Source organism: Pongo abelii, chromosome 4 (genome assembly GCF_028885655.2).
Source record: "Pongo abelii isolate AG06213 chromosome 4, NHGRI_mPonAbe1-v2.0_pri, whole genome shotgun sequence".
Lineage (NCBI taxonomy): Eukaryota > Metazoa > Chordata > Mammalia > Primates > Hominidae > Pongo > Pongo abelii.
The window spans coordinates 66,286,259-66,430,437 of NC_071989.2; the positions used below are offsets into that span (position 1 = coordinate 66,286,259).

The following is a 144,179-nucleotide window of genomic DNA, read 5'->3' on the forward strand; positions in this document are numbered from 1 at the left end:
TTATCTAAGTCAGTACAATATACCTGCTTTTCTGCACTTGTAGTTTTTCAGTGATTCCACATATGTGTACAGACGTATGACCATCCCATTATGCATTCTAGTGAAACCGTGACTAAACATTTACACATTAAACTGTGTGTTTTATCAATTACTTCCAGTTTATTTACTATAGTAAAGTAATGAACACAAAATGTTTATTATTGAAGGAAGAGGGAGGTGTTAGATCTGTAGAGTTGGCCAGGCCCAGTGGTTCACACCTGTAATCCTAGCACTTTTGGAAGCTGAGACAGGCAGATCACTTGAGGTCAAGAGTTCGAGATCAGCCTGGCCAACATGGTGAAACCTCGTCTCTATTAAAATACAAAAATTAGCCATCATGGTGGTGCATACTTGTAATCTCAGCTACTTGGGAGGCTGAGGCAAGAGAATAGCTTGAACCCAGGAGGCGAAGGTTGCAGTGAGCTCAGATCGAGCCATGGCACTCCAGCCTGGGTGACAGAGCAAGACTCCATCTCAAAAAAAAGATCTGTAGAGTTGAGACCCACTGGCCTAGAGTAACAGCTTTTCACTTTCGGACCAATAGACCCCTTTCAGGATAGAATGATAATTAGTAACAATCCCATCTACACGTAAGCAGAAACCTTTGCATAAACAGTCTGTGCTTTATTATACGCAAGTGAGCTCACTCTTGGGGATAGTTGGAAGATGGAGTAATGAAGGAAGGCATGTAAATAGTTTGATAACAGAAAACTATTTCACTCTTTCTCAGTTTGTACATTTAAATCCTTTCTCTACAATGGTTCTTGTCTGTCCCAGGACAAAATCTTAGGCATGTTTTGTAGTTTTTAACTGTCACTTTTAGACAAGAAAAAGGCCAGTCCAGTTGAATAATCCACATTCCAAACTGTCACCAATTCAAGTTCTCCTTCCGTCAAGCTCAAATATATTTCATGTTTTATTGTTTGGAAGGGAGGAAGCAGAAATAAAGAACAGAAAGGTCTTACACAGTTATAATCTGGTATTGGTGTCCTCTAGATTGAATGGATGTTAAGTGCTGTTTTTTTCCCATAGAGAGCTTCTCTAGATACTCTCCCACTTTGAGAATTTCTTTGTAGAGATGAAGTCTCACTATGTTACCCAGGCTGGAGTGTAGTGGCTATTCATAGATGGGATCCTGGTGCTCTACAGCCTTGAATTCCTGGGCTAAAGGGATACTCCTGCCCCAACCTCCCAAGTAGCTGGAATCCTCCTGCCTCAACCTCCCAAGTAGCTGTGGTGTCCCCGGTATAGGACACCACACCCAACCACTTTGAGAATTTCTAATGTTAAAAACCTTTTTTTAGGCCAGCGCAGTGGCTCACCTGTAATCCCAGCACTTTGGGAGGCTGAGGTGGGCGGATCACGAGGTCAAGAGATTGAGACTATCCTGGCCAACATGGTGAAGCCCCATGTCTACCAAAAATACAACAAATAGCTGGGCATGCTAGCACATGCCTGTAGTTCCACCTACTCAGGAGGCTGAGGCAGGAGAATAGCTTGAATGTGGGAGACAGGGGTTGCGGTGAGCTGAGATCACACCATTGCACTCCAGCCTGGGCAACAAGAGCAAAATTCCGTCTCAAAAACAAACAAAAAAACAAAAAAACTCTTTTTTCTGTAAAGCAATGATTCCTCCAGCTGGCCATGTGTGGTCTTCCCTTGGCCCCTGGTTTCCAAGAGTTTCCAGTGACCCACCTCTCTGCTGGAGTCACCACATCCTTACAAGTGGTTTTCTTGGTGCAAATCCAGCTCCCTTACCCAAGTCCATATTTGGCTTTGGCTTATGAATAACTCATGCATCCTCTGCCCCACCAACCACTGGGTGCAGACCGTTCCCAACACAGTCCCATCCCTTAGCTCTTTTGTCAGAAAAGCAGGTCAACACAGCTTTGCTGAATCAGGTGCTGTGTGGCTTCCAAGCTTCAGGGGAAAATGTGAACCTAGCTCACTTGTTCTTCTAAAGCCCTTTAAACAGGAGGCTTGGCAGGGCGCGGTGGCTCACTCCTGTAATCCCAGCACTTTGGGAGGCCGAGGAGGGCGGATCACGAGGTCAGGAAATCGAGACCATCCTGGCTAACACGGTGAAACCCCGTCTCTACGAAAAATACAGAAAATTAGCCGGGCAGGGTGGCGGGCGCCTGTAGTCCCAGCTACTCGGGAGGCTGAGGCAGGAGAATGGCGTGAACCCAGGAGACGGAGCTTGCAGTGAGCCGAGATCGCACCGCTGCACTCCAGCCTGGGCGACACAGCGAGACTCCGTCTCAAAAAAAAAAAACCACCAATAATAATAATAATAATAATAATAAACAGGAGGCTTAGCTTGAGAAGGGGCTAAGCTCTAGCCTCCCCTTGCCCTTTGCCCAGGGCATTTGGCTAGTGGGGAGAGCATCACCACACTAATACAGTGTGTGTTTGAGATTCATTTATTTCCTACTTAGAACCAAATTTTGACTTTTATAAACAGAGATGAGGCCATGGGTATCTTGCTCCTTGTTGCATCCTCAGCATTTAGCCCAGTCCCTAAGTCAGAGTAGGTTGTATATGACTGTTTAATGGAGGAATTACTATGCCATTAGTAACTAAGTTTTCTGCATGTAAGTTAAAGCAAAAAACAACACAGAAAATTTTAAGTAATTTTTCTGTTTTCATTTTCTTTTTCTCATCCTCCAATTTTACTTTTTCATTCCAATTCTACTTTTCTCTTAACCTTTGATTCACCAACTTTTTTTCCTCAAATTGATTGTCTTTTTTCACCCATTCATTTTACACTTCTAGAAGTTTGGCTGGATTCACCTTTTGCAGTAGAAAAGAATGCTAACTGCAAGGAGACTTCCCGGAGTCTTTCTCAGATTGCCTTTCATTATGCTGACGTGAAAAGAGCTTCTGCTTTGGGTGATAGAGGAAAATTGGATATGATAAATTGCTTCCTTTTCAATTATATTCCACAAAAAGGATCCTGCTTTTAAGGGAAACTTATTTATAGACAGAGCCAGTGATTCTGATTCTTCTTTGGGCTAGCCATGCTGTTGACACAAAAAGAAAAACACCAGAATTGTTACACTTACCTTATAGGTTGTTTCAGATGGCCAGTTTCTTTACCAAAAGCTGAAGGTCTTCCTCAATAGACTTTGGAGATCATGGATGAAAGAAAACACTGTATTGTATCAGTCACCTTACAGGACAAAGGCCCTGAATTCACAGGTGCTCCTTAGAATGAAAATGACAGAAACCCAATACAAACTAATAAAGAAGTAAAGAAAATGTATTTGCTTCCATTACTGTGAAGTCCAGAGACGATCACTGCTTCAGGAAGGAAGGACTACATTCAAAGACTAAAAAAAATGTCAATGCTCTGATTATATTTGTTTCTGAGAGCTACATGGCAGACAATAGAAATCCCAGATTTTGTCCACTGGCGATCCCAGATTTATAACCTCTCAGTTTTAGTAACTCCAGTAGAAAGGGAATGTCTTTATGAGAGCATCTGTGGCAAAGTCCCAGACAAGGTTATAATTGGTCAAGCTTGAGTCACATCCTCAAATTGACACTGTGGCCATGAAGATGGAATTTTTTCTTTTTCTTTTTTTTTTTTGAGATGGAGTTTTACTCTGTGGCCCAGGCTGGAGTGCAGTGGTGCAATCTCAGCTCACTGCAACATCCGCCTCCCCGGTTCAAGCAATTCTCCTGCCTCAGCCTCCCGAGGAGCTGGGATTACAGGAGTGTGCCACCATTTCTGGCTAATTTTTTGTATTTTTAGTAGAGATGGGATTTCACCATGCTGGCCAGGCTGGTCTCGAACTCTTGACCTCGTGATCCACCCTCCTCAGCCTCCCAAAGTGCTGTGATAACAGGAGTGAGCCACCATGCCCGGTCGAAGATGGTATATTTTCCTTTTTTTTTTTTTTTTTGAGATGGAGTCTTGCTCTGTTGCCCAGGCTGGACTGCAGTGGCACAATCTTGGCTCACTGCAAGCTCCACCTCCTGGGTTCATGCCATTCTCCTGCCTCAGCCTCCAGAGTAGCTGGGACTACAGGCGCCTGCTACCACGCCTGGCTAATTTTTTATATTTTTTAGTAGAGATGGGGTTTCACCGTGTTAGCCAGGATGGTCTCAATCTCCTGACCTTGTGATCCTCCTGCCTTGGCCTCCTGAAGTGCTAGGATTACAGGAGTGAGCCACCACGCCCGGCCAAAGATGGTATATTTTCATTAGGCAGATCAAATACACATCTCAACACCTTGAATTAGAGTGGGGGTGGGAGAAACTGGTAGTCAGGTGGGGTCAGTCCCACCAATACACAGAATGGGTTCCCTCAAGAAATCAGCATTCTGTATTCAGGAGAAGCAAAGATGTACTGGTCAGCACCCCCAAATTTTTTTTTTAAAAGTCTCCACTTTAAACTTCTTCCAGATTTGAGGATTTAAAAGACAGCAATTCCTCAGACTACTCTGGTACCCTTTTAATTTTTTAATTTTTTAATTTTTGAGATGGAGTTTTGCTCTTGTTGTCCAGGCTGGTGTACAATGGTGTGATCTCGGGTCACTGCAACCTCCACCTTCTGGATTCAAGCGATTCTCCTGTTTCAGCCTCCCAAGTAGCTGAGATTACAGGCGTGCACCACCAGGCCCAGCTAATTATATATATAATTTTAGTAGAGACAGGGTTTCTCCATGTTGGTCAGGCTGGTGTCGAACTCCTGACCTCAAGTGATCCACCTGCCTCGGCCTCCCTAAGTGCTAGGATTACAGGCATGAGCTGCTGCACCTGGCCTCATTTTAATATTTAATAAATTCCACTCTCTGTGGAGGTCTAGACCTTTGAGATGGCAAAAAAAAAAAAAAAAAAAAAAAAAAGCAGGCGGGGCGCAGTGGCTCACGCCTGTAATCTCAGCACTTCGGGAAGCCGAGGCAGGCAAAGCACGAGTTCGAGACCAGCCTGGCCAACGTGGTGAAACCCTGTCTGTACTAAAAATATAAACAATTAGCTGGGTGTAGTGGCGGGTGCCTATAATCCCAGCTACTCAGGAGGCTGAGGCAGGTGAATCACTTGAACTCAGGAGATGGAGGTTGCAGTGAGCCAAGATCGCACCACTGCGCTCCAGCCCAGGCGACAAGAATGAGACTCCGTCTCAAAAAAAAAAAAAAAAAGCCAGGCATGGTGGCTCACACCTGTAATCCCAGCAGTTTGGGAGGCCGAGGCAGGTGGATCTCCTGAGGTCAGAAGTTCAAGACCAGCCTGGTCAACATGGTGAAACCCCGTCTCTACTAAATATACAAAAATTAGCCGGGCGTGGTGGCTGTCACCTGTAATCCCAGCTACTTGGTAGGCTGAGGCGGGAGAATTGCTTGAACCCGGGAGGCTGAGGTTGCAGTGAGCCGAGATAGCGCTATTGCGCTCCAGCCTGAGCAACAAAAGCGAAACTTCATCTCAAAAAATAAATAAACAAAAGGAAGAAAAATTTAATAAATTCCTTTCTATCAGAAATCATCTCTGGGCCAGACACGATGGCTCACATCTGTAATCCCAGCACTTTGAGAGGAAGAATCACTTGATTCTTCCTTTTTGAGATGGAATCTCACTCTGTCATCCAGACTGGAGTACAGTGGCATGACAGTGGCTCACTGCAACCTCCACCTCCCAGGCTCAAGCAATCCTCCCACCTCAGTCTCCCAAGTAGCTGGGGCCACAGGTAAGCACCACCACACCTGGCTAAGTTTCGTATTTTTTGGGGGGTAGAGACAGGGTTTCACCATGTTGCCCAGACTGGTTTTGAACTCCTGAGCTCAAGTGATCTGCCCGCCTTGCCTCCCAAAGTGCTGGGATTACAGGTGTGAGACACAGTGCCCCACCTAATTCTTCAATTTTTAAGGTGGAAGAATCACTTGAGCCAGGAGTTTGAGACCAGCCTGGGCAACTTAGAAAGAACTCACCTCTACTAAAAATTGTTTTAAAAAAATTAGCTGGGCACGATGGTGTGCACCTGTAGTCCCAGATACTCAAGGGGCTGAGGCAGGAGGTTGCTTGAGCCTAGGAGTTCCAGGCTGCAGTGAGCTGTGATCAAAATACTGTGCTCTTGAGACTCTGAATCAAAAAAGAAAGAGAGAGAGAGAAAGAAAGAAAGAAAGAGAAAGAAAGAATTTTTTTAAAAAAATTTTGAGATGGAGTTTCACTCTTGTTGCCCAGGCTGGAGCACAATGGCATGATCTCGGCTCACTGCAACCTCCACCTCTCGGATTCAAGCAATTCTTCTGTCTCAGCTTCCTGAGTAGCTGGGATCACAGGCACTTGCCACAATGCCCAGCTAATTTTTTGTATTTTTATTTAGTAGAGACGGGGTTTCACTATGTTGGCCAGGCTGGTCTCGAACTCATGACCTCTGGTGATCCACCTGCCTCGGCCTCCCAAAGTGTTGGGATTACAGGCGTGAGCCACCACACCCAGCCTAAAATCATCTCTTTATTTCTAGTAAAAATTACTAATACTCTGATTTACAAGAACTTTTTAATTTTTTAATTTTAATTTTATTTTATTTTTTGAGACAGGATCTTGCTCTGTTGCCCAGGTTGGAGTGCAGTGGCAAGATCTCAGCTCACTGCAGCCTCTACCTCCCAGATTCAAATGATTCTCATGTCTCAGCCTCCTGAGTAGCTGCGACTACAGGCATGTGCCACCACACCCGACTAACTTTTATATTTTTATTTTTTATTTTATTTATTTATTTTTTTGAGACAGTCTCGCTTTGTAGCCCAGGCTGGAGTGCAGTGGTGTGATCTTGGCTCACTGCAACCTCTGCCTCCCAAGTTCAAGTGATTCTTCTGCCTCAGCCTCCTGAGTAGCTGGGATTATTGGAGCATGCCACCACGCCCGGCAAATTGTTGAATTTTTACTAGAGACGGGGTTTTGTCATATTGACCAGGCTGGTCTCAAATTCCTGGTCCCAAGTGATCCTCCCACCTTGGCCTCCCAAAGTGTTGGGATTACAGGTGTGAGCCACTATGCCTGGCCAGATTTACAATCATTAACCTGAAAAGATGGTAAGTGTATTGCTAAGTAAAAAAAAAAAAAAAAAAAAAAAAAAAATTATTAAAAATTATTAGACCATAATCCCAATTTTATATTACCCATCTAGAGGAGGGTTTCTTAATCTTACACTACAGAACGTGTAAGAAGGATGAACAATGCTTTGTTGTGCTGAACATTGTAGGATGTTTAGCAGTATCACTGGTCTCTATTCACCAGCATCCACCCAGTTGGCCAACCGAAAATGCCTCCAGACATCACCAAATACCCTTTGGGGGTCAAAATTGCCTAGGTTGACATCACTCATGTAGATGGATATATTTGTTAAGAAAGGAATCCCTGACTGGACTCTTTTTTATTTATTTATTTTTTTGAGACAGTCTTGCTCTGTCACCCAGGTTGGAGTGCAGTGGGATCTCAGCTCACTACGACCTCTGCCTCCCAGGTTCAAGAGATTCTCTTGCCTCAGCCTCCCGAGCAGCTGGGATTACAGGTGCATACCACCATGCCTGGCTAATTTTTGTATTTTTAGTAAAGACTGGGTTTCACCATGTTGGCCAATCTGGTCTCTAACTGCTGGTCTCAAGTGATCTGCCCACCTCAGCCTCCCAAAATGCTGGGATTACAGGCATGAGCCACCACGCCCAGCCAACTAGACTCTTTGATAACCTCATAAGCAGTCTCCCAGATTCCAGCCTCAATTTTTTTCAATTCATCCTCCAATTTATTTCCAGAGTATTTTTATTAAATGTAAATCTGATCATGTCACTTTTCCATCTAAATTAACCAAAGGCTGCCAGGCATGGTGGCTCACGCCTATAATCCCACCACTTTGAGAGGCCGAGGCGGGCAGATTACCTGAGGTTGGGAGTTCAAGACCATCCTGGCCAACATAGTGAAACGCTGTCTCTACTAAAAGTACAAAAATTAGCTGGGTGCAGTGGTGGGCACCTGTAATCCCAGCTACTCAGGAGGCTGAGACAGGAGAATTGCTTGAACCCGGCAGGCAGAGGTTGCAGTGAGCTGAGATCATGCCATTGCACTCCAGCCTGGGCAACAAGAGCAAAACTCCTTCTCAAAAAAAATTTTTTTTTAATTTAATTAAAAAAATTAATTAATTAACCAAAGGCAGGCCGGGCTTGGTGGCTCCTGCCTATAATCCCACCACTTTGGGAGTCCAAGGCAGGTGGATCACCTGAATTCAGGAGTTCAAGACCACTGGACGACATGGTGAAACCCCGTCTCTACTAAAAATACAAAAATTAGCTGGGCATGGTGAAACACACCTGTAATCCCAGCTACTTGGGAGGCTGAGGCAGGAGAGTCGCTTGAACCCGGAGGTGGAGGTTGCAGTGACCTGAGATCAGGCCACTGAACTCCAGCCTCGGCTGGAGTGAGACTCCGCCTCAAAAAAAAAAAAACTAATTAATTAATTAACCAAAGGCTCCTTCTCTTGTATAGAAAAAAGTCAAAATTACTTCTAATAGCATAAAGACCCGTTAAGACCAGGAGTCTCACCCACTCTGTTTTACCTTCCTATCTTTTATCACCATACATGTTGTAAGCTATTACTGATTGTATATCTCCTCTGTTCTTTCTCTCTGGACTCAACCTCTTATTGCTGTACTTTCTTCCAAATTTTTCCATTGTGTGTTATTAGAATCTTAATTTCCTGGGCCATTACAAAGGGAAGACTCAAGAGTGGAACTTTTTTGAGCCAATGATCAGCATTAATTCAGCATAAAAGCCAGGTGCAGTGGCTCACGCCTATAATCTCGGCACTTTAGGAGGTGGAGGTGGGCAGATCACCTGAGGTTGGGAGTTCAAGACCAGCCTGACTAACATGGAGAAACCCCATCTCTACTAACTATACAAAATTAGCCAGGTGTGGTGGTGCATACCTGTAATCCTAGCTACTCAGGAGGCTGAGGCAGAAGAATCGCTTGAACCCAGGAGGTGGAGGTTGCAGTGAGCCGAGATTGCGCCATTGCACTCCAGCCTGGGCAACAAGAGTGAAATTCCATCTCAAATAAATAAATAAATAAATAAATAAATATTCGGCATAAAGGTCTCTCAGCAGAAAAAAAAAAATCTCTCAGCAGATTCCAACGTTGACTCCCAGGTGACGTGAAACCCTATCCTTCCCTGAATTATTAGCATACATAAGTTACCTATCTCCACATAAGACAACTGGAGGCAAAGGGGAAACCTCCTAAATTGACTGAGGTTAACACTGGAGTATAGGACTTATTGTGAAAATTTCACTGAGTTTCATTTCTTGCCAACTTGAGTTTGCAGTTTGAGATTCATAGTATGCGTCTCCATAGATACAGGAAAAAAAAAGGTGTTTTTTCTGTTTTCTCATTCAACGTGTCTAAAGACTTTGTGACCTCTGGTCATCAAGAAGTGTGTGGGGATTTCTCCCCACCAACAACCAATCAGTTCTGTGGTGGAATCTTCAGAGGACACCAGTGTCCTTCAATTCAATTCTGATGCTATCTACTTGGTTGTTTTATCTCTATTTCTGACTTCCTGGCTGGCTATAAATCTGAGTTCCCATGGCCATCTCCTTGAGTTTGATTAATTTGCCAGATTGGTTCACAGAACTCAGGGAAACACTTACTTACGTTTACTGTTTATTATGAAGGATATTACATAGGAATCAGTAAGGGGGAAGAAACTTCAGGGTTCTCTTTGTACATACCACCCTCCAGGAGCCTCTACATGTTAAGCTGTCCAGAAGCTTTTCAAAACTTGTCTTTTTGGATAAAACAAATAAAAATAAACAACAAAAAAAAGTAACCTTGTCCTTTTGGGTTTTTATGGAGGCCTCACTACATAGGCATGATTAAATCATTGGCTTCTCGGGCCAGGTGCAGTGGCTCACGCCTGTAATCCCAGCACTTTGGAAGACCGAGGCGGGCAGATCACCTGAGGTCGGGAGTTCAAGACCAGCCTGACCAATGCAAAAACTAAAGTAGAGGTTCCTCTTCAAAGACTTTCCTCCCCATCTAATTAGGAATAAATAGTAACTTCTCTTAGAAGCAAAATTTATTCAAAGACCTGTGCTAACATTCTTAAATATCTGCTAGCCATAATAAAGAAATCAATGTACTTTATGTTCTTAGTTCCCACAATTTAGCCTAAATATTTGCCCTGGCATGCTTATACTGGTCAAAGCAAGCATTAGGTCATAGCCTGTTCCTCTTCCTTATTTGAAGGTGTTTTTACCTTTCTCAGCATTCCACAAGTTACTTCCTCCTTCCTTTGTTCTCCTCTGTCTTTGCCTCTTTTAAAAAGTTCTAAGTTGCTAGCCAATCAGGACAAATACAGAATGTAAGATCCCGTTCCAGCCAATGGAAACTGTACACAGCAGTAGGGTGGACACATCAGGTTATAAATGACCCTGTTTCCTTTGTTCGATGTACTGTCATGGCAAAACTGCTGGTGAGTGTACCCTTTCTGCAGAAAGCAAAAAATGGCCTTGCTGAGGAACTTATATTTATGTTCAAGTGATTTTTCTCTAAGGCACCGGGGAATAAGCATTTCTAACACCAACATGGAGAAACCCCGTCTCTACTAAAAATACGAAATTAGCCAGGCATGGTGGTGCATGCCTGTAATCCCAGTTACTCGTGAGGCTGAGGCAGGAGAATTGCTTGAATTCGGGAGGTGGAGGTTGTGGTGAGCCAAGATCGGGCCATTGCACTCCAGCCTGGGCATCAAGAGCGAAACTCCGTCTCAAAAAAAAAAAAAAAGTCATTGGCTTTTGGTGCTTTGGTGATCAACTTAACCTCTAGCCTCCCTGGAGGTTGGTGGGTGAGCTGGAAAATCTCAACCTTCTAATCACAAGGTTGGTTCTCCAGGCAACCAACCCTATCCTAAGGCTATCCAGGAATCACCAGCCATCAGTCAATCTACTAGCATACAGAAAGACATTTATCAGTTTAGAGATTTCAAGGATTTTAAGAGTTGCATGCCAGGAAGCTGGGACAAGACCAAATATGTATTTCTTTTTTTTTTTTTGAGATGGAATCTTGCTCTGTTGCCCAGGCTGGAGTGCAGTGGCACTATCTTGGCTCACTGCAAGCTCTGCCTCCCAGGTTCACGCCATTCTCCTGCCTCAGCCTCCCGAGAAGCTGGGACTACAGGCGCCTGCCACCACGCCCAGCTAATTTTTTCTGTATTTTTCGTAGAGACGGGGTTTCACCGTGTTAGCCAGGATGGTCTCGATCTCCTGACCTCGTGATCCGCCCGCCTCAGCCTCCCAAAGTGCTGGGATTACAGGCGTGAGCCACCGTGCCCGGCCCAAATATGTATTTCATAATATCGCAATGTCCCAAACTGAACTCATGATTTCCATCTTCCATCTAACTTGTTCTTGGGCCTCAGTTAACTCAGGGAATGCCATTAACAGCCACCCAAGTGCCTAAATTAGAAACTGGGTGTCATCGCTGACTTTTTTTTCTGCCTTGTCTTCACAAACATTGAAACATCACATTTTCTGAGTTCTATATCCTATTCTTGAATCTGTTTATGTTGCTCCACCACTCTCTGCTCATTCATTTATTCACTCATTCAATTCCCCATGAAACCTAGAGTGCAGTGGGTGAGGCAGATATTAGATAATCTTATTTTTTATTTTATTTTATTTTTTGAGGCAGAGCTTCCTCTTGTTGCCCAGGCTGGAGTGCAATGGCTTGATCTGCCTCCCAAGTTCAAGCAATTCTCCTGCCTCAGTCTCCAGAGTAGCTGGGATTACAGGCACCCAGAACCATACCCAGCTAAATTTTGTATTTTTAGTAGAGACAGAGTTTCATCATGTTGTTCAGGTTGGTCTTGAACTCCTGACCTCTGGTGATCTGCCTTTCTCAGCCTCTCAAAGTGCTGGGATTACAGGTGTGAGCCACTGTGCTCGGCGAAAATTTTTTTTTTGGAGACAGGGCGTTGCTATGTTGGCCAAGATGGTCTCTACTCCTGGCCTCAAGCAATCCTCCTGCCTTGACCTCCCAAAGTGCTGGGTTACATGCGTGAGCCACCATGCCCAGCTAAATAAACTTATAAATTATTAATAACTTTAATTTATAAGTATGATCAGTGCAATAAGGGAGAGTAGGGGAACTAGGTAGGTAGTCAGTACAGCTGTCTATAAGTGACATTTAGGCTGTGACTTAAAAGCTTGTAAGAGATGGAGACAGAAAGTGGGAGAGTACATGTGTTCCAGGCAGAAGAAACAGTTTGCATAATGATTTTCATCAGGGAGAATCATGGTGTGTGGGAGAAACCGAAACGAGGCCAGGGGAGTCCCAGCCACCATCATCTTTCACCTGCATTACTGCAATAGGTTCGTAGCTTCTTTCTCTTCCTGTAGCCTCATTTTCCTTCTCTCTTTTTCAGGGGATCACAAGAAGGCTCTTTTGAAAGCATGAATCCAATCATATCTTTCTCCTGCTTAAAAGACTTTCCAAAGCCTCCAGGATAAACATCTAATCTTCCTAGCACAGTGTTGAGGCCCTTGTGATGCGATCTCAACCCTCTCTGGGTTCCCAGCAGCCTGGGTGGTAACAGTCATTTCTCTTTGCATCTTTGGAAATGCCTTCCTGTGGCTTTTATATTTTTTTATTTTTTGATGGAGTCTCACTCTGTTGCCCAGGCTGGAGTGCAGTGGCATAATCTTGGCTCACTGTAACCTCCACCTCCTGGGTTCAAGTGATTCTCGTGACTCAGCCTCCAGAGTAGCTGGAATTACAGGAGTGCGTCACCATGCCCAGCTAATTTTTGTATTTTTAGTGGAGATGGGGTTTTGCCACGTTGCCCAGGTTTGTCTCCAACTCCCGATGTCAGGTGATCTGCCTGCCTCGGCCTCCCAAAGTGCTGGCATTTCAGGTGTGAGCCACCGCACCCGGCCCCTTTGTGGCTTATTTTTATCCTTGTGCTTCTAGTTGTACAACAGCATCTACCTGGAAGGCCCCCACCCCCTGGAATTCTGTTCAATTTACCAGACTCAGCTTTTAAAGCTTTTTCTTGAAAAGCCATCCCACAGCACCCTGTACATGCCTCTAACATAGCACCTAGCAAAACGTCTTGAAATGTATTCACTTGACAAATATTTATTGAATGGCTACTATTGCTAGGTACTGTAGGGTACAGCAGTGAGTGTAGATATTTTGTCAGTTTTATCCCTCAGGTGGTAGGAATTTGGAGGCAGGAACTATATCCTAATCATTTCTGTATCTGCAACAGATAGCACAGCAACAGCACCTAATATGAAATAAATCCTAAATGAACTGAGCTAGGATTCAAGCCTAGGTCTGTCTAACTCCAAAGCCCACACTCTTTCCACTGCTATGTGGAAACCAGATTAATCTGAGTCTATTAAAGTGAAAATAGTAGCATTTTAAGACAAACGGTAGGGTAGCATGGATCATATCTAATTCATTGAGCAGTGGGTCGCTTGAGCCCAGGAGTTCGAGATCAGTCTGGGTAACATGGTGAAACCCAGCCTTTATAAAAAATAAAAAAGTCACTCACAGCCTGGGAAACAGAGTGAGACCCTGTCTCAAAATAATAACAATAATAAAAAAGCTTAATTTTGAAGTAGAGTAGGACCTTACTTCTAACATATACTTTTGCTTGATTTCAAAACCACAATGAGAATATCATCTCACACCAGTTGGAATGGCGATCATTACAAAGTCAGGAAACAACAGGTGCTGGAGAGGATGTGGAGAAATAGGAACACTTTTACACTACTGGTGGGACTGTAAACTAGTTCAACCATTGTGGAAGACAGATTCATCAAGGATCTAGAACTAGAAATACCATTTGACCCAGCCATCCCATTACTGGGTATATACCCAAAGGATTATAAATCATGCTGCCATAAAGACACATGCACACGTATGTTTATTGAGGAACTATTCACAATAGCAAAGACTTGGAACCAAGCCAAATGTCCAACAATGATAGACTGGATTAAGAAAATGTGGCACATATACACAATGGAATACTATGCAGCCATAAAAAAGGATGAGTTCATGTCCTTTGTAGGGACACGGATGAAGCTGGAAACCATCATTCTCAGCAAACTATTGCAAAGATTTTTTTTGAGACAGGGTCTCACTTTGTCACCCAGGCCGGAGTGCAGAGGTGCGATTTCCACTCACTGCCACTCACTGCAGCTTCCTTGACCTCCCAAGTTCAAGCAATCCTGCCTCTGTCCCTCAAGTAGCTGGGACTACAGGCACAGGTCGCCATGCCCTGTTAATTTTTGTATTTTGTGTAAAGACAGGGTTTCGCCATGTTGCCCAGGCTGGTCTCGAACTCCTGAGCTGAAGCCATCCGCCAGCCTCAGCCTCCCAAAGTGCTGGTATTACAGGCATGAGCCACCACTCCTGGACTGAATTTTTTAAAGAGCTGATTAGTGTGAAAACATGTCCTAGTGTCACTAAAGTTGAAGTGATCTATGACTACTCTAGTTCTGAAACTTAAAAACTCAATACTAGACACCAAAATGAGAAATCTTCTTAAAAAAGTGTTTCTTAGAATAGAGACGGGTTCTTATTATGTTGCCCAGGCTGGTCTCAAACTCCTAGGCTCAAGGGATTCTCCTGCCTCGGCCTCCCAAAGTGCTGGGATTGTAGGTGTGAGCCACCCAACCCCGCCCAAATGAGAAATCTTTAGTTTTACTTCTATCTCCATTTCCTTTGATTGGCTTTTGACCGTGTCATTTAGCTTGTCTGTATCCCTATATGCTCATTAGACAATTAGACTCAATGTTATGAGAAATATTAATTCATTTAAGTAGAGTGGTTGGGAGGGTTGCCACTTAGTTACACTGGGAAGCTATGGATTCAATCAAGTTTCTGAAAAATATGGTGGATTTCCTTCCTAAAATGGGTAACCAGAGTTAAAAGTGGAAGATGCTATGCAAAAATGAACTTGGAAACAAACCTAAGAGGAGAAATAAGAGGGAAATTCCACCACCTGTGTTTGCCCTTCTCTTCAACCATTCATAGGCCATACTTCATTCCTTTCACTCCAGAGCGTATTAGACAGAAACAGGAAGTTGGGGTTGCAGTGTATGTTGTCATGTCTAGAGGACATAACAAACAGAATACTCCTAACCATGGTCCCACATGTTCATTTTACATAGGATCAGGAAGGAGCAAAGTAGCCTGGCGCTGGACTGGGTTTCTCCTTGTGTCACTCAGTCTTTAACAAGGTGCAGGGAATCAACCTCCAGGGTTCCCTATATTATTTTCCGTTTCTAGAGACAAAGGATACAACCTATTGAAACAGACCACTCTTTTGAAACACTACAAAATATATTCTTCACCTTACCTACAAGAATGTACATGTTTACATTCTTGCTGTAGGTTTAAAACAATAAATGCCATTTATAGAGGCAGCGTTTCGAAAGTCACATATTAGAAAAAATTTTTTTTAAATTTTGCTGGTAATTGTGATCATGCTGTGTGTAGTTGCATATACCTTCTAGTACAGAGGGAGAAGCACAGAGGTGGAAGTGCCAATTAGGGAAACTGGGCCACCCAAAACTGGAGCAGGGCGGAATACTTCTTGTCAACCCATGCATCTCTTTGGATTAAGAAGTATGTAGTAAGTCTGGGTGTGGTGGGTCATGCCTTTAATCCTAGCACTTTGGGAGGCTAAGGCAGGAGGATTACTTGACCTCAGGAGTTTGAGACCAGCCTGGGCAACAAGACTGTGTCTCTACAAAAAAAAAAAATAAATAAAAGAAAAAATAAATTAAATTAAATAAAAAGAAGCATGTAGTAAATTCTCCAGCAGTTAATATAAAAACTCCTGAAGTGCTGGGTGCAGTGGCTCACACCTATTATCCAAGCCCTTTCGGAGGCCAAGGCAGGAGGACAGCATGAGGCCAGGAATTTCAGACCAGCCTAGGTAACAGAGACCTACATCTCTAAAAGAAAGTAAGAATTTGGCCGGGCATGGTGGCTCATGCCTGTAATTCCAGCACTTTGGGAGGCTGATGGGGGGAGGATTGCTTGAGCTAAGGAGTTTGAGACCAGCCTGGGAAATATGGAAAAACCTGTCTCTACCAAAAATACAAAAAAAATTCGCTGAGTGTGGTGGCATGTGCCTGTAGGCCCAGATATTTAGGAGACTTAGATAGGAGGATCCCTTGAGCCTGGGAGGTGATGATTGCAGTGAGCTGAAATCACATCACTGCACTCCAGCCTGGGCAACAGAGTAAGACCCTGTCTCAAAATAATAAATAAATAAAAATAAAAAATAAAATAAAAATTTCAAAACTAAGCTGAACATGGTGACACCAACCCACCACCCCCAACCTGTTTTTTTTGGTTTGTTTGTATTTTGTGTTTTTTTTAAGACGAAGTCTCCCTCTGTTACCCAGGCTGGAGTGCAGTGGCATGATCTTGGTTCACTGCAACCTCCACCTCTCGGGTTCAAGTGATTCTCCTGCCTCAGCCTCCTGAGTAGCTGGGATTACAGGCATGTGCCACCACACCCGGCTAATTTTTGTATTTTTAGTAGAGACGGGGTCTCACCATGTTGGTCAGGCTGGTCTCGAACTCCTGACCTTGTGATCCCCCCGCCTCTGCCTCCCAAAGTGCTGGGATTACAGGCGTGAGCCAATGCGGCCAGCTGTAGCTTTTTTTCTTAAAATTTTTCTTAAATTTTTTTGTAGTCCCCTCAGGGTGGGCACAGATGTAGCTTTTTTTCTTTCTATAATTAGAAAAGTAGGCCAGGAATGGTGGCTCACGCCTGTAATCCCAGCACTTTGATAGGACGTGGTGGGTGGATCACCTGAGGTCAGGAGTTCGAGACCAGCCTGGCCAACATGGTAAAACCCAGTCTTTACCAAAAATACAAAAATTAGCCAGGCGTGGTGGTGGATGCCTGTAATTCCAGCTACTCGGGAGGCTGAGGCAGGAGAATCACTTGAATCCAGGAGGCAGAGGTTGCAGTGAACCCAGATCACGTCCCTGCACTCCAGCCTGGGTGACAGCAAGACTCCATCTCAAACAAAAGTAATATATGCTCTTAGCAAGTATGAAGAATAAAGATCTTCTATTAGTCTGCCACCTAGGAATAAGCATTGTTAACATTTTGTTTCTAGTCTGTCAAAACTTTTCCTTTGATTATACTTTTTTATTTGACAAAAATGGGATATTATATATACAGTTTTGTAATCTATCTCTCATTTTTCTTTTTTTCTTTCTTTCTTTTTTTTTTTTTTTTGAGACTGAGTCTCACTCTGTTGCCCAGGCTGGAGTGCAGTGGCTCAATCTTGGCTCACTGCAACCTCTGCCTCCCGGGTTTAAGCATTCTCCTGTCACAGCCTCCTGAGCAGCTGGTATTACAGGTGCGCACCACTACACCTAGCTAATTTTTGTATTTTTAGTAGAGACGGGGTTTCACCATGTTGGTTAGGCTGGTCTCGAACTCCTGACCTTGTGATCTGCCTGCCTTTGCCTCCCAAAGTGCTGGGATTACAGGCGTGAGCCACCGCGCCCAGCCCATTTTTCTTAATAGTATGCTGTGAGCATCTTTTCATGTGACCATCTTTTAATAAATACCATTATTAATGGCTTCATATTCCACTCTATGGATGTAATATAATTTACTTTGTCAATTTATTATAGACTTTTAGGTTGTTTCTCTTTTTTTTGTGGTTTTCTTCTTTCATTTTCTTTTTTTTAAGGCTAGTCAAGTGAAGCAGTGGGAGTGGAGAAGGAACAAAGAAATCTGTAACCAGTTGTCATCAATTAGTTGAAAACATCACTGCACTCGGACCAGCCTATTTTTTTGTGTGGGGTTTTAAAGAAGTTATCAATGAACAGCTCAATAAATTGTTGGACACCTTTCCTATTACTATGATTATTATTTAAACACCACTGCACTTGGACCAGCCTATTTTTTGTGCAGAGTTTTAAACAAGTTGTCAATGAACAGCTTCATAAATTGTTGGACACCTTTCCTATTATTATTATCATTTATTTTTCTTTGAGATGGAGGCTTGCTCTGTCGCCCAGGCTGGAGTGCAATGGTGTGATCTCGGCTCACTGCAACCTCTGCTGCCTGGGTTCAAGCAATTCTCCTGCCTCAGCCTCCCAAGTAGCTGGGATGACAGGCGCCCACCACCATGCCCGGTTAACTTTTGTAGTTTTATTTATTTTTATTTTTTTTGAGGCGGAGTCTCACTCTTGTTGCCCAGGCTGGAGTGCAATGGCTTGATCTCGGCTCACTGCAACCTCCACCTCCAGGGTTCAAGCGATTCTCCTGCCTCAGCCTCCCAAGTAGCTGGGATGACAGGCGCCCACCACCACGCCCGGCTAATTTTTTGTATTTTTAGTAGAGATGGGGTTTCACCATGTTGGTCAGGCTTGTCTTGAACTCCCGACCTAACCTGATCCACCTGGCTCGGCCTCCCAAAATGCTGGTATTACAGGCATGAGCCACCACGCCCAGCCTAATTTTTGCAGTTTTAGTACAGAGGGGGTTTCACCATCTTGGTCAGGCTGGTCTCCAACTCCTTGAGAAGTGACAGCGTGCTGGCAGTCCTCACAGCCCTCGCTTGCTCTCGGCGCCTCCTCTGCCTGGGCTCCCACTTTGGTGGCACTTGAGGAGCCCTTCAGCCCACCGCTGCACTGTGGGAGTCCCTTTCTGGGCTGGCCAAGGCCGGAGCCGGCCCCCTCAGCTTGCAGGGAGGTGTGGAGGGAGAGGCGCGAGCGGGAACTGGGGCTGCACCCGGCGCTTGCGGGCCAGCTGGAGTTCCGGGTGGGCGTGGGCTTGGCAGGCCCCGCACTAAGAGCAGCCAGCTGGCCCTGCCGGCCCCAGGCAATGAGGGGCTTAGCACCTGGGCCAGTGGCTGCGGAGGGTGTACTGGGTCCCCCAGCAGTGCCAGCCCACCGGTGATTTCTCACTGCGCCTTAGCTGCCTTCCCGCGGGGCAGGGCTCGGGACCTGCAACCCGCCATGCCTGAGCCTCCCACCCTCTGTGGGCTCCTGTGTGGCCTGAGCCTCCCCAGTGAGCGCCGCCCCCTGCTCCATGGCACCCAGTCCCATCGACCACCCAAGGGCTGAGGAGTGTGGGCACATGGCGTGGGACTGGCAGGCAGCTCCACCTGCAGCCCTGGTGCGGGATCCACTGGGTGAAGCCAGCTGGGCTCCTGAGTCTGGTGGGGACATGGAGAACCTTTATGTCTAGCTCAGCGATTGTAAATACACCAATCAACACTCTGTATCTAGCTCACGGTTTTAAACACACCAGTCAGCACCCTGTGTCTAGCTCAGGGTTTGCGAATGCACCAATCAACACTCTGTATCTAGCTACTCTGGTGGGGCCTTGGAGAACCTTTGTGTCCATACTCTGTATCTAGCTAATCTAGTGGGGACGTGGAGAACCTTTGTGTCTAGCTCAGGGATTGTAAATGCACCAATCAGCACCCCGTCAAAACAGACCACTTGGCTCTACCAATCAGCAGGATGTGGGTGGCGCCAGATAAGAGAATAAAAGCAGGCTGCCCGAGCCAGCAGTGGCAACCCCTCTCGGGTCCCCTTCCACAGCGTGGAAGCTTTGTTCATTCACTCTTTGCAATAAATCTTGCTACTGCTTACTCTTTGGGTCCACACTGCTTTTATGAGCTGTAACACTCACTGCAAGGCCTGCAGCTTCAGTCCTGAAGCCAGCGAGACGACGAGCCCAGTGGGAGGAATGAACAACTCCAGACGCACTGCCTTAAGAGCTATAACACTCACTGTGAAGGTCTGCAGCTTCACTCCTGAGCCAGCGAGACTACAAACCCACCAGAAGGAAGAAACTCCGGACACCCCACCTTTAAGAACTGAAACACCGCGAGGGTCCGCGGCTTCATTCTTCAAGTCAGTGAGACCAAGAACCCACCAATTCCGGACACATCCTGACCTTGTGATCCACCCGCCTTGGCCTCCCAAAGTGCTGGGATTACAGACGTGAGCCACCGCGCCTGGCCTCCTATTATTTTATTAATATAAATTCCAAGGAGGAAGATAACTGCCCAAAGGGTGTCTTAAAGGCTTTGACATTTTTATGAAAGCCAAACTGTCTTCCAGAAAGGCTTGCACATATCAAGAGTTTCATTCTTGATATGGTTAATGCAAATAAATGCCTATTCCTTATATTTATTTATTTATTTTTTCTGAGGCAGCGTTTTGCTCCTGCTGCCCAGGCTGGAGTGCAGTGGCCCAATCTCGGCTTACTGCAACCTCCATCTCCCGGGTTCAAGCGATTCTCCTGCCTCAACCTCCGGAGTAGCTGGGATTACAGGCACCCGCCACCATGCCCGGCTAATTTTGTGTTTTCAGTAGAGACGGAATTTCACCATGCTGGTCAGGATGGTCTCGAACTCCTGACCTCAAATGATCCACCCACCTTGGCCTCCCCAAAGTGTTGGGATTACAGGCGTGAGCCCCTGCGCCTGGCCAATTCCTTATATCCTTATCCAGGTTTTTGGTCTTTTAAAATCTTTGTCAGTCTGCTATGTGAAAGTGGTATATTACTGTTAATTTTATTTTCAGTTTTTCTGATTTCTAGTGAGGTGCGATAATTTTTCGTATAACTATTAAATTCCCTCATATGTTATGTATGTATACACACACACACACACCCCCAGCTAGCTTATTCATGCCCTTTTTAAAATTTTTTTGAGACGGAGGTTTGCTCTGCTGCCCAGGCTGCAGTGCAGCTCCACTTGGTTCACTGCAACCTTCGCTTCCCAGGTTCAAGCAATTCTCCTGCCTCAGCCTCCCAAGTGGCTGGGATTACAGGCGCCCACCTCCATACCCAGCTAATTTTTTGTATTTTTTTTTTTTCTGTCGCCCAGGCTAGAGTGCAATGCCAGGTTGGAGTGCAATGGCGTGATCTCAGCTCACGGCAACCTCCACCTTCCGGGTTCAAGTGATTCTCTGTCAGCCTCCCAAGTAGCTGGGATTACAGGCGCTCGCCACCAAGCCCAGCTGATTTTGTATTTTTAGTAGAGACTGGGTTTCGCCAACGTTGTGCAGGCTGGTCTCGAACTCCTGACCTCAGGTGATCCACTCGCCTAGGCCTGCCAAAGTGCTGGGATTACAGGCATGAGCTACCGCATCCGGCCTAATTTTTTGTATTTTTAGTAGAAACAGGGTTTCACCAGGCTGGTCTCACACTCCTAACCTCAAGTGATCCACCCGCCTGGGTCTCCCAAAGTGCTGGGATTACAGGCGTGCACCACCACGCCTGGCTAATTTTTGTATTTTTAGTAGCGATAGGGTTTCACCATGTTGGTCAAGCTAGTCTTGAACTCCTCACCTCAGGTGAGCCGCCAGCCTCAGCCTCCCAAAGTGCTGGGATTAGAGGCGTGAGCCAGAGCCACCACTCCTAGACCAATTTTGTGTATATATATTTTTTGTTTTGTTTTTGGAGATGGAGTCTCACTCTGTTGCCCAGGCTGGAGTGCAGTGGCGAGATCTCGGCTCACTGCAAGCTCCGCCTCCCGGGTTCACGCCATTCTCCTGCCTCAACCTCCCGAGTAGCTCGGACTACAGACGCCTGCCACCACGCCCGGCTAATTTTTTTTGTATTTTTAGTAGAGACGGGGTTTCACCACGTTAGCCAGGATGGTCTCGATCTCCTGACCTCGTGATCCGCCCACCTTGGCCTCCCAAAGTGCTGAGATTACAGGCGTGAGCCACGGCGCCCGCCCTAATTTTGTTATTTTTAGTAGAGACGGGGTTTCTCCCAGTTGTTCAGGCTGGTCTAGAACTCGCGACCTCAAGTCATCCGCCCGCCCCGGCCTTCCAAAGTGCTGGGATTACAGGCGTGAGCCTCCGCGCCCGAGCTAAACCTTTTTTTTTTTTTTTTTTGAGACAGGGTCTCACTGTGTCGCCCAGGCTTGAGTGCAGTGGTGCAATCTTGGCTCACTGCAACGTATCCCTCCTGGGTTCAAGCGGTTCTCATACCTCACCCTCCCTAGTAGCTGGGACTATGGGTGCCCGCCACCACGCCCAGCTAATATGTGTATTTTTAGTAGAGAGGGGGTTTCCGCTGTGTTGGTCACCCGACCTCAGGTGATCCTCCAGCCTCAGCCTCCTGAAGTGTTGGGATTACAGGCGTGAGTCACGGCGCCCGGTCCGCCCTTAACTTTTTAAAAGAGTGGGTGTTATCTTTTTCTTAATAATTTGTAAGAGCTCTTTATATTTTATTATGCAAATAAAACATACGCTAAGGATGGTAACCGAATATAAATATTAACTTGCTTGTGATTTATTACAATTGTTCGACTTTATAGTGTCTTCTGTCACATGAAAGGCACAAATTGTGTGTCCAAGTTATCAGTTTTATCCTTGGGTTTTTTTTCTTTTGTGTCCTTTATTTTTTCTTGGTTTGATATCATGCTTACAAATAAAAGCACGAGCAGGTCCTCTACCAACACATAAGTTGCTTATACGGAAACAATGTGGTGTAGAGAAAAGAAAGTGGATCAAGCCCCTAACAGACTTGAGTTTAAATGTGGTACAGCCAAGTTGTGGCGCCCAACTTCCATATTCTGTAACGTTAAACACGTCAATGTCATCCCGTTTCCTTATCTGCAAAATAGTACCCACCCCATAGGGTGATACAAGCATTAAAATGCCTGGCACGGGCAAGGCATCCAGCAAGTGTTAATTCCCTTTCCTTTGCCCCGCAGAGGGGCATTATTAATTGCTTAAAGTGGCCAACTCCCGATAAAGATTAAAACAAAAGGTTGGGGACGGTAAATTTTGGTGAGTTTACGTTCCACCCATTTTTCAGGTATCTTTTAGAAACATTCCATTAAACTACAAACCCCATAATGCATGTACAACTACCGTAAAATTTCTACGCTACAAAGTCCTTGTGGCTTAGGGGAGGGCGAACAGGCAAATATCTTTATTTTCCACTTTCCCTCTTTGAGACAACCTCCCCCCACCTTCCCTCTAAACAAATGTGATTTTTCTTTCTCCTAGAATGCCAACTTCCCAGGTGTTAAAGTGAGGCTACGGTTATAAGGCGAAAAGGTGTCACAATTAGAGAAACAACTGTGAACACCATAATACTGATTTTTTAAAATCTCGAATGGGCTCTGTGGTTCTGATACTCTGGCTGTTGAAATAATTCACCTACTGCAGATTTAGTAGAAAGAAAAATAATTAGCACGATTATACCTAGTAGCCATTTCTACCCTCTGAGAGTCTGGGCTAGGCTCCCCGCACGTCTGCTTTCCTCCGCCGCAGGGCTCCCGTGTGCACCTCTCATGCCTGACACAGTCCGCGTTCGCACGCCACGGTGGAGCATCCCCTCAGCGTGCCCTACCGCTCCAGCGCCCGCTCGGCAGACGTTCCGCCTGCGCAGAGCTGGGCATAGGCGCCGTGGGAGCGCCGATTCACCTAGGCCCGAGCGCGGTACCCGGCTAAGGGCGTGCGCCGCAGCCTCTTCCGCAGATTGAAACTCGGAGGAGCTGCGGCGCGGCTTCGGGAGCTTAGAGCTGGGGAAGACGCTGCCGCGCGCGCCACTCGAGCCTGCGAGGCCGCTTCCCGGCGCAGCACCCCCCTCTTGCCCTCTGCGCGGCCCCACCAGTCCGGACTCCGAGGCAGCTCCGGGCGGGGGTAGGTGAGGGAGAAGGGGCTCCTCAGGGAGCGGCGGGGAATTCCCCCTTCCACCGAACGTTCCCGATTGTTCACCGTCCTCACGTCAGCAGCAGGGGGTAATCCCCGACTCCAGCTGCTCCTGACGTCACCGCGTGGAGCCACCGCCCCCCGCGCGCCCCTGCTCCGGGGCCTCCTCGAAGCCCCGCCCCCAGCCTTAGCCACGCCTTCTCCCCCTCCCCCCAGGCGCCCGACGTAGAGGGCGGAGCTTCTTTGACCGCGGCGTGAACGGTTGCTTGGGCCAGAAGGTTCTCCGGTGGAGGCCCTCTTCCTGGTGTCCCGCCCAGTAGGTTCGTTCGCACCGCTTCTTCCACACCCTTTATCCCTCCTTCTCCTCGCCCCGCCTTCCCCCCCTTCTCAACCCCTCTAGTTCCTTCCCCGCCTCGCCACTGTCCACGATCTCGCGAGACTTGGCCCAGAACATTGCGGATCGGGTCGGCGCCATTTTGGGACTGAGACTGGTTGTGGGGGAGGGAAAAGCGGCAAAAGGGGATTATTCAAAGTACCGAAAACCTTCTCCCGGGATCAGGCGCGGCGGCACCCCCAGGCCAGGGGCACCTCTGGTGGGGCAGAAGGTAACACCGTCCTCTAGGCTCCACGCCCGAGCCCGGGGGAGGAGGGGAGTGCCCGTGTCCGTGTTGGGGTTTGAGGGGTCGGGAGCCGCGTTGGTGGCGCGAGGTGTGAGGCTGCCCGCCGACGGAGGGGCGGCGAGAAGCAAGGAGTGAGAGGGGAGGGAGGCGCAGATAGGTCCCTCTAGCTATTGACTCGGCCCGGGTGGAGCGGAGGTGGTGGTTGTGAGGAGGGGGTGGGTGGTTTACCCCCGGCGGCTTGGTTGGGGGGTGTTTGGCGTTTGGCGGAGGCTGGGAGCGAGTCCGACGCCCTCCGTGCTCGGCCTGCCTTCCCCCGGCCTCTCGCACACGCCCGCCTGCTTTTGCACCACTACCCCTCTCAGGGCTGAGGGAGTCGAGGCCGAGTTGTGGCCTTCGGCGGTTTCTTCAGCAGCGCCTCAGCTTTCCCCGCCTCTCCCAGGTCCGTGGCACTTGCCGTGGACTGGGGCGAAGGCTACTTTGTTCCTCCAAGTCCTGTGGGGTCTGAGGGGACATGTGCTTTTTTGGGAGAGAACCATTCTTTGGTTTACGAAAAGGGCCCTGTACCTTCCACCCCCTCAGTTTTGGGAGAAACCTGTTTTCTTAATTCAAGGAAGTAGAAACCTACACCTTCAAGCCCTTTGCTCCCTCAGAAGTGGGGAAGTCTCCTCGGGAGAATTTAAGAAGTGGGTTTGCCCTACTTCTAGTTCACCTTTCTGGCCTTACTGGGGGGAATATGCCTCCTCTAGTAGACGTTCTGATTTGGAGGGAGCCTCTTTCTCTTTACACTTACCTCTGAGTTACATTTGCTAATGCTCCGTGGCAGCACACCTGTCTTCGCTTTCCTTGGTCCATCGAAGAGGGTTGGAGATCTTTTGTAAGATATGTGCCAATTTCATAGTTTTAACATTTATTCAAGAAGTATAAGAAGGTTTGCTTATATAATTCCCCAGTATGGGATGTGCACCCCTTCCCAGGTGAAATCTGTCCTTGCCCTCCATAATACCGTCACCTACCGTTTTTCCCTCCCTCTACTCCGATGTCTTGTTCATTCAGTAGACTTTTATCGGGTGCTTGCTTGGGTAAGCCCTTTTCCAGGCTCCTGTAGGGTTATATAGAAGTGATTTTCTCTCCAGAGGTTGACTTTTTAAGTTGGGGATTGATTTTTTTAGCTCGAAATCAAAACTCAGTATATAATTTTTTTTATAACTTTTACAGGTGATTGAATTACTCAGATACGAAGATCATCTTCTAGGTTTTGTGTAAAAGGCCCCGGATATTTTAAGTGGCCATTTTGGATTTACAGTGTTTTTGGATAATTTTGCCCCAGAAGTTTATTAAAATCGGCAAGAATCGTCTGTGAAGTGAATTGATAGTAGTGAACAATTCAGCAAGCTACTTAAAAAAGACCCAGGCAGCATTTCTTCAGTATTTTGGTTCAAACGGATTATATAACTGGTTACAGTATTTCAGCTGGTGGTAATTTTTGCCTCCCCTTCCCCCACCCCGTTGTTGGGGTTCTTCAGCCGAAACTGAGAGACGTTGATTTGTGTACTGAGTAGTTTCAGCAGTTTCAAATGACTGAGTATTGCTGAAGTTTCATGGCAGTTTATTTTTACCTTTATTGAAAGTTTTAGGAATTTTTGACTTCAGCTCTTTCGTGTCACATTGGGACACTTTTTCTGAATGAAGACATTGAAAGAATACAGAGTTTTTTTCCTTTTATCTTTTATTTACGTGGAAATTTAAGATGTTGCAGTTTTCCGGCAGCATGGTAGTATTGAGATAGCTATGTGTGTCTCTGTATATGCTAATGTTTAGGAATGCTCTTCAGATGTGAAATTTTCTTTTTGTTTTTGCTTTTTGGCTCGTAAATTGGATATTTCATCTGGAGTGGACAAGTACAACAGTGGCAAGTACATGGAATAATAAAGAAGACTTTGATCTTAAATCTAAAGAACTTGGCTAATTCGGGAGATAGCCATATGAAAACTTTAAAACAGAAGTATGGGTAGCTGACTTGAAGTAACTCTATGTCAAATAGTCATAGGTTAAGTATCTTCAAAGAACTTCGATATTATTTCAGAGGATACAAAATAAAAATACAAACTGGAAAACAAAGATTACAGAGAAAAAACCAACACCTTCCTGTGCAGTCCTGTTGGAATTTGTAAGTACTATTATGGTGAGCAAATCAAATGTTCATTTGTAAACTGTAGTGAGAGTCGAGTTTATCCTATGTTATTCTTGGAAGCCTTTCAGTTTCTTGCAGTAATACTGCTTGGTTTCAGTTTCCTTGACAGTCTGAAAACAACTGTTAACCATTGTCTGAGTAAACTGAAATTCAGAAAAAACGTTTAAGGCTTAGGAATTTTTCAGATTCAAACCGTCCTAAGCTACAAGTTTTTGTGCTTTTTAAGTAAAAAGCTAAATTCATATGGCCAGTATATATTGCCTTAGGCTTTGAAGATTCATTCATAGTGGTAGAAAGGTAGGAAAAAATGCAACAAATAATTCACCACGTGTCTTCCTAGCCAGTTTACATTCTAAATGCGTGTGCCTTGATAGCCAGTTGACTTTCCAAATGTGAGTTTAGACTGCATTCCAAATGCAGTTTAGTGTTGCATTTGGAGTTACATAGTTTGGTTATATTACAGGTAGTAGTACTTAATGTATTTCATGACCTAGCTTGTTTTAAGGCATAGCTGTTCCTAACATATTAATGCGTTATAGAAATTAAGTTTTTGAAATAGTTTTGTTGAAATGGTTTTGTATTTCAAATTATTTCTTTACTTTCAAAAAGAGGGTATTACCAGGACCAGAAGCTCAGAGGAACTGAGCAAGCTGAAATAAGAACCTTTAAAATAACTTAAGAAAATATGAGTATACATTTTTTTTTTCACTCAAGAGGTTATGCTGGCCTAAGTTTATAGGCAAAGCTTTTTTTTTAAAAGTTGTGAATTATTAATTGCTATAATAGAAATAGTTTTGACAGTTGGGAGAGTTATCTTTTAATGTTTGTATTTTTCAGGATTAAACGGTGTTTTTAGTTACCATTAGTTAATACATTTAATTTTTGAGTGAATCATAGGCATTTAGTGTTTTTTAAAGAGATACACTAAAATTTAATTTTTTTCCTCTTTGACTAATGACAAAATTTAATTTTTAGGCAATTAATATTGGTGAACGCATGAGTATAACTAAAATTAGAGGCTATTTCAATTAATTGTCTTTCTGAGACGAAAAACTAATTTTTTTTTTGAGACCGAGTTTCGCTCTTGTTGCTTAGGATGGAGTGCAATGGCATGATTTTGGCTCACTGCAGCCTCTGCCTCCCGGGTTCAAGCGATTCTCCTGCTTCAGCCTCCCAAGTAGCTGGGATTACAGGTGCCTGCCACCACGCTCCGCTAATTTTTTTTTTTTTTTTTTTTTTTAGTAGAGACCCGGGTTTTCACCTTGTTGGTCAGGCTGGCCTCGAACTGTTGACCTCAGGTGATCCTCGCACCTTGGCTTCCCAAAGTGCTGGGATTATAGGCCTGAGTCCACGCGCCCGGGTGAGATGGCAATTTTTGGACCCTTTACCAAGATGGCCTAACATAATAACTTGTCAGTTGCTTATTTTGAACCAATTTTTTTTTTTTTTTGCCTTAAACTGTTGAATCCTGCTAGCTTCCATAGAGTGAAAGTGGTAGTAAATGTAAAATAGAGAGTTTTTCTTCTCTGAAATTGATATTAGAGAGTTCAGTAATTCCCTTTGTCATAATAGACTAGGTTATATGTGTTTTCTCTGTCAGACCTGTGTGTAGTAATTCTAATTGAGTGTCTACCTTGATTTATAAAATTGGTGAGAACATTCCACACCCTTTCACTTGGGAGAGCCTGTATTTTGTTCATTCCTCAATTCAATGACTTTTCAAGTTACTTAAGAATATGCATCTTAAATATGATTAAGTCGAACTGGAGTCAAACGATCATTCTTCCTAGAAAACTACATAATATTTATTATTCGTGATTTTTTTTTTTTTTTTGAGACGGACTCTTGTTCTGTCGAGTGCCCAGGCTAGAGTGCAGTGGCGCAATCTCGGCTCACTACAACCTCTGCCTCCTGGGTTCAAGAGATTCTGCCTTAGCCTCCCAAGTAGCTTGGATTACAGGTGCCCACCATCACGCCCGGCTAATTTTTTGTATTTTTAGTAGGGACGGGGTTTCACCATGTTGGTCAGGCTGGCCTTGAACTCCTGACCTCAGGTGATTTGCCCGCCTCCACTTCCCAAAGTGCTGGGATTACAGGCGTGAGCCACTGCGTCCAGCCTTGTTTTCTTCTAAATTGCCATTACTGATATTGTTACTCTAAGCAGTAGTGTCAGGATAAAGATTATTCCAGAGATCAGAGTTTTTAACAATTAACTTTAATCTGTGAATAGTCTGTAACATTTATCAACTTTGCTTACAGCAGTTCTTCAAGGACAGATTTACTTGAACGTTTTGATAGATATTTTCAGTATTTTATTTTCTGGAGATGGAAATAAATAGTTCCACCTGTTGGTAATTGGAACTATTGCTGGACTGTTGCTTTTCCCCAGAAGTTACACCACTTTTCCTTTTTTCTTTTCTTTATATTTTCCTTTTTTCTCTCTTTCTAAACTGTAGGTCTAAAAATAATAATCATAGTGGCTAACATTTATAGAGGATGATGGTGTCATATGTTTTGCTGTGTAATTTATGTGGCATATTTTAACTAATAATCCCGTGAGGAAAGTACTATTATAGTCACTGTGGTACTGATGAGGAAATTAGGATTTAGGGAGGCTGAGATTGGGAGAAAGTTACTTTGTTAGAATTGTAATCTTGACCAAATAAATGTTCAAGCAGTCTGACTCCAGAGCACATACTCAGCACTATGCCATACTTACACTGCCTTCTTGGGGATTTTACTTCACTAATTCATTTATTTGAACATTATCTTTGATATTTTTTTCTTTTCATGTACTGCTTCTCTTTGGTTGATGTTGATTACAGACTGCTAATGGAGTTTGGAAATAAACTAAGAGATACTACTGTTTTGCTGTTTGCAGTAACTATTTGGGTGATATCTTTGGTTAGCTAAAATTAAGTGTCTGTGTGTGTCTGTGTGTTTGAGACAGGGTCTTGCTCTCTCACCCAGATTGGAGTGTAATGGCACGATTGTAGCTCAGGCAACCTCGAACTCCTGGGGTCAAGGGTTCCTCCTGCCTTGGCCTCCCAAAGTGCTGGGATTATAGGCCTGAGCCACAGTGCCTGGCCTTGTATTTTTCTTTCACCCATAGCCTGTTTCTGCAGGCATGGAGCTAAATGCATAGCTTTGTTTTACCTTGTCTCTTGTTTTTTGTTTTTTTTTGGGTTTTTTTGAAACAGAGTTTCGCACTTGTTGCCGAGGCTGGAGTGCAATGGCGTGATCTTGGCTCACTGCAACCTCTGCCTCGCTGGTTCAAGCGATTCTCCTGCTTCCTCAGTCTCCTGAGTAGCTGGGATTACCGGCATGTGCCACCAGGCCTGGCTAATACTGTATTTTTAGAAGACGGGATTTCACCATGTTGGTCAGGCTGTTCTCAAAACTCCTGACTTCAGATGTCTGCCCACCTCTGCCTCCCAATATGCTGGGTTTATGGGTGTGAGCCAGTGGGCCCGGCCCCTTGTCTCTGTTTTTGAATTGAAATAGTTACTTGGGTTTTTGTGCTTGAAGCTGCTGATATGTTAAAATTGAGGAAGGGAGGAGTAATGGAGAAAGAACAGGAAGAGTGAGCAGGAAAAAAAAAACTGGGGAGAGTTACAAGAAAGGGATAATTGAGGAGGACTTCTAATCTGAAAGTAAAATAAGCAAGTGAGGATAGATTTTAAAACCAGGCCAGATTATTTAACTTTTTTTTCTGAGACGAAGTTTTGCTGTCACCCAGGCTGGAATGCAGTGGCACAATCTCCGCTCACTGTGACATCCGCATCCCGGGTTCAAGTGATTCTTATGCCTCAGCCTCCCAAGTAGCTGAGATTACAGGTCCCCGCTGCCACACCCAGCTAATTTTTTGTATTTTTTGTAGAGATGGGGTTTTGTCATGTTGGCCAGGCTGGTCGCGAACTCTTGACCTCAGGTCAGGTGATCACCTGCCTCAGCCTCCCAAAGTGCTGGGATTATAGGCGTGAGCCACTGCACCTGGTCAGATTATTTAACTTTGTTTAACCAAACCATCTTTTCTGTTTCTCTTTTGATAAAAATGTTTATCAAACGTTTAGGTAACAATGTTTAGATCAATGTTTACATCAATGTTTAGAACAATGTTTAGGTAACAGTTTAGATCCAGGTAAGGTAGTGATGTAGAAAAAGGGTCATGGCTGAGGGTTTGGAAGGGAAGTTGGTTTAGGATATGGAATATCTAGAAAAATTGTGAAGTGTAATACAGATGTAAAGATTTTTTGGGGGATTTTGTTTTGAGACAGAGTCTGGCTCTGTCACTCATGCTGGAGTGCAATGGCACAATTTCAGCTCATTGCAACTTCCGCCTCCCGGGTCCAAGCGATTTTCCTGCCTCAGCCTCTCAAAGTAGCTGGGATTACAGGTGCCCACCACCACACCCAGCTAATTTTTGGATTTTTAGTAGAGATGGGGTTTCCCCATGTTGGCCAGGCTGGTCTCCAACTCCTGATCTCAGGTGATCCACCCACCTCAACAAATTTAAATATGGCTTTAAAATATAATTTGAAAACTGAAGTAAGAATTAAAGGAGGCCAGGCACAGTGGCTCATGCCTGTAATCCCAACAGTTTGGGAGGCCAAGGCAGGAGGAACACTTGAGATTAGGAGTTTGAGACTAGCCTGGGAAACATAACAAGACTCTATCTCTACAAAACATAAAAAAAATTAGCTGAGCATGGTGACATGTGCCTGTAGTCCTAGCTACTTGGAAGGCTGAGGCAGGAGGACTGCTTGAGCCTAGGAAGTCAAGATGGCAGTGAGCGGTGATTGCACCACTGTGCTCCAGTCTGGGTTAGAGAGTGACACCCTGCCTCAAAAACGAATAAGAATTAAAGAGAAAAGGCCGGACGCCTTGGAATTTTTGGCGCTGTGATCGTGACACTGCACTCTAGCTTGGGGTGACAAAACAAGACTGTCTCAGAAAAAAAAAGAACCTCTGACATACAAAATACTATTTAAAAAAGGGGTGAGGGGGCAGGGCATGGTGGCTTATGCCCATTATCCTGACACTTTGGGAGCCTGAGGCACAAGGCTCACTGGAGCCCAGGAGTTTGAAACCAGCCTAGGGAACATTAAAAAAAAAAAGGGGGGGGGTGCGGGGGCAGGGAATACATCTCTTTTCAAACTCCTGACCTCAGGTGTTCCACCCGCCTCGGCCTCCCAAAGTGCTGGAATTACAGGTGTGAGCCACCATGCCCGGCCGAGCAGTGGTTTCTGAGAATTCTTTGAAATTGATAATTTTATGGGCATTTCAATGCATTTTTCTGGAAAGTAGGTCCATTACCTTCAACAGAAATGTTGAAAAACAAAATGTTAATAGTTACTGGTAAACTGTTTTGTAGTTGTGACTCTGTTTTTCAGTTTTTACCTGCTTGCTTTTCCCATTTTGTCAGCTGTCCCACCCATCAGAATAGTTAACAGATTTGCTGTATAACCCTGCAAATAATTGCTAGTTTCTGCATCTTTTTATGTACAAGATAATGTCACTTGGTTTCTTGTTCTTTAGTTATTATTTTGTTCACAGCTTGGTGGGTGCAGTGCTTTTGGTCTTTCCATTTTCTTCCCTTTAATTATTTTATTAATTTTTTGAGACGGAGTCTCCCTCTTGCCCAGGCTGGAGTGCGGTGGCATGATGTTGGCTCACTGCAACCTCCGCCTCCCGGGCTGAAGCGCTTCTTCTGCCTCAGCCTCCCTAGTAGCTGAGATTACAGGCACCTGCCATCAGGCCCGGCTAAGTTTTCTATTTTTATTAGAGATGGAGTTTCACCATGTTGGCCAGGCTGGTCTTGAACTCCTGATCTGAAGTGATCTGCCCACCTCAGCCTCCCAAAGTGCTGGGATTATGGCCATGAGCCTCTGTGCCTGGCCTTTTTTTTTTTTTTTTTTTGAGATGGAGTCTCACTCTGTCGCCCAGGCTAGGGTGCAGTGGCGCGATATCGGTTCACTGCAACCTCCAACTCCCGGGTTCAAGTGATTCTCCTGCCTCAGCCTCATGAGTAGCTGGGATTATAGGCGCCTGGCACCATACTTAGCTAATTTTTGTATTTTTAGTAGAGATGAGGTTTCACCATGTTGGCCAGGCTAGTCTTGAACTCCTGATCCACCTGCCTTGTGATCCACCCCCCTCGGCCTCCCAAAGTGCTGGGATTACAGGCGTGAGCCACCGCACCCGGCTTCTTCTCTTTAATTCTTATTTGAGACAAGGTGTTACTCTGCCACCCAGGCTGGAGTGCAGTGGTGCAATCACGGCTCACTGCCATCTCGACCTCCTAGGCTCAAGCAGTCCTCCTGCCTCAGCCTCCCAAGTAGCTAGGACTACAGGCGCATGTCATCATGCTCGGCTAATTTTTTTATGTTTTTTAGAGATAGAGTCTTGTTATGTTTCCCAGGCTAGTCTCAAACTCCTAATCTCAAGTGTTCCTCCTGTCTTGGCCTCCCAAACTGTTGGGATTACAGGCATGAGCCACTGCGCTTGGCCCCTTTTAATTCTTAATTCAGTTTTCAAAATATATTTTAAAGCCATATTTAAATTTTTTTCCTACACTTTTTATGCAGAAATAAGTTTTTAAAACTCTTAGTTGCCAGGCATGGTGGCTCATGCCTGTAATCCCAGCACTTTGGGAGGCTGAAGTGGGTGGATCACCTGAGGTCAGGAGTTCAAGACCAGCCTGTCCAACATGGCGAAACCCCGTCTCTAATAAAAATACAAAAAATTAGCTGGGCATGGTGGCACATGCCTGTAATCCCAGCTACTTGAGAGGCTGAGGCAGGAGAATCGCTTGAACCCAGGAGGCAGAGGTTGCAGTGAGCCGAGATCATGCCATTTCATTCCAGCCTGGGTGACAAGAGTAAAAACTCTGTCTCTAAATAAATAAAAACATACATATATACATACATATGTACAACTTTTTAAGTTATTCTTTCTCCGAAACTGAGAATCTGGGCTTGGCTTGTGGCTCATACCTGTAATCCAGCACAGAAAATTTAGAAATTAGCCCAGGTCAGTAGTGCGCCTTGTAGTGCCAGCTACTTGGGAGGCTGAGGTGGGAGGGTCACTTGAGTCCTGGAATTTAAGATGGCAGTGAGCTATGATTGTACCACTGCACTCTAGCCTGTGCACCAAACGAGAACCCCCCCATCTCAAAAAAAAATTACGATGAAAGTGTAGTATAAGGGAAATACTGTTCTATGCTTTTGTATTAAAATTAACATTTCAAGAGTTGATAGCTAATATTTTTTAATATGGGGGGGATATGAATTCTTTTTTTTTTTTTTTTTTTGGGAGACAGGGTCTCACTCTGTCACCCAGGCTGGAGGGCAGTAGTGCCATCACAGTTCACTGCAGCCTGGACCTCCTAGACACAGGTGATCCTTTCTTTCACATCAGCCTTCTAAGTAGCTGGGACCACAGGTGAGTGCTGCCATGTTCAGCGAATTTTTTGTTTTTTGTAGAGATGGGGTTCTGCCATGTCTCAGAATTTTGGAAGGCTGAGGCTGGTGGATCGCTTGAATCCAGGAATTTGAGACCAGCCTGGCCAACATGGTGAAACCCTGTCTTTACTAAAAATACAAAAATTAGCCGGGCATGGTGGTGTGTACCTGTAATCTCAATTACTGGGAAGCTGAGGCAGGAGAATCACTTGAACCTGGGAGATGGAGGTTGCAGTGAGCCGAGATTGTGCCACTGCAGTCCAGCTTGGGTGACAGATTGAGACACTGTCTCAAGGGGAAAAAAAATTAAGTTTATTGGGGTTTAATGTACATAACTTTGTTAGTCTGTTTTTGTGTTGCTTTGAAGAAATACCTGAGACTGGATAATTTATAGAGAAAAATGGTTTTATTGGCTCTTGGTTCAGCAGGCTGTGTAGGAAGCTTGGTAGTGGCAGCTGCTTGGCTTCTGGTGAGGCCTCAGGGAGCTTACAATAATGGCATAGCTGGAGCAGGCATGTCACATGGCAAGAGAGAGCAGGAGTGAGGGGGGAGGTGCCACACACTCTTTAAACAGCTCTCTGGTGAACTATCAGCAAGAACTCATCACCAAGGGGTTGGTGCTAAGCCATTCAGGAGGGATCTGCTTGCACAGTTCAACACCTGGCACTAGGTGCCTCCTTCAACATTGGGTATCACGTTGGATGTCTCATGGGACAGACATCCAAACTGCATCAATAACAAGAAAATTCTTTAAAGTGTATACAGTTGTGTAACTGCACAATCAGAATATAGAATATTTTCATCACCCCAAAAAGTTACCTTGTGTCCTCACCCATCATCCTCAGTCCCTGTAAAGTCCCAGTCTGTTTAGTATCGAAGTCCTTTCGTATTGGATATTTTCTGGAATGTCAAAGTAATTATACAGTGGATTAGCTTTTCATGCATGTTGTTTCATGTATTGTAGTTGATCTTTTTATTTCATTTTACTTATTAACTCCCTGTGGGGACATCTTAGTTGATTTTTATTATTGCTAAATAGTATTTTCTTGTGTGGTTATACCACAATTTGTTTATCCGTTCTCTCGTTCAGAGACATTTTGTTTGTTTCCAATTTTTGGCTGTTGCAAATAAAGTGAATAGGAACACTTGTGCATAGGACTTGGTGTGGACTTAAGTTTTCATTTCTCATATGAAAATCCCTAGCAGAACTGCCCGGGTCATGTGAATTGTGTGCCTTCCTACCAGCAATGCGTGTTAGTTGTTATCACCGGCCCTCTTTAAAATTTGTTTTTGGCAACCATCTTTGGTTAGTTTTTTTTTTTTTTTTTAAAGACAGAGTTTCGCTTTTGTTGCCCAGGCGGGAGTGCAATGGCACGATCTCGGCTCACTGCAACCTCCGCCTACCGGGTTTAAGTGATTCTCCTGTCTCAGCGTCTGAGTAGCTGGGATTACAGGCACATGCCACCATGCCCGGCTAATTTTTGTATTTTTAGTAGAAACGGTTTCATCATATTGGTCAGGCTGGTCTGGAACTCCTGACCTCAGATGATCCGCCCGCCTCAGCCTCTTACAGTGCTGGGATTACAGGCTTGAGCCACTGTGCCTCGCTGGTTATGTCTTTTAAATTTTAACCATTGTGTATAGTTGGAATTAGCATTATGTCTTTAATTTGCATTTCCCTAATAATGATGCATCTTTCCGTGTGTTTTGGTTAAGTGTCTGTTCAAATATTTTGCCTGTTTAAAAAAAAACTGGGGCCCGAGCATGGTGCCTCATGCCTGTAATGCCAGCACTTTGGGAGGCCGAGGTGGGCAGATCGCTTGAGCCCAGGAGTTTGAGACCAGCCTGGGCAACATGGTGAAACCCTGTCTTTACAAAAAGTATAAAAGTAAGCCTGGCACAGTGGTGTGCCCCCCTGCAGTCCCAGCTACTCCGGAGGCTTGAGCCCAGGAGGTAGAGGTTGCAGTGAGTGGAGATGACACCATTACACTCCAGCCTGGATGATGAGAGTGAACCTTGTCTTTAAAAAAAAAAAAAAAAAATTGGGTTGTCGTAACGAATTGTGAGAATTCTTCATGTATTTTGGATACATGTTTTGCAAATAATTTCTCTCAGACTGTGGTTTATTTTCATTTTCTTGATATAGTGTCTTTTGAAGAGCAAAAATTTTAAATACTGAAATAAAATGCCTGGTGGCTCATGCCTTTAATCTCAGTACTTTAGGAGGCTGAGGCTGGAGAATCCTTTTATGCCGAAAGTTCAAGACCAGCCTGGGCAACACACTAAGACGCTTATTCTCCAAAAAAGTTAAATTAAGTGGGCATGGTGGCATACCTCAGCTACTTGAGAGACCGAGGTGGCAGGTTTGCTTGAGCCCAGGAGTTCAAGGCTGTAGTGAGCTATGATTGCGGCACTGCACTCTGGTCTGGGTGACAGAGCGGGACCTTGCCTCTGTTAAAAAAAAATTTTTTTTTTTCTTTCATGGTTTGTGCTTTTGTGTCCTAAGAAATCATTGCCTAACCCAAGGTCATAGGGTTTTCTCCTGTCTTGTAGAAGTTTTGTAATTTCCTTCTTACCTTTTAGGTCTTTGATTCATTTTGAAATTTTTGCATGTGGTGTGATAAAAAGATGTTCAATTTTTGGGGGGTGGGGTACACAGGGTCTTGCTCTGTCACCGAGGCTGGAGTGCAGTGGTGTAATTACAGCTCCCTGCAGCTTTGACTTCCTGGGCTGGAATGATCTTCCTACCTCAACCTCTTGAGTAGTTGAGACTACAGGTGTGTGCCACCACACCTGGCTAATTTTTAAATTTTTTTTGTGGAAACGGAGTCTGACTGTGTTGCCCAGACTAGTCTCAAATTACTGGACTCATGGGATCGTCCTGCATTGGCCTCCCAAAGTATTGGGATTACAGGCGAGAGCCACTGTGACCACCCCCCATTTTTTTCCGTGTAAATGTCCAGTTGTGCAAGTTTCGTTTGTTGAAAAGATTTTGTTTCCCATTGAATCACCTTGAAATTTCTGTGATGAAAATCAAATTGCGTGTGTCTATTTCTGGACTCATTGAGAGAGAGAAGTGTGTGTGTGTGTGTGTGTGTGTGTGTGTGTATGTATGTATGTGTATGTATTATGCTAATTCCATGGAATGCTAGTCCATAAATAAAATAGTATTTGATTTTTTTTTTCTGTTTTAACATTGAATGTCTTACATTTTCTAAAATATTTTATAGGAAATTTGGAGCAACAGGGAAATTGTTTTTGTGGGTGTGTGAAGTAAGACCTGTTGCAAAATAATGTCATCTTAAATTCGTATATCAATCTTCTTTTAAGTGGCTTGGAATGTTAGATATCTAATTCATACTTGAGCATACTTAGAAAATGACAACATTTCTATACTGGAAATGAGAAAGTAGGATGTAAAAGTATCAACTTATTTACTATGATATATTATCTCAACAGTGGATTTGGGACTCTTCTCTCTCGAGTGCTAATTATGTGCTAGAGATTTCCTTTGCCTCAGGAAATGTTTGAGTGCCTATGGTATCGTTGGTGCTGGGGAATTTCTAGTGAACAAGGCAAAAATGTAAGATTCCTCTGTCCATATAGTTTGTTGTGAAGTTCTGTGAATACAGAATAAAAAGAGTCCTTGAATTTGAATTAATGGTTTCATGCCATCTGTTACATTATATAATAGCTATGTGATATTGGCCAACATAGTCTTTATGACTTAATTCTTGCTCTATAAAATAGTGCCTTACAGAGTTGTTGTTATTAAAGTCAAGTGAAATAATGAATGCTAAATGCTTTAAAATTGTAAAATAATACAGACAATGGTGTTGTGGCTGGTCACAGGTGGTAGTGGTTGAAGACCGTATCATATGATCAACCAGGAGGGAGAGATTATGAATTGGAGGACATAGGTAAGTATAAATTGAAGGGACAGAAGCAGCAGAAACTAGATATATATATATGTATAATGTATTTGTGTATATGTTATATATATGTGTATATATATGTATATATGACAGATTTAAAATTATCGAGCCTGGGCTTGGTGGCTCATGCCTGTAATCTCAGCACTTTGGGAGGCTGAGGCGGGTGGATCACTTGAGGTCAGGAGTTTGAGACCAGCCTGGTCAACACAGCGAAACCCGATCTCTACCAAAAAATACAAAAATTAGCCAGGCATGATTGTGCACGCCTGTAGTCCCAGCTACACAGGAGGCTAAGGCGAGAGAATCGCTTCATCTCAGGAAGTGGAAGTTGCAGAGAGCTGAGATCACACCACTGCACTCCAGCCTGGGCGAAAGAATGAGACTCTGTCTCAAAAAAAAAAAAAAAAAAAAAAAAAAATTGTTGAAGCACATGCATTCCACTCTTGGGATAATACTTGTGTAATTTGTGATATGATACCATAGCTTTAAAAGGTATATTTATGCAAATGATCTCGTTTAAATTTCCAGTTCAGATCTTCTCCCCACATTCCAGGCTTATAACTTAACTGCCGTCTTGACTTCTCTACGTGTAAAATTTAACGTTCAGTGCTACGCTCAGGCTGGACGTGGAGGCTCACGCCTATAATCCCAGCACTTTGGAAAGCTGAGGCGGGTGGATTGCTCGGGAGTTTGCGACCAGCCTGGGCAGCATGGTGAAATCCTGTCTCTACTTAAAAAAAAATACAGAAATTAGCTGGGCATGGTGGTGGGTGCCTGTAATCCCAGCTACTCGGGAGGCTGAGGCACGAGAATTGCTTAAACACGGCAGGCGGAGGTTGTAGTGAGCCGAGATTGTGGCACTGCACTCCAGCCTGGGCGACAGAGCGAGACATCGTCTCAAAAAAAAATAAAAGGCAAACTACAGTCTTACTTCCTAGCCCCATACTCTCTCTCCTTTCTCATCTCATTATGGCTCCAACAGCTACCTATTTATTCAAGCTAAAACACGTGGGAATCATCTTTGGATTTCTTCTTTCTCCCCATCTAATCCATTAGCAAATTATGTGTTCTACCTTCAAAATCTCTTGAATGTATTCATTTATATCCCACTGCTACTAGACTTGTACAAGCCTCTTTCTGTCTTGCCTCCCTCCCTCCCTCCCTCCTTCCTTCCCTCCTTCCTTCCTTTTGTTTCCCTCTTGTTGCCCAGGCTGGAGTACAATGGTGTGATCTTGGCTCACTGCAACCTCTGCCTCCCAAGTAGCTGGGATTACAGGCATGCACCACCATACCCGGCTAATTTTTTTTTTTTTTTCTTTTGGAAGACAGTCTTGCTCTGTCCCCCAGGCTGGAATGTAGTGCCACTATCTCGGCTCACTGTAACTTCCACTTCCCAGTTCAGGTGATTCTCATGCCTCAGTCTACTGAGTAGCTGGGATTACAGGTGCCTGCCACCGTCCCCAGCTAATTTTTGTATTTTTAGTAGAGATGGGGCTTTGTCATGTTGGCCAGGCTGGTCTTGACCTCCTGACCTCAGGTGATCTGCCCACCTAGGCCTCCCAAAGTGTTGGGATTATAGGCGTGAGCCACCATGCCCAGCCCAGCTAATTTTGTATTTTTAGTAGAGACAGGGTTTTACTATGTTGGACAGGCAGGTCTCGAACTCCTGGCCTGAGGTGATCCACCCACCTTGGCCTCCCAAAGTGCTGGGATTACAGGCCTGAGCCACTGTGCTTGGCCCGCTTTCTTTTTTCAGTTGAACTACTGTAGTAGCCTTTTAACTTTATTCCTGTACCATTGTGTACTCTAGTTCACTGTTCACAGAGCAGAGTGATCCTTTAAAAATGATATTCAAGATTGTGTCATTATTGTGCTTAAAACCCTTTAATGTTTTTCCATTGGATCTAAAAATAACATGCATACTCTATAGCCTGCAAGGATCTGCATTGTTTATTTGTTCCCTCTGCTTCTCTGGAACCTTGCTTACTTACTGGCCCATTGGCCTTCTTTCTCTTACCTGAACACAGGAGACATTTTTCTTTATATTTGTTCCCTCCTCTCTGTTCTTCCCTTGTCCGCTCAATTTTAGCTCAAACCTAACCTCCTCTGAGATTTTCTAACCATTCTGTGTAAAGTGGGCCACTCTATTCAATACTCTGATTTCTCTTATTATTCTATATTATTTCACTTAAAGCACAGCCTATAATTATCTTGTTTACTCTGTGCCCATCTTTATCACAGAAGCTCTTTGAGAGCAGGGACCTTGTCTCATTTGTTTACTGTTGTAGTCTCAGTGCACTTATTTGCACAGTAAAAGAACTATTAACATCTATAAATAATTTAGCCTTACTTTTTTTGGGGGGGGGGATTGGTTGTATATGGTTGTTTTTATTATAGAGCTATTTTTAACTGCTTGGGGACTAGGTGGAATTTGTTATTGGATTATAGGAGGGTTGATTTGTTGTCATGTTATTTAGAAGCTGTTTTATCAGCTGGGCAGGGTGGCTCATACCTGTAATCCCAGCACTTTGGGAGGCTGAGGCAGGTGGATCACCTGAGGTCAGGAATTCGAGACCAGCCTGGCCAACATGGTGAAAGTACAAAAATTAGCCCAGTGTAGTGGCATGCACCTGTAATCTCGATTACTGGGAGGCTGAGGCGGGAGAACCACTTGAACCCAGGAGGTGGAGGTTGCAGTGAGCTGAGATCATGCCACTGCACTCCAGCCTGGGTGACAGAGCAAGACTCCGTCTCATTTAAAAAGAAAAACCTATTTTATGTGCCTAGAATTAAATAATTTGTTATATGAGCTTTTTGTCTGCTAGATTCAAGGCTAGCTTTGGATTTGCTGTCAGCATTTTTGTTTTCTTCCTGAGACAAGGTCTTGCTCTGTCATCCAGGCTAGTGTGGTCCATGATCACAGCTCACTGCAGCCTTGACCTCCTAGGCTCAAGCAATCTTCCCGCCTCAGCCTTCCGAGTAGCTGGGACTACAGGTATGTACCAGCACGTCTGGCTAATTTTTGTATTTTTTGGTAGAGATGGGGTTTTGCCATGTTGCCTAGACTGGTCTTGAACTCTGGGGTTCAAGTGATCTGCCCGCCTTGGCTTCCGCAAGTGCTGGGGTTACAGGTGTGAGCCATTGTGCCTGGCTGCTCTTAGCTGTTTTTTCTTTTCTTTTCTTTTCTTTTTTTAAGGCTTTCTCCATCACCCAGGCTAGAGTGAGTGGCACAACCTTGGCTTACTGCAACCTCTGCCTCCTTGGTTCAAGTGATTTTTGTGCCTCAGCTTCCCAAGTAGCTGGAATTACAGGCGCTTGCCATCATGACCAGCTAATTCAGCTAGTTTTTGTATTTTTAGTAGAGGCGGGTTTCGCCATGTTGGCCAGGCTTGTCTTGAACTCCGGACCTCAAGTGATCCATGTGCTTCTGCTGTCCAAAGTGCTTGAATTACAGGTGTGAGCTGCCGTGCCTGGCCTTGCTCTTAGCTTTTTGAAGGGACTGCCTCATCTCATAAAGATTTGTTTACTGTGACCGTTGCCTTTAAAAATTTCCCCAGTTTTGAACTCTTGAGTCAGAAGTCTTGAAACCTAGGTAATTTTTGCTCTCAGGTTCAAAGAAACAAAATACATCTATCTTTAGGTTTTTTTGTTTGTTTGTTTGAGACCAAGTGTCACTCTGTCACCAGGCTGGAGTGCAGTGGTGCGATCTCAGCTCACTGCAACCCCCGCCTCCTGGGTTCAAGCGATTCTTCTGCCTCAGCCTCCCAAGTAGCTGGGACTACAGGCATACACCACCACACCCAGCTAATTTTTGTAGTTTTAGTAGAGACGAGGTTTCACCGTGTTGGCCAGGATGGTCTCGATCTCTCGACCTCATAATCCGCCCGCCTCTGCCTCCCAAAGTGCTGGGATTACAGGCGTGAGCCACCATGCCGGCCTATCTAGGTTTTAAGGAGTGACTTTGAAATATATGAGCAGTATTTAAGACTTCTCATTTTCAGAGATCAGACCATGATAGTTCATTTGTAGTGTGTCTTTGAGGAGGAAACTAATGCAGATAAATGTCCACAGAGCTTTAATTATTTTTGGTGTTACAAAGTTTACCTGTGTGATCTTGTTTTCGTTCTATGTAAGAAAAACATGTTATAGATCCCTTGCAAGGACCTTATTTACTGAAGCTCTTAGAAGGATGCTAAACTTGAGGCTGTTACAGGTGAGTATCCTCAGGAGAGTGTTGAAATTGTTTCTGGAACACTGGCTAGATTGAAAACTACTTGAAAAATGCACTTACCTGAGCTGGGTGCGTTAATTTTTTTCTTTTAACTTGACTGGTAGTTTCACATTTCTATTAAGTACTTCCTGTTAAGTACTTCTGAGTACTTAATTTGCTGAGAGGACAGTAGTCTGTTTGGGGATAGCACTAGATTGCAGTGGTAGCTCAAACTGCTCATCTTTTACCTGTCTAGGTGATTGAGACCTGTATTTTGTACTTTTTGACACAGCAGTAGTGTAAGACAGTGCCTGAGTAAAACTTAAAATTTAGGAATTGGCTGGGCACGGTGGCTCACGCCTGTAATCCCAGCACTTTGGGAGGCCGAGGTAGGTGGATCACCTGAGGTCAGGAGTTCGAGACCAGCCTGACCAACATGGAGAAACGCCGTCTCTACTAAAAATACAAAATTAGCCTGGCGTGATGGTGAATGCCTGTAATCCCAGCTACTCAGGAGGCTGAGGCAGGAGAATCGCTTAAACCCGGGAGGCGGAGGTTGCGGTGAGCTGCGATCACGCCATGGCACTCCAGTCTCGGCAACAAGAGCGAAACTCCGTCTCAAAAAAAAAAAAAATATTAGGAGTTACTTATGTGTCTATTACGAAGGCTAATGTTTTGTGTTAGGTAAGATCTCTGCCTGATTATCCTGTGTTACTTATAGTATATATACGTATCCAGAGTAGTTAGAGTTTCAGCTGCTATATGATCTTGGGAACTTTAAAATGGACTTCACATTTATATAAACACTTATTTTTCTTGTTTTGAAAAGAAGGTAACATCAACCTCCTGGGGATGGGATGAGGACTAAATGAGATGAATGTTAAAGAAACTGCTGGCCGCGCACGGTAACTCATGTCTGTAATCCCAGCACTTTGGGACGCCAAGGCGAGTGGATCACCTAAGGTCAAGAGTTCAAGACCAGCCTGGCCAACATGGTGAAACCCTGTCTCAACTAAAAGTACAAAAATTAGTTGGGCATGGTGGCGGGCACCTGTAATCCCAGATACTCAGGAGGCTGAGGCAGGAGAATTGCTTGAACTGGGAGGCCGAGGTTGCAGTGAGCCGAGATCGAGCCATTGTGCTCTAGCCTGGGTGACAAGAGCGAAACTCCATCTCAAAAAGAAACTGCCTAGGCCAAGTGCCGTGGCTTACTCCTGTAATCCAGCACTTTGGGAGGTCGAGGTAGGAGATCACTTGAGTTCAGGAATTTGAGACCAGCTTGGGCAACATGATGAAACCCCATCTCCACAAAAAAATACAAAAACTACCTGGGCATGGTGACTTGTGCCTGTAGTCCCACCTGCTTGGGGGGCTGAGGTGGGAAGATCGCTTGAGCCCAGGAGGTGGAGGTTGCAGTGAGCCAAGGTCATGCCACTGCACTCAAGCCTGGGCAATAGAGTGAGACCGTGTCTCAAAAAAAAAAAAAATATGAGAAGTATTCTGTCTTTGTTAGTGCTATCTGGTTCGTAGGGTTAGGCACATTTAAAAAATTAATTTGTTGGAACTTGTTTCCTGTGCTTGGTGGGATGATTGGTCTTCAGCCTCAGTTTCAGAAAAAAAATGGATTAAGAGTTTAAGGATTTGAAAAAAAAAAAGTTTATTCAGGAAACAGTAAAATTGAGTCAGACTAAAAAAGATTTAAAATTCTTTTGAATTTATGCACAGAAATTACAAAAGGTGTACCACAAGAGGTTTAGGGGAAAGTCACCCCTTTAATCCTGTTTCTCAGCAGTTCCCCTCTGCGGAAACCACTGTTAGTTTCTTATGTATTTTAGAGATGTATATAAAACCACATTCTTTTGCTTTCTAATACAAGTAGTAGCATCATGTCTAACCTGCTCTACAGTCTTTTTTTGCTTAATGAACTTAGAACATTATTCCATATTAATATGTGTAAAGTTACCTCATTCTTTTTATTGGCTGCATGGTAGTATAACTAGATCTCTATTGAGGTACATTAGCCTGTTTCTTGTTTTTGTTTCTTTCTTGCTATTATGAGTAGTGCTAGTGAATAGTTCTCGTAAATATAAGGCAAGTTCCTGTAAGTGAATTTCTGAGTGTAATTTGGGATAATGCCCAGTTGTTCTCCATAGAGGTGTACCAATGTAAATTTCTAGTGCTAATGAGGTGTATCAGACCTTTTTGTTTGGCATTTTTGCCTTGTGTAAAAATATATATATATATGTTTCTACTTATGGATGCATAATAGTTACACATATTTAAGGAGCACATATTTTGATACAAGCATACAGTGTGTAATGATCAAATCAGGGTAGTGGGAATATCACTTCAGGCATTCATAATTTTTTATATTAGAAACATTCCAACTGCATTTTAGTTATTTTGAAATATATAATTATTGTTAACTGTAATTGCCCTGTTGTGCTACCAGATACTAGATCTTATTCCTTCTATCTATTTTTGTACCAACTAACCACCCGCTCTTTATCTCCCCAACCTTCCCACTCCTCAGCCTCTAGTAACCATTATTCTCCTCTATCTGTGAGTTCATTTTAACCTCCCACGTAAGAGAATGTGGCAGTATTTGTTTTTCTGTGCCTGGGTTATTTCATTTAACATACTGTCCTCTGGTTCCATCCTTGTTGCAAATGACGGGATTTTGTTCTTTTTTTTATGGCCGAATAATATTCCATAGCCATATACATACCATGTTTTCTATATCCATTCATTCGTTGATTGACAGTAAGGTTGATTCTGTGTCTTGGCTGTTGTGAATATTACTGCAGTAAACATAGGAATACAGATATCTTTTCCATATACTGATTTCCTTTGTTTTGGGTATATACCCAGCAGTGGGCTTGCTGGATCATATGGCAGTTCTGATTTTAGGTTTTTGAGGATGGGTTTTTTTTTTGGAATGAGAATAAAAATTTTCCATGTATAAGATCAGTTTCTTTGAACTTTGTTTATATCCTTTGCCCATTTTTCTATTGAGTTCTTTTTTCTTTTTGAGACAGGGTTTATTGCCCAGGCTAGAGTGCAGTGGCACGATCACAGCTCACTGCAGCTTTGACCTCCTGGCCCAAGTGATCCTCCCACGTTAGCCTCTTAAGTAGCTGGGACTAGAGGCACATGCCATCATGCCTGGCTAATTGTATATTTTGTGGAGATGGAGTCTTCCTGTGTTGCCCAGGCTGGTCTCCAACTCCTGGGCATAAATGGTCTTTCTGCCTTGACTTCCCAAAGTGTACCACGTCTGGCCTAGAAATTTGATTCTTAACATTTTGTTTAATTAATTACTTTCTAATTCTAGGAAGTTGATCAGCCTGGGACATACAAATTATAAAGCCTATTTTGTTGTAGTTGGCGAAGTTGTAGTTTTAAAACTGAATTCTGTACCATAATGTAGAAGAAAAAAGAGTGGAGTAAGATGTATTTGCTTGTATTTGAAGCTCATTAGGAGCTAGCTGTGATGACTTAGGCACAACCTGTTTAAGCCCAAGGTTTTTTATTTGTGAAATGAATATTAAAATACGTTTTTCGGCTGGGCGCAGTGGCTTGTGAGTGCCTGTAATCCCAACACTTTGGGAGGCCGAGGCGGGTGGATCGGGTCAGGAGTTCGTGACCCTCCTGGCCAATGTGGTGAAACCCCGTCTCTACTAAAAATACAAAAATTAGCCGGGTGTGGTGGCATGCGCCTGTAGTCCCAGCTACTCTGGAGGCCGAGGCAGAAGAATCACTTGAACTAGAGAGGCGGAGGTTGTAGTGAGCTGAGATCGCCCCACTGCACTCCAGCCTGGGTGACAGAGCGAAACTCCATCTCAAAAAAAAAAAAAATTTTTTTTTTTTTTTTTTCCCAAGAGTTGAGATATGTAAAAGTCGATATGATATCTGCACATAGGCTCTCAGTATTTCCTTTTCCATATGATGGTTACTTTTTGTCAGCATTTACTATCTCTGCCTACTTACTTTCAGTTTTTAAAGTTGAGATTTTTTTCTTTTCTTTTTTTTTTTGAGATGGAGTCTTGGTCTTTCACCCAGGCTGGAGTGCAGTGGTGCTATCTCAGCTCACTGCAGGCTCCGCCCCCCGGGGTTCGCGCCATTCTCCTGCCTCAGCCTCCCGCGTAGCTGGGACTACAGACGTCCGCCACCTCGCCCGGCTAATTTTTTGTATTTTTACTAGAGATGGGGTTTCACTGTTAGCCAGGATGGTCTTGATCTCCTGACCTCGTGATCCGCCCTCCTCGGCCTCCCAAGGTGCTGGGATTACAGGCGTGAGCCACCGCGCCCAGCCTATTTTTTTATTTTCTTAATATTTTGTAGAGCCAAGGACTCTCTTTTTGGCCAGGCTGGTCTCAAAGTCCTGGCCTCAAGTGATCCTCCCGTCTTAACTTCCCCAGAAGTGCTGAGATTACAGGTGTAAGCCAGCATGCTGGGCCTCAGAGTCAAGACTTCTTTGACTGTTCTTTACTGATGTGGAGTTTCAACACCAAGTAACCAGTTATGGAATTAATTTGTTATCAAATTCATAGTAGAGAAATTTAATCTGGTGGATTTCACATTTGGTAATTTCAGGATAAGCATTACCTTAGTGCACCTTTGTTTTCCACCTGTTTTGTGTTGTGTAGCATCACATGCTATAAATGGCAAATAACCACTTGAACAAATTTGCTTTCCTGGTGCTAAAAGGACTAGGATTTAAATAAAATTGTCATAATTTATTTATTTATTTATTTATTTATTTTTGGAGACAAGGTCTCGCTCTGTCTTCCAGGCTGGAGTGATACAGTGGAACAATCAGGGCTCACTGCAACCTTGACTTGCTGGGCTCAAGCCATTGTCCTGCCTCAGCCCCCCAAGTAGCTGGAACCACAGGCGTGTGCCACCATGCCTGGCTAATTGTTTTGAATTTTATTTTATTATTATTATTATTTTTGAGATGGAGTCTTGCTGTGTTGCTCAGGCTGGAGTTCAGTGGCACTATCTTGGCTCACTGCAACCTCCGCCTCCTGGGTTCATGTGATTCTCCTGCCTCAGCTTTCCAAGTAGCTGGGATTACAGGAGTGCACCACCATACCTGGCTAATTTTTTTATTTTTAGTAGAGATGGGATTTCACCATGTTGGCCAGGCTGGTCTCGAACTCCTGGCCTCAAGTGATTCGCCTGCCTCAGCCTCCCACAGTGCTGGGATATAGGCGTGAGCCACCACGCCCGGCCTGTTTTGAATTTTAGTAGAGACAGGGTTTCACTATGTTGCCCAGGCTGATCTTAAATTCCTGACCTCAAGCGATCCTCCTGCCTGGCCATCACGCCTAGCCCATTTTTTTAAAAAAAGTAATTTATATAGTAGTTTACAGTTTACAAGGCTTTCCTACACATTGTCCTCCTCCATTTGAGGAGAAGAATCATCATAGAATCTTTATTTCCATGCTCAGAGCAGGAACTCTCCTGAAGCAGTCCCTAGGCTTCCCAAAATTGTAAAAGAATATCATTTTGCCTTTTTTTTTTTTTTTTGACAGAGTCTCGCTCTGTTGCTCATGCTGGGGTGCAGTGGCGCGATCTCAGCTCACTGCATCCTCCGCCTCCTGGTTCAAGCAGTTCTCCTGCCTCAGCCTCCCAAGTAGCTGGGATTACAAGCCCCTGCCACCATGCCCAGCTAAGTTTTTGTATTTTTAGTAGAGATGGGGTTTTGCCATGTTGGCCAGGCTGGCCTAGAACTCCTGACCTCAGGTGGTCCACCCACGTCAGCCTCTCAAAGTGCTGGGATTACAGGCGGGAGCCATCGCGCCCGGCCTGCTTCAGTTTTTTTTGCTTGATGTCTCATTTTTTTCTTCATTTGCAGGCAGGTGGTGTTTTCTTTCTAGAAGTTGTTCTTTGTCCTTGGTTCTGAAAAATTCATTTATCTTGCTAGTTATTTCTTAAGTTCTTTGTTTCCTTTTTGTTCATAGTTTTTTTTTTTAATGATCTCTTGCATTTGCTACTTTGCTTAAAATGTTTGATGATGATTCTTTCATATTTAAGAATGAGGCAATAAAAAGTTGTTTGAGAGTTATGTGTATGTGAGCAGTGCTTATTGAACGGCTGTCAATGTTCTAGGACCCTGAAAAGCCAAATATCTTTTGGTGCTGGAACCCATATTAGCTCCTTATTTGTGTTTGAGAGAATCTACCTTTCTTTTTTGTTTCGGTGTCGTTGTTATGTTTATATGTTTGCTTATATTCATGTAGGCAATTGTGCATTCAAATTTTTCAGCTACTTCTTTTCAATCCCATTTCCCACTCTGCCCTCCTTTGTATCTGCAGTTTTGCAGTCCTAAATCATTTCAGCATTCTAGGGAGCAGATCTTCCCACTGTATTCTACCTTCCACATGTATTCTAGGCCTTGGCTTTCATTGTCTAGTTTCATCAGTTATTATGCTTTCATTTATGTCATTCCAAAAATTTCATGAAGTGGCTCATCTCCTTTTCATTATCACAGTTTTATTCCTTTATTATTATTTAACTCCTTTGTATTACCTTTTTAATAGGATCTTTGAAGTCAGGATGCCATCATGAACTTGAAATACTGTTGTATTTGTAATGGGTACTAATGAACAGAATAAACAAGTTCAGTATCTTGTGTAAATTGAGTATTTTTATATTTCTATTATAGTAGTGGTTATCATAGTTTTCTTAGTTTTCTGTAGTTCTTTATAAATATTTATTAGGCCGGGCGCGGTCACACCTGTAATCTCAGCACTTTGGGAGGCTGAGACGGCGGATTGCTTGAGGTCAGAAGTTCAAGACCAGCCTGGCCAACATGGTGCAACCTTGTCTCTATTAAAAATACAAACATTAGCTGAGCATCGTGGCGCGTGCCTGTAATCCAGCTACTCGGGAGGCTGAGGCAGGAGAATTGCTTGAACCTCGGAGGCAGAGGTTGCAGCCTGGGTGACAGAGTGAGACTGTCTCAAATAAATATTTATTAGTAATTATTTAATTCTTTTTGGTACTTTAGTGTCATTTGCTTCACATTTTGTTTTTTTCCAGTTATGAATATATTGTTTGGCTTTGCAGTTGCAATAATTTTATGCTTAAAAGTATTTTGTTTCTTTAGGTAATAGGCATCTGTTAAACAGGAAAAATCTTACTATATCTCATGATGATAAAGTAGGATTTAATATGAGTCAATCATGATTTGGACTCCAATAAATATTTCTCAAAATCAAAGAGTACATTTACAATGGCAGGGTACACTTAGTACAGTTCTTTTCTGTGTTCTTTCAGAATGCTACTATATCAATTCCACAATATTTATGTTCTTTTAACATACAAAATAGTTGTATGTAATGATACTCCTGTGAAGTAAAACTAGTGATATTCCTGTTTTGTAGATATAACAAAAGTCAGCTGTGTCATAGTATTTATTTAGTTTCTGACTATTTTTTATAGTTTTTGACTTACAGTTTTATATTATTAGTGTTAGAACTAGGACTGGACATTGGGATATATGAACATTAGGGATGGGTGGAACCTGATGAGACTGAGGAGGAGCAGCCGTAGGGATACAGGAGAAACCAGTAATGTGGTGTGTTGGGTTAGCCCTGGAAAGGAAAGTGGCTGAAGGAGATAAGAATTGAAAGGTGACACTTCGCCTTCCTTTAACACATTGCTACCAGATTTATTTTCTTTTCTTTTTTTTAATATATATATATTTATTATACTTTTAAGTTCTTGGGTACATGTGCACAACGTGCAGGTTTGTTGCATATGTATATATGTGCCACGTTGGTGTGCTGCACCCATTAACTCGTCATTTACATTAGGTATATCTCCTAATGCTATCCCTCCCTGCAAGATTTATTTTCTGAAAGTATACTTTCAGATATGTAATTATCACTTTAAAACTTCTAAATACTTCCCTTGCCTGCTGGATTAAGTTCTGATTTCTCATACTGCTGTGTGCTGTTCAAGACCCCCTACTGTCCCCATACTACTTGAATTTAGGTATACCTGGAATATATTAAGTGGTGTTTGGTTGACTAGACCTAGTGGTTTCAGATGTATTTTTAACAATGGGGTTTTTTTTTTTCTTTTGGAACTCTTGACTTCAAGTGATCTACCCGCCGCAAAGTGCTGGGATTACAGGCGTGAGCCACTGCGCCTGGCCCTTACTTGAAATTCTTTTTTTTTTTTTTTTGAGACGAAGTCTTGCTCTGTCTGTGGCCCATTCTTAAAGTGACTTTGTTGCCTCACCTCACCTCACCTCGCCCCGCCCCGCCCCGCCTCGCCCCACCTCGCCCCGCCTCGCCCCGCCTCGCCCCTCCCCGCCCCTCCCCGCAGCCTCTCTCCTCCCCCCCCCCCACTTCCTTCCCTTTCCTTCCTCCTTCCTTTTCTTTCGTTTTAGAAGTATGCTGCTGGCCAAGGCATGGATGCAGGCAGGGAGAAACGGTGATAAATTCCATGTTCTTTCTGTGTTAGTGCTTGAGAAGGTAATTTCATTTTCTGCTTAATTAAAACAAAACATAAAGCATTGTAGTTTTTGTATCTTGAGTAAATAAGTTTGAATTTTTTTTTTTTTTTTTTTTTTTTTGAGATGGAGTGTCATACTGTCTCCCAGACTGGAGTGCAGTGGCACGATCTCGGCTCACTGCCACCTCTGCCTTCTGGGTTCAAGTGATTCTCCTGCCTCAGCCTCCCGAGTAGCTGGGATTACAGGCTTGCGCCACCATGGCTGGCTAATTTTTTGTATCTTTAGTAGAGACAGGGTTTCACCAAGTTGGCCACGCTGGCCTCGAACTCCTGACCTTGTGATTCTCCCGCCTCGGCCTCCCAAAGTGCTGAGATTACAGGTGTCAGCCACTGCGCCTGGCCTGAAAATTTTAAATAACAACAAAACTTACTTTTGTATCTTAAGGGATACACTCTGTTGCCCAGGCTGGAGTGCAGTGGCATGATCTCGGCTCACTGCAAGCTTCGCCTCCTGGGTTCACGCCATTCTCCTGCCTCAGCCTAACAAGTAGCTGGGACTACAGGCGCCAGCCACCACGCCCAGCTGTTTTGTATTTTTAGTGGAGATGGGGTTTCACCGTGTTAGCCAGGACGGTCTTGATCTCCTGACCTCGTGATTCGCCCACTCGGCCTCCCAAAGTGCTGGGATTACACAGGCGTGAGCCACCATGCCTGGCTAATTTTTGTATTTTTCGTAGAGACAGGGTTTCACCATCTTGGCCAGGCTGGTCTTGAACTCCTGATCTTGGGTAATCTGCCCTCCTCGGCCTCCCAGAGTGTTGGAATTACAGGCATGAGCCACTGCGCTCGGCCATGAGCCTTGTTTTTTAAAAAGTTAAATTCTGTATCATATGAGGTAATTGTCAGGTATTTCTTTTTTTGAGTCAGGGCCTTCCTCTGTTGCCCAGGCTCGTGATCCTTCTGCCTCACCCTCCTGAGAAACTGGGACTACAAGTGTGTGCTACCATATGCAGCTAATTTCTTTTTTCCCAGTAAAGAAAGACTTCAATTGATGCATTGCTGCCCATGCCACACAGGGGATGGAGTTATTACTCAAATTGGTCTCCTAATTTTTAAAAATTTTTAGTAGGGATGATATTTCACTGTGTCACCCAGGCTGGGTTCAAACTCCTAAGTGCTGGAATTATAGGCGTGAGCCACTGCATCTGGCCAGATAGTTCTTTTTGATAATACCATAGTCATGTAGCCTTATTTTTGTCCATGCTGAACTAAGCCATCTCTAGGGTTTTACATAGTTCAGCAGTGTTTTTTTATACAAATTGCTTAAGAAACACCTAGGGTAGCCGACACCTAAGGAGGCCTCTTGCTGTAAGATTATTTTACTTGGTAGTAAGTAAACATTCTTTTTTATATTAAAACACATGGATATTGCAGTGCAATGCAGAAATTTCATTAACTTGTTAAAACAAACAGGTCTTGAAGACGGGTTATTTGGTTACTTTCTGAAAAATGTCTTTGGAGGGGTCAGGAGAATTGGTTTGTTAACATTCAGTAATTGCTGTGGGAGAGTTTGAGAGAGATACTGTAGTGAAAAAGTGGGCTTTTGAGGCAGGGGGACCTGGGTTCACATTGCCTAGTTTCTGTCATTTACTGGCTCTTATAGCTTAGGGGCAAATTACTTTAATCTTTCATAATTCTGCCTTTTTAAAATTTAAGTTAGTCTGGCTTTTTTTTTTTTTTTTTTGAGATGGGGTCTCACTTGGTTGCCTAGGCTGGAGTGTAATGGAGCGATCGTTGCTCACTGTAGCCTTGACTTCCCAGGCTCAGGTGATCCTCCCACCTCAGCCTTCCTAGCAGCTGGGACTACGGATGCATGCCACTACGCTCGGCTAGTTTTTGTAGAGGCGAGGTTTCACCATGTTGACCAGGCTGGTCTCAAACTCCTGGGCCCAAGCAGTCGGCCTGCCTTGGCCTCCCAAAGTGCTAGGATTGTAGGCGTGAACCACTGGGCCTGGCTCCAGCGTTGTTTTTGTTTTTGTTTTTTGAGATGGAGTGTCACCCTTGTCACCAGGCTGGAGTGCAAATGGCCTCATCTTGGCTCACTGCAACCTTCACCTCCCAGGTTGAAGTGATTCACCTGCCTCAGCGTCCTGAGTAGCTGGGATTATAGGCGCATGCCACCACGCTTGGCTAATTTATGTATTTTTAGTAGACTTGGGGTTTCTCCATGTTGGCCAGGCTGGTCTCGAACTCCTGACCTGCAGTGATCAGCCTCTTTCAGCCTCCCAAAGTGCTGCAGGCATGAGCCACCGTGCCCAGCAGCATGTTTTTTTTTTTAAAGCTTATCTATCATTTGAACCCTCAAAGTGATGACATTTTTTGGTAAATATTTCAGAGAAAAAATTGCTTGTGTTTACACTTCTAAGAGGATTTGAGGCAGCAACATTGTATTACGGTTATTTGTTAATGCTATTAGATTGTAAGCTGTTAGAGGCAGAAATGCCCTCTCATGCCTTGTATCTTCCAGTGCTTAGGCCATATTGCTCATATTATTAATAGCTGTTCAATAAATGAGTTGATTTAAATTAAATTTTATCCCAGTGAGTTCATACTGTTTGCAATTTATTTCTAAATTAAAACTTGCTAATCTTTAAAACAAAAAAGGATTCCATAGGCTGTTAGAATAAATTTCAGGGATGACTCAGTCGGCTTCAGTTTGTAAGGAAAGAGAAGCTCAATAAGTAGAAATTTGTTTACCTTATGGAGAGTAAGGCTTATTTTCTTGTGGTAGTGAAGTTTATATGAAAGTTAAGTAAGTTTTGAAGTTCAGTTATATTTTATGTGTTCCATCTTCAATATGTCTCAAAAATTGAGAATTAAAAGCATCTTGTTTCCAGAATATAATGCTTTTTTTCACCTTATTTTTCTTAGGAGGCTGAACGTACCATATTTATGTATATGTATGTATGTATGTACGTACGTACATTTATAGCAGTTTTCATATGGAATAATTTAACATAGAATAATTTTTGTAACTTCCTGTTGTGATTTTTTTGATAAAAATGTAAGTAAAGCATAGAAAGGGTATGGCGCTGTGGCTCACACCTGTACTCCTCTTACTTTGGGAGGCCGAGGCGGGCAGATCACTTGAGGGCAGGAGTTCGAGACCAGCCTGGGCAACATGGCAAAACCCTGTCTCTACTAAAAATACAAAAATATTTAGCCAGGCCCACGTGGTGCTACACACCTGTAGTCCCAGCTACTTGGGAGGCTGAGACACGAGAACTGCTTGAACCCAGGAGCGGGATGTTGCAGTGACCCAAGATTGTACCACTGTACTCCAGCCTGGGTGACAGAGCAAGATTCTGTCTCAACAAAAAAAAAAAGAAAAAGAGCATAGAAGGGTGCTGACAGCTTAAGAGGTAAACTGAAGAGGATGGAGTCTTAACAAATTTCACATAAGAGGAACATTAAAATGGAAGTTTTCAAATGTTGGGACTTTCTAATAGCCTAGATTTCTTAAAAATTAATGAATGCAGTTTCATGTTTCACATCATGTGATCTGTAAACAGATAGCTTGGTAACTAACAGATGAGACATCGAATACTTCTTTCTGGACCAAACATCTAAAAAATAGGGAAGCAGTAGAATTTTTGCTACCTTTAGAGGCCATGTTCCTTAGACAGGTGTTTTCTTCTTTGAATAGTAGGACATTTACCATCCTTATCTGATGACCTGTAACTCTTAGTATTTATTTAAAAACAGATTTCTATGCAATGCTTAAGTACCATTGAATCAGAATCAACAAGGGAAGTCTGTAGATCACTTAGCATGCAGTAGATGTCTACTAAAAAGTTTCGTTAATTATGTTAAAACTGAAGCAAACAATTCAGTGGAATAAAAAGTCATAGTTTTTAAAAGTTAAAAATGTGAGTCAAAAGTAGAATAAACATGTTTTACAGCTTGTTTTTTTTTGTTTGTTTGTTTTGTTTTGTTTTGGTCAGTCTGGCTCTGTTGCCCAGGCTGGAGTACAGTGGCTCAATCTTGGCTTACTACAACCTCCACCTCTCAGGCCCAAACCATCCTCCTGCCTCAGCCTCCTGAGTAGCTGGGACAGCAGGCCTGCACCACCACACCTGGCTAATTTTTGTATTTTGTTTGGTAGAGATCGGGTTTTGCCACGTTGATCAGGCTGGTCTTAAACTCCTGGGTTTGGGCGATCCCCCCACCTGGGCCTCCCAAAGTGCTGGGATTATAGGCATGAGCCACTTTGCCTGGTTTGATTGATTTTTAAAAATTATGTTTTTAATTTAAACCTGACACTTTTGAAAATTTTGGGTCAGTTATATTAGTGTCTCTCAGGTTTGGCTTTTCTCATGTTTAGATTCAGGTTATTTACCTTTGGTCTAGAATATTACAGAAGTAAGTGGTGCTTGTTTTGTTCAGGCACACAATATCAGTTTGTTCTGTTACTGATGTTGTTCACTTTGATTTGTTGATTAAGGGCGCATTTGTCAGGCTATTTCACTGCAAAGCTGCAATTAATTTTTTGGGGGGACGAGGTACTTAGAAATTATAGAGTAACCTGTTTCCTAAATTTACATACATTTATTTATATTTATCTGGAATTATGTTTTTTAATTTATTCAAGAGATCATAATATAGTACTCTACTACTTTTATTAAAGTAAAAATAACATCACATAAAGTTAATCATTTAAAGCATACAATTCATTGGCATTTAGTACATTCATAGTGTTTTCGAGCCTCCACCTCTATCAAGTTCCGGAATGTTTTCATCACCCCAAAAGAAAACTGTCTCTAAGCAGTCACCCACATTCTACCCTCCCAACAGTCTCTAGTAACACCAATCTGCTTTTTGTCTCTATGAATTTACTTGTTATGGATACTTATAACTTGAGGCATACAACATGATCTTTTGTGTCTGGCTTCTCTTTGTTTTTGACGTTTATACTCAGCATGTGTTAGTAATTCATTCCTTTTTATCGTTACGATTTCATTGTGTATGCCGCATTTTGTTCTTTTGTCTATTGATGGACATTTGGGGTGTTTCTACCTTTTGGCTACTGTGAATAGTGCTGTTTTGAACACTGGTGTACAACAATTTGAGCATCCTTTTTCAATTCTTCTGTGTATATACCTAGAAATGGTATTTCTGAGTCGTGGTAATTGTGTGTTTGACTTTTTAAGGAATTGCCAAACTTCTACAGTTGTTGAACCCTTTTACCTTCACACCAGCAATATACAAGGGTTCTGGTTTTTCCACATCTTTGCTAACATTTATTTTCTGTTTTTTTTTCCCTTGTTTTGATTATAGCCATTCTAGTGGGAGCAAAGTAGTATTTCATTGTGGTTTTGATTTGCATTTCCCTAATGATATTGAGTATATTTTATGTGGTTATTGGCCAATTGTTTATCTTCTTGGGAAAATATTCAAGTGCTTTGCCCATTTTTATTTTATTATTTATTTTATTTATATATTTTTTGAGACAGGATCTTGTTCTGTTACTCAGGCTATAGTGCACTGGCACTATCAAGGCTCACTGCAGTACCCACCTCCTGGTCACAGGCGATCCTCCCACCTCAGCCTCCTGAGTGGCTGGGAATACAGGTGTGCCCCACCACACCTGGCTAAGTTTTTAAAAAGTTTTTGTAGAGCTAAGGACTCACTCTGTTGCCCAGGTTAGTCTCAAACTCCTGGGTCGAGTGATCCTGCTGCCTTGGCCTCCCAAAGTGCTGGGATTACAGGCACAAGCCACTGCATTTGGCCCTTTGTACATTTTAAAATTGAGTTGTCTGTTTGTTGTTGAGTTGTAAGAGTTCTTTATATATTCTGGATACTAGATCTTATTAGATATGAGGTGCATATATTTTCTTCTGTCAGTTGTCTTTTTACTTTATAGATAATATTCTTTGCACATGTTTTAAATTTTCATGAAGTTCAGTTCTTTTGTTTTTTGTTTTTAATTGTTACTCTTGGTTTTGGTGTCATATTTAAGAATTCATTGCCAAATCCAAGGTCAGGAAGCTTTATCTCCCTGTTTTCTTCCAAGAGTTTTATAGTTTTTGCTTTTATATTTAGGTCTGTGATTTATTTTGAGTTTATTTTATTTATTTATTTTTGAGACAGAATCTTGCTCTGTTGCCCAGGCTGGAGTGTAGTGGCGCGATCGCGGCTCACTGCCACCTCAGCCTCCTGGGTTCAAGCTATTGTCCTGCTTCAGCCTCCCAAGTAACTGGGATTACAGGCACCTACAACGATGCCATGTTGGGTTTTGCCATGTTGGCCAGGCTGGTCTCGAACTCCTGACCTCAAGCGATCCACCTGCCTTGGCCTCCCAAGGTGCTGGGATTACAGGCGTGAGCTGCTGCACCCAGCTGAGTTTATTTTTGTATATGATTTAGGTAGGGGGGTCCAATGGCTATTTAGTTGTCCCGGTCTGTTTTTTGAAAAGACAATTCCATATTGAATGATCTTAGCACTCTTGTTGAAAATAACTTGGATATAGATGTGTGGGCTTATTTCTGGTTTATGTGTCTGTTCTTAGGCCATAGTACAGTTTTGATCACTATGGCCAAGGTGCGAGGATTGCTTGATTCCGGGAGTTTGAGACCAACCTGGGCAACATAGACCCCATCTCTACGAAAAATATTTTTAAAATTAGCTGGGTGTGGTGGGGCATGCCTATATTCCCAGCCACTTGGGAGGATGAGGTGGTAGGGTCGTTTGCACCCAGGCGGTGGAGGCTGCATTGAGTCATGGTATTGCCACTGTACTCCAGCCTGGGTGGTAGAGTGAGACTTTGTCTAGAAAAATAATCAAAATGGGCAAAGGACTTGAATATTTTTCCTAAGAAGATCTACAAATGGCCAGCTCACTATTACTTTGCAGTAAGTTTTGAAATAGGGAAGTGTGAGTTCTGTAACTTTATTCTTTTTCTGCATTGTTTTTGGATGTTTAGGGCCCCTTGCACTTCCAAAGGAAACTGAGAATGGCCTTTTTTATTTCTGCACAAAAGAGAGTGTTGGATTTTTTTTCTTTTTTGAAATAGTGAAACTTAGTGAAAAGTTCTCTTATCCTCCCTTGCAGGGCGTGTGATGGGGTTGTGGCTTGCTTCTTTGGCGCCCCGCTGCTCAAATCTCTAGGGAGAGCATGCAGACAGGGCAGGCTGTGGGACTCCGACCCCACGGTAGCACCTAGGGGTGAGTGTTTACAGCTCCTGAAGCCCCAGTGGGCATGTGTTACAGGGTGCCCTTTTAGTCTAGCCATCTGTAGGCGGCTTGTGTTATTAGCTCAGTTAGACGCCCTGCCTTATCGCGAGGACAGAGGGCTTTCTTGCCTTGGTGTATGGGAAGAATCAGATCACATGTGGGCTTGGAGAAGGAGTGCAAGGTTTTATTGAGTGGAAGTTTCCAGCAGATGGATGGGAAGCCAGGAGGGAGATGGAGTGGGAGGGTATTTTCCCCTGGAGTCCTGCTGCTCAGTGACCTGGGCTCTCCTCTGACCGCACCAGCCAAACCCAGCCAAACTTTGCGCCCTTCTTTGGTCGATGGCCTGCCAGCCTGCTCTCTGTCAGTGTGGTCTTCCACCGGCATGCTCCCCTGGACATCCAGCTGTTTGTGTGTTCTTCCGCCGATATGTCCCTCTCGATGACGTCCAACCATTTGTGTCTCTGCCTACTAGAGTCTCTGAGGGTTTTATAGGAACATGATAGGGGTGTGACTGGCAGAGTGGTATTGGGAAATGCAGCATTTGGGCAGGAAAACAGAAGTGCCTGTCCTCACCTAGATCCGTGGGCACAGAACTGGGGATGGAGCCCTAGCGAGGGACCATGCCCTTCCCTTCCCAGCGCTTGCCTGCCCACTTCCATATTAGTAGGGTCTCATTTTGTCGCTCAGGCTGGAGTGCAGTGGTGTGATCTTGGTTGGCTCACTGCAACCTCCACTTCCCGGGCTCAAGCGATCCTTCTGCTTCAGTGTCCCAAGTAGCTGGGACCACAGGTACGAGCCACCACGCCTGGCTAATTTTTTTATTTTTAGTAGAGACGGGGTTCACCATGTTGCCCAGGCTGGTCCTGAGCCACTGAGCTCAAGCGATCTGCTCACCTCATCCTCCCAAAGTGCTGGGATTATAGGCGTGAACCACTGTAGCCTGGCCGAGTTTTGGAATTTTAATAGCGATTACGTTGAATCTGTAGATCATGTTTGGGTAGTGTCGCTGTCTTAACAATGTTGTTTCCCAGTTCTCAAACACAGGGATGTCTGTCTGTCTTTTGTTTTTCTTTTTTTTTTTTTTGAGATAGAGTCTCACCCCGTCGTCCAGACTGGAGTGCAATGGCATGATCTCGGCTCACTGCAACCTCTGCCTCCTGGGTTCAAGCGATTCTCCTACCTCAGCCTTCAAATAGCTGGGATTACAGGTGCCTGCCTCCATGCCCAGCTAATATTTTATTTTAGTAGAGACGGGGTTTCACCATGTTGGCCAGCACCTCACGTGATCTACGTGCCTGGGCCTCCCAAAGTGCTGGGATTACAGGCTTGAGCCACTGTGCCCGGCCAGGGATGTCTTTCTGTTTAAGTCTTTTAACATTTCTTTCAGCATTGTCTTTAATAGTTTTTGGTGTGCAAGTCTTAACGTTTTCTTGGTTATATTTATTCGTTATAGGTATTTTATGCTTTTGGATTTTACTGCGAATTGAGTTTTCTTAATTTCTTTTTTGGATTGTTAATAGTGTATACATAAATAGCTGTTTTTGTGTGTTGATCTTGTATCTTGCAGCGTTCCTGAATTTAATTAGCTCTAATACATATTTTTTCTGGACTCTTTAGAATTTATATAAGATCATGTAATCTGTGAATAGGAATAATTTTACCTCTTCCTTCCCAATTTGGATGCCTTTTAAAAAAATACGACACTGTCTCACTATGTTCCCCAGGCTGGAGTGTAGTACTTTTCACAGGTGCCATTATAGCACTTTACAGCCTCAAACTGCGGGGCTGTAGCACTTCTCCCGTCCCAGGCTCCCAAGTATCTGGGACTACAGGTGCTTTGCACTGTGGTGGCTCAGGATGCCTTTCATTTCTTTTCTTGCCTAGTTGCTATGGTTAGGACGTCTACTACAGTGTTGAATAGAGCTTGTGAAAGGGCATTCTTGTCTTGTTCCTGATCTTAAGGGGAAAGCTTTCAGTCTTTCGCCATTGAGGATGATGTGCTGTGGTTTTTTTTTTTATAGATGCTGTTTATCAGGTTGAGCAAGTTTCCTTCTTGTTTCTAGTTTGTTGAGTATTTTTATAATTAAAGGGTGCTAGATTTTGTCAAGTGCTTTTTCTGCATCAATTAAGATGATCATTTGGTATTTTTCTTTCATGTTATTAGTGTGGTGTATTATTGATTGATTTTTGTATGTTGAGTCACTCTTGCATTCCTGGGAAAATACTACTTTGTATGGTGTTTAATCCTTTTAATATGCTGCTAAATTTGGTTTACTGGTATTTCATTGAGGATTTTTACTCTGTACTTTGGTTGTAGTTAGAATTCCTTAGCTATTGGTTGATTTTGGGTGTTTTTGATGGTCTTTGTGATTTTAAAGCTTATTTTAAAGTTTTCTGAAATCGTTATAAAGACAGTGAGTTTGTTCTGACAAAATCAATTTGAGTAAGTTTTTCTTTGAAAACGTGGCACAAATTTGGTAGGGTCAGAAATAAAACATAACAAGAAAGAGGAAAAAGTCTCATCTATTTGTGTATTTTTTGCCAAAGTATTCTTTTTTAGTCTGAAGAATAATCTCTTTTTAAAAATTAAAAGTCAGGCATGTGCACTTAAAGATGTACACTTAGGTTTTATTTTTTTCAGAACCAGCTTTCTCCTGGGGAAATTTTTATTCTTCATGGATGTCATGAATAAATTGTAAATTGGGTGACAAAGAAAAAAATTAGGGTTTTCATACTAGCAGTATTTGTGTATCTTAAACTCTTTATGTCCACATGGGACCTTCAGATATAACAGAATCCAGCAGATTTCTTAAAAAAAAATTTTTTTTAAGCCAGTCAAATTTAGTAGTGGGGGGCCAGTAGAAGATTTCTAATAAGCTGTGGAATCCTGACTCCTGAGTTGTTAGTAGGACTGTTGATTTGCCTTTTTTTTGGGGGTGGGGGGGGGGAAGGTAGTTGTCTCCTGTATGTACCTGGTTATTGTGTATGTGTAAAGGAAATATTTAATACATAAACATTTTAGTTGGTCTATTTCTAAAGTTGTTTGTAGTTTACTAGGGCTGCCATAACCAAATACCACAGACTGGGTGGCTTAAACAACAGACATTTATTTTCTCAGTTTTGGAGGTTCTAAATTCAGGATAGAGGCATCAACAGAGGGTTGGTTGCCTCTGAGACCTCTCTCTTTGGCTTGCAAATGACTGCCTGCTTGCTGCCTCTTCACATGGTCCTTTTATCTGCATGTGTCCAAATTTCTTGTAAGGGCACAGTCTGATGGGAATAGAACCCACTCTAATCGCCTCATTTGCGGTTAATCACTTCTTTAAATACCTTATCTTCAAATATTGCTACATTTGAGGTATTGGGGGCTATGACTTCAACATACAAATCTTGTTGGTTGGGGTGACACAGTTCAACCCATAACATACACAGGGAAAGGAAGGTGAGACAAAATCAGATGGCACAATGCAGTTAAGACGAGTGGTGTGGAACTTGTGAAACTTTAATTAGCCTTTATATACTTGTGTAACTGCCATAACAATACTGCTTTTTTTTTTCTTTTTTTAAAATCTTTTTTCAGAACATGAATTAACTTCTTTTTTTGAGATACGATCTTCTCTGTCACCTGGGCTGGAGTACAGTGGCATGATCATAGCTCACTGCAGCCTCAAACTTCTGGTCTCAAGCAATCTTCTTCTGTCAGTCTCCCTAGCAGCTGGGACTACAGGCATGGACCACCACACTCAGCTATTCTTTAAAATTTTTCGTAGAGACGGGAGTCTTACCATGTTGCCTAGGCTGGCCTCAAACTCCTGGGCTCAAGGGAGCCTCCCACTTCACCTCCCAGAGTGCTGGGATTACAGGTGTGAGCCTCCACACCAGGCCCATACTTTAAGAACTAGATTTAAATTAAAGTTAATATAAAGACATTGCAGAAATGAATAGGTGATTTTAGTGGTTTGCCTCCAGGGATTTTTTTTCTTTTTTTTGTTGGAGACGGAATTTCCTCCTTGCCCAGGCTGGAGAATGGCGCGATCTCTGCTCACTGCAACCTCCGCCTCCCGGGTTCAAGCAATTCTCCTGCCTCGGCCTCCTGAGTAGCTGGGATTACAGGCATGCACCACCACACCCGGCTAATTTTGTATTTTTAGTAGAGATGAGGCTTCTCCGTGTTGGTCAGGCTGGTCTCAAACTCCCAACCTCAGGTGATCTGCCCACCTCGGCCTCCCAAAGTGCTGGGATTACAAGCGTGAGCCGTCGTGCTCGGCCATTACGTAACTTTTTACCATTTTGTATGATATGCCTTTTTGAAAATTTATCAATTTTAATTTAAATTTTTTTTTTTTTTTTGAGACAGAGTCTTGCTCTGTCATCCAGGCTAGAGGGCAGTGGCGCGATCTCGGCTCACTGCAACCTCCGCCTCCCAGGTTCAAGCAATTTTCCTGCCTCAGCTTCCCGAGAAGCTGGGATTACAGGTGCCCACCACTGTGCCCTGCTAATTTTTGTATTTTTATGGGGTTTCACCATTTTGGCCAGGCCGATCTCGAACTCCTGAGCTTGTGATCCACCCACCTCAGCCTCCCAAAGTGTTGGGATTATATGTGAGCCCAGCCCATTTTTGGTTAAGTTCTCTGAAGTTTCTGGCCGGGAAGTTGTTGGAAAAGTGTGTATCACAAAGCACCATTTAGTATTTAACTTCATGTTAAAAAATAAAAATCTTTTATAAATTTTCGGACACCTTAGTTTTCATTGTTATTCCACAAGACTTTGACATTTAATGCCAATAGAAATACATAGGACTCTGAATACCTGAATTTTTGTGATGTGCAGTATATTTTGGTTAGACATAGTCTTAAAACCTGTATTTTGTTTCATGAGTGTTTTATTGGAATTCCTCTTAAGGTTTTCAAGTTGTATCAGAGTTTTTCTCCCTCAGCCCCATATGAGCATTTAAACATTTTCATTTACATTGTCAGTTTTAACTAAACTAGTTGTATTTGTTTCTTATATCTGGTTACTCTTAACCTTTCTTTTCTTTTTTTTTTTGAGACGGAGTTTTGCTCTTGTTGCTGCACAGGCTGGAGTGCAGTGGCTCTGTTTCGGCTCTCTGCAATCTCCATCTCCCAGGTTCAAGCAATTCTCTTTCCTCAGCCTCCTGAGTAGCTGGGATTACAGGCGCACACCACCACACCTAGCTAATTTTTTTGTATTTTTGGTAGAGACAGGGTTTCACTATGCTGGCCAGGCTGGTCTTGAACTCCTGACCTCAAGTGATCCATCTGTCTGCCTCAGCCCCCCCAGAGTGATGGGATTATACGTGTGAGCCACTGCACCTGGCCCATTCCCTGGTTTATTTTAAAAGTCTAGATGTATCATCAATTTAGTTGTAAAGATTTGAGTATATGTCTTTTTTTAATTATTTTTTTGAGAGGGAGCCTTGCTCTGTTGCCCAGGCTGGAGTGCAGTGGCGTGATCTTGGCTTACTGCAACCTCCACCTCCCAGGTTCAAGTGATTTTCCCGCCTCAGCCTCTCAAGTAGCTAGGATTATAGGCACCCACCACCATGCCCAGCTAATTTTTTATTTTAGTAGAGATGGGGTTTCACCATGTTGGCTAGGCTGGTCTCGAACTCCTGACTTCAGGTGATCTGCCCGCCTTGGCCTCCCAAAGTGCTGGGATGACAGGCATGAGCCACTGTGCCTGGTCTATGTCTTCCTTCTAAAACATCATAACCACCATACCATTATCACATCTAAAGTGATTATTCCTTAGTGCCATTTAATAATATCCAGCTTATGTTCAAAGTTCTGATTGTTTCATAATTTTCTTTTCTTTTTTTTAGGTTGATTTGTTCACATAAAGGATTCTTAGTTCATCTGCCCATTAAAAGCCACTATTTGTTGCAGAAACCAGCTCATTTAACTTTTAGATTATCGCTTCCCCCAGATGTCCTTTAACTTGTTCTCCATCTTGAATGTCCTGCTAATTGGTAGTTAAATCAAATTTCAAATTTTATTTTAGGTGGGCACAGGACTACATCATAGATGGTACTCTGTATTTCATTTTGGGTTATATCAGGAAACATTTGATGTCTAGTTGTCTATTTGATTTTTTAATAAAAGCTATACTGAGGTATACTTTATGAAAAAACCAGTTTAAGTTTATAATTTGAGGTTTGACAAATGTGTACAGTTGTAATAACCACCACAATCAAGATAATACTCAGTTACCCAGAAAATTCCCTCTTCTTTCTTGCAGTCATCCCCCCTCCAAGTTGATCTATTTTTCTATCACTGTAGTTTTGTCTTTTCTAGATTTTCATTATAAATAGAATCCTATAGTAGTAAGTAGTAAGATCATTGTAATATAAAGGCGATAATTTTTGGCCAGGAGCTGCAGGTCTAATTCCTTCCATTTTTATATGACAGGGACTTGCCATGAGGTGTTGAAGCCTTGTTTCACTGAGTTGGAGAGACTGGACCTAAATGGCGCAGCATGACTTTGCTCCAGCCTGGCTTAATTTCCCTACTCCACCATCATCAACAAAGGTACTCTTTCTACATCTTTCTTTCTGTCTGCTTCTCTTGCATTCATTTTTTACACAAATGTAATTAAGTCATGGAGGAGTAATAATATCTTTGCAGAGAAGTACATTTGTGGCCGGGCGCGGTGGCTCACCCCTGTAATCTCAGCACTTTGGGAGGCCGAGGTGGGTGGATCACCTGAGGTCAGGAGTTCAAGACCAGCCTGACCAACATGGAGAAACCGTGTCTCTACTAAAGATACAAAATTAGCCAGGCGTGGTGATGCATGCCTGTGATCCCAGCTATTCTCAAGAGGCTGAGGTGGGAGAATCACTTGAATCCGGGAGGCAGAGGTTGTGGTGACCTGAAGTCGTGCCATTGCACTCCAGCCTGGGCAACAAGAGCAAAACTGTCTCAAAACAAAAACAAAAACCCAAAACATTTATATTACCATCTAAGTTATTTCATTTGTTGGCTCTATTAAATTTTTTTTTTTTTTTTTTGAGACGAAGCTTCGCTCTGTTTCCTAGGCTGGATTGCTGTGGCATGATCTTGGCTTACTGTAGCCTACATCTCCTGGGTTCAAGCGATTCTTCTGCTTCATCCTCCTGAGTATTTGGGATTACAGGTGTGGGTTACCATGCCTGACTAATTTTTGTATTTTTATTAATAGTAGAGGTGAGGTTTTGGCATGTTGGCTAGGCTGGTCTCTAACGCCTGACGTTAAGTGATCTGCCTGCCTCAGTCTCCTAAAGTGCTGGGATTACAGGCATGCGTCATCGTGCCCAGCCTGTTCTATTAGTTAACAAGTCAGTTTTTATTATACCATCAGTGTACACTAAGCCATTTATTTCAAAGTTGTCTTTTGTAGTAATCAGAGTTTCACAAATTTTAATTCTTACCAGTCATATGCTTTGAACAGAGCATCTTACCTTTTTCTATACTGTTTTTTTTACTCTTATATGGATTGACTTGTTAATGATATCCACCATACATGATGTACTTCACTTCGCAAAGTGCTTTGCTGAACATTATCTAATTTGTTCATAATTCCATGAATGTGGTGATTTAGAATTATTCTTAGTCCCTGCTGTACTCATTTTAAATATTGATCTCCTTTATGAGGGAAAGTAAAATGATTGAGGTGCAGAGTAAAGGGTTTGTGCACAGTCACTTTGGGATGAGGGTGATTTATCTGAGTTTTCTGTGTCTTTCCCCATCTTTCTGTAAAGCTGTTTGCCTCATTTGATATCAAACCCATCTGTTAGGCTCCATTAATTCCCAGCTGATGGCTCTATTGTTTTCATTAATGCCTGAGGGGCCTAAATTTGATCCATGCTCTAATCCAATTTAGTTATGGCAGGTGTAGATTTGAGGCCCACTCTCTTGAGGTTGGTTCTGACCCTAGTAGGGCTCTTCTTACATATCTTTTTCTCAGTTTCATTCAGAACTAGCTGGCCTGTGATTCAGCTTATTGCTCTTCCTGGAGAGGAGCTACTTATTTTCTTACTACCAGTATCTCCGTTGTTTCTGAGAGGGCTGTTAGTGTGTGAATAAAGTTAGTTCCTTTGAGAGACTGCTTCTTACTCTTGGCAAAATCTTTGGGTCATTACTCCATGGGCTAGGTGGAGCAATAGCCTGAATCTTCTAAGTTTTTCCAGTGTGAAACTACTTATTGCTTGTTCAGCTTATTGCTCTTCATGGAGAGGAGCCTCTTATTTTCTTACTACCAATATCTCCATTGTTTCTGAGAGGGCTGTTAGTGTTTGAATAAAGTTAGTTCCTTTAAGAGACTGCTTCTTACCCTTGGCAAAATCTTTGAGTCATTACTCCATGCCCTAGGTGGAGCAATAGCCTGAATCTAAGTTTTTCCAGTGTGAAACTACTGCCCTAAGATAGCTGGAGCAAGAGCAATTAGGGCCTCAGTGTTTTTGGGCTGATGAACCTGGGGTAGAGCCTTCATTCTGTGAGTGGGGGTTGGGTGGAATAAAGGGGCTCCAGAGTTCTTGACTGTAGTTATCAGAAATTTAACTTCTTCAATTGGAATTGGAGAGCGTGAGAAATGTTGGCAGTCTGCCTCTCCCAGTAAGGTGTACCCCTTGTTTAGGAGATGAGATGGGGGAAGAAACCTATCTTCTTGATTACAGGTGCCCAGATTGGATGTGGGGAGGGTAGTTGGTTGTAGCTCAAGTGCTGCAGACTCTTGGAATTGAGTTTTAGTCTGAACAAGTACAACTGGGGAAAACGATTAAAAAACAAAACACCGGGCCGGGCGTGGTGGCTCACACCTGTAATCCCAGCACTTTGGGAGGCACAGGTGGGCAGATCACTTGAGGTCAAGAATTCGAGACCAGCCTAGCCAACATGGCCCAAACCCCGTCTCTACTAAAAATACAAAAATTAGCCAGGTGCGGTGGCATGAGAATCACTTGAACCCGGGAGGTAGAGGTTGCAGGGAGTTGAGATTGCGCCACTGCAGTCCAGCCTGGGTGACAGAGCGAGTCTCTGTCTCAAAAAAAAACCCAACAAAAAAAACCACACACGCAAAAAACAAATAATTAATATTAAAAAAAAAGGTACTTGAAATTGTTGGGGAATGGAGACCTCTATTGATTAAGCCACTGAAACCAATTCTTGTTACTGACTGCCACCTTCTCATTCGTGTGTGGGTCCCTGGAATTCCCCCCAACCGAGCTGCTCTTGTCTTTTAAGTCGGCATTTTCCCCAGTCCTGCCTGGATGCATATGGGTTTCATGCTTTCCTCTTTGTTTACTTTTCCTCTTTTGTCATTTTCTCTGAAATAAATGTAAAACTTCGTGTAATTTTTAAGAGATCTCATTGCTAACATAAAGTACAGCAATAAAAATTAGCATCTGGACCGGGTGCGGTGGCTCATGCCTGTAATCCCAGCACTTTGGGAGGCCGAAGCAGGGGGATCACCTGAGGTTGGGAGTTCGAGACCAGCTGGACCAACGTGGAAAAACACTGTCTCTACTAAAAATACAAAATTAGCTGGGCTTGGTGGCGCGTGCCTGTAATCCTAGCTTCTCAGGAGGCTGAGGCAGGAGAATCACTTGAACCTGCTCTGTCAATCACTTGACAGAGCGAGACTCCATCTCAAAAAAAAAAAAAAAAGTTGTCAACTATTTTCTAAAGCTAATTTTTAATTAGAAGAATTCAGAATTTAGAACTGGCGTTCCAAATTCTAAGAGTAAAATCATCATTATTATGAGGGCCTATACAAATTAATCAAGAGTCAGGTCCAAAAAGCATTAAGAATTTCAACGCACGTTGACAATTATCAGCCAGGCTCAATGGTTCACATCTGTAATCACACTTTGTGAGGCCAAGGCAGAAACATCTCCTGAGCTCAGTAGTTCAAGACCAGCCTGGGCAAGATAGTGAGACCGTGTCTCTATTTTTTTTAAATTTTTTAAATTACCAATCTTAACTTCAAGTTAACATTTAAATGAAGACAAGAAGTGTTTACAAGCTTTTTAAAAACGTTTTGTGTATCTTTCCAGGGTTTTTTTTTTTTTTTTTTTTTTTTTGAGATGGGGGTCTCACTCTTGTTGCCCAGGCTGAAGTGCAATGGCACGATCTCAGCTCACTACAACCTTTGCCTCCCAGGTTCAAACGATTCTCCTGCCTCAGCCTCCTGAGTAGTTGGGATTACAGGTTCCTGCCATCATACCCAGCTGATTTTTGTATTTTTAGTAGAGATGGGGTTTCATCATACTGTCCAGGCTGCTTTCAAACTCCTGACCTCAGGTGATCAACCTGACTCGGCCTCCCAAAGTGCTGGGATTACAGGCACGAGCCACCGCACCCCACCCAATTTAAACTCTTAACTAGCAGTATTTGAGATTTGTTTCTTTGCCCAAAGTGGTTTTGACAGACATTGTACTTTCTAGTACAGTGCTTTTATTATACTTTTATATACAAAAGTCTTTTATTATACAAAAGTCTAGTACTTTTATTATACCTTTTCTGTCTTATTCTTTCTCAGAATCATCATTTATGAGTTCTATTTGTAACTTACCTCTTGTTTTCTGCCATAGACTTGTTTACCCACATCATTTCTCTTTTTAATATTGTTCTGAGTAATTGGAACAGACATTAATTAGTATTGCATTCTCTATTTAAATTAAATGGCAGTATTTATTTTTTGTTTGAAAAGATGACATGAAGTTTGAATTAAGGGTAAAGATGTTTTCAGAACTGTATGGCATTAGTTTTGAGATGTGTAGAACTTTAGCCCCACCATGTGGTAAAAATTTAAACTGCATGTGGCTGAGTATAAATCTCTTATTTAGGGCAGTGACTTTTAAACTCTTGATTGTGACCTGTAGTGAGAAGGATATTTTACACAGTCTTTTCATTTTCATGTATATATAACAAATTTCATATACCTATGGTGCACTAATGTTTTCTTTTGTGATTTTCTGTTTTTTTTAATTCCATTAAAAAATGCCAGTTGTGACTGATCTTATCATTTGTTAATAGCTGCTGACCAGCAGTTTGAAAGTATTACTGAAAGAATATTGAACAGATATTGAAAAATGTAGATAACTAGCAAATTCCGTTTGTTATGCTAGGAAGGATGACAAAATAATCCCAGTAAACAGGATGCTGTATCTTCATAATTGTTTGATGAAAGATTTCGGGGGTGTGGTATTAAAAGGGTAGATGAATAGTATGAAATAGAAACAGAAAGTTGGAGATTTTTTTTCTTTTTAAACAAAATAAAAAATGTGTTGTGGAACATTACTATGATGAATACATTTTCATATTTGTATTCAATAATCTGTAGTTTTCTCTATAGTGTATAATAGTAGCATTTTTTTGATTCTTTTATGGCAGTGTTAAAAAGATTAGTATTACTGTACCAGAACTTTCCTTTGACAATGTAAGCAATGTCAGCTTGCGATGAAAATGTTGGCTATTTATACTTTTAGGCTAAAAGGATCAGAAAATTCAGTCAGACTGCTAGTCGAGTTCATTGAAACTTTTAGTTTGATTTTTGCTGTTCTGAAGGTACATAGCCAGATTTCATTGAAACTTCTATGGAGAAGGTTTACTATGTAGATTTTTTGGTTTATTGTTTATTTAGGTATTCTGGGCTTTAGAGAAAATTTTAAATGAAACTTTTTTTTTTTCCAATTTTAGTTTTGTTTTTTTTTTTTGTTTTGATTTTTGGTTGTTTGTTTGTAGAGACAGTCTCTCACTATGTTGCCCAGGCTGGTCTTGAAATCAGTGCTGGGATTATAGGCTTGAGGCACTGTACCTGGCCTTAAAACTATTTTTAAAAACAGTCCAGAAAGGCAGTGTAAGAGGGAATGGATGGAGATGGTCTCTGCCTTACTTGTTGTAATAAAACACTTTATATAAAGGTAAGAAAAATCTTAAAATGGTAGACACTCTTATCTCCCCCTGCCCCACCATTTACAGATGAGGGAACTCAGGTTGAGAGATTAATTTGCTGAGACATACTAGAGCTGGAATAGGAAGCCATATGTATCAGACTTTAAAATTCATCAGTTTAATAACTTTCTTTTCTTGATAATTATTAGGATAGTAGACTAGGTTTCAGAGGTGAAATGCTAAGATACTTTTATGCATACACCAGAATATATTTTTATCGCAGTTTGGAGAAACAGATGAAATAACTGTTTTTTTTTTTCCTTTTTTTCAAGGATACCATCTCTAGTATCTTTCTATAGTCAGTCATAGGAAATTCATCTCTTTTTAGTGGCTGTATAAACTTTTGTTGAGTGGATCTACGTGGATTATGTAATTAATTACCTATTAATGGACTAGACTGTAGAAATACCTGGGCATTTCTTGAATATAATGATAAGGTAAATTTCTAGCAGTAGAATTGCTGAATCAGAAGGTTTGTACCTTTTGGTAGATCATGCCTAACTGCTCTCCAAAATGTTCGCATCTACTTATAATCCCATTACAGTTTTATGGGGAGGGGGGGCAGCTTTTCAGTCTCGGCGACACTGTATGTTTTCATTTTTACGTTTTTGTGAAATTAGATGAAAAGATGGTATTTCATTTTGATTTGCCTCACTTAATGACGATGGAGCATATTTTTGTGTTAGAAATATTTTCTCAGAATTGCTTATGTAGTCTATTTCTTAGTGATTTATAGCTTCTTTCATATTGGGTTATGTTTGACTATATTTTTTATTTAAAATTTTTTTTCATATGGCGCCCCAGAACTGAGCAGATGCCATTTAGATTGCAAATGTTTTTCTACAGCTTGTTTGATATTTAAAAAATTTCCTTAAGTTTTTTTCCTCCTTAGAGACAGGGTCTCACTGCGTTACCCAGGCTGGTCTTGAACTCCTGGCCTCAGCTTCCCGAGTTGCTGGGACTACACGTGTGTGCCACCACGCCCAGCTAATTTTTTGTATTTTTAGTAGAGACAGGTTTCACTGTTAGCCAGGGTGGTCTTGATCTCCTGACCCCGTGATCCTCCCACCTCAGCCTCCCAACGTGCTAGGATTACAGGTATGAGCCACCATGCCCGGCCTCTATAACTATTTTCTTTATACTCTTGCCAGAAGTTTGTCAGATTAGCTCCAGTTCTTGGTGCTATCAGTGGTACCTTACCATGGTTGAAACTTTTTCAAGAACACCTTGCAGGATCAGTATTCAATATAATCAATGGACATTCCATGCTCTCTACCATCCACAGACATCTGGTATTGTGAAGTACTAGAAGAGCCTCCTCAAAATTAGCTCCAAACAAGTTAAAACTCTACCTTCCTTACCTCCTCGCACCTCCGTAAGGCTGTTTGGTCAATGAATGCAGCATAACTAAAGAAATCTCTTCATGGTCACTTCTGGGTATAATTGGTATAAAAGAAATGAGAAATTTTGAGAATGTAGATATTTTAATTATGTATATATATTTTAAAATTGTATATATATATATATTTTATTATTATTATTTTGAGACGGAGTCTCGCTCTTTCACCCAGGTCAGAGTGCAGTGGTGCTATCTCGGCTCACTGCAAGCTCTGCCTCCCGGGTTCATGCCATTCTCCTGCCTCAGCCCCTCAGTAGCTGGGACTACAGGCGCCTACCACCGCGCCCAGCTAATTCTTTGTATTTTTAGTAGAGACGGGGTTTCACCATGTTAGCCAGGATGGTCTCGATCTCCTGACCTCATGATCCGCCCGCCTCGGCCTACCAAAGTGCTGGGATTACAGGCATGAGCCACTGCGCCTGGCCTTAAATTATATTTTTAATTAAAATTTTTTCTAGAGACAGGGTCTCAGACTATGGCCCAGGCTGGAGTACAGTGGCGTGATCATAGCTTGGTGCAACCTGGAACTCCTGGGCACAAGTGTTCCTCCTTTTTTTTGAGACGAAGTCTCTCTGTGTCGCCTAGGCTGGAGTGCAGTGGCACAATCTCAGCTCACTGCAACCTTTGCCTCCCAGGTTCAAGCATTTCTCCTTTTCCATCCTTCTGAGTAGCTGGGACTACAGGCAGATGCCACCATGCCCGGCTAATTTTTGTATTTTTAGTAGAGACGGGGTTTCACCATATTGGTCAGGCTGGTCTCGAATTCCTGACCTCAGGCAGTCCACCTGCCTCAGCCTCCCAATGTGCTGGGATTACAGACGTGAGCCACCGTGCCTGTCCTCAAATGACCCTCTCTAGTCAGCCTTCCAAGTAGCTGGGACTACAGGTGCACACCACCATGCCCAGCTAATTTTTTTTGTAGAGATGGGGTCTTGCTGTGTTGCCAAGGCTGGTCTTGAACTCCTGGCCTCCCAAAGCACTGGGATTATAGGCGTGAGCCACTGTACCCAGTTCATAGTTTTAAAATTCGAGATTATGACCTGACCATCCCTGGACATGATGTTGCTTTCCCCTAAGAGTAATTAAAGTTCAGGCCATACCCCAGGGTGATAGCTTGGCCAAAATGGAATCTAAGTAATTCTAATTTATTAGATTATCTTGGATTGACATCCTAGATCATGAAGACAATGACCATTTGCTTGAGTGAACTGCTCACCTACTCTCCCCCTACAGTATCCATTGAGAACCAAGGTAGGGGACACAACAGATCACTGCAAATTACATAAAAATGCCCCCATCTCATTCACATCTTACCCCCCCAGATGAAAAGCCTGGGTTCAAGTAGGAGATTTTCTTTTTTTCTTAAGTGAAGTCACAGCTCTTGTACTTTAAAGACGGACATATAGCCAGCACAGTAAAATATGAGTAAGAAATACAATAGGACTAAAAATAAAAAGGAAGATAGAAAACTGGTATTATTTGGCCGGGCACGGTAGCTCACGCCTGTAACCCCAGCGCTTTGGGAGGCCAAGGCAGGCGGATGATGAGGGCAGGAGATCGAGACCATCCTGGCTAGCATGGTGAAACCCCGTCTCTACTAAAAATACAAAATATTAGCCAGGCATGGTGGCGGGCGCCTGTAGTCCCAGCTACTGAGGAGGCTGAGGCAGGAGAATGGCGTGAACCCGGGAGGCGGAGCTTGCAGTGAGCCAAGATCGTGCCACTGCATTCCACCCTGGGAGTCAGCAAGATTCCTTCTCAAAAAAAAAAAAAAAAACTGGTATTATTTGTGAACAATTAACTGTCCATATTAAAAAAAACTCCGACAGATTCTACAAAGTAAGAATTAAGATTGCTAGACACAAGACTAACCAATTTCATGGCTGTGGAGGGAGAGCAGACAACCCCAACACTTGAGAAACACATACCCAGGAGGTGCAGAAAGGTGAACAATTAATGCCCTCTTTGTACTGTTGAACCAGCATCACTGCCTGAGTCAAACAGCAGCTGGAGGAGATGACACTGACATACTGCTAGATTTGTCACCTCTGTCCGCATGCTTTGAACTTGGAAAAATTGATGTGGACATGAGGAGTCAGCTATCCTGCTACTCCTGATGCCATCAATGGCAGCTCCTAAATCTGCATTTGAACACTTGTTTCATTATGATTAATCCATACAACCTTGTTTCATTATGATTAATAACAATTCATATGCTTATCCAGATACCTGAAAGTTATGACATGTGTAGCAACTGAGGCTCCAGTTACTTTGAGACACTGTTCATGTTTCTGAACTAAGCTATTAACAGTAATCCAAATCAAGTTTAACAACATATCTTGGAGTGACCTGTGTCCCTTGGGGTGGTTGATTTTTATGTGAGAGAATGAGATACAGGAGATCTCTCTATTGACAATGAGGGGTAACTTTTGGCCCATTTGTTGCCCCTGTAATTGTTAATGAATGATACCAACAGTCAGGTCGGTTTAAATTCCTGTTAATGAACTGTAATGGATAATCATGGCCTTAGACCATATCCTGGCAAAATTACTTATTGGTGGTCCCCAACCTCCACCAGCGTTCCTCCTTCCAGGGTTTATTCAGTTGGCTGGGTCCTGACCTCACTTGATATGTTGATAATAGACTTAATTAAATGCTGTATAAGACCAATTAAATGAATTTGGTTCTAGTCTCTGTCAGGAAGATTAGTATGAGTTACTAACAGTGGAATAATAATGGGAAAATTCAAATTCAGCCAAGAATGTTTAGGGCTGATGGGTAGATCATTGAGAGAGGCAATTCATCCTGGGCTCTGAGCATTTTTGCCTTTTTTTTTTTTTTTTTTTTGAGATTGAGTCTTGCTCTGTCACTCAGGCCGGAGTGCAGTGGCGCTATCTCAACTCACTGCAGACTCCGCCTCCCAGGTTCAGGCAGTTCTCATACTTCAGCCGCCCAAGTCACTGGGATTACAGGTGTGCGCCACCACGCCTGGCTAATTTTTGTATTTTTTTTTTTTTTTTTGAGACCGAGTTTCGCTCTGTTGCCCAGGCTAGAGTGCAGTGGTGCGATCTCTGCTCACTGCAAGCTCTGCCTCCTGGGTTCATGCCATTCTCCTGCCTCAGTCTCCCAAGTAGCTGGGACTGCAGGTGCCCGCCACCACGCCTGGCTAATTTTTTGTATTTTTAGTAGAGACGGGGTTTCAACGTGTTAGCCAGGGTGATCTCGATCTCCTGACCTCGTGATCCTCCCGCCTCAGCCTCCCAAAGTGCTAGGATTACAGGCATGAGCCACTGTGCCCAGCCTGTATTCTTTTGAAGTTATTTTTTAACTTTTGGAGATGGAGTCTTGCTCTGTTGCTCAGGCTGGAGTGCAGTGGTGCAATCTTGGCTCACCGCAACCTCCACCTCCCAGGGTCAAGCAGTTCTCCTACCTCAGCCTCCCAAATAGCTGGGATTACAGGCACTCACCACCATACCTGGCTAATTTTTGTACTTTTAGTGAATTTAGTGTATTTAGTGAGCCGTTTCACCATTTTGGCCAGGCTGGTCTCGAACTCCTGACCTCAGGTGATCTGCCCACCTCACCCTCCCAGAGTACTGGGATTACAGGCATGAGCCACCACGCCTGGCCTAATTTTTGTATTTTTTGTAGAGATGGAGTTTTACTATATTGACCAGGCTGGTCTCAAACTCCTGACCTCAAGTGATCCACCTGCCTCAGCCTCCCAAATTGCTGGAATTATGGCCATGAGCCACTGCACCCAGCCCCCTGCACGTTCTTGCTTGTATGCCAAGAATGCAAAATCTTGACTACGCTTTGCATGGGCCATTTCTTGGTTGTTTTCAGTAAGCAAATTGAGGGACAAAGACCAAGCTCTTTATAAATGTGGTTGATTTGCCAAACTCAGTGCAAGGACAGCATCCACCTGGGCTCCTCCCTGTCAAGCCCCAAAGGTCTTAGGGGGCTGTACAGAACCAGTGCCAACATCACGCTTATGCTGCTTGCTGTGCCATGAGTAATAAAGTCTTTGTCTCATGTCTTTTGCCAGCATCCATGAAACAGTATCCAGGCTAGCTTGTTAGCTTACACAGATGATAAAATCCCAGACTCTTGAAAGACTGACATATAGCCAGCATAGTAAAATATGAGTAAGAAATAACAGGTAACAGGACTAAAGGGCAAGATAGAAAACTGGTATCATTTATTAACAGTAACTGTCCATATAAAAAAATCCCAACAGACATGCTACAAAGTAAGAATTAAGGTTACTAGAAATAAAGTTGCTAGATAAAAGACTAATACAAGATAGAATTGTAAATGCAACAAAGACTTAAGGCTTTAAAAATATTTAAAATAGTAACAAGCACTTACCCTGTTTAATTACTTCTTTATATGTTTAAATACTTCATTAAAACCACCTATATAGTCTTTTTAGAATATCAAAGCTAGCTGGGCATGGTGGCTTACGCCTGTAATCTCAGCACTTTGAGAGCCCAAGGCAGGCAGATCACAAGGTCAGGAGTTTGAGACCAGCCTGGCCAATATGGTGAAACCCCATTTCTACTGAAAATACAAAAATCAGCCAGGTGTGGTGGCGGGCATCTGTAGTCCCAGCTACTTGGGAGACTGAGGCAGGAGAATCACTTGAACCTGGGAGGCGGAGGTTGCAGTGAGCTGAGATTTCACCATTGCACTCCAGCCTTGGGTGACAGAGCGAGACTCCGTCTCAGAAAAAAAAAGTCTATATCTATATCTGTATCTCAAAGCTGGGCGCAGTGGTGCATGCCTATAGTCCCGGCTGCTTAGGAGGCTGAGGCAGGAGCATCACTTGAGGCCAGGAGTTCGAGTCTGGCTTGGGCAACATAGATCTGTCTCTTAAGAGGGAAAAAGATCCCCTCCATTCTTTATTTTACTCAGATTTCAGCGGGGGAAATTTTTTTAAGGAAATTAAAAAAAATAAGCTGTAGAAAAATATTTGCAGTATAAATGGCATCTGCTCAGTTCTGGGGCATAATACAAAAAAAATTTTAAAATACTATAAGGTGCTAGAATAAATCTATTGAAATACATGCAAGACTGAAAAAAAAAAAAACCGTAAAGACTTAAAAGATGACAAATATAAGTGCAGATATACATGTGCATTTCTCTCCCTACTGAGAGAAGTAAGCAAGCATATATGTATGTGTATGTTTTCTAACCCAGTAATGAATAATTGTCTGGGCCGGGTGCAGTGGCTCATGCCTATAATCCCAGTACTTTGGGAGGCCAAGGCAGGTGGATCACTTGAAGTCAGGAGTTGAAGACCAGCCTGGCCAATAATGATCAAACCCCGTTTCTACTAAAAATATAAAAATTAACTGGGCGTGGTGGTGGATGCCTGTAATCCCAGCTGCTCATGAGGCTGAGGCAGGAGAATCGCTGGAACCCAGGAGGTGAAGGTTGCAGTGAGCCAAGATCGTGCCAGTGCACCCAAGCCTGGGCGACAGAACGAGACTCCATCTCAAAAAAAAGAAAAAAAAAAAAAGAGTTGTCTGTCTTCTTAACCCTTACTGTCATTATATATTGGCCAATGGGCAAGAGGTGCCAACTTTGTTTTAATCTTGCATTTTGATTACAAGAGAACCTGGCTATGTTTTCATGTGATTTGTGGCTCTTTGAATTTTTGAGAACTGGCTTTTTGCTCATGTTTTCCCCATTGGGTTGTCCTTATTTGTATTGATTTATAGAGCTCTATTTTCCTTTCCTTTCCTTTTCCTTTTTCCTTTTTCTTTCCCTTTCCCTTTCCTTTTCTTTTCTTTTTTTGACGGAGTCCTACTCTGTCTCGTCCAGGCTGGAGTACAGTTGTGTCATCTCGGCTCACTGCAACTACAGCCTCTGCCTCCCAGGTTCAAGCAATTCTCCTGTCTAAGCCTCCCGAGTAGCTGGAACTACAGGCATGTGCCACCACACACGGCTAATTTTGTATTTTTTGTAGAGATGGGGTTTCACTGTGTTGGCCAGGCTGGTCTGGTCTCAGACTTCTGACCTCAGGTGATCTGCCCACCTCGGTACCCCAAAGTGCTGGGATTACAGGCGTGAGCCACCATGCCTGGCCTTTCTCAAACATTTTTTGATCATTTTCATGCATTTTCTTTTTAGATTACTGAGACCACTTGTTAAAATTCTCCCTTCCCTTCCCGTCCCGTCCCATCCCGTCCCGTCCCTTCCCTTCCCATCCCTTCCCTTCCCATCCCATTGCGTCGCGTCCTGTCCCATCCCGTCCCATCCCTTGTCACGTGCAATGGCGTGATCTCGGTTCACTGCAACCTCCACCTCCCAGGTTCAAGCGATTCTGTTGCCTCAGTCTCCCAAGTACCTGGGATTACAGGCATGTGGCACCACGCCTGGCTCATTTTTTTGTATTTTTAGTAGAGACGGGGTTTCTTCATGTTGGTCAGCTCGTCTCAAACTCCCAACCTCAGGTGATCCGCTTGCCTTGGCCTCCGAAAGTGCTGGGATTACAGGTGTAAGCCACCGCGCCCGGCCTAAAATTAAATTCTTTAAAAACACTGTTGGAAGTTTTGATTGTGGTTTTATCAGATCAGTAGATTAATATTTGGGGCTAGTGACTTTTATACATTGTTAGAACTTTTCTGTGTTTCTAATTTTTTGGAATACTTATTGTACATTCTTTTATTTTGATAGCTTTTTAAAAACACTTGGTTTGGGGAAGAGGAATATGGAAATAAATTTAAGGGACTTAGAACTGAAGATTCATTGGACAATTTTTCTCTGATGTAGAAGGAAACTGAGCTGTAGTGAAAATTTATATCAAGTAGTGTATGATACAGACTTAACATTTTGTTATATGAGAAACATCATATTTTTACTTGTTTTCCATACAGTGGCATTTTACCTTTATTTTTTTTGGAAAAAAAGATGTCGAACTCTAAGAACACGTGCTTGTTTCCATTAGATAGAAGAAAATGGTGAATCCATTATACGTAGTTACCCAATTATCAAATATCTTGAAAATAACTGCAATATGTTTTTCTTAACCATTTAAAATTTTTGGAAATAAGTGAAGTTGGAGTAGTTTTTAAAGTTATATTTAGGTTTCATTAATACCTGTATTTTTATAATTTGTTTCAGTCGTCATTGAATTTTGAGAAGCATTCTGAAAACTTTGCATGGACAGAGAATCGTTATGATGTGAATCGTCGACGACACAACTCTTCAGATGGCTTTGATTCTGCTATTGGACGTCCTAACGGAGGTAAAATTTGCTAAGGAATGATGTTTATGGCTAATTTTCTTTATGATTTTTAAAGAATGTTTTGATGTGATTCAATCTTTAAGCCTCTCTTCTTTGAATTTATATTACTTTGCTATTATCAAATAAAGGTAACTTTGGAAGGAAAGAAAAAAATGGATGGCGTACACATGGAAGAAATGGTACAGAAAACATAAATCATCGAGGTGGATACCATGGTGGAAGTTCTCGTTCTCGTAGCAGTATTTTCCATTCAGGAAAAAGCCAAGGACTACATGAAAACAACATACCTGACAATGAAACTGGGAGGAAAGAAGACAAGAGAGAACGCAAACAGTTTGAAGCTGAGGATTTTGTAAGTTTTTTATGACTTTTATACAAATGAAGTTTCTGTAAGTGCTATTTTAAGTGATTCTCCTGCCTCAGCCTCCCCAGTAGCTGGGATTACAGGCACCCACCACCAGGCCCGGCTAATTTTTATATTTTTGTAGAGACAGGGTTTCACCAGGTTGGCCAGGCTGGTCTTGAACTCTTGACCTCAGGTGATCCGCCTGCCTCAGCCTCCCAAAGTGCTGAGATTACAGCCACTGTGCCACTGCGCACTGAGCCACTGTACACTGAGCCACTGCACCCGGCCAAAATACCGTATTTCTTAAATTACAGAAAAATTGACCTAGTGTACAGTCATATTTATGTAGTTCTTGTGATTCATTCTTGATAATTTAAAAGCTAGATAGAATTTGCACTCTATCTTTTTATATATTCATTGTCAGTTCTAATTCAGTATATATGAGTGACTGAGTCAGCTGGTGTCCTTGGCACATGCAGTACATACTGGATTGAGATGGGCAGAGCCCTTACTCTTACCAAGTTTCTGTTCTCTAAGCAAGTAATATTTTGTAGTAAATTTAGACAGGAAGTGACATTTAATTTGGAACATACTTGATAAGCAGCGAGCTTTTGTTAAGACTGAAAGGAAGAGAGCTCATGCCAAGATGCGATCATCCTTGGTTTATCTTATTTTTTTCATGTTTGTGTGTGTGTATCAGGGTGGGGCTGGTGGTGGAATTGAGACAGGGTCTCACTCTTTTGCCTAGGCTGGAGTGCAGTTGCCCAGTCATAGCTCAGTGCATCTTCAAACTTCTGGGCTCAGGCAGTCCTCTTTTGTCTCAGCCTCTTGAGTAGCTCCTCTAGGACTACAGATGCACACCACTACACCCAGCTGACTGTGTTGGCCTGGTTGGTCTTGAACTTCTGGCCTCAAGCAATCCTCCAACCTCGGCCTCCCAAAGGGCTGGGATTATAGTTGTAAAAAGTAAAGTAGAGGTTCTTCTTCAAAGAGACTTTCTTCCTCATCTAATTAAGAATAATGAGTAACTCTTCTTAGAAGCAGTATTTATTCAAACACTTGTGCTAACATTCTTAATTATCTGCTAGCCGTAATAAAGAAATCAATGTACTTTATGTTCTTAGCTCCTACAATTAAGCCTAAATATTTGCCTTGGCATGCTTATACTAGTCCAAGCAGGCATTAAGTCATCGCCTGTTCTTCCTTATTTGGAGGTGTTTTTACCTTTCTCAGCGTTCCACAAGTTACTTCCTCCTTCCTTTGTTCTCCTCTGCCTTTGCCTCTTTTAAAAAGTTTAAAAACTTTTAAAAAGTTCTAAGTTGCTAGTCAATCAGGACAAATACAGAATGTGAAGTCCTGTTCCAGCCAATAGAAACTGGACACAGCAGTAAAGTAGATGCGTCAAGTTATAAATGACCCTGTCTTCTTTGTTCGGTGTACTCATGGCAAAACTGCTGGCGAGTGTGTCCTTTCTGCAGAAAGTAAAAATGGCCTTGCCGAGGAAATTAAATTTATGTTCAAGTGCTATTTATTTATGGCACCAAAGAACAAGCATTTCTAACACAGGCATGAGTCATCATACCCAGCCAACCTTGTTATGTTTAAGGGATAAAAGTTAGGCTAGTATGGGTAAAGAGTAGTTTAGTATTAGACAAGGTGAGAGAGATAGGAAAGGATTTAAATTGAATGGAATTTTTGCAGGTCATCAAGGTACAGAATTTTGGTTTAATTACAAGGTTAATGAGAAGCTGGTTTAGAGAGGAGTTATGTGATGCAATGTTAGTTTTTACAGTTCTTAGGTCTTGAACGGATTATAGCAAAAGAGAATAGTTCAGGAGAAAATGATGGCTTGAACTGGGTAGTTGAGATAAATGAAAATAAATAGTTTTTGGATATGATTTGGAAGTATTTTGGATAGAAGGTTTCAGTAAGAGGAAAAATTTGATAGATTGGATTTAGGGCGGGGAGTGGTGAGGGAAATAGAAAAATAAAAGATTACTCTTAGGTCCTGTTATCAAGTAACTTTGTAATTACTCTGTATTCTCGTGTTAGTGTTCTGTTTTTTCCACTTAATAATCATAACATTGAAATTTTACAGTATAGTTGACCCTTGAATAACACAGAGGTTAGTGGTACTGATCCCCCCTTGAAGTCAAATTTGCTTATAACTTTTGGCTCCCCCAAAAACTTAACTACTAGTAGCCTACTGCTGACCAAACTCTTGATGATAATATAAACAGTTAACACATATTTTGTATATATATTGTATACTGTATTCTTACAGGTAAGCTAGAGAAAGACTGTTACTAAAGTCAAGAGGAAATATATTTACTATTGATTAAGTGGAAGTGGGTCATCATAAAGGTCTTGATTCTTGTCTTCATGTTGAGTTGGCTGAAGAGGAAGAGAAGGCGTTGGTCTTGCTGTCTCAGGTGGCACAGATGGAAGAAAATCTAGATATAAGTGGATTTGCATAGTTCAAACCTGCGTTGTTCAAGGATCAACTGTATAAACAAACTCTGGGAATGGTAATAGTACTCTCATAGTGTTGTGAGGGTTAAATTAGTAATACAATTAAATTACTTAAAACTGTGTGTGACACATAGTAAGCACTCAGTAAAAACTAATTGCTGTTATTATTTTCATATCCCACCCCCATTCTCAAGATGTGGTTGTCATTGCCTATTATAATCCTAGACTTGGCAGAGTATAATTTCTAGTAGTATACTTTAAAGATGCTATGTACATGTAACCACCGCCAAAATCTTAATTGTTTAGTTTGTGTCTCTGAAGGAATGATGGTGGTATGCATGTATATTTGCTTTGCAATAATCTCAGTACAATGTTAGTAATCATTCATTTTTTAGGTGATTAAAATATTTATATTAAAATTCATTTTATTTAATATATATTAAGTACCTTCTTTAAAAGAGGCAGTTTGTGTGCTAGGAAAAATACCTGATAGAATACTGGAAATTTAGGATTTTGGAGGATAAACGCATCTACCAAGATTAGCTTTAGAGCACTTATTCAATGCTCATCTCACTTTTGTTTTTAATAATCCTGAATATCACATGTTGAAATACAGATTTGGACTTGGCTTTGATAGTGCGTGTGTTAACTAATGATGACAACTTTAAGAATTGGGGCTGGGTTCAGTGGCTCATGCCTGTTTTCCCAGCACCTTGGGAGGCTGAAGTGGGAGGTTCAAGTGAAGCCACGAATTTCAGACCAGCCTGGGCAACATAGCAAGACCCATCATCTACAAAGTTTTTATTAAAAAATTAAAATTATTGGGGCCAGTCTAATCACTTGAGCCCTTAAAAGCAGAGAAGTTTCTCCAGCTAAAGTCAGACGTGCAGCAGAAAAGGAAATCCAAGAGCTTTCAAGTGTGAAATGGATTTGATGTGCAATCACTGGCTCTGAGATACAGTTGCCCAGATACAAAGCTAAAAAGAAGACTCTCAAAGCTAATAGAAGTTCCCAGGTGACAGCCAGCAAGGAAGTGGAGACCTCAGTCCTACAGCTAGAAGAAACTGGATTGTGCCCACAGTTTGAGTGAATCTCCCTATAACCCATGCTATCAACACAGATTATAGCTTGGTGAAACCTGAAGCAGAGAAACCAGTCAAGCCAACCCAGACTTCTGACCTACAGAGCTATGAGATAATAAACATGTGTTGCTATTATGCAAAAAAAAAAAAATTAAAATTATTATTAGTCCAGGTGTGATGGCTCACTCCTGTAATCCCAGCACTTTGGGAGGCAGAGGCAGGTGGATCACTTGAGGCCAGGAGTTGGAGATCAGCCTGGCCAACATGGTGAAACTCCATCTCTACTAAAAATACAAAAATTAGCTGGGCATGGTGCTGCTCACCTGTAATCCCAGCTACTTGGGAGGCTGAGACAGGAGAATTACTTGAACTCTGGAGGCAGAGGTTCCAGTGAGCTGAGATCGTACCACTTCACTCCACCTGGGTGATAGAGCAAGACTGCATCTCAAAAAAAAAAAAAAAAAAAATTGGTCTGATTTTCCTCTTCTCTGATCTTGACCTTATGCTAAGGAGGGATTATTTCTTAGACTGATGCAAAGACCTCCATTCTCTTGAGTTTTTCTTTTCTTTTTTTTTTGTTTTAAATGAAAGCAAGTTTATTAAGAAACTAAAGGAATAAGAGAATGGCTACTCCAGAGGCAGAGTAGACTGTTTTATAACCCTGACTTTTTTCTTAATTATGGATAAGGAAACTTAAACACATTTTTGTTTTCTCTGACCAGCAATTAGTATAGATAGTAACTATTTTAATGGTTAGCAGAGTAAGCCGAGAGTAAGGTTTATGAATAATTCATGTTTAATACAGGCTAAATGTCCTTTATCTGAAATGCTTGGGACCAGAAGTGTTTTGGATTTTGCTTTTTTTTCAGATTTTACATTTAGTATTTCAGCATCCTGTTTGTGAACATCCAAAATCCAAGTGCTTCAATGAGTAGGCAGAGCATTACAATGGCACTCAAAAAGTTTCAGATTTTGTAGCTTTTCAGATTAGGGTTATTCAACCTGTAGCTAAGAGTTGGTCATATTTGATTCATCAGTTACAACATGTATGATTCTGAGATTGCTTTTAAAGGATTTATTTTTAAAATGTGAAATGTTTATTCCAACTTTCTTCCAGCCGTCTTTAAATCCTGAATATGAGAGAGAACCAAATCACAATAAATCTTTAGCTGCAGGTGTGTGGGGTAAGTAATTTTTTATCTATATTTGAGGGGCACAAAATGTTGATATTTATAGATTTCACTTTTTGTGTTTTTTAAAATAGAGAGCAGGCTAGAATAAAACTTTCTTTTTAAAATATTTGTATTTGATGTGCTTAGCTACAAAAAAGGTAACACTCATCTTTAAAAAGGAGGATTGGAATAGAAGAGTTTGAAGTAGTTGATTTGCACATGTTAGTATCATTAAACATACTCGAATATGACTTAAATGATAAGTTAGTGTAATGGATTGATACCATTTTGAGAGCAGCTGGATAATGTGAAGAAACAAAAACTGAGTTTAAATTAAGTTTTAGTTGTTCAAAGTTGAAAACTTTAACTGAAAATACTTCTGATCATAGTGTGATATGACGTTAATATTTTTACCTATGAAAATGGTTATGTATATATACACATATATGTATAGACTGTTACAGATAATTGTATAAATTTGCTTGTGGAGCTAGTCTATATTTGAAATTATTTGTCTCTGATTTCTGATTTTCAAAGCTTAATGAGAGTTCTAGTAATAACCCAGCCCCCATTTTTTTTGAAAGACTGCTGACAGTTCAATTTGTTAGCATTTTACAGAAGATTAAACTGAACTCATATAGTACAATTTAGACAGCTTTTTAAAGATTCAAGTGAAGTTTAAAATAATGGAAAATTTTATAATACTAAGATTTGACATCTGAAAAATAAATTTAATCATTTGATACTAAATTCAGAGGTGCTCAATCCATGTTGGAACTTAAACACATGTTCATTTGTATTTTTCTATTGAAAATCAACTCACTAAAACAAAAGGATTGTGGCTTTTGACAGCATACTAGTCCTAACAGTAAAGGCATTATTTTAAACTTTGCCACTTCCTGTGCTATATTGTATGTATGAGGTGAAACTCGGGAATTATTTTGTTTTCTTTTGATCTTCCTCTTTATTTAAGGGCTTTTTGAGGGTGGGGGTGGGGGTGGTCAGACACTTTTGTTAGAACCATGTGAATGGCATTGTTTTTTCTGTATTGCAAATTAGTATTTCTACCACTCTCCCCAGGCCTACACGCCCAGACACACACATACCCAACCAAAAAAATCTCCCAAGCTCCTCTCTTAGGTATGTTTCCTTATTATTCAGTTTTTCTGGGAACAACTGATTGCATAAGAATATAGAACCACCTGGAAGGTGTTAAATAGAATCTCTAAGAAATTAGGAATAGTTTGGATTTGATTAGAATGAAAGTAAATTTTAAAAATCAAGAATGCCAGTGAGCGTTTGTCATATAAAACTATCTATAGATACTATTGGTACTGATCCTGGGTTGATTTAATAATCTTAGAAATGATTTAATCGAGACAAAGACATATTTGAAAATAATGAGAGTAAAATGTATTAATATGAAGATTTTGGTTCTACTGTTTCAGGGTTGGTCTAAGGATTTTGAGTACTAGTTGAAAAGATGTTCAAAAGGAAGATGTACTCTTTACTGTGTTTAGGTAAACTAAGAAATGTGTCTGCATAAACAAAAAAAGAAAATGGTTAATTGTGGAATGGTTAATTGTTAAATTCCCAGTACTTCCCATAGGAATACAATGAAACTCTCATTGTATCACACTTTACTATTCCTCTCTCACTTTCCCCCCTGGGTTCCCAAGTATTGTTTTCCCTATTGCAACATTTAAAATAGCTATGTTCCTGAGGAAGACAAGAGAATTTTAGGAAAGACTTCAATAGAACTTTTCTAGTGCTACTTCCTTCCAGGTAAGTAAAAATTTACTAACGAAAATATAATATTTATTTAAAAAAAAAAAAAAACAATTTGTCCCTGAAACTATAATTTTGTAGATCAAAAACTGGCAGACTTAAACATGATGCCCAATTTGAGAAATACCCTGCGGGGAAAGTAGTTAAGTGATTTATAATATAGCTACATAAATTGAATTCTGCTTAGAACCTAGTTGGCTTTACTGGAAACACCGTCATGCAGCTTATATCTGTGACTTCAACAGTGTTTTTATGTTAACCAGGATCATGGCTATTAGGTACATAAAATTAATGGTTATTAAATAGTCCATCTCTATGCTGTTAATAATTTAAAACTGAAACAGGAATTCAAGCTGCCTATGAGAATTTAAAAATAATGTAATTGATTGATTTCTTTGGTGAGTGAGAAAGAGTGATGTATGTTCAAGTGTTAGTGTGCAATTGAGTTGAGTTGCATTAATAATTAGTGGCGACCGGACATGGTGGCTCATACCTGTAATCCCAGCACTTTGGGAGGCCAGGGCAGGTGGATTATCTGAGGTCGGTAGTTTGAGACCAGCCTGACCAACATGGAGAAACCCCATCTCTACTAAAAATAAAGTAGCCGGGTGTGGTGGCACATGCCTGTAATCCTAGCTACTCGGGAGGCTGAGGCAGGAGAATCGCTTGAACCTTTGAGGCAGAGGTTGCGGTGAGCCGAGGTCGCACCATTGCACTCCAGCCTGAGCAACAAGAGTGAAACTCCGTCTCAAAAAATAAATAAATAAATAAATAAATTAGTGGCTACTGATCGTGTGTTTTCAGAAGTCCTATGGAGGACTATTTTTGTGTCAGTGACTATGTCAGCAACATATTATTGGCAGAGCTTAACATTTACTTAACATATTAAAAAATGAGAAATTTCAATGACTAGTAATTAGCTTAAGCATGGTCTTCTTCCAACTCAGCATTTATATATTTTTTCAGCTCCTTGGTAGTTTGATGAGCTTTCTTGATTTTAGCTCATATTTGATATACTACTTAAGAACATAAAGGTTCATTGCTCAGAGTTCTTTTGGTTTGTTGAGCACTCTAAATCAAAGCAAATTAGTGACCAGTTAATATAAATGGGTTGTCTTCTAGAGAATTCCAATATTTGCCACAAGCATACAGATTGAGTGACATAATTGCATTCAGTGAGGTAAATTATGATGAAAGCCAATGGGATTGATTTTATTAATGGGAACTTTGGTAAACAGAATTAAGGGAAGGGAAAATTCTTCGTTGAATTTTTTTGACAGTATTCTGTTGATGAATTGCTTTGTATGTTGAAATTACTTTTTAAAAATATCTGTTTTATATGAAAACAGTTGTTGAAATTATAGTGTTTTAAGAAAAAAGTAGTACAACATGTGTTCAAGGTTGAAAAGGGAAAATTAATAGGATTTGAGTAGACAGCTTGATACAGCTTGACCCAAGTACATTTTATTTGGTCTGAATTACTTGTTCACCATGGAAATTGTTGATATTTGTGAAGTGCATTTTCTTTAAGCATGTTCTTTATGTGAATAACGTTGAGAGCCCCCGTTAAAGGGAAAATACCATATCGATTGGTGTTGATATAACAGTTAGTGAAACTCATTTGACTAAAACTCATAGTATTGTAAACCGAAATAGATTTGTTAATAAAATGAAGATGTTAAAAACCAGCTGGGCGTGGTTGCTCATGCCTGTAATCCCAGCACTTTGGGAGGCCAAGGTGGGCTGATCATCAGAGGTCAGGAGTTCAAGACCAGCCTGGCCAAAATGGTGAAACCCATTTCTACTAAAAATACAAAAATTAACTGGGCGTGTTGCTGTGTGCCTGTAATCCCAGCCAGTTGGGAGGCTGAGGCATGAGAATCACTTGAACTGGGGAGGCAGAGGTTGTAGTGAGCCAAGATCGCGCCACTGCACTCCAGCCTGGGCAATAAAGGGACACTCCATCTCCAAACAAACAAATATTAAAAACCAACAACATTCAAACAGCACCAATTGTTATAAAAATGATCTTAAACTTTTTTTTGGTATTAAAACGTGTTCACAATAGGAATTTGTTTAAATTGCTGTGTTATAGAGTCTTTGCATTTGGTCTGTGTACATACTATTGTCTTAGTGATAAGTTTTCTCTTCAAATTAATTGGAAAGCTTGCTGGGTGCAGTGGCTCATGTCTGTAATCCCAGCATTTTTGGAGCACAGGATGGGGGTATCACTTGGGGCCAGGAGCTTGCATAGGGAGACCCTTGTCTCTACAAAAATAAAAAATAAAAAAATAACTGGACGTGGTTGTGTGTGTCTGTAGTCTTAGCTACTTGGGAGGCTGAGGTGGGAGGATTGCTTGAGCCCATGATTTCCAGGTTGCAGTGAGCTATGATTGTGCCACTGCACTCCAGCCTGGGCAACAGAGCAAGACTCTTTCTCCAAAGAAAGAAATGAAAACTTGATTAATTCAGATACTGATTACCCTTCACTTGGCTACATGCTTTTGTTTATACATTAAATTTACCTCTTCTGTCAAAATAATAGGAAACTAAATTAGTAACTGGCATTAATGTGATGACGACTCTTGACGTCACTTGGTATAATGCACACTTATAAGCCTCTTACCCCAACCATTCAGTGTAGGTTTACTAGTGGAGTTGGAATGGTAAGCATTTTGAAATATCTGCCACAGGAACAATTTCCATTTTCTTCATTAATATAATGGTGGAAGAATATTGAGTTCAGAATCAGATGTGGCTAACATTAGATCTTTTGCTTATTGATTATTTAGATTTTGGGCAGATTTCTTAATCTGAGTGAATTTATTCCTCTGTGATGTGAGGATGACCACAAAAATTATAATGAGAAAAGCTCTGTTGGGCCGGGAGTGGTGGTTCACACCTGTAATCGCAGCACTTCGGGAGGCTGAGGCAGGTGGATCACCTGAGGTTGGGAGTTTGAGACCAGGCTGACCAACATGGAGAAACCCTGTCTCTACTAAAAATACAAATTTAGCTGGGTGTGGTGGCACATGCCTGTAATTGCAGCTACTCGGGAGGCTGAGGCAGGCGGAGGTTGTGGTGAGCTGAAATCGCGCTATTGCACTCCAGCCTGGGAAACTCTGTCTCCCATTAAAAAAAAAAAAAGAGCATTGTGAGGGTTAAATTGTCTACCATGTAAAAATCTTTGGTCATGTCACAGGTGTTTAATAAATGTCAGCTAATTATGTTGTTCAAATCCAATAAATGAAGGAGATTTTAGTTGTAGATTTGTTAGAAGGCAAAAATGAATTTCTAGGTAGTGGGCCAAAGAATGAAGTAGTTAAATGTAGTGATTGAGTCAGAAACTTCATGTATGTAGAAGGTAGCTTTATGGAGAGTGTAGTGAAAGGAAAGAGGTGAGGAATTGAAATGTCAACTCTGAATTATCTGTGTGGCCAATTTACTTTGTATTATATGTGGCAGTATTTTTGTTCTAATTTGTCTTCCTGAGAATTGGACCCAGTTCCCCGTCATACTGCGTTTATAGAAGGAAACTAATTCTTACATTCATAGGTATGGGAAGAGCATGAATAACAAGACAATAAAAGTGATATTTAATATTTAAAGTCAATTATAGGGCCAGGATTGGTGGCCCAGGCCTGTAATCCTAGCACTTTGGGAAGCCGAGGTGGGAAGATCACTTGAAGCCAAGAGTTTGAGACCAGCCTGGGCAGCATAGTGAACCTTGTCTCTACAAAAATAGAAATAAAAAGGTCAGTTATTGTCAGGCTACATTTATTTGCGAGGATACAGGGAAATAATGTTAAGAAAATCCAGAGGTCATATTTGCCTTCGGTTGTTCTGAAATTTGAACATGAAAATACCTGTGTAGGTGAGGTTGATGTAATAAGCACATGAAACTTACAGAAGATAGTCACTTACTTTCTCATTCTTTTATATAGGTATTAAGGTCTTTCATCAATATATAAGGTTTCTCTTTTAAAATGTAAACATTTGGGGTCTTCTTCATATAGTTAACCAAGTCAGAAAGTAAACATTGGATCATGTTTGACTCTAAGAGCTTAAATACTTGGCAAGGTTTTCCTAGGAGAATTTGTGGAGAAAATCTATGAATAGATGAGCCAAGTTATAAATAATATAAAAGGGGGATACATGATTCAAATTAATTCTTGCCTTTTAGTCCCACATCCCTTCTTCCATTACTTACAGGTTATTACCATTAAGAACTTCTTTTTCTTAAATGACCAGGTTTATGTCGATTATTCAGAGTTGTTTACAGGACATAGATTGGTTTTATCATGTATATCTTAAAGTTTTTCTTTTTCTTACTCTTACGAGTCAACCTAAAATTCTTTTTTCCCCCTGCTATCTAATTCCAGGTTAAGTAACCTGAAATTCTTGCAAAAGGGCACCTTTAATTTGAATTGTAATTGGAATCCTATGCTAGTGACAGTGTATGGCTTTTCTGTATTTTTTTCTAGTAATTATTTGAATATGAAACATTCCACAGTAAATCCCAGACAAGAGCTATTGTTTTTCATTTTATAGGTGAGAGATTAAGTAACTTATATAAGATTATACAGCTGGTAAGGTTGGAGCTAGTATTCAAATTCTGATAAATCTGGTACAAAAGTACGTATTCTTCTGTAATATTTAAATGTGAATCCTTTCTGTAGTTTTTGAGTCAGGGTCTTGCTCTCTCCCCCAGGTGTGAGTGCAGTGGTGCAGTCATGGCTCATTGCAGCCCCAACCTCCTAGGCTCAAGCGATCTTCTTGCCTCATTTTTAAATTTTTCATGGAGATGATGTCTCATTATGTTGCCCAGCCTGGTCTTGAACTCCTGGGCTCAAGTGATCCATCCCACCTTGGCCTCCGAAAGTGCTGGAATTACAGGTTTGAGCCACCATGCCTGGCCTAAATATGCATTATTATTATTATTATTTTAAATGGAGTCTCGCACTGTCGCCCTGGCTGGAGTGCAGTGGTGTGATCTCATCTCACTGCAACCTCTGCCTCCCGGGTTCAAGTGATTCTTCTGCCTCGGCCTCCCAAGTAGCTGGGATTAGAGGGGCCTGCCACCACACCTGGCTAACTTTTTGTATTTTTAGTAAAGACAGGGTTTCACTGTGTTGACCAGGCTGGTCTCAGACTCCTAACCTTGTGATCCGTCTGCCTCAGCCTTCCAAAGTGTTGGGATTACAGGCGTGAGCCACTGCGCCCGGCCTAATATTAATTACTTTTTTCTTTTTTTTTTGAGATGGAGTGTTACTCTGTCGCCCAGGCTGGAGTGCAGTGGTGTGATCTTGGCTTATTGCAACCTCCACCTCCCGGGGTCAAGCAATTCTCTGCCTCAGTCTCCCGAGTAGCTGGGATTACAGGCGCCTGCCACCATACCCGGCTAATTTTTGTATTTTTAGTAGAGATGGGGTTTCACTATGTTGGCCAGGCTGGTCTTGAACTCCTGACCTCCTGATCCACCTGCCTCGGCTTCCCAAAGTGCTGGGATTATAGGCATGAGCCACCGTGCCTGGCCTAATACGAATTCTTAATAAGCACAATAATGGTATATCCCTCCCCTTTCCTCTCAGTCCCTATCATCTTTCTTCAGGGACTTTTGTCATCTCTTACTCTGCTACCTACTCTTCTGTGAATGATTTCTTAGGTTTCACTTTCCTTCTTTATAGGATATTTCATCATTCTTTGTACTGAAGACCTCATTGAGGAACTAGCCAGAGTATTTCTTACGCCTAGACATCTAGGAATCCAGTTTTAGGAAAGGTGAAATTTGTACTCAGGAACTATAGTGAGGCTTAAAGACAGTGTATCTACTTGCCTATCTAGTTTTTATCTCTTCTGCTTCCTTGTTTTTGTTTTGAGACAGGGTCCCACTCTGTGGCCCAGACTGGAGTACAGTGGTGCCATCACAGCTCACTACAGCCTCAACCTGGGCTCAAGGGATTCTTCTATGTCAGCCCCCCAAGTAGCAGAGACTACAGGTGCACATCACTGTGTCTGGCTAATTAAAAAAAATTTTTTTGTAGAGACAGAGTTTCACTATATTGCCCAGGCTGGTCTTGGACTCCTGGACTCAAGCAGTCCTCCCACCCTGGTCTCCCAAAGTGCTGGGATTACAGGCATGAGCCACCACAACCAGCCTACTTCCTGAATCTGATACCTTCATATTTATAAAAATTTTTATTTCTTCTTATATCTTCAGCTTTCCACATTGGATCATTTTCCTTCTGCCTAAAGTACATTCTTTAGAATTAGTAAGGATCTTTTCTTGAATTATTATATTTTTATCTGTCAAAGTTGAATTTCTGCCTTCTGCCATATCTGGCATTTTCAAGTCCCGATCTCTTTGAGGCTCTATATGGTAGGTTAGGTCCTCCTCAGCTGTTAGGTTCCTTTGTGTACACTCTAAATTGAAACTTTTAATTTGCTTCTCTAGAAATGTGTGTTGAAATCATTTTCTTGCTGATGACCGTACTCCTATTTTATATAGTTGTGTTTGGTTTCCTGTCTTATAGTAATTTTAATATGAGAATCTAGAAGAAGATAAACTTGTATGCTTAGCCACATTGAACTAGAAGTCTCTGTTAGCCATGTTTAAACTTAGTTGTAGTATAGTGATAGAACTGCCCCGCTTTAACACCTGGATTCCTCTCAGATGAGATTAGCTTTCACATTTTGTAGCACTGATCATTCCTCAGATTCCTGGGCTTTACTCAATTTAGATTTTGAGTTACATGCTAAGATTTTTCTCTCACATTTTATTAATGTCAAGAATTTTTTTTATACTTTATCCATGCCATTATCATCTATTTACCAAAAATAATTGGAAATCTTACATTGTTGAGTACAATCCTAATATTATTTACTATTCTTTGTTTGAGATCTTTGTTTTGTTTTGTTTTTGAGATGGAGTCTTGCTCTGTCGCCCAGGCTGGAGTGCAGTGGCGTGATCTCGGCTTACTGCAACCTCTGCCTCCCGGGTTGAAGTGATTCTCCTGCCTCAGCCTCCCGAGTAGCTGGGATTATAGGCACGTGCCAACACGCCCCGCTAATTCCTTTTTGTATTTTTAGTAGAGACGGGGTTTCACCATGTTGGCCAGGCTGGTCTTGAACTCCTGACCTCATGGTCTGCTTGTATTTTTAGTAGAGACAGGGTTTCACCATGTTGGCCAGGCTGGTCTTGAACTCTGGACCTCATGGTCTGCCCGCCTCACCTCCCAAAGTGCAGGGTCTACAGGCTTAAGCCACCACGCGCAGCCTGTTTGAGATCTTTATTCGTTGTTGTTTTGTTAACTTTATTGTGTAATATCAGAAAAGCTATACTTTGGTAGTAATACTTTGTGTGTTTTTGTGTGCCAGGAGATGTCTTTTTTAGCCCTTTATATTGGGCTTTTCTTAGACTGTCAGGAAGTTTGAATCTTTACCCTAGTAAGCCAACATGTGTTTAATTTTTGGAAAGATGAACCTTTTCTCAGATTATTGTAAGCCCTTGTTCTTTTTATCCTTTAGAATTTCAATAGGTGAAGCACCATACTGGCTTTATCTTTTGAAGAGCTTGAATCCTCCCATGAACTGGAGAGTCCCTCCGGGTTTCCCTAGAAGTCCATATTTAGTTTTGGGTTTTGAGATGATCCATGAGGAAGCTTGATTTAGTTTTTGAGGAGGGAATCATTACAGATATCTACCCAGCTCACTAATTCACATGATCTTATTTAATGTGGAGAACTTAATTTATTCTAAACTTTCCAGCTATGAAACTGATGCTTTTAAAAGTTTTTGTAAGGGAAGAAAGACTTCACTGCAACGTCTGTTTGATTACACACACATTGATTAAATTATAGGAATAGTAGTTATTTTTGGCAACTGCAGTAGTCTTGAGAAAAGTCTGCCTTTAGCAATTATTCGTAGTATTTATCTTCAGAAATCAGGATTGAGTTGGTTGTTCTCCATTCATATAATGCTTTGAGTGTAGATAAATGGTCAATAAATACATGAATGAATTGATATTGTGAAATAGAATTCTCTGTTAGTCATAAGTATTTAGAAATAAAAGGAATGTAGTTTCTTGCTTACTGGTGATAACTTTGTAAGTGGAGTAAAAAGAATGAAAAAATTGAAATTTTAATTCTCTTCAAATGGGGAAGGGAAAATAGAAATGTATTTTATATTCTAAATCTTGAGAGTCATTAGGTTGAAATTTGCAATTTTTTGTAGTTAATGCAAGGCATGTTAAAATATAATTTGTCTTGGTTTTAACATTCTGAGCCACTATGTAGCAGAATTTATCTGTATTACTTGACATTGCCCAATTCTTTCTATATTCTGTGGGATAATGTTTTAGCTTTACTTGTTCAGTTGGAATATATTTGTACTTTTTTAGTTTAGTTATTTTACCCAGGAGGCAGCTGTTAGTTTAAAAAAAAAAAATTTGGAATATACTGTTCTTTTGGTGGTTTTATTCTATACTAAAATTTGAAATTGTGAGTGACTCGTGGTCGTGCTTTATTTATGCAGAATATCCTCCGAATCCTAAATCTAGAGCTCCAAGGATGCTGGTCATTAAGAAAGGTAATACAAAAGACTTACAGCTATCTGGATTCCCAGTAGTAGGAAATCTTCCGTCACAGCCAGTTAAGAATGGAACTGGTCCAAGTGTTTATAAAGGTTTAGTCCCTAAACCTGCTGCTCCACCTACAAAAGTAAGTTCTAAATTACCACAAATGTAAATTTTGAGTTGATAACCAATTTATGTACTTTGGGGGAAAATGTTAAAGAATTTAAAGTGTGTATGGGGAGGTACTTCGTGGGGTGCTGAGTTCTAGGTGGCAAGAGTTGACCCATATGTGCTCTTAATTATCTTTGATATGGTGTATGCATGTGTGTGGTTTTATTGTTTTAGCAGTACTAAGTGAAACTTACAATTTTTTTTTTTTTTTTTGCTAGATGTATTTGTGATATATTTGCTTAATGATAATATATAATGCTGTTTTACCTGGTGCTCAGTTTTAGGTTTTGGAAACTTACATGTTTCTTATTCTCAAGTGAAAGAAAAGCAACTTTATGTTTATGTAGCTTTGGAAAAATAGCAATTTAGTTAGATACCTAAATGTTCAGTTTTTATTTTATTTGTTGAAAAAGAAAGGGACAGAGAACTATGTAGGAATAATGCAGTGTGATACAAAAATAATTGTTTCCATGAGCCTAGTGTAGTAATTTTTGTTTTATAATGTTCACTGTTTTTGTCTTTCTCCTGTAACCTGTTTTTGATAGCCATTAATGTTTGTGTGTTTTTCTTTAGCCTACACAATGGAAAAGCCAAACAAAAGAAAATAAAGTTGGAACTTCTTTCCCTCATGAGTCCACATTTGGTGTTGGCAACTTTAATGCTTTTAAATCAACTGCCAAGAACTTTAGTCCATCAACAAATTCAGTGAAAGAGGTATGACATTAAAAATTACATTTGAGGAATGTAACATTTTAATTATGATAATTTAACAGTGAATAAAAGGTAGAAATTCATTAAATGAATACATTAAAAAGAGTTTCATTCCTTCAGAAAACTGGATTCATATACTTCATTTGTTAACCAGTTTTGCACTTTGGGAAAGTAGGAATCATTTAAAATATTTTCAATGAAAATTCCCAGCTGGGTGTGGTAGCTCATTCCTATAATCCCAACGTTTTGGAAAGTGGGACAGGAGGATCACTTGAGCCCAGGAATTTCAGACCAGCCTCAGCAATATGGTGAAACCCTGTTTCTACTTAAAAAAATAGCTGGGCATGGTGGTATGTGCCTGTGGTCCCAGATCTTGGGAGGCTAATGTGGGAGGAACACCTGAGCCTGGGAATGTCAAGGCTGCAGCAAGCTGTGATTGTGCCACTGTACTCAAGCCTGGGCAACAGAGTGAGACCGTGTCTCAAAAGTGGTGGTGGAGTGGGGATGGGGGGAGGGGGGAGTTCCAAACATCCTAATAAACAAAGAATAATTTTTTGGGGGGTGGTAGGAGGGACAGGGTCTCTGTTGCTCAGGCTGGAGTACAGTGGCTCATTTGTGGCTCATTGCTGCCTTGATCTCCTGGGCTCAAGCAATCTTCCCATCTTAGTTTCCTGATTGTCTAGGACTACAGGTGCTTGCCACTGGGCCAGCTAATTTTTTACTTTTTGTAGAGACGAGGATCTTTCTATGTTGTCCAGGCTGGTCTCAAACTCCTGGTGTCAAGTGATCCTCTCTCGTCAGCTTCCCAGTTCCTGGGATTACAGGCATGAGCCACCGCACCTGGACCAAGAGTAATTTTTAAGAAAATAATTATGAAAATTGCAATGTTATTTGATACTTGTGATAGTTATGTTGTAGGATTGAACTTAACTAATGAGGATTTGTATTGTATAATGTCTTCTTTTGGGGATGATGGACATTTTATTACTGTTAACACTGATTGGGGGGAAAGGAGGAACAAGAGAAAGGTATGTATTGTTACTGTACTGACTGTGAGTTCCTGGTAGTTCAGGTATTTCTTTCTCATTTGATCAAGGTTTTGAGAAACCCAGAACAGAGAGTTCTCTGACCAGTCTAGTGTCAAAGGACACCCATAACACTTATATTATTATACCTGAAATTGCTTTGGGTACTGTATTGGAACCCCTCATATACTATTTTTTATTTATGATCTCAGACACAGAATTTTTGAGCTTTGAGGGAAGGACTAGCATTCCTAGCTGGTTAATTCTGCTAAGATTAGTTATAATATACAACATTAATGCCAACAAGTAAGCATTATTATGGTTTGTTTCCGTGACTAATAATCTGTCTGACACAGAGTTTTAACGTTCTGTTTTGTGTTCCACTGTCAAAACACCAAAGAACCAAAAACAAAAGGATTCTTTCTCCCCTCCTCCCTGCTGTCTCACATTTTCCCAGGTGAAATCCACTCTGATAAACCCTATGTATGTGTATAAATAATTATAAAATAGATTTTATTGGAGCTGTTACTGAACTCTAGAACTCTGTGTAAAACAGTTTGAAAAGCTGCTCTTCTGTGTATTATAGAAAAGTTAAACAATTCTAGTATGCATTTATAAAATAATATTTAGACACCTAATTTAGAATCATAGTTCTGAGTATTATTAGACCTTCATTGTTTGTGGGATGAGAAAATTCTTTTGTTGACTCATTAAGTAGGAGAAAAAACAGGGATAGAGAGAACTAGACTTTAACATAGACATTATAATCAATTTTGTTTTGTGAATAAAGGTAAAATAGGAAGCTGTGGAAGTAGTGAATTTTATGTTGACATTGATTCCTTGGCTACATATTTATCAGTATTTCTGAATTTCCTCTTAGTGTAATCGCTCAAATTCCTCTTCTCCTGTTGACAAACTTAATCAGCAGCCTCGTCTAACCAAACTGACACGAATGCGCACTGATAAGAAGAGTGAATTTTTGAAAGCATTGAAAAGAGACAGAGTAGAAGAGGAACATGAGGATGAAAGCCGTGCTGGCTCAGAGAAGGTAATTGAATTTATAGCAATACTTGATTTGACATTGATATGTCATTGAAATATTTGAGCATGTTTTAGGACCTTGGAATACATTTGAATCATCTCCTTGGAAAGAAACTTGGAAAGCCATTTGCATAAATAATGACTTGATTTCTCTCCTCCCCTCTCCTCTTCTCCTCTCCCCCCTTACCTCCCCCTCCCCCTTCCCCCTCCCTCTCCCCCTCCCCCTCCCCCTCTCCCCCTCCCCCTCCCCCTCTCCCCCTCCCCCTCCCCTCTCCCCCTCCCCCTCCCCCTCCCCCCCTCCCCCCTCCCCCTCCCCCTCCCCCTCCCCCCTCCCCCTCCCCCTCCCCCTCCCCCCTCCCCCTCCCCCTCCCCCTCTCCCCCTCCCCCTCCCCCTCTCCCCCTCCCCCTCCCCTCTCCCCCTCCCCCTCCCCTCTCCCCCTTCCCCTCCCCTTTCCCCTTCCCCCTCCCCCTCCCCTTCCCCTTCCCCCTCCCCTTCCCCCTTCCCCTTCCCCCCCTCCCCCTCCCCCTCCCCCTCCCCCTCCCCCTCCCCCTCCCCCTTCCCCTCCCCTTTCCCCTTCCCCCTCCCCCTCCCCCTCCCCTTCCCCTTCCCCTTCCCCTTCCCCTTCCCCCCCTCACCCTCCCCCTCCCCCTCCCCCTCCCCCTACCCTTCCCCCCTCCTTGCCCTTCTGCCTCCCCTTCCCCTCTTTCCCCTTCCCCCTGCCCTTCCCCCTCCCCTTCCCCTCCTTCCCCTTCCCCCTCCCCCTCATCCCCCTCCCCCTCCCCCTCCCCCTCATCCCCCTCCTTCCCTCTCCTCCCCCTCCTTCCCTCTCCCCCCTCCCTCTCCTCCCCCTTCCCTCTCCCCCTCCCCCTCCTCCCCCCTTCCCTCTCCCCCTCCCCCTCCTTCCCCCTCCTTTCCTCTCTGCCTCCTTCCCTCCTTCCTTCCTCCCCCTCCTCCCCCCTTCCCTCCTCCTCCCCTTCCCCTCTCCTCCCCTTCCCCTCCTTCCCCCTCCCCCTCCCCTCCTTCCCCCTCCCCCTCCCCTCCTTCCCCCCCATTTGAGACAAAGTCTCACTCTGTCACCCAAGCTGGAGTGCAATGGCATCATCTTGGGCTACTACAACCTCCGCTTCCCAGGTTCAAGCAATTCTTGTTCCTCAGCCTTCCTGGTAGCTGGGAATGTAGGCATGTACCACCACACTGGCTAATTTTTGTATTTTTTGTACGTCTGGCTAATTTTTTCATTTTTTGTAGAGACGGGGTTTCACCATGTTGGCCAGACTGATCATGAACTCCTGACTTCAGGTGATCTGCCTGCCTTGGCCTCCCAAAGTGTTGGGATTACAGGCGTGAGCCACTGTGCCTGGCCATGACTTCATTTCTAAAGTAGATTTGCTTCATTCTATAGTTTCTGTGGAAAAATACATTTAAAAAGCATTCTTGTTTATATCTGCTTTCTTTTGCTTCTCCCATCTTGCCTGCCTTTGTGGTTTTAGTTTTGCCTTTGTTGTATAGATATGAATACTTAGGGTAAGAAAGCTTTGGATATCCATCCTGGCTTAATTTTCCATTCCTAAATTTAACAATTATAAGTATTACATTTACGGTTGTTGGTTTTTTTTTTTTTTTAGATAGGGTTTTGCTCTTGTCTGGAGTACAGTGTACAATGGCATGATCTTGGCTCACTGCAACCTCTGCCTCCTAGGTTCAAGCAATTCTCCTGCCACAGCCTCCCAAGCAGCTAGGACTACAGGCGTGTATCACCACACCCAGCTAATTTTTTTGTATTTTTAGTAGAGACGGGGTTTCACCATTTTGGCCAGGCTCGTTGTGAACTCCTGACCTCAGATGATCCACCTGCCTTGGCATTCCAAAGTGCTAGGATTACAGTGGTGAGCCACTGTGCCTGGCCACATTTGTGTATTTTCAATGGAAGCTTAGTTAGGATCTATTAAAAGTTTTTGATAACTGTATTCTTTAGAACTCATTCTTTTTTTTTTTTTTTTTTAACTCTCTAAAAATCAGGATGACGACTCATTTAATTTACATAACAGCAATAGTACTCACCAAGAAAGGGATATAAACCGAAACTTCGATGAAAATGAAATTCCTCAAGAGAATGGCAATGCCTCGGTGATTTCCCAGCAGATCATTCGGTCTTCAACCTTCCCGCAAACTGATGTTCTTTCAAGTTCACTTGAGGCAGAACACAGGCTAGTATTTGTACTTTTTCCTCAGCATTTTCTGTATTCGAGATTTCAATATTACAGAGTTTGTATGTGATTTAACAGGTTTATTGAAATACAACTTATGCCATAAATTTCACCCATTATGATATACAGATGATTTTTAATATATTCAAAGTAGCCCTTTGTTCATTTGCATTTATTTTTCATTTGCACTCTGTCCTAGACAGCTGCTATTCTTTCTATAGATTTGCCTTGTATATGTATCTTATATAAGTGGAATAATATAGTATGTGATTTTTGATGTCTAGCTTCTTTCATTAAGTATAATATTTTCAAGTTTTATTTGCATTGTAAGCACGTCAGTACTTTGTTCCTTTTTTATTGATGAATAGTACACTATATGACTATACTCCTTTTTTGTTCATCAATTGATTAATATTAGTTGTTTCCACCTCTTTTTTTTTTTTTTTTAACAGTAGGCTCTAGTCCAATCTACTTTTTGACGTTTTGGATAATGCTGCTGTGAACATTCATATATAAGTTCTTGTGTGGATATGTTTTTATTTCTGTTGGGTAGATACCTAGGAGTTGAATTGCTGGGACATATGATAGCTCTGTGTTTCACATTTTTAGGAACTGACAAACTATTTTCCAAAATGACTATGTCATTTTACTTCCTCATCAGCAGTATAGAAGGTTCTAGTTTCTCCACATTCTTACCAACACATGGTACCATCTTATCTTTGATTACAGTCATTCTAGTGGGTATGAAGTATGATTTCTTTTTGTGGTATGATTTCTTACCAACACTTGGTACCATCTATCTTTGATTACGGTCATTCTAGTGGGTGTGAAGTATGATTTCCCTAATGACTAATAGTATTGAGTTTTTTTTAATGTGCTTATTGGCCATTTATCCTCTTTGGAGAGAAATAACTGTATAAATACTTTGCTCATTTAAAAATTACATTTTCTTACTAAGTTGTAAGAGTTCTTTATATATTTGTGTATAAGTCTCATATATGATTGGCAGATAATTTCTCCCATTCTGTGACTTTTTTCATTCTCTCGGTAGTGCAACCACCTCCCACCTACCCCCACCCCCACCCCCACCCCACCCCACCCCCACAGGCACCTTTTGAAATGAGGTCTTTCTGTGTTGCCCAGACTGGTCTCAAGTGATCCTCCTGAGTAGCTGGGATTACAGGCTTGCACCACCATGCACGGCTTCAGTGGTACCTATTGAAGGGCAGAAAGTTTTAATTTTGATGTAGTTCATTTTTTTCCTTGTATGGTTTATGCAGGTTTTCTGGATGATGTGAGGTAGGAGTCCAGATTCATCCTTTCCCACGTGGATAGCGAATTGTCCCAATATGTAATTTGTTTTTTGAGACAGTGTCTCACTCTGTCACCCAGGCTGGAGTGCAGTGGTGTGGTATTAGCTCACTGTAATCTCTGTCTCCCAGGCTCAAGTGATCGCCCCACCTCAGCCTACCAAGTAGCTGGGACCACAGGTGTGCACCGCCATACCCAGCTAAATTTTATATTTTTTGTAGAGATGAGGATTTCACTATGTTGTGTAGGCTAGTCTCAAACTCTTGAGCTGAAGCGATCCTCCCCTCTCTCCCTCCCAAAGTGCTAGGAGTACAGGCATGAGCCACAGTGCCCAGCCAGTAATTTAGTTTTTATTGTAAATTTTTTTTTTTTTTGACAGGTCTCGCTCTGTCGCCCAGGCTGGAGTTCAGTGGCGTGATCTTGGCTCACTGCCACCTCACCTCCTGGGTTCCAGAGATTCTTGTGCTTCAGCCTCCTCAGTAGTTGAGAATACAGGCACATGCCACCACGCCTGGCTAATTTTTGTCTTTTAGTAGAGATGGGATTTCACCATGTTGGCCAGGCTGGTCTCGAATTCCTGACCTCAAGTGATCCACCTGCCTCAGCCTCCCAAAGTGCTAGGATTACAGTCTTGAGCCACCGCTTCCAGCCTGCTGTAAACTATTAACAGCACTTTTTGCTTCCATCAGTATAGTCTAAAGCGTTTTAAAAAATAGTGATCTCTGAAGTGGTTTAGTCTTAGAATTGAAGAGTATTCATATCTACAATTTATTTTTGTTTTTTTGTAGTTAAAAGCAGGTATTTTTGCAGAAATGACATACCCTTACTGTATTCCTTAAATAACCACATGGTTCGGCATAACTAAGGGATTGGAAAACTACGAAAGCAAAGGAAGTTAATAGTTTATACCCTTAGATTATTATTATTCTGTAATTGCTTTGTATAAACTGATTTTTTTTTTTTTTTTTTTAACTTAAAAAGTCTTACATCTTCTAAGAGCAAGCTTAGGGCTAAGTTACATTATTAACAGCCCAGTTGATTGAGTTGACTTTTTGCCAGTTCTTCTAGAACCTCATTTAATTCTAAGACAGTGGAAAACTGGGTTATATCTCCTCTTGGATAACTTTTGTGGAATTTATTTATAATTTCAGCTTCTATTTTTATTGAGAATATAAGCTACAGGAGGCCGAACATTTTATCCATCTTGTTCACTATTGCATCTAGCACCTAGAATGGTGCTTGGCACATTACTTTGCTTAAATTTGTTAAATGCATTCATTTTCCCCTCTCTAAGAGAGTTAATGGCTTCTTTTAGATTTTAGGGGTTTTTTCCCTGTCAAAATGGAATGTTACTTCTTTTCCATTGCTTCATATTTTCTGTAAACTTTGTGACTTCTTAAGTTATATACATATAAATACTCATATTAGTTGAATTTAATAATATGGGGCAGTGATAGTTTTTGTTTTTTTTTTTTGAGATGGAGTTTCACTCTTGTCACACAGGCTGGAGCACAGTGGCATGACCTCTGCTCACTACAACCTCCACCTCCCGGGTTCAAGTGATTCTCCTGCCTCGGCCTCCTGGAATAGCTGGGATTACAGGCACCCGCCACAACGCCTAGCTAATTTTTTGTATTTTTAATAGAGACGAGGTTTCACCATGTTGGCCAGGCTGGTCTTGAACTCCTGACCTCAGGTGATCCACCGCCTTGGCCTCCCAAAGTGCTGGGATTACAGGCGTGAGCCACTGCGCCTGGCCAGTGATAAGTTTTTTAAGGATAATTCTTTTCAAATATTAAAATATGAAATATTCAATACTGAGGCACATAGATCATTCTTAGTTTTATTGTCAAGTTTTAGCAACTTTATCAGGGTATTGAGGGTAGCCTCAACATCAAAGGGATACAGTTGTCAGCTTGTTTAAGCAAGCACCAAATTAGTGGAAGTAAATGCCAAAGAAATTCAGAGGGTTTGGGGATAGAGATCATTATGACTTGGGTACCAGTCAGAGGTTTCTTTCTTTCTTTTCAAAATAGTTATTTGTATAAATATTTATTTTTTAGAGACATGTTCTCACTGTATCTCAGGCTGGTCTTGAGCTCCTAGCCTCAAGTAATCCTCCTGCCCTGGCCTCTTGAATTGCTGGGATTACAGGCATGAACCATCACACCTGGCCCTAGTCAGAAAGATTTAATTGGGACCTGAATTAAATCTTGAAAGGGTTAGACATAAATAAGGGCAAGCGTGCTAGATAGTATTTTGGAAAAAGAAGGGATGTAAAGACATGGTTAGAATGGTGTATATACCTAGTTTGTTTTAAGGGTGTTGAGTGGGATATTTTGACACAAGCGGGCAATTTACTCACTGAAGTTGAAGATCATATTGAAAAGGCAGGACTTTAGAGATGTCTTATACTTGATTTGTGATACAGTAGGAACTGTGACCCAGGTCTTCTAACTTCTAATCCTAGATTTTCTCTACTGAGGAATTTGAATTTGTGACCATGGCACAAACACAGTTAAGGAGTTTGTTCTTTAGAAAGTGAGAAGCCACCGAAAATGTTTATTAGAGGATGGTAGTTGTGAAACTGGTATCAGGATGATTTGGCAGTAGTTTGAAGGAGAGTGGGAAGGAATAATTTAAATGAAAAAGCAAAGTACAGATAAGGGTTACAGTAATATAGTCAGTCATGCATTGCTTAATGACAGGGATATATTCTGAGAAATATGTCGTTAGGTGATTTTGTCATGGCATGAAACTCATAGAGTGTACTTACACAAACTAGATAGTATAACCTACTACCTAACTAGGCTATATGGTATAGACTTATTTCTAGGCTACAAACCTGTATAGGATGTTACTCTACTGAATATTGTATAGTATTTGTAATCATAATACAGTGGTATGTATTTGTATATCTAAGCATATCTAAACATATGCAAAGGTACAGTAAGAAAATGGTATTACAGTCTCATGGGATTATGCATCATATGTGCGGTTGTCTGACCAAAATATAGTTATGTGGCACATGTTTGTATGTTTATGGGGGAAACACAGATTGTTTTTCTTTTTTCTTTTTTTTTTTTTTTTGTAGAAATGGAGTCTCACTTTGTTGCCCAGGCTGGTCTTAACTCCTGGGCTCAAGTGATCCTCCCACCTCGGTCTCTCAAAGTGCTGAAATTACAGGCGTGAGCCACTATGCTCGGCTAGATTATTTTGAAAGCATTTCAGGAACAGTTAAAAGCTACAGCCTCTGGTGGAGAAGTAGAAATACTTGCCTTCTGTTATATTCTCTTTCATAATAGTTGATAGTTTTTTCCATCTGCATTATTGCTTAGTTACGATTCAGTTTTTAAAAGTAAAACAGGTAAAAATTTGGATCCAGCAAAAGAGCAGTTAGGTTGTTTTGCTAGTCTAGATTTAATAGTCTCTGTATTAGGTGGCATTGAATGGTAAAAGTGAATGGAAATGCTATTCCAAAAGGAGGCCATCCAGATTAAAGAGTAAAGATAGTGCACTGGAAGAAGTCGTGGCTAAAAGGAATGAAAGAAGAAATGATTAATACTGACTGTGATATTTTTGTTCAGAAGCAACAAGGTAACAAGGTGCTGTGCAATACATACTAATTTGGGAGACAGAAAACCAAAATTCTATTTGTCTTTGCCATCAAGTAAGCAAGTTATTTTACTTATATGATCTTGATTGTTCATCTGTAAAATGTGGATATCATGTTACGTTTTATTCAAGGTCTCAGATATTCTGTGAGACTCTTTGAAAAAATTCGGTCTAAAAGTCTATAAGCAGCTAACATGTAGCAGGCACAAGTTAAAAGATGAGTAGGTGTAAATAAGAGGGGACTTAAACGTTTGTGGAACAATGTAATTAAATGATAAAAACTATTAACTCTGTTTTTCAACATAACTCCATCAAGTTCAAGACCCTTTTGTAAGCAATGATACCAGTCATTTAGATCATCCCTGAAGAACTGAGGGCCCTGGCAGTTTAACCATGTCAGTGCTGTCTTTTTTACACTAACTGAAGAAAAATGGGCCCCCTCTAAAATTTAAGATTAGGAAACGAAGTCAGAAGGAGCCAAATCAGGACTGAAAGGTGGATGCCTAATGATTTCCCATTGAAACTTTGCAAAGGTGCCCTTGTTTGATGAGAGGAATGAGCAGGAGTATTGTGGTTAAGGACTGTCTGGTGAAGCTTTCCCAGGCATTTTTCTGCTAAAGCTTTAGCTTTCCTTCTCAATACACTCTCATAATAAGCAGATGTTACTGTTCTTTATCCCTTCCAAACAACTGTTGCCGTGACCTTTGCTCTTGACTGGTCCTCTTTTGCTTTGAGCGGATCACTTCCACTTCTTGGTAGCTAGTGCTTTGACTGTGATTTGTCTTCTGGATCATACTGGTAAAGCCGTGTGCAGTTCTTTGAAGAAATGCTTCAGAATCTTGATCCCACTTTTTTAAACTTTCCATTGAAAGCTCTATTTTTGTCTGCAGATGATCTGGGCACACATTGAGTGGAAATTATTCAACTTTTTCATTCAGAATTATGTAAGCTGAACCAAGTGAGATGTCTTGTCTGTGGTGTTGGCTGTTTCTGTTGTTAATCGTCAGTCCTCTTCAGTTAGGGCAGTAACAAGATTAATTTTTTCCTTGTCAATTGATGGGGATGATCTGCTGCTGCTTCTGTGAGGGCTTCATCTTCAGAATCACCTCTTTTCTTAAAATGAGTTATCTATTTGAAATTTCTTGTTTCCTTGGGGTATTGTCCCCATAAACTTTTCGTAAAGCATCAGTGATTTCATTATTCTTCCACCCAAGTTTCACCATAAATTTGGTATTTGTTCTTGCTTCGATTTTAGCAGAATTCATGTTGATCTGATAGGGGCTTTTCCCAAATTGATGTCTTACCCTTTGTGGTGCCTTAAACAAGATTCTGTTGAAACATGTTATCACAAGTTAGTACAAGTTTATTTTGGTGCAGAATTTTTTTCTTGAAATTCTTGCATAGTTTTTCCATGATACACATTTTTTATGAACTTTTTGAAGACTCCTTGTAGGAGTAACAGAAGTACTTAGGGGTTTCATTTTTTAAAAACAAACCCTTTCGTATCAATACAAGATATGTGGCCATATAAGAAACAAGCTTGAAAGTTTCCCAATCAATTGAAGTAGCTATTGCTACACTGTTCAGAAATATGGTGGTACTGAAGAAAAAGAGGAGTGATATTGCTGTTACTTTTAGTATAAGAATTTAGCAGATTCGCTTCACATCTGTTAAAAGTTTCCAGCCTGAAGAGCCTTTGACACCAAAGATTAAGCAGTCAAGGAGTTCATTCTAATTTTAATATCAGTTTATTAATCTTACCTGTTTATTCATTTTCAGAAAGATACTCAAAGCCTGAGCTCAAAAATCCTTTTGATGTGTCTTGGGGTCTTTGTATAATGGATCCTGGATCGTGTTTTCTTATACATAATATAAATGACACTGTCCTACTCAGTGTAAGCTTTAAATTAAACTTAATTTCCTCTCCTTTTCAGATTGTTAAAGGAAATGGGCTGGCAGGAAGACAGTGAAAATGATGAAACATGTGCTCCCTTAACTGAGGATGAAATGAGAGAATTCCAAGTTATTAGTGAACAGGTAAGAAAACCTGAATCATACAACTTCACTTTAAACTGCCCTTATTTAGAACAATATAATTATATGTAAGCGTGGAGTGAGGGAGATTTAGGAATTTATCACGATAGGTCAGAATTGCTTTAAAAAAAAAAAAAGAAGAGGGAGGACAGGCTTTTGCTATGGTGTCCAGCTGGCCTCTAGAACTCCTGGGTGCCAAGTGATCCTGCAACCTTAGCCTCTGGAGTAACTGGGACTACAGGCAGGAACCACTGCACCTGGTTGAATTGACTTTATAGAAGTCTGCAGTAGTGACTTCTTTAAACTATTGGGTGTGCAATAGTTAGGAATTAGTGTAAATGATGTCTATGATTAGTCATTTTCCAGACCTTTTTTTTTTTTTGGCTTTTCTGGGGGAGGAGCAAGAGTGATAAGAAGTAGAGAGTGTTAGTAACTTCCTAAGTAACTTCACCTTTTATCCTTTTCTTGCACAAGAGTATTTCATATTCTAAAACATCTTGCTTAATGTCTCCCTAGTTACCTTTCTGAAAGAGTATTAGGGAATTTTTGTTAGAGCATCAGGAAGTTGAGATGCTTTTTTTCAAATCCGTTGTTTATTTAAAGAGTTGGGGTCTCACTCTGTCATCTAGGCTGGAGTGCAGTGGCTGGTCATAGCTCACTGCATCCCCAAATTTCTGGGCTCAAGCAATACTCTTGTCTCAGCTTCCTGAGCATCTGGGACTACTGGCTTGTGCCACTACACTGGGCTTATTTTCTGTCTTTAAATTGTTACTAATTTAGGCCAACTATCTTTTTTCTTCTTTGATGATCTTTTGACTCAATTCCTATTTATTACCAACCTTTTAGTTATGATTTCTCATTTTCAGAAATAGAGAACTGTATTTTTCTGAGTATCTTCATCTCTGGTTAAACAAGAGACGATTTTATAACTTTATATACCTCATTCTACTTTACAAACTGTGAACAAAGCAGATTGGGGGGGTGTATTAATTTAGGTCAGAATAATAAAAATAACAGATACAGCTTAATGGTTTCTGATTATATTCTGGTAAGTCCCTGAAGGTATTTATTACAGTTGTCACTTGAGGCAATAAAAATATGGGAAAGTTTAGTACCTTAATCAGTGTGACAATTATTACTCACATCTACTTTGTCTGGATCCAGAATTTTTTCGGAAATATCATTACTTGTGGAGTTTTTGGGATAGGATACAATTTTATTATATTCATGCTTGTATTATTACAGTAGGTTTGTAACTCTTGAGGGATAATTTATTTATTTTGCTGTTAACATTTTAGTTACAGAAGAATGGTCTGAGAAAAAATGGTATTTTGAAAAATGGCCTGATCTGTGACTTCAAGTTTGGACCGTGGAAGAACAGCACTTTCAAACCCACAACTGAGAATGATGACACGGAGACAAGTAGCAGTGATACATCAGATGACGACGATGTGTGAAGGATTTCCTAACAGCTTTAGAAATCTTAGTGTGATACATCTCTCATACAGTTTGGGGTGAATTGTAAAAATGAAGAACTATAATTTATGTAGTGAAATACCCCATTAGAAGAGGATTTTTTGGGGGACTTCAGTATGAAGAAAACCAAGAATGTTTTGTTGGGCTGTGTTGAACATTATTTCTTTGTAAATGAATGTTGTAGGAATGAGGACTTGGGTTGGTCCAACATTGACTTTCTTCATCACTGCAACATTTCTCTGACTAGCAATGTGACGATGTAACAAATGAGATTTTCTCATTTAATAATAAAAAATTGTGTAATGTTTTGCAAAGCTTCTGTCTTAAAATGTCCAGGTCTTAAGAAAAAAGGCAGCTTACACTGTTTTGCTTGCAGAGTCATATCTTTTTCGTACAATGGAAATCCTCAAGTCCACTTTGTGCGGTCCCCCTCTCCTCCCCCCCAAAAACAACAAAACAAAATGAAAACCAAAAAGGAAAATGTAGCATGTTGGCTAAAACTGGAGCAAAGTGCACTAAAACAGTTTCCTGAACTCAGCTGTTGTACTATTCACCTTTTAAACCATAAATTGCTCTTTAGCCATTTGTAGTGCAGTAAATGTTACAGGAAAAGACTTGCCACATTTTCTTCCAAATTTTAAGAGGTGATTTTCAAAAGCTTTATTGGGGTATGTTGTCAGACCAGGGTTTTCAGAGTTGATGGAAAAGAGTCTTGTGAGAAAACTTATTTTGATAAATTATTACATACGCAGAAAAACTGATCACACTGACTGAATCTGTCCACGACATGGAAAATAAACTGGATTTTCAGAATATTGTTGTTTTCTGTAGTGTTCAAGGTATTGTTTCTAAACATAAACATATCTAAACATGCTTTATTCACTTGTTAAAGTAGTACTTTTAAAAGTAATACCTTACTAAAGATGGTGATTACTTTTCCGAGGTCAGAAAAGGAAAGCTGAGCGTTCATCAAATACACAAGCTTATTAAATGAATGACTGTTAACTACTTTATTTTCATTTGCACATTAATTTTGGAATTGTTTCTGTTTTGCTGCTGACGGAAATAGTATTTTGGCTCTGTGTATGTTTGTATTTTGATTTTTCTGTGTATGTTTGTATTTTGATTTTTTTGTTTACCCCCATTTGCTTTTAGCTCCCCCTTATGTTTAAATATATTCTAATTGTAAAGAGTATAATCTTAGAGCAAAAATACTTGAGGTTTTATGTCAGATCTAATCTTAAGTGTTTGTTGTTTTTTAAAACGGTGTTTTCTCAGATGGCTGCAGTGTTTTTGCTATTTCTGCATAAATACCCTACCTGGACTCCCCAGTTTTCACCAGAAACTGTATTTTTTTTTTTTTGTTCCCACTGAGACTGGTGGTGACGGGGAAATTAAAAACAACACACTAGCACACTCCCACAAAACTTGAGGAAGAGTTAGAATGGTAATAAAATATTAAATAGACCTTATACTTAAAATAAGGTTTTACTATATAATTTGTCACAATTCAATCTAATCAGCTAAAGTTAAATGTAGTTAGAATTAGTCACAGGAGAATGTAAAGCATGCTTTGACAAAGCTATCGGTATCACATATTGAATGTCTTTGAGGCTCTTAGATTGTACTATTTGCTTAATAGATTAATGAAATCTATCAGATACAACCTGTATTTCCAAAAACAAGCTAGAAGGAACCTGAGGAATGTGGTTTACATTTGAGATCCACCTTACTGTGTTTTCTACTTGCAGAAAAGATTCTGTAATTTTGGTTTTTGGCATTTTTCTTATACTCAGTTTTTTCTGCCTTAATTCCCATTTACCAGCAGTTAACTCATGTTTATTGTGCTTTCATGCATTGTGATATGGAATGTGTTTAGTAATTTACTCCTTATAAATATGGTGAAGTACAGTGGTATGGTTATTCTATGCATTAAGTTAATGACATTAATAAGCTTGGTTATGAGGGGTTGGAGCCATACATGTAATTTAAGAGAACAGTTAAAGTTTAACATAGTTTTAGCTTGCTGTCTAAATAATTGGCAGCTGATGAACAGCTTGGACCATATTGTTTTAAAGAGAGCCTACAAGCACAGAAACTAGTTACAGATCTAATGTGGAATTGCTGAACTCAGAACTAGGCCATGGAAGTCTGAAAAGCAAATATGGCTTTTTCAAACTCATTTTTTCTGCAGCTTTTTTAACACTTTATTGAGTTATAAATTGACTTGAACACACAGGTAAAACATACAGTTTACAGTGTTTTGACCTACAACTGAGTGAACATAATCTATTCCCCTGAATTTCTTGGTTCCTTTTAAGTCCCTGTCACTCATTCTCTACCCCCCCCCCCTTATTTTGGTATAAAATGTAATTAATGAGCAAAATTCTTAAGGTAATGATTTAAATAGCATTTCAAAAACTTTGCTTGATTTTAGTGTAAGGATTTAGAATATTAATTTCTGCAGATAATTTCTATTAAAATTGAAATAGTGTGTCAATCTAAAATCAGCTTGACTTAATCAGATTTATATTAACAAAATTCAGTATGTTAAAGGATCTGGTTCCCCCCAAAATACTTTGTCCTTTTTTGCTAGTGTTTATATATACTGTTAGAATGTGGTTATATAAACCTTTTAAATTTAGGAATCTGTTAAATAACTTGTTTTAACACCCCATCTGTCATCATCCTTAATCTGATATTAGTCTACATACATGCTTCATAATCATGCAGACTAAGTTGAATCTAGATGATGAGGGTAGGCTGGGTGCAGTAGCTCATACCTGTAATCCCAGGACTTCGGGAGGCCAAGGTCAGCAGATCACCTGAGGTCAGGAGTTAGAGACTAGCCTGGGCTAACGTGGTGAAACCCTGTCTCTACTTAAAAAACAAACAAACAAAAAGTACAAAAATTAGCCGGGCGTGGTGGCATAAACCTGTAATCCCATCTACTCATAGGATCTTGAGGCAGGAGAATCGCTTGAACCCAGGAGTCGGAGGTTGCAGTGAGTTGAGATCATGCCACTGTGCTCCAGCGTGGGCAACAGAGTGAGACTACGTCTCAAAAAAAACAACAAAAAAACCTGATAGAATAATTAGGGTAGAAAGGATACACACTTGTGAAATATTTCTATAAAGTGAGATTTTTATTTTGGCTTACACAATAAGGGGTGTGTTACTAGGGGTTTTAAATGATTATCACTAAGAGTTGGATATTTTAACTTTTAGATAGTTATGTTTCCTGAGGTTATAAAAGTTATTTGGCTGTTAGGGGAACGACAGGACATATCAAGCAATAGAAAAATCCCTGAAAGCCTCCAGATGCTGCAGAGATGCTTCAGATTCTGGTTTTTGTTTTGCTACTTAATATTTCCTTTAGGCAGGGCTGAATGCTTGCACTTAAAATGATGGGACTCAGAGGAGAGCTGTGATTGTTTTCATATTTAACTATGGGGCTGGGCATGGTGGCTCACACCTGTAATTCCAGCACTTTGGGAGGCTGAGGCAGGAGAATCACCTGAGGTCAGGAGTTCAAGACCACCCTGGCCAACATGGTGAAACCCTATCTGACCACGTCTGTACTAAAAATACAAAAATTAGCTGGGTGTGGTGGTGCATGCCTCTGATCCCAGCTACTTGGGAGGCTGAGACAGGAGAATTGCTTGAACCTGAGAGGCGGAGGCCGTGAGCCGTGATTGTACCACTGCACTCCAGCCTGGGCGACAGTGAGACTCTTGTCATACATATATATATAGTTATGGGACACGTGGACCTGAAAAATTTGTAGTTTAGGACTTGAGAATGTGTTGTAATTAAGAGGTTTTGTAATTGTGAATTTTTGTTCACTTGTACAGTTAACTTACACTTTAAATTCATTCTGCCTACCCATATGGAATATTTGTTTCGTAGAACTACTCTGGCATAATGATTGAAGGTACAATGTATTATATCATTAGGTCTGGTTGAAGGACGTGGCTGAAGCATGTTCAATGCAGCAGTGTCCTAACTTGCAATATATAAGAGCATGTGTAGTGGTGGGGCCCAAACTTATCTACACCATTGGTATCAGTGGGGAGCTTCCCCAATGTGTCAACTATCCCCCGCCCCCACCAACACCCCAGATTGTGGTTTAATTAGACGGGGGCGTGGCCTGGGCTTTAGAATATTTAAAAATCCTGCCCCCAAAACCCATTCTTTTTTTTTTTTTTTTTTTTTTTTTTGAGACAGAGCCTTATTCTGTCGCCCAGGTTGGAGTGTAGGTGGCGTGATCTTGGCTCACTGCAACCTCTGCCTCCTGGGTTCGAGTGATTCTCATGTCTCAGCCTCCCAAGTAGCTGGGGTTACAGGTGCGCACCACCATGCCCAGCTAAATTTCATATTTTTAGAGATGGAGTTTTGCCACGTTGGACAGGTTGGTCTCAAACTCCTGACCTCAAGTGATCTGCCTGCCTATGCCTCCCATAGTGCTGGGATTTACAGGCATGAGACACCGTGTCCGGAAACCAGTTATAATGTATTAACATACAGTATGGTGGAAGTAGTCACACCTGGGTTTGAAACTACACTTTGCCCCTTTTTAGTTGTGCCTTTTTTTATTTTTTATTTTTTAAAGACAAGAGTTTTGCTCTGTCACCCAGGCTAGAGTGCAGTGGCGCAATCTCTCCTCACTGCAACTTCTGCTTTGTAGATTCGAGTGATTCTCATGTTTCAGCCGTTCAAGTAGTTGGGATTATAGGAGTGACCACCACGCCCAGCTAAGTTTTGTACTTTTAGTAGAGACAGGGTTTTGCCATGTTGGCCAGGTTGGTCTCAAACTTGGCCTCACGTGATCCGCCCACCTTGGCCTCCCAAAGTGCTGGGATTACAGGCGTGAGCTGCTGCGCACAGCTTTAGCTGTGACTTTAATCCAGATAGGCAACTTAATATCTATTCGATAGTGTTATTGTGAGGATGAAAACAATAATGAAAAGCACCTGGTGTAAATCCTGGTTCACAGTAGGTGTTCCATAAATTTAGCTAATTTGCTACTAGTGACAATTCAACTGGACTTTTCCCAGTAGCAGGCAGTACCTATTTTTAAAAAATTAGCTGCTGTTAAATAGGCAGGTACTATTCTAAGTGGTTGTAAATAGTGTGAAACATCTGTTTGAGTTCTCACAGTAAATTACAACTGTTTTATGTCTGCTTTGTCTGGCATTAAGCTCAGTTATGACCTAAGCTTGATTTTATTCAGCTGTTAAAATGAGTTTTATCAGAGATCGGAAATGTAATCATTGAACTTTAATGGTAAGTTGTAGTCCTGTGAACTAATTGTAAGAATGGGTTTCCATACTTTCAAATCTTTCAAAATATAATTGCCTTTGCTAGTCATATCACTTTATGCTTTTTGTGGAAATAAGGTAGGTAGCACATAATTAAGCAAGGGTTTAACTTGATACTCGCACTCCATTTCTCTCAAGGTTTTCCCTCGTTTTCTGGAATGCTAAAGGTGAACAAAGATAATGGGCTGGAGAATTGTGACAACAGTATATAACTTTTTCCCCTCACTTTTTAATTTTATTAAAGAGACAGGGTCTTGCTACGTTGCCCAGGCTGGTCTCAAACGGTCCTGGGCTCAAGCAATTCTCCTGTCTCAGCATCCCAAAGTGCTGGGATTACAGGCGTGAGCCACTGTGTCTGGCAAGAGTATATAACTCTTTTGCCTTGCTTCAGTTACTTAACCTTTTTAAAATTGGGCACTTGATATCCTAAAACTAGTTGTCTGGTAGACATTTGGTATCTTGAGAAAATGAGATTGTACGTTTATGTCAGCTTTTGTATATGATTATGTATGTAATTTTTACTTAGATGCCAGAATGTACCTTTCCTCACTAGAGAATATAATTTTGTAGCCTTAATGCCATTTGATTTTTTTTTTTTTTTTTGAGACAGTTTCACTCTGTTGCTCACGATGGAGCACAGTGGCATGAACATGGCTCACCGCAATCTCCGCCTCCCGGGTTCAAGCGATTCTTACTCCTCAGCCTCCCGAGTAGCTGGGATTACAGGCATGCGCCACCACACCTGGCTAATTTTTGTATTTTTAATAGAGATGGGGGTATTGCCATGTTGGCCAGGCTGGTCTCGAACTCCTGGCCTCAAGTGATCCGTCCACCTCAGCCTCCCAAAGTGCTAAGATTACAGACGTGAGCCACTGCGCCTGACCCTAATGTGGTTTTCTTTAATGTCTGGAGAGAAGCAAAAACTAGCAGAAGGGAAAACAATGAAATGTCAATCTGTATACTGTAATAAGCAGGTACAGTTGCATTATGAGAAGTTGACTTGGTGAGGTGAAGAGATATTTTCTCCCCCAAATTTGGACTTAATGTCCTGACATTGTTTAGCTTTTTAAAAGTTATTTTTGTTTATTGAATATTAGAGTGAGTCATTTGACAGAATGAGAAGAACCTGGCTACTGAGAGTGAGTCTAGGAAATTCTGTATCCCCGAATAGAGACATAGAGGCTCATGCCATCTATTAAGATGTCTGCAATTTCTTTTTTGAAGTTTATTTTCTAAACTGAGTGTTGGCGAACTTTTTCTGTAAAGGGCTAGATGGTAAATATTTTAGACCATGTGATTTTTGTTCCAATTACTCAACTAATAGTACCAATGCAACCACAGACAGTAAACAGGTAGGTGTGTCTTTTCCAATAAAACCAGCTGGGTAGGGACAGTAGTTTGCCGGTCCTCATTATAAACATTAAAAACTAGGCGTTTGGAAACTCAAGGAAAGTGAAAGTTGGGTTGTCATTTGATCTTTATACCATTACTACCTGTGTGATTTTTCAGTCTTGCAAAATGCTTCCCCCTGTCCTGCCCAGTTCTGGGGCAATATTTGAAAGCCTTACTTTTTTTTTTTTCTTTTAATACAGACATTCTAAATGTAAGGAAGCCTAACTTTTAAGACAATTGTTTCCCATTTGTAAAACATGATTGTAATATGTCCACACAGGATAAAATATACTGTGTCCTAAATCACAAGGAAAGAAGTGCAAATTTATCAGTGCAATATAGAGACTTTTACAGAGAAAGTGGGAAAACTTGTGAAACATGGAGATAGTTTTCAAAGGACAGACCTGCTTCCCTTTCTCCTCCAAAAGTGAGGTAATTTCTTCTGTCACTCTGCCAGCATTCTCTGCTTTGAGTATTTATGAGGATAAAAACTGTCTTTTTTCCTCGATTGGATTTTGCCAACAATAATAAGGACCATTTATTTTAACAGAAGACCCTTGCCTTCCTTTGGTGGAAATTATAGCTTATTTTTCTTCAAAGTGGAGACATTGTTCGCGAAGAGCATTTCATCACTTTGTTATGAACATGAATTGAAAACTAGAGGCATCACTTTATCAGCAACAGGAAATGATAAAACAGGATAAGAGCTTTGAAACAAGAGGCCAAGGTTTGGTATTGAAGTTGCCATGATAAGGCATCAGGTTGCCATAATTTTGGGGTTTGTACTAAAGTTGAGTAGATGCTGGTGAGACATAATAGCTCAGATAGCAGAAAGCTATAGGTGATGAAGTTAGTATCTTATCAGTAACGCATGCTTCAAGCTAACAGAACTAGGCACAGAAGGCAATACTCAAATTCTTTCTAGGGTGGGGATGAAGGAAAGATTTCTGTGATGGGGCAAAGATGTGAAGTCAGCGTACTGGACCTGAAATGTAGGAATTAGGAAACACTGTTCTCAGCCGGTGAAACCACTCCAGAGGTACCACATGATATCTAAATCCATAGAAAAGAATAAAGAACAAGTTGCTGCAGGAATCTCTGAGAACCCTCCTAGACCTAGCTAGAGGCAGGGCTAAATGAGGTTCAAATAGCCCAGTCAGTCCAACCTCCATGAGAAGGGATCTGATCCATGATGATGAGTAAATAGAGAAGGCCTTCACTAGTTACATTAAAATGTGATCAATGATTTCTTTGGTAGTAAATATTTCTTGTAACTGCAACTTTCCAGATTAAAACAATATTCTGCTTTCTCTTTAGATTGTATAAATCTTTCTCCTTTTACCAAATTAAAGCAATAAAGTCAGTAAATAAGGGCCTGCTAGGCTAGGCCTTGTACTGAGGGTACAAAGAATAAAGATAACCCTTGTGCCGAAATTGATCACAACCTTGTAGGACAGACTACTGCAAATGAGTTTTTCAGTACGTGCTGTGTACAGAGCATAGAGCATAGTAGGACAGCTCAGGGAAAGCTTTCCAGAGGATGTCATCGTTTGGTTTTAACGATTGATTAACAATAGGCATGCTATAGCCTGTTGGGTTCAGGAAACCTTTTGGAGTTCAGTATAGGTGTAAGGGGAGGAAAGGGAAATGAGGCTGGTGACACAGCAGAAGCCAGGTCATGAAGCACCCTCTACCATTTTGACCAAATTTTGATTTTATCTTGCAAGCAGTGGGGAGCCATCAAAGATGTTAAAACTGGAATATCAGTCCTTAAGTAACACTAGGATCCATACATATGATTGCTTAAAATTGCAGGGTAAGGGAGGAGGGAAAACTTGTAAATACTTCATTCAGGTGTCACTTTAAGTGACAAGTCATCTAGAGGAGTATATGTTAGTAATGAAAGAGGCAAACTTCCTGGCATGTTGGGATGGGGGAAAGGTTGAACAAGGATCTGACCTGAAGTAGAGAAATTGCCTAAGGCAGTCCCTCAATAATACGCTATCACATAATTTTAGACCTCACAAATAAAGATGAGGTTCTAATAAGTAATTTCTATCTCTTTTAATAAGCCTATTCTCTATTCCCTGTCCAAAGTAATTTATACTGAAAATTAATTGAGTAATTATTGAGCAATTGCTATAAACAAAATGTAGTGCTGGTGGATGAAGAGACCCAAAGATGTAAAAAGTGTGGTCCTGCCTCATGAAACATCCTCTATTTTATCTACATCTGTTTCCATATATAACTAAGTCCAGGGAAGACAAGCCTTGGATTTTCTGTATAGCTAGGCACATTCCCAGTACCTGAAAATTTGTGTCCAGAAAAACAAAATACTTCTTTTTGAATAGGTGCTTTTGCTATTTCTAAAAATGTAATGAATTTATATGTTTGATGTAGTTTTCTGTGGTTTGTTTCACAATGGGAGAAATAATTAATTTTACAATTTGCTAAGCCATGTCTTCTAAGGCCAAGAACTGCTACTATTAAAGATATTTAAGATATAACAAGAAAAAAACATAATAAACTAAAAAAACAAAAAACAGACAAGATACTTAATTTATGTTTTGACTTCAGAAGACACATCAGAAGAATAATTCCAAAAATGCTCTAAGCAATGGCAGTATTACCAGAATCATTCCTACGTTGACTGAATGCCTTCTGTGTGCCTGGTACTATGATGAGTGTTATTAAATAAATGCAGAGCCCATCAAAGTGACTACTATGAAGGTAGTCATCCAACAGTCATTTGGATGACCCAGTTTTAGTGTGTGAAAAAATAGAAATCACTTTTGTTTATTACCATGTGACATTAGTGAGAAATAAACACTCTAACACTGAGGCTGGGCACGGTGGCTCACACCTGTAATCCCGGGACTTTGGGAGGTCGAGGCGGGTGGATCACCTGAGGTCAGCAGTTTGAGACCAGCCTGGCCAAGAGAGTGAAACCCTGTCTCTACTAAAAATACAAAAATTAGCTGGATGTGGTGGCGGGTGCCTGTAGTCCCACCTACTTGGGAGGCTGAGGCGGGAGAATCACTTGAACCCGGGAGGTGGAGGTTGCAGTGAGCTGAGATTGTGCCACTGCATTTCAGCCTGGGCGATAGAGTGAGACTCCAAATCAAAAAAAAAAAGTAACACTGGTTGTTAGCCTTGGGATTTAGCTATTTGGTGTACAAATGTTCTGCTGAAATTGCAGTTGCTAACTTTGACAAATTTTCAAGCCTTTCTTTTTGACTTGGAGGTAGTTATAAAGAGAGGTTACATTATCCTAGTGTATTTCTCAGTGCAGGCTGGGTTGCATTTACTTCACAGATGTTTGTCTTGCTGAACCTGATTAGCAGAGGCATCCTTGGGTCTCAAAAGGTCCAGTGACCAATTGACTCCAGGATTTTGAGCCAGGCCTCTGGCCAGGCTCTTCTGAGCAAAAGACAAATGTGTGTGCAGGAGTCCCCAAAGATAAAGCAAGTAGTTAGTAGGTAGGAAAGCTGTCTTCCAGTATTTGAAGGGCTGTTAGGAAACGAGGAACTAACTGGGTTGTTTTTGTGTGACTTGGGTTAAGCTACCTGGCTTGTATGTGCCTCAATTTCCTTAGGTATAAAATGGAATACTGTTTGAGCTATGCCATTAAATTGTTGGAAAGAATTTTTTATAAAACGGGTGAAAGCGTGAATGAGACATTGGCACATAGTCAATGCTCAATAGTAGCTTTTTAAAATTCTATATGGCTCCATGGAAAGAAATCTAGCAAGGTGTCTTTCTAAATAAATGTATGTTGCATGGATGAACACTATTTTCATGTTTACCAAGAAGTTTTAAACATATTCTCCAGTGATCTTTGCACCAACTGCTGGGGTGTGGTTGAAAGAATTATTATTCTCCATTTTCATAAACAAACTCAAGGAAGTTAGTAATTTGCTCAAAGTCACCTTGCAGGTGTGAGTGCACTGTAACTTGAAGGAGGTCTAATATCCCAATTCAGTGTTTGTCTTAGTCCATTCAGTCTGCTATAACAAAAATTCTGTAACATCTATGTCTTATAAACAACAGAACTTTATTTCTCACAGTTCTGGAGGCTGGAAAGTCTAATATCAAGACGCCAGCAGATTTAGCCTCTGAAGAAGACTCACTTGCTCACATAATGGAAGGGTGAGGGAAGACTCCAAAGTCTCTTTTATGAAAAAGGCACTAATCTCTCTCAAAGTGGTTAGTCACCTAATCACCTCTCAAACGCTCTGCTTCCAAATATAGCAATGTTCTACAGCAATGTTCTTTCCACTATATCAAATCAAGAAGTTTTGACTTGGAGGTTGTTATAGGGAGAAGTTACATTTTCTGCGTATCTCTCGAAGCAGGCTGGGTTGCATTGAAGAGGAATGCAACTAGGGCTGATCCAGGCATGTTGAAAGGATGCAGATTCCACTTCCCTGGGGGAAAAATAACCTTTCTACCAGAATTCTTTAAAAAAATGATTTTCTTAAAAGGGAATGAGTAGTGGTGGTGTTTGAGCAGGAGATGTGTGACCAATCTTCCTAGATATTGTGGAGGATCTTGCATTTGGGAAAATCTTGACCAAGATGACTGTAATGGCCTTTTAAATTTTGGTTTTATAGTTTTAAGTACACGAAATTTGTTGACTCATACTTTTTTTTTTTTTTTTTTTTTGAGACAGGGTCTTGCTCTGTCGCCCAGGCAGGAGTGCAGTGGCACGATCTCAGCTCACTGCAACCTCCACCTCCTGGGTTCAAGCAATCCTCGTGCTTCAGCCTCCTGAGTAGCTGGGATTACAGGTGTGCGCCACCACACCCAGCTAATTTGTATGTATTTTTAGTAGGTATGGGGTCTCACCACATTGGCTAGGCTGGTTTCCAACTCCTGGCCTCAGGTGATCCGCCCACCTTGGCCTCCCAAAGTGCTGGGATTACAGGTGTGAGAGACCGTGCCTGGCCATGTTGACTCATACTTTTAAGATTGTCATTTTTTTATTGCAACTCATCAAAATGTCAAAAGTCATGTAAACTACTCCCTTAGATGTTCTAGTGTAATTTCTTTGCTTCATGCTTTCTAAATAGCAAAATATGGGTAATATGACCTAGAATATTTAGCTTTAGGTGTATGTCCCATTGCATCACACAGAATATGAGAAAGATGTTCTCAAGGTTTGAAACTTAATAAAATTAATAATTTTTACTGTTTTATACAGAACATCTGTAAGTGAAGCTGGCATTTTTTCCCCTTTACTATTAAATACCTGGGCGCTAAGAAATACAATGACTACTAATATTCTTTGGTGCCATCATGAATACTTTTGATTCATGTTAAGACACCAGCAGTTTTATCCATTTCCTGTGCACCATCAGTGCAAATGTTTGACACAATTGTTTCTGTAAAACACCCTGTGATTCAAAAAGGTTATTTAGTGCTTTGACTATTCCAGCATCACTTATGTTTGTTGACAAGTATTCACATAAAAGAAGATATTCTTTGATAATTGTTTGGTGCTGACATCACATGAATACAAGTAAAACAGCAAGTTCAGCCACATATGTAGATTTGCCCATTTGTAAAGCAAGTACAATTCTGCAGATGAGCTAACTGAGTCTTCATGTTTGCAACTAAATTTTTAATTTGACAAGTTATCTAAAATTAACCATCACAATAGCCTTCCTCATACTTTTTGTTTATTTATAGTTTTGCCCAGTTTATTTGAAGTAAATTCCCTTTTTCCATGAGTTAGAAAACACTGTGGTGTCAATTTCATTCTTTGAACATTTTTAGATATTGATGGTGCAGCCATTGATTGAGAAAACAAGTCGTCGTCTTCTTCTTTTTTTTTTGACATGGAGTTTCGCTCTTGCCCAGGCTGGAGTGCAATGGTGTGATTTCAGTTTATCGCAAACTCTGCCTCCCGAGTTCAAGCAATTGTCCTGCCTCAGCCTCCCGAGTAGCTGGGATTACAGGCCTGCACCACCACGCCCAATTTTGTATTTTTAGTAAAGATGGGGTTTCTCCATGTTGGTCAGTGTGGTCTTGAACTCCCAACCTCAGGTCTCCCAAAGTGCTGGGATTACAGGCGTGAGCCACTGCGTCTGGCCTCTTCTTCTAATCTTTATTTTTAGCCAACTTATCTTCTTAACTATAATAAAAATAAAAATCTATTATTGCTAATTTAACTTTTTATTTTTTTATCTTTTTTGAGATGGAGTTTTGTTCTGTCACCCAGGCTGGAGTGCAGTGGCACAATCTTGGCTCACTGCAACCTCCACCTCCCAGGTTCAAGTGATTCTCCTGCCTTAGCCTCCTGAGTAGCTGGGACTACAGGCACGTGCCACCATGCCCTGCTAAGTTTTGTATTTTTAACAGAGACAGGTTTCATCATGTTGGCCAGGCTGGTCCCAAACACCTGACCTCAAGTGATCCGCCTGCCTTGGCCTCCCAAAGTGCTGGGATTATAGGTATGAGCCACTGTGCCTGACTGCTAATTTTAGTATAAAATATTAAACTGAAATATTTTAGGTAAAAATTAAAAAATTAGAAAAGTTCTAAGAATTTTAAAATATTGCAAAATAAGACATCAACGTGTATTAAATAGTGTTATTTCTATAGAAACTCAGAAATTTTTCTGAGACTCAGAAACTCAGAAAAATTTCTGAGTTTCAAAATAACAATTTGTTGGACAAAAAGGTTATAGAGATCATAGTGATATTACTGAAGATAGTTTGTAAAAGCCCTATGGAAGTACAGAAAACAAACTAAGTTAATCTCTGAAAGTGCACAAATTTATATTCTAAACTTAATCTCTTGGAGATTTCTTTAAAAACACAATTTAGAAGCATACATTCCATTAGTCAGCTGTATTAGTCTGTTCTCATGCTGCTGTGAAGAAATACCCGACAGGGTAATTTATAAATAAAAGAGGTTTAATTGACTCACAGTTCCACATGGCTGGGGAAGCCTCAGGAAACTTACAATCATGGCAGAAGGCACCTTTTCACAGGGCAGCAGGAGAATCAGTGCCCAGCAAAGGGGGAAGCCCCTTATAAAATCATCAGCTCTCATGAGAACTTACTCACTGTCACAAGAACAGCACGGGGGGGAAACTGACCCCATGATTCAGTTACCTCCCACCAGGTCCCTCCCATGATACGTGGGGATTACAAGATTACAATTTAAGATGAGATTTGGGTGGGCACACAAAGCCAAACCATATAATCAGCATAGCAACCACATTGTCACATGTCATATAGCCTTTGGAAAATACCGCTCTACATGCATTAAAAAAATGAAAGCAAAAACATTTTACTATTATAATGAAATTTTTTTGACCTTAATCAACCCCAAGAGGATCTCAGAGACTCCTAGGAGTCTGGGCCCTACTCAGAGAACCACTGTCAATGAGATTGGATGTGCTTATACCTGATGACAATAAGTAACTCAAACCATGACATTCTCCTCTGTAGCAGTAAGGCCACCCCCTTCACATCTTGACCTCACTGACCAAGGTCAGTGATTATGTTTCATTTATCTCTGTGTCCTTATTATAGATGTTTGTCCGTAACAGTGGCTGGGTGTGGTGTCTCATGCCTTTAATCCCAGCTCTTTGGGAAGCTGAGGTAGGAGGATTACTTGAGGTCAGGAGTTCATGACCAGTCTGGGCAACATAGCGAGACCTTGTTTCTACAAAACCAAAAAAACATATAACTGCTTAATAAATGTTCATTGAAAGAATTTGAACTTTTTATTTCAGCAGAAAATATGACAAAAAGATTTTTAATGCTTTGGTGCCCTCAGGTGGCATTATATTGCAAAGTAACTTAGAAAAAAATACTGCATGTGTTAGTTTAGAATCTTGAGCCCACTTTGGATTTTGGTTGCCATTTTGTGTTAAAAATACTTTTCTTCTGATTCAAATTATCTTGCACATGTCAAACAAATTATTAGGATGAATTCCATTTCTATCTCCTATTTTATTTTGATACAGGTTGAAATTATTCTATTCATTATACAATTTTTCACTAGATTCATTGAGCTGACCAATCTATCATACTCTTTCATTTCTTTCCTATTGCCATAAAATGTTGAATGCTTCTCATTATTAGTTAGTTTTTAGATAAGAGAAATGAGTTATATACCTGGCAGGGTTTTTAAGCTATCTCCAACCTTTAACTCAAGTCTTTACATACTTTACTTCCTTATGGATCTGCATTTCTTTTGAGAGCAGATACTTATTTCATATTAGGAATGTCAAGCATATTTTTGTATTTTCTATTTTCATTTAGTTTTACTATTTTTTTCTTGTTATGCCTCTTCCAAAATATATGCATTTTTTTCTTACTTTGTGAATTTATAGGTGCATGTACTTGTAATCAAAAGAGTGAAGGTGGCCATATTCAAAGGGAACTCTGAGATATATGAAAAATGTGGGTGCTCTTCCAAATTATGATTGGGAATTTGGCAAATTGGATGACATACTGCAGATGTATTGAGTTCCTTTTACTCTCCAAACTGTTAAAAGTCTTTCAGGCCAGGCATGGTGGCTCACTCCTGTAATTCCAGCACTTTGGGAGGCCGATAAAGGCAGATCACTTGAAGTCAGGAGTTTGAGACCAGCCTGGCCATCATGGTGAAACCCCGTTTCTACTAAAATTACAAAAATTAGCCGGGCATGGTGGTGGGCGCCTGTAATCCCAGGTACTTGGGAAGCCGAGGCAGGAGAATCATTTGAACCTGGTAGGCGGAGGTTGCAGTGAGCCAAGATTGTCCCACTGCAGTCCGGTGACAGAGTAAGACTCTGTCTCAAAAAAAAAAAAAAAAAAAAGTCTTTCAGATCATTCAGTCAATGGCCACTATATTGGAATGAACCGTGAGTGAGATACTTGCTTTAGGGATGTTTGATTCAGGTTCAAGGGTATGTGAAGAACCTGGAGATATATATATATATGTGTGTGTGTGTGTGTATATAAATGTGTGTGTATGTATATATATAATATACATACACACACATATAAATACATGTGTATATATATACACATACACATATATACATACATATGTGTGTATATATACACACATATATATACATATATACACACACACACATAAATATATATATTTTGGAGGTTCATCAAAGTGAAGGTTGGGAGAACTAAAATTCTGTAACCAAGGAAAAGTCTGGGGTGGAGACATCCACCAAGGAAGTACATTTACATTTACAATATGGCCACTCTTCCACTATTTAAATGTTTTGTTTCATTCATTTGCTCTACAAATATTTATGGACTCTAATACGTAATTTCAGCTGTTGTGTATCTGGGAATATTTTTGTATTTGGGAAGACAGATATTGAAAAAGGAGGCCCATCCTTCATGAAGCTCTTCATCTAGTAAGGAGACAGCAAAGTTAATTAGGCAGCATCATGAGCACTATGACATGCATAAAAGCAAGTCAATAGAAGAATCTGATTCAAGCTGGTACAGTGGTATGCACTGGTAGTCCCAGCTACCCAGGAGGCTGAGGTGAGAGGATTGCTTGAGCTAGAGGCTACAGTAAGCTATGATTGCACCACTGCACTCCAACCTGGGTAATAGAGTGAGACCCTGTCTCAAAAAAAGAAAAAAAAAAAAGGAAAGGAAAGTAATCTGATCCTTGTTTTGAAGAACAATTAGGTGTTAGCTGTTTGGCGGAAGATAGGGTGTTTCAATAGACGGGCTAGCTAGTGTGTGAACGGCACTGGAGGAGTGTATGTGGAGGAATAGATAAAGGCTAGAAAGGCTGGTTGCATTGGCTCACACCTGTAATCCTAACACTTTGGGAGGCTGAGGTGAGAGAATCACTTGAGGCCAGCAGTTCAAGACCAGCCTGGCCAACAAGGCGAAATCCCATCTCTACTAAAAATACAATTATTAGCTAGGCATGGTGGCACACGCCTGTAGCCCCAGCTACTCAGGAGGCTGAGGCATAAGAATTGAACCCTGGGGCGGAGGTTGCAGTGAGCTGAGATTGTACGCCTGCACTCTAGCCTGGGTGACAGAGCAAGACTCTGTCTCAAAAAACAAAACAAAACAAAAAATATAGAATAAAAAAAAGGTAGAAAGGCAGGTAGAGATCTTGAGACTCTGACTAAACATCTGGAATGCTTTCCTGGAGGCCGAGGAACTACTGAAGGTTACACTTTGGCCACAGTTTAAAGAAAAGACTGGGCCGGGCACAGTGGCTAACACATGTACTCCTAGCATTTTGGGAGGCCAAGGTGGGAGGATTGCTTGAGGCCAAGAGTTCAAGACCAACCTGGCCAACATAGTGAGACTCCATCTCTATTATTTTTAAAAATTAAAAAATTAAAAAAGGAAAAGATTGGAGGGGATAAACTAAGAAATAGGGAGGCAGTTAAAATGTTGCAATACTACTAGAAAGAAATGAAAAAGAAGTAAGGCCATTGTAGTGGGAGTAAGTTGAGATGTTAAGGAGACAGATCAATAGGGTTTGGTTGTTAAGGGAGTGAAGACATTAAGGATGCCTGCGCTGTACTTGGTTTATATGGTTGTGCCATCCGTTATGATAAGAATTCAAAAAGAAGAGTGTATTTTTGGGGGCAGGGGAAAAGAGTTCAGCTTTGGATGTTGAATTTAAGACATTCAAATTGCAGTTTGTCATACAGTTTGAGAAGTCCCAAGTGGTGTACTGGAGAGAGACCACCCAGCAAAATCAGGCAGGGAGTTGGCCCTGGAAGAAATGAATGGCATTGGCTGAGTTGACTTAAGGCCTCTAAGTCAAGCCTTAATCAGGAGCAGCTAAAACCCCAATAGAAAACCTGCAATCTTTTTGGCTTAAAGAAGCACAGGACAGACCTTGAGGCAACCACAGTTGCTGGAACGCTAGTGGAGGACTTCCAGAAATAAGAAACCTACAGAGGAGGAGGTTCATTTTCAATATCCTTCCTTGATATCCATGGGAGATTGGTTTCAGGACCCCCACAGATACCAAGATCCAAAGATGCTCAAGTAACAATGTAAAATGGCATAGGATTTGCATATAACATATATACATCCTCCCATATGCTTTAATCACCTCTGGATTACTTATAATACTTAATACAATATAAATGCTATGTAAATAGTTGTAATGTTATATTTTTAACTTATATTATTTTTTATTGTTACTTCACTGGTTTTTAAATAATATTTTTGAATCATGGTTGGTTGAGTTAGCAGATGCAGAACCCAAGGATATGGAGGGCCAACTGTATAAACTCTGCCAACATCCATTGTGAAGACTTAGATTTGAGCCTTAGTGGATGACCTGGAGCAAGGTGCTTCACCCTTAGTTTCTTCATTTTTAAAATGCAAAAAATAATATTTTTCAGAGTAGTTATGAGCAGTAAAAACAAGTACTTGTAAGATATTTCACACAGTCTTGCCACATAGCTGACTCTCAATAAATGACTGCTGTATTAATCAGGACTCTGCTAGTAGCAAGTGACAGGAACTGAACTCGAGCTTGCTCAAGTGGCCAAGGAAGTTGATCAACAGCAAGGTAGAACAGGAGGTGGAGTCAGGATCTCAGTGTCATCAGGTCTCTCTCTCTCACCCAGTCACACCTTGCCTTATCTCCTGAAGTTTATCCTTCACTTCTGTTGATGGCCTCCTCCTTTGGGAATGGGTGTGGGTACAGGTGTGGGTGTGGGTGTGGAGATGCCTGATCCAGGATTATACCCTCAATGATAGGCAGAAGAAAAGCCCCCAAATAAGCTAATATCTTAAATTCAGAAACCTGTAAATATGTTTCCTTACTCAGCAAAAGGGAATTAAGACTGCAGATGAAATTAAAATGGTTAATAAACTGATTTTAAAATAGAGAGATTAGCCTGGATTATCTAGGTTGGCTCAATGTTATCACTAGGGTCCTTAGAAGCAGAAGAGGGAGGCAGGAGAGAGTCAGAGGGAAATATGAGCACAGAAGGCCAGAGTGATATGATGTGAGGACTCAACTGCTGTGGCTGGCTTTGAAGATGGAGAAAGGGGCCATGAGCCAAGGAATGGGGGAAACCTCTAGAATCTGGAAAAAGCAAGGAAACCAATTTTCCCCTAGAGCCTCCAGAAGGAATGCAGCCCTGCCACTAATTTTAGCCTAGTGAGACCCATGTCGGACTTTTGACCTACACGACTACGAGATAATACGTATGTATTGTTGAAGCCTCTAAATTTGTGGTAGTTTGTTAAAGCAACTATATAAAACGAATATGCCATCCCAGTTTTGTTGGGGTGATATGTGTTTTGTGGAGCCTAAAATATATACATTTTGGGGGTCTCTCTTTAAGGAAAATTCAAAATCACAAACGAAAGAGAATATTTAGAATGAGAAAGATCACAAAAAATTGCAAAATTTAAAAAGATGACAGGCAAGAAGGCAGAACAGATGGCTCCACCTATCATTCCCCCAACAAGGGCACCAGTTTAACAACTATCTATGTAAAAAAACATCTTCATAAGAACAAAAAATCTGGTGAGCACTCACAATACCTAGTTTTAACTTCTCATCACTGAAAGAGGCACTGAAGACATAGGAAAAATGATCTTGAATCATTAATGCCACTGATATTAGTGGCATCTGTGTGCCCACCAAATCTCATGTTGAATTGTAATCCCCAGTGTTGGAGGTGGGGCCTGGTGGGAGGCGATTGGATCATGGGGTGGTTTCTAATGGTTTAGCATCATTCCACTAGTGCTGTTTCGGATAGAGTTCTCATGGTATTTGGTTGTTTAAAAGTGTGTAGCAGGCCAGGCGCGGTGGCTCATATCTGTAATCCCAGCACTTTGGGAGGCCGAGGCAGGCAGATCACCTGAGGTTGGGAGTTTGAGACTAGCCTGACCAACATAGAGAAACCCCGTCTTTACTAAAAATACAAAATTAGCCGGGCATAGAGGCGCATGCCTGCAATCCCAGCTACTCAGGAGGCTGAGGCAGGAGAATCGCTTGAACCTGGGAGGCTGAGTTTGTGGTGAGCCGAGATTGTGCCATTGCACTCCAGCCTGGGCAAGAAGAGCGAAACTCCATCTCAAAAAAAAAAAAAAAAAGTGTGTAGTACCTCCCCCTTCACTCTCTTCCTCCTCTTCTGGCATGTAAAATGTGTCTGCTTCCCCTTTTCCTTCCACCATGATTGTAAGTTTCCTGAGGCCTCCCCAACCATGCTTCCTGTACAGCCTGCAGAACCTTTTAAGTCAATTAAACCATTTTTCTTTATAAATTACCCATTCTCAGGTAGTTCTTCATAGCAGTGCAAGAATGGACTAATACAGCCACTCCTCCCCCAACCCCTGGCAGTGGTGGCACAGTGTGGCAAGTGTTTTGATGTTCTTGGGAGAGGGAGACTGCAGCATTTGTGAGGCATTGAACTCAGTGCTGCCCTATTATAACAGAAAACAAAACTGGACCAAACTCAGCTGATGCCCACCACAGAGGCAGAATTTAAATCAGACCTAACCAGAGGGGAATTGCTGATCCCAGTGGTCCGAATTTGAGTTTCTGCAAGCCTCGCCACTGTGGTCTAAAGTGTTCTGGGGCCCTAAGTAAACCTGAAAGGCAGTCTAGGCCACAAGGACTGAAACTCCTAGGTGAGTTCTAGTGCTGAATTGGGCTGAGACAGTGGACTAAGGGAGCATGTGATCTACTGAGACCCCAACCTGGGCAGCCAAGGGAGTGTTGGCATCACCCCTCCCCTAACCCCAGGCTGCACAGTTTGCAGTTCCAAAAGAGACCATTTCCCTCCACTTGAGGAAAGGAGAGGGAAGAATGGGGAGGACTTTGTCTTGCATCTCGGATACCAGCTCAGCAGGATACGGTACCAGTCAGAGTTGTGAGGTCTCCTTTCCAGACCTTAGTTCCTGGATGACATTTCTAGACACATCCTGGGCTAGAAGGGAACCTGTTGCCTTGAAGAGGAGGACCTAGTCCTGGAAGGATTTATCACCTGCTAACTGAAGAGCTCTTGGGCCCTGAATCACCAGCAGCAATACCCAGATACTACGTCAAGGGCCTTGGGTGAGCCTCTGAGACTTGCTGGCTTCAGGCAAGAATGAGCAACACTCCCAGCTATGGTTGCTACAGGGCAAGATTCCTTCCACTTGAGAAAAGCATAGGGAAAAGCAAAGGGGATTTTGTCTTGCACCTTACATACCAGATCAGCCACGGGGGAGTAGAACACAAATGAGCTCTTGGAGGTCTCTGATTCCAGGACTTGACTCTTGGATGGGATTTCTGGAACTGCCCTGGACCAGAGAGGAGCCATTGCCATGAAGGTGAGTCCCAGGCCAGGCAGCATTCACCACAAGCTGACTGAAAGGCACTTGGACCTTAAGGGGACATTGGTGGTAGCCTGGCAGTACTCCCTTTGGGCCAGTGTTGGTGGTAATCATTGGGGGAGGCTCCCTTACCTTTGGAAAGGGGAAGGAAGAGTAGAAAGAACTGCATCTTGTGGTTTGAGTGCCAGCTCAGCCACAGTACAGTAAAATACCAGGTAGACACCTAAAGTTTTTGACTTTAGTCCCTGGCTCCTGGATGGGATCTCTGGACCTACCTGGGGCCTGAGGGAATTCGCTGCCTTAAAGAGAGCATAGGCCTGTCTGGCTTTGCCATCTGCTGATTGTAGAGCCCCAGGACCTTGAGCTCCAGGGCCTTGAACATAGGCCATAGGCAGGGAGTGTTTGCAGCAGGCCTTGGGTGAGACCTAGCTGTCTTTAGGTCTGACCCAGTGCAGTACTAGTGGTGGTGGCTACAGGGGTGTTGTGTCACATCACCCCCAGCTGCAGGTGGCTCAAAGCAAAAAGAGAGATATTCTATTCATTTGGAAGAAAGCAAGAGAACAGAATAAAAGTCTCTGTTTGGTAATCCAGATAATTCTTCTGGATCTTATCCAAGACCATCAAGGCAGTACCTCTATGAGTCTGCAAGAACCACTGTGTTACTGGGCTTGGGGTGCCCCCTAAAGCAGATACAGCTTAGATCACAACACTCAAGTCCTTTAGAATACCTGGAGAGCCTTCCCAAGAAGGACAGGTACAAACAAGCCCAGACTGCAAAGACTACAATAAATACCTAACTCTTCAATGCCAAGACACTGAAGAACATCTACCAGCATCAATACCATCCAGGAAAATATGACCCCCTCACCGAGTGGACTAAATAAGGTAGCAGGGAGCAATCCTGGAGAAACAGAGATATGTGACCTTTCAGGCAGAGAATTCAAAATAGCTGTATTGAGGAAACTCAAACAAATTCAAGATAACACAGAGAAGGAATTAATTTAGAATGTTATCAGGTAAATTTAACAAAGACATTGAACTAATTAAAAATAATTGGCTGGGAGCGGTGGCTTATGCCTGTAATTCCAGCACTTTGGGAGGCTGAGGTGGGTGGATCACTTGAGGTCGGGAGTTTGAGATCAGCCTGACCAATATGGAGAAATCCTGTCTCTACTAAAAATACAAAATTAGCTGGGCGTGGTGGCACATGCCTGTAATCCCAGCTTCTTGGGAGGCTGAGGCAGAAGAATCGCTTGAACCTGAGAGGCGGAGGTTGCGGTGAGCTGAGATCATGGCATTGCACTACAGCCTGGGCAACAAGTGTGAAACTCCGTCTCAAAAAAAAAAAAATTAATAATAATCAAACAAAAATTCTGGAGCTGAAAAATGCAATTGGCATACTGAAGAATGCATCAGAGTATCTTAACAGCAGAATTGATCAAGCAGAAGAAGGAATTAGTGAGCTTGAAGACAGGCTATTTGAAAATACACAGTCAGAGGAGATGAAAGAAAAAAGAATAAAAAAAAAGCGTGGCTACAGGATCTGAAAAATAGCCTCAAAAGGGCAAATCTAAGAGTTATTGACTTTAAAGAGGAGGTAGAGAAAGAGATAGGGGTAGAAAGTTTATTTAAAACTATAATAACAGAGAACCTTCTAAACCTAGAGAAAAATATCAATATCCAAGTACAAGAAGGTTATAGAACACCAAACAGATTTAACACAAGGAAGACTACCTTCATTTAAAAATGAAACTCCCAAAGGTCAAGGATAAAGAAAGGATTCTAAAAGCAGCAAGGGAAAAGAAACAAATAACATAAAATCAAACTCCAATATGTCTGATGGCAGACTTTTCAGTGGAAACCTTACAGGCCAGGAGAGAGTGGCATGACACATTCAAAGTGCTGAAGGAAAAAAACCTTTTATCCTAGAATAGTATATCTGGGGAAAATATTCTTCAAACATGAAGGAGAAATAGACTTTCTCAGATAAACAAAAGCTGAGAGATTTGATCAACACCAGACCTGTCCTATAAGAAATACTAAACGGAGTACTTCAATCAGAAAGAAAGACATGCTAATGATCAATAAGAAATTCTCTGAAGGTACTAAACTCACTGGTAATTGTGACTACACAGAAAAACACAAAATATTATAACACTGTAATTGTGGTGTATAAACTACACTTAGGTAGAAAGACTGAACTATGAACCAACCAAAAATAACTACAGCAATTGTTCAATATAAGTAGTACAATAAGATGTAAATAGAAACAACAAAAAAAAGGTGGGACAATGAAGTTAAGGCATCAGTCTTTATTAGTTTTCTTTTTTGCTTGCTTGTTTGTTTATGCAAACAGTGTTAAGTTGTTAGATTAAAATAATTGTTTATAAGATAGTATTTGCAAGCCTCTTGGTAACCTTAAGCCAAAAAACATACAATGGAGACACAAAAAATAAAAAGCAGGAAACTGAATCATATCACCAGAGAAAATCACCTTCACTAAAAGGAAGACAGAAAGGAAAGAAAAAAGGAAGAGAAGACTGCAAAACAACCAGAAGACAAATAACAAAATGGCAGGAGTAAGTCCTTACTTATCAATAATAACATTGAATGTAAATGGACTGAACTCAACAATTAAAGGACATAGAATAGCTGAATTGATTAAAAAAAAAAAAAGACCCAGTGATCTCTTGCCTACAAGAAACACACTTTACCTATAAAGACACAAATAGCCTGAAATAAAGGAATGTAAAAAGATATTCCATGCCAATGGAAATCAAAAAAGAGAAAGAGTAGCTATACTTATATCAGATAAAATAGATTTTAAGGCAAAATTAGAAGAGACAAAGAAGATCACTATATAATGATAAAGAGGTCAGTTTAGCAAAAGGATATAACAATTTTAAATCTATATGCACTGAACGCTGGAGGACCCAGATATATAAAGCAAATATTATTAGAGCTAAAGACAGAGATAGGCCCCATTACAGTAATAGCTGGAGACTTCAACTCCCCACTTTCAGCATTGGATACATCTCCCAGACAGAAAATCAACAAACAAACATTGGACTTAATCTGCACTACAGACCACATGGATCTAATAGTTATTTACAGAATATTTCATCCAATGGCTGCAGAATACACTTTCTTTTCCTAAGCACTTGTATCATTCCCAAGGATAGACCATATATTAGGCCACAAAACAAGTTGTTTTTTTTTTTTTTGAGACAGAGTCTCGCTCTGTCACCCAGGCTGGAGTGCAGTGGTGTGATCTCAGCTCACTGCAACCTCCACCTCCTGGGTTTAAGTGATTCTCCTGCCTCAGCCTCCCAAGTAGCTGGGACTACAGGCATATGCCACCATGCTTGGCTAATTTTTGTACTTTTAGTAGAGATGGGGTTTCACCATGTTGGTCTCAAACTCCTGACCTCAAGTGATCCGCCTGCCTCAGCCTCCCAAAGTGTTAGGATTACAGGCATGAGCCACTGTGCCTGGCACAAAACAAGTCTTAAAACATCCAAGGAAATTAAACTAATTTTTTTTTTTTTTTTAGACAGAGTCTTGCTCTGTTGCCCAGGCTGGAGTGCAATGGCGTGATCTCAGCTCACTGCAACCTCTACCTCCTGGGTTCAAGTGATTCTCCCTGCCTCAGCCTCCCAAGTAACTGGGATTACAGGTGCCTGCCACCACACCCAGCTAATTTTTTGTATTTTTGGTAGAGGCAGGGTTTCACTGTGTTGGCCAGGCTGGTCTCAAACTCCTGACCTCAGGCAATCCGCCCACCTCGACCTCCCAAAGTGCTGCGATTACAGGCATGAGCCACTGTGCCCAGCCGAAATTAAACTAATTTTAAGCATTTTCTCTGACCACAATGGAATGAAACTAGAAATTAACAAGAGGAATTTTGAAAACTATACAAACACACGGAAATTAAACAATATGCTCCTAATGACCAGTGGGTTAAGTAATAAATTAAGAAGGAAATTGGAAAATGTCTTGAAACAAATGATAATGGAAACACAACATCCCAATATTTATAGGATGTATAGCACGGCAGAAGCAGTGCTAAGAAGGTACTAAGGGGGCCATTTATAGCTATTTAAGTACCTATATCAAAAAAGAAGAAAAACTTCAAATAAACAATCTAACAATGCATCTTAAACAACTAAAAAGCAAGAACAAACAAAACTCCACGTTAGTAGAAGAAAAGAAGTAATAAAGAATAGAGCAGAGATAAATGAAATTGAAATGAAGAAAATACAAAAGATCAATGAAACAGTTGGTTTTTTGAAAAGTTAAACAAAATTGACAAACTTTTAGCCCAACTAACTAAGACAAAAAAGAGAGAAGATCCAAATAAATAAAGTCAGAGATGAAAAAGGAGACATTACAACCAATAGTGCAGAAATTCAAAGGATGGTTATTGGCTACCATGAGCAACTATATGCCAATAAATTGGAAAATCTAGAAGAAATGGACAAATTTCTAGACACATACGACCTACCAAGATTGAACCACGAAGAAATCCAAAAGCTGAACAGACCAATAACAAGTAACAAGATTGAAGCTGTAAAAAAAAGTCTCCCAGTAAAGAAAAGCCTGGAACCTGATGGCTTCACTGCTGAGTTTCACCAAACATTTAAATAAAAAATAATACTAATCCTACTTAAACTATTCTGAAAAACAGAGGAGGAAGGAACACTTCCAAACTCATTCTACAAGGCCAGTGTTACCCTGATACCAAGCCCAGACAAAGACATAACAACAACGACAACAAAACCACAGGCTGATATCTTTGATGAATATTGATATAAAAATCCTCAACAAAGTACTAGAAAACTGAATTTAATAATACATTTAAAAGATCATTTATTATGACCAAGTGGGGTTTATCTCTGGGATGCAAGAATGGTTAAACATACACACATCAATCAATGCAATACATCATATCAACAGAATAAAGAACAAAAGCATATGATCATTTCCATAGATGCTAAAAAAAAGCATATGATAAAATTCAACATCCTTTTAAATCTTCAAAATTTAAATCCTCAAAAAACTGAGTATAGACTAAACATATCTTAACATAATAAAAGCCATATATGACAGACCCACAGTTAGTATCATACTGAATGGGAAAAAACTGAAAGCCTTTCCTTTAAGATCTGGAACATGACAAGGATGCCCATTTTCACCACTGTTATTCAATGGTACTGGAAGTCCTAGCTAGAGAAATCAGAAAGGGGAAATAAATAAAGTATATCCAAATTAGAAAAGAAGAAGTCAAATTATTCTTCTTTGCAGATGATATGATCTTATATTTGGGGAAACCTAAACACTGCAAAAAAACTAATTCAGTAAAGTTGCAGGATACAAAATCAACATATGAAAATCAGTAGCATTAAAAAAGAAGTAGTCTCATTTCCAGTAGCCATAAATAAAATTGTATACCTAGAAATTAACCAAAGAAGTGAAAGAGCACTATAATGAAAACTATAAAACACTACTACTAATAAAAGAAATTGAAGAATACATGAAGAAAGGAAAAGCTATTCCATGTTCATGGATTGGAAGAATCAACATTGTTAAAATGTTCATATTACCCATAGAAATCTACAGAATCAATGCAATTCTTATAAAAATACTGATGACATTCTTCACAGAAATAAAAAAAAAATCCTAAAATTTATATGGATCAACAAAAGCCCCAGAATAGCCAAAGCTATCCTAAGCAAAAAGAATAAAATTGGAGGAATCACATTACCTAACATCAAACTATATTACCCAGCTATACTCACCAAAACAGCACAGTACTGGCATAAAAACATAGACCAATGGAACAGAATAGGGAACCCAGAAACAAATACACACAGCTACAGTGAACTCATTTTCAATAAAGGTGCTAATAACACATGCTGGGGAAAAGACAGTCTCTTCAATACATAATGTTGGGAAAACTGGATATCCATATGCAGAAGAATGAAACTAGTCCTCTATCACCATATACAAAAATCAAATCCAAATGGATTAAAGACCTAAATGTAAAACCTCATACTGTGAAACTACTACAAAAAAACTTTGTGGAAACTCTCCAAAAATTTCTTGAGCAATATCTCACAAGCACAGGCAATCAAACCAAAAATGGACAAATGGGATCACATCAAATTAAAAGGCTTCTGCACACTAAAGGTAACAATCAACAAAGTGAAGAAACAACCCACAGAATGGGAGAAAATGTTTGCAAACTACCCATCTGACAAGGGATTAATAACCAGAACATATAAGGAGTTCAAACAGTTCTATAGAAAAAAATCTAATAATCTGATTTAAAAATGGGCAAAAGGTCTGAATTTCTGAAAAGAAGATATACAAATGGCAAACAGGCATATGAAAAGGTCTTCAACATCACTGATCATCAGAGAAATGCAAATCAAAACTATAATATCATCTCATCCCAATTAAAATGGTTTATATCCAAAAGACAGGCAATAACAAATGCTGGCAAGGGTGTGGAGAAAAGGGAAACCTTGTAAACTGTTGGTGAGAATGTAAATTAGTACAATCACTATGGAGAACAGTTCAGAGTTTCCTCAAAAAACTAAACATAGGGCCAGGCATGGTGGCTTATGCCTGTAATCCCAGCACTTTGGGAGGCTGAGGCGGGCAGATCACCTAAGGTCAGGAGTTCGAGACCAGCCTGGTCAACATGTTGAAACCCTGTCTCTACTAATAATACAAAAATTAACTGGTGGTGGTGGTGCACACCTATAATCCCAGCTACTCAGGAGGCTGAGGCAGGAGAATCGCTTGAATCCAGGAGGCAGAGGTTGCAGTGAGCCGAGATTGCGCCATTGGACTCCAGCCTGAGCAACAAGAGCAAAACTCCATCTCAAAAAAAAAAACAACCTAAAAATAGAACTATCATATGATCCAGCAATTCTACTGCTGGGTATATATGCTAAAGAAAAGAAATCAGTGTATCAAAGAGACATCTGCACTTCCATGATTGTTGCAGCACAATAGCCAAAATTTGGAAGAAACCTAAGTGTCCATCATCAGATGAATAAAGAAAATGTGGTAGTGCTTATATACAATGAAGTACTATTCAGCCACAAAAAAGAATGACAGTCTGTCATTTGCAACAACATGGATGGGACTGGGCGTCATTATGCTAAGTAAAGTAAACCAGGCACAGAAAGACAAACATCACATGTTCTCACTTATTTGTGGCATCTAAAAATCAAAACAATTGAACTCATGGAGCTAGAGAGCAGAAGGATGGTTACCAGGGGCTGGGAAGGGTAGTGGGATGGGGGAGGGGACTGGGATGGTTAATGGGTATTAAAAAACAGTTAGAGAGAATGAATAAAACCTAGTGTTTTTTAAATAGAATAAAAAGATAATCCACTCTTTCCTCTTTAATTACTGATCGTTAAGAAAAGTTTCAGTTTAATGAGTTGTAAACTTCTAGAATTGTTAACTTTGAGAAACCCTCTATCAAGTGTGTTTTACATATAAGTGAGCTGTTAGGTCTTAGGCATTTCAAGTTTTCTTGTTCAGTCACTAATATTAAATAATCTTTGAAATGAGGACACTTATTAACCAGTTTATTGCCACAATTCTTGTAGGAAAATGTTGTAAATTATGTATTTTCTTTAAGTAGGTATTTCATTTAAAAAGTCAGCAATAAATTAACAAGAAATGTATACATGGGATCGGGCAGAGGAGGAGCCTGTGCAGAGGGTGGGCTGGCAAAAGCAGGGGGTGCAGAGGGCCTGAGAAGGGTGAACCTGCAGGGCAGCAGGTGGGTAATGAGACCAAAAAAGTATATTGGAGCCAGGTGCTATTTGTGCTGAAGCGAGAGCATGTTTTAAGTTAAAGAACTCAAAGGCCTGAGATGGACTCCTAACCAGCTAAGGAACATCACGGAAATATTAAGGTCATTAACAGCAGAGTTGGAAAAACTCTGGTCTGAATCCTGACCCTGTCACTATGGCAGCAAGAGTAACTTGCTAGCAGTAACTTTCGTATATACATAACTGGCAGTGAATAACATGAATATGTCCCATTAAACCCAAACTAACATAACTATGTCCCACTAAAACCTAAACCCAAACTAAATGTGTCCCTGATTCAACTTCTCCTTCACCAGGTTTCAAAAGTGCCTGTGGCTGTTTCATGTGCCAAGCATTCATTGTTTCATTTAAACAGGTAACTCCCCAGTCCCTTATGTTATGCTGTGTTTGTTAATCTCTCTCCCAAGAGACAGAGAGCTCGCAGAAGTCAGGGACTAGAAGCTCTTCATCTTTACACTCCCAGCACTTGGCATAGTGCCTGCACATAGCGGGTACTAACGCTCTATTTGTATATTAAGGGAGTCCACTCCATGCAAGCATTATGGCGTGTTTGGTTTGATGTGAGGATATCTGTATGGGCCTCAACGCTGGCCTAACTATAATTGTGATGAAGTCGGTATTCTCTAACCTGACCCAGAATGAGGAAACCCTCTAGAGCAAGGGTTGCCAAACTTTTTCTGTAAAGGGCCAAATAATAAATATTTCTGGCTTTGTGGGCCATTTGATCTCTGTTGCAGTGAGTCGACTCTACCTTTGTAGTGAGAAAGCAGCCATAGGCAATATGTAAACAAGTAGGTATGGACATGCTAGAATAAAACTTTATTTACAAAAACAAGTGGTCACCCTTGCTGTGGATCACCAGGCTGATAACTGGTTCGTGTTATGAACTAGCCAGTTGGCTCAGCCTTCCAAGTAGCTGGGATTACAGGCATCCACCACAACGCCTGGCTAATTTTGTATTTTAGTAGAGACGGGGTTTCACCATGTTGGCCAAGCTGGTCTTGAACTCCTGACCTCAAGGTGATCCTCGGCCTTCAAGTGCTAGGATTACAGGCATGAGCCACCATGCACAGCCATAATATGAACTTTCTTTCCAGGGTCAGAACAAAGAGCCAGAGGTACTATTCATTCTGGTATATATTTGTCTCTAAATGACCTGCATAATCTTGAAATTTTCTGCAGAACATTGTACTTTTAGAATATGCTTATATCTTACCAACTATGCATTCAATTTTTTTTTCTGTCTAACTTAAATTCATTCTGCTTTTAACTGAAACATGATCCTTCTTATTCTATTCATGGAAAGGAGTCCACTAGCCTGGGAGCCTGGGTACTACTTTATCAAATAGTTACTTCTCTTATGCTTTCAGGTAGTTCTTTGTTTTGTATAGTTTTCTAGCATATCAATGTCTTTAAAAACAACTAGCCAGGTGTGGGGGCTGATGCCTGTAATCCCAGTGCTTTGGGAGGCCAAAGTGAGGTGCTTGTTTGAGCCCAGGAATTCAAAAAACAGCTTGGGCAATATAAGAGACCTGGTCTCTACAAAAAAAAACCAAAAAAAAAAACAAAAAAAAATTAGCCAGGTGTGGTGGTATGTACCTATCATGCCAGCTACTTGGGAGGCTGAGGTGGGAGGATCACTTAAGCTGGGGAGGTTGAGGCTGCAGTGAACCGTGATCACACCATCGCCCTCCAGCCTGAGCAACACAGTGAGAGACTGTCTCAAAAAAACAAAACAAGGCCTGGCATGGTGGCTCATGCCTGTAATCCCAGCACTTTGGGATGCTGAGGTGGGCAGATCACCTGAGGTCAGGAGTTTGAGACCTGCCTGGCCAACATAGGGAAACCCCATCTCTACTAAAATACAAAAATTAGCTGGGCGTGGTGGCGGGCGCCTGTAATCCCAGCTACTCAGGAGGCTGAGGCAAGAGAATCACTTGAACCCGGCAAGTGGAGGTTGCAGTGAGCTGAGATCACACCACTGCACTCCAGCCTGGGCGACACAGCAGGACTCCATCTCAAAACGAAATAAAACTTAAAATGATCTTCAGAAAGAATCATAATAACAAAAGCACATGACTGGGAATTTGTTGAATTAAACATTTTTTAGGCTACAAATGATAAAAAGCAAGCTGAAATTGTCTTCACATTCAGATGGATCAAATTCTAAAATAACACGTAGGGAAGGGACTTGTTTCTGCCTTCTCTCAGCTCTGTCCATTTCTGTATCACTCTGTTCTGAGACAGGTTGTCCACTCATGGTGTCCCCAGGCAGCCCCAAGCTTACATTTTTGCCAGTAAAACCCAGTGAAAAATAGAAATTCTGTTTTCCAGTTAGTTCCAATACAAGTTTTGAGTCCGACTTTCATGGGTCAATACTGAAGATCTTCCAATCACAGAGGCCTGAGATGGTGTATATGCCGATCACCAGAGCCTGGGCCATTTGCCCTAGGCTGACTTTTCTGTAGTCCCCAATCCGAGCTACAGAGATGGGAGTAGGCAGTGGTGTTTCCTCCCATGTTAGTTTCTTATTGCTGTTGTAAATATTTACCACAAACTGAGTGGCTTAAAACAACACAGATTTGTTAATCTTACAGTTCTGGAGGTCGGAAATCTGAAATGGGTTCTACTGGACAAAACTCAAGGTGTTGGCAGGGCTGTGTTCTTTCAGGAGGCTCTCAGGACAGTCTGTTTCTTTGCCTTCTGTGGCTTCCAGAGGCCACTTGCATTTCTTGGCTCATGGCTTTCTTCTCCCTGGGAAGCCAGCAGTCGCTTTGCTCTAATCTTTGCTTCTGTCCTCACCTCTCCTCTCCCTGACTCTCCTCCTCCTCTTTCACTTACTGGGATCTTTGTGATTACATTGAGCTCACCTGGATAATCTCCCTATTCCAATACCCTTAACTTAATCACATCTGAAAAGTCCTTTTGTCATGTAAGGTGGCATATTCAGATTCCAGCCATTTGGAAGTGGGCATCTTTGGGGGGTCATGATTCTGCCTGCCACATCCCTTAAATCAGGGAGCTGTTACTAGGTGAAGGGGGATCAGATTCTAGGCAGGTGAACCTGCAGGCTAGTTTCCAATTCAATTATTTAGGTAGCTGCATGATTTAGGTAAATAACTTAATCTTTCTAGGTCTTAGCTTTCCCACTTGTAAAACAAGGAAGTTGTAATGGGCAATCTTGCTTAGACTCCCTTCCAAATCTCACATTTGGTAATAGATGTGTAGCATCCAAAGCTGGTGAGTGTGTGGTGGAATGAGGACTTCGTGCACTGTTGGTGGGAATGTGCATCTTTTGGGAATATAGCCTCATTATCTAATAAAATTATAAATTTGAACACTTTGATCCAGCACCCCCAGAAAAAAGTACCAGAATATAAAGATAAGTAGTTCTATTTTTTCTTTTTGCTATTTCATATGAGTATATATTTCTATATATACATCTGAATCTTTGCAGCCATATTATGTATATATGACACATATATGTCACAGTAGCTTACATCTGCAATCCCAGCACTTTGGGAGGCTGAGTAAGGAGGATCATTTGAGCCCAGGAATTCGACCTGGGCAACAGAGTGAGACTCTGTCTTTTTTAAAAAAAATTAGCTGGGCATGGTGGTATGCGCTTGTGGTCCCAGCTAGTTGGGGGGCTGAAGTGGGCAGATCGCTTGAGCCAGGGAGCTCAAGGCTGCAGTGAGCCATGCCATGGCACTCTAGCCTGGGTGACAAAGAGAGACCCTCAAAAAAAAAAAAAGAAAAAAAGACACATGTATATATATTATACACATGTATCATGGTAGCAAAAAAATCACTTGTTTCTTTAGTTGTTTCTACAATGGAAAGGTTCAAAAATAAGGAAATTTAGAATAAATTATGATACATCCGGCTGGGTGCAGTGGCTCACACCTGTAATCCCAGTACTCTGGGAGGCTGTGGGGGGCAGATCACTTGAGGTCAGGAATTTGAGACCACCCTGGTCAATGTGGTGAAACCCCGTCTCTACTAAAAATACAAAAATTAGCTGGGCGTGGTGGCTTGTGCCTGTAGTCCCGGCTACTTGGGGGGCTGAGGCAGGAGAATCACTTGAGCCTGGGAGGCAGAGGATGTAGTGAGCTGAGATCATGTTACTGCACTCCAGCCTGGGTGATAGAGGGAGACTCCGTCTCTAAAACAAAAAACAAAAAACGAAAAACAAAAGAATCCAATATGTCTATACATTACTTGAAGAGAAATCTTTGAAATTTTATTAGGTAAAAAAAGAAAACTGTAGAATATTATGTATAGTCTGATCCTATTTTGGAAAATTAAAAAACAAGAGAAAAAAGTATATGTGCATATGTTAGGGTAGGTAGCTAGGCAGACATGAGCAGGGCAGGAGAGCCCCCCAAAAGGAATGTCAGGCGACTATCAGATGATGGCCAGGTGGTTGTTAAACTGTCTTTCTACAATAATAATTGATCACAGCGGTGCCAGAGGAAGGCAGTCTCCAACAGATAGAGAATACCTGAAGCTAGTGATCAGCAGCTTCCTAATAAGATCTTGGGAGTTGGAAGAGTGGGCTCAAGCACGTGCAGTAAGAGGCAAAATGGCAGAATTTAACTGGTATATGACCTTCCTCTAGGAACAATTGACTGGTAAGGGAAAAATGCCTCAAATGAGCATGTGTACAACTTCAGTAAGTGCACTGCACATGCAGCCCCTCCCAAATGCTGGCAGGCCATTGCACATGCAGACAGCCCAGCCCAACAAAAAAATCAAAGGAGGAGAGACACAAAACCCCAGAAGCATGACAATATATAAAACCCCATGTCAAAGGTCAAACAGGGCACTTGGATCTTTCAAGATGCCCATTTGGCCCTCTTCCAAGTGTATTTTACTTCCTTTCATTCCTGCTCTAAAACTTTTATAATAGACTCTCACTCCTGCTCAAAAAACTTGCCTTATGCTCCTTGGATGTATTCTTTGTTCTGAGGAGGCAAGAATTGAGTTGCTGCAGACCCATATGGGTTCACTGCTGCTAACACATCTGTATTTGTGTATCTTTGTATGAGCATAGAGAAAGTTATGAAAGCCTCTTAAAAGTGATTACTTTTGGGAAGGTGTGATTGGATGAGGGTGGAGAGGTTGTTACCCTTTTAAATTACTCAAGTAATTAACAAAGACATTACATTTGAAAACAAAACTTTATGGTCAAGGCTGGCCCTATTAAATACCACTCCTGGCCCTCTTCCCTCATTATATGTGGTTTTCCTGAGATTTTCTGTGTATTTGCATGGTTATATATGTACATAGGGAGAATTCAGAATTTTTTAAAATACATGATACCACGTTGTACGGATCTTTCTATAATATACCTTTTCACTCCACAGTGGTTCTTTTTTTGTTATGTGTCCATGTTAGTACATGTAAACTCTCTAATCCCTTTTTAATTGCTGCATAGGATGCCTTAGCAAATAACCATCTATTTAGCCATTCCTCTACTGGCGGGCAGTTAAGACTGTTTCTATTTTTTAGCTATTAGAAACAGTGCCACAGGGGCCACTCGTGTACAAGCCTCCTTGAACACATGTTTATATTTCTCCAGGAGAGACACCACTAGTAAAATTGCTGGGTAATAGTGTATGACATTTGAAAAATATTTTTAAAGTAGATTCAGGCCCGGTGTGGTGTCTCTCCCCTGTAATCCCAGCACTTCAGGAGGGCGAGGCAGGAGGATTGCTAAGGCCAGGAGTTTGTGACGAGCCTGGGCAACATAGTGAGAGTTCACTTCTACAAAAACTTAAAAAAAAAAAAGAGACTATAGTATGTTCTGTAGAATTGCCTTTAAAAGAGGCCATGACAATTTACATTTTATAATCTGAAGGATATTTAAAAAATTATTGTCTAATTTAAAACAGGCATGTCTTAATTAACAAAAAACAAAGAAAATCCATAAAATTGTTCTTGAATTCCCTTTGTTCTCCAAATGTGAAGAGAGATGTGGATTTTCACCTTTCCTGACTTCCTCCAGGGAGTCCTCCCAGGTGAGCAGGAGATGGAGAAGGTAGCCTCGGATAGCAAAGATTAATGAGAGTCTTCAGAGAGCTTGTTTCTGTCCCCTGAAACTTACCTGATAAGCAAGAAAAAGTCACAAATTTACTACATATTGAGTATGCCTAGTCTCAAAATCTGAAATCCAAAAGGCCCAAAATCTAAAACTTTTTGAATGCTGACCAGCATAAAATAAATGCTCCTTGGGGCATTTCAGATTTTCCTACTGGGGATGCTTAGCTAGTGTAATGTAAGAATTCCAAAACCCAAAACGTTTTGAAATGCCAAATACTTCTGGTCCCAAGCAGTCCCAAGAATTTCGACTAAAGGATGCTCAACCTGTATTTGGTGATTTATTTATAGTTCCAGCATGAGAGAAAGGCATCTCTGAGTTTCAGAAAAGATTTTGGTTGAGCGTATGAAAATATTGGCCGAAGAAAGAAAAGGCCTTTAGAATTTACAGAAACATGAAATGGAAATGGCTCTTCCTCTGACTTAGGCGGTGAATGTAGAACACACCCGGAGAGCTTAATGGGATCTTTCATAGAAATGAAACTTCTCAACAAATGTTTGTCAGCTTAGGTGAGGTTCTTAGCTAAGGCACCAGTAGTGGACTTCGATATTCTTTTACAAGTGTATCACTCACCAGCAGAGGGGGCCAAAGAGCTTTCCACGGTTTGGAAACTCCCTGGCGCCAGAGAAAGCATCAGTATCACCTTTGCCTAACAATGCAGCATATATAAAAATGTTTAAATTTGGTGTCCAACAAGAAATGCCATAGCGGTCATTTTCTTAAAGAGTAATTTTAACTTCTATATAGAAGGACATACACACATTGTTAAAATGCAAATACAAAGAATTAATACAAGAAGCCTTTTCGTATATAAAAACAAAATGTTTTAAAAGACAGCACTGGGGCTAAGACTCAGAACTATGTATTTTAGACACTGCTCCCCCAGTAACCAGTTTGGAAACCTCCGGGATAGCTAATGGCTTCCCTCAGGTAGGGAGTTGCCCTCTCCTTAAAAAGTCCCTGCTGGAGGGACAGAAAGGGTGACTTTTGTGGTTCTGGCTTTGTCCTATGGCCCTTTGGATTCCTTCCCACCTTACTGATCATGGCAGTGGAGTGGGTGGTGGCTGGAGGAGAGGCAAAAAGAGCATGTTTCTGTTCTAAACAACTGTCATGTAGGGGCTCTGTGTTGATAAAAACACCCATGCTTTTAATTTCACATAATTTGTGGTTTAATTTGGCTATTGCAGTGACAGTCAAGAGATGATTCTCTTTGGAGAGGCTGAGAAGAAAAGGAAAGAGACTCCAATCAGGGTGTGTTAAACTTTTTAAATAAAAAACGAACACTAGGAGGCAGCAAACCACTGTTCGGGGGAGCGTCTGCACAAATTTAGTAAGGCCCAAAGATTGTTTTCCTGAACACGTGATGTGTTTGTTAAACGTCCTCTAAAAAGGGATGTCTGCTGTCAGGCTGCTTTTACCTGAATGGTAGTTTCAATCTTTACGCTGTCTGTACTTTTCAGTTTCCTCCACACGTTCCGATATCTGCCATCTTCTCATGGAGCACATTCACCATGCCACACTCAGTGTTTCCGCACTCTGGGCTTCTTAAAGGGAGCCCTCCTGGTGCCTCCCACGAAGACTGCTAACACTGATCTCCAAAACCACGCACCTCGTCGGGGAACAGGCGACTTGAACAGCTCACTTCCTGCATCTTGAGGGATGAGGAGCTGGAGGTCTCCACCCGCTGGGTCTCTGTATTAGTCTGTTTTCACACTGCTGATAAAGACATATCTGAGACTGGGTA

General features: G+C 41.3%; 1 protein-coding gene across 9 annotated transcripts; it reads left to right on the top strand.

Moving 5' to 3' along the window:
- The first annotated feature begins 21,953 nt into the window (after positions 1-21,953).
- GPBP1 (GC-rich promoter binding protein 1) lies at positions 21,954-108,279 on the top strand. Of its 9 annotated transcripts, none has more exons than XM_024246758.3 (13): positions 21,954-24,037; positions 25,553-26,504; positions 64,269-64,388; positions 78,319-78,442; positions 78,571-78,794; positions 83,460-83,526; positions 84,595-84,654; positions 93,835-94,019; positions 94,619-94,759; positions 96,662-96,829; positions 98,843-99,030; positions 105,891-105,993; positions 107,289-108,279. In XM_024246758.3, exons 3-13 carry the CDS (start codon positions 64,326-64,328, stop codon positions 107,445-107,447), a joined length of 1,482 nt encoding a protein of 493 aa, XP_024102526.1. In that variant the 5' UTR covers positions 21,954-24,037; positions 25,553-26,504; positions 64,269-64,325; the 3' UTR covers positions 107,448-108,279.
- Positions 108,280-144,179: the final 35,900 nt, after the last annotated feature.

Bases quoted from the DNA above. Each gene is read 5' to 3' on its own strand.
- GPBP1 (XM_024246758.3), top strand. From the start codon at position 64,326: ATGGCGCAGCATGACTTTGCTCCAGCCTGGCTTAATTTCCCTACTCCA. The intron at 64,389-78,318 runs GTACTCTTTCTA...AATTTGTTTCAG, and splicing joins CTCCACCATCATCAACAAAG to TCGTCATTGAATTTTGAGAA. The intron at 94,760-96,661 runs GTATGACATTAA...ATTTCCTCTTAG, and splicing joins CAACAAATTCAGTGAAAGAG to TGTAATCGCTCAAATTCCTC.